At 44.4% G+C, this 144179-nt stretch overlaps 1 protein-coding gene across 1 annotated transcript; it reads right to left on the bottom strand.

Moving 5' to 3' along the window:
• Positions 1-71360: 71360 nt before the first annotated feature.
• On the bottom strand, positions 71361-74136 carry LOC142010705 (uncharacterized). Its single transcript, XM_074989126.1, has 2 exons — positions 73287-74136; positions 71361-72682 (listed from the first exon to the last, which is right to left on the bottom strand). The coding sequence occupies exons 1-2, from the start codon at positions 74134-74136 to the stop codon at positions 71361-71363; spliced, it is 2172 nt and encodes a 723-aa protein (XP_074845227.1).
• Between the last annotated feature and the right edge of the window lie 70043 nt (positions 74137-144179).

The following is a 144179-nucleotide window of genomic DNA, read 5'->3' as shown; positions in this document are numbered from 1 at the left end:
CCCTGAGCCGTGCCCTTGTCCCCCCACCCCTCTGTTGCTGGTTCCCCATCCCCGTCCCCAGGAGATGCTGCTGCTGCTGCTGATGGATGTCCCACCCCCTCCCCCCGGAGGACCCTAGAGGTTCCTCTCCCCCCAGCCCCGGGGATGGGGCATGGCACTGTCATGCTGGGGGGCAGGGGCTGATGCACTCTTCTGAGGGACATGCCACTGCTGTCCTTGGGGCCATGGTCATCTGGGCATGTGGAAGGCCCTGGTCATATCTATTACCCCCACCCCTCAACCCCGGGGGTGTGCACCGGGGTGGGTACATACCTGATGGTCCACTCCCACGGTCGGGGGACACCCGGTGGGCGGACGCCTGGCTGGAGCTCCGGGATGGGATGGCAATCCAGAGGCCGGTGTCGCTGGAGGAGGACTATCCCTCCTCCTCCGGTGTCCCGGGGGTGGGCTCCTGGGGGGGCCCCGGGGTGCGGGGCTTGCCTTCGGGGCGGACTCCGCCTCTGGGGCCTGCTGGGGCTCGTTGGCCGAGGTATCAAGAGTGGCTGGAGGGGAGGAGGTGTGCCGGGGGCCCAGGATGGCCCTGAGCTCACTGTAAATGGGGCAAGTGACGGGGGCGGGCCCAGATCAGCCGGCCACATCCTGGGCCCGGGTGTAACCCTGCCACAGCTCCTTCACTTTACTGCGTACATGATCCGGAGTGCGGGCAGGGTGACTCCAGGCAGCCAGGCCCTCGGCCAGCCGAGCGAACGCATCCGCTTTCTGCCTCTTGCTCCCCATTACCTGGAGCACCTCCTCCTCACTCCAGAGCCCCAGCAGGTCCTGAAGCTTGGCTTCCATCCAGGAGGGGCCCCGCTGCCGCTTCCTCGCCTGGCTGCCAGCCTGCGAGCCCTGGCTCCCCTTGGAGGGGGTGCCCTGGGGGCGTTTAGGGGGCTGGGGGGCAGCCATGGCAGCATTGGGGGGTTTTTCTGGCTGCAGAAGAGCGTGCAGGCTAGCCTCATGGCAATGCTGCTGCCTGCACGCTCTCTCAGCTTCCTGCACAGGAAGGCAGGGGGCGGGGAGCTTTAAGGGGCCGCTGCAGGCGAAGACCATCGAGCTCAGGGGCTGGGCAGAGTGTCTCTCAACCCTTCAGCTGATGGCCACCATGGCGGACCCTGCTATTTCGATGTTGCGGGATGCGCAACGACTACACGTTCCCTACTTCGACGTTGAACGTCAAAGTAGGGCGCTATTCCGATCTCCTGATGGGGATAGCGACTTCAACGTCTCGCCGCCTTACGTTGATGTTAACTTCAAAATAGCGCCCAACACGTGTAGCCGTGACGGGCACTATTTCAAAGTTGGCGCCGCTACTTCGAAGTAGCCAGCACGTGTAGACGCGGCCCAGGTCTCTCATCCATACAAGACCACACTCTTCACATTTGTGTTGAATATCTGCAGCTTACCCAACAATGCGCTTGAACCAAAAACCTTGCTTCCAAACCATGCATATGGACTTGGAACCAAGTTCAGATCTCAAACATCTCCCTGGGGAGCTGCATCTAAACATCAGGACTGGTTCAAATTCAGATTTAACCTCAAGTTAAGGCATATTCATATCCCAAGTTTTAGGTTTTCCTTACTTCAGAGATACTGCATTTGCACCCAAATACAGGGTTTTGTTTAATATTTTAAAATTACTGTGCATACCTCCTTTGTAAAGGGGTGTTTACTGATGAAAGCTCTGCATCAGAGGTGGACATTATCACATAACAAAATGGCACTTACTTACTTACAGTGCCTATTTCTTTTATACTGTGCATACAAACAAGATCAGATTGGTTTAAATTCTGATCTACATATGAGACAGCACAACAGTGGTAATAATTTTGAATGAAGAACTGAGCAATGCCATCTGGGATAGCCTCCGATAAGTTCTGCCCTGGTGGTAAGATTAGTAGGTAGGCAGATTTGACTAATAGCATCTTTTCCATCTCTGCCGTGATAGCAGTAGCACTGCTAAAGCTTTCACCTGGCAGTGATGTTAGAAAGTTAACATGAGTGGCTGGAACATGTTAATATGCAGGCACAAAAATCAGGTAAGTAAACTTTTTTTTGGTATATGTAACTGACATAATTAGTTACATCCAAATGACTAACTGCAATTGTGGCATTGAATGTAACCTAGCTGCTGACCACTGTTTTCATAATCAGAAACAATTTTACTATATGTTCCTTCTCATTGGTACTTTTTGAGTGTTCCATGTCTCTTGCTTCTGGCTTCGTATAGCATAGCAAATAGTTCTGTTGCAAATAGTCAGAAAAGGAAAAAATTGATACCTGAGCGTAAAGGATGAGACACAGAAACTGGCTCCCTACAAGAGATGTACTAGTTTATGCAAATAATACCCCGCTTTCTACTTTGTTGCCTTTCATATAGTATATGCAGTTTATACAGTCAGAGAAAATTGTGTTATTTGCTGCTTCTCTAACAGCTGCAGCTTTGTGGTTTCAGTTAGGTCTCTAAAGGCATTCATGCATTACCCTGGAGGATGACTCTTCTGTAAGGAGAGGATTTAACCCTGTCTTCAGATTTATTGAGAGAATGGGGAAGGAGATAAGCAGAAAGGGAAATGAGAATCATTAAGATACCCTAACTCAATGTAATAGAATAATGAATGCAATGCATTTTCAACAATGCATTTCATCTGGGTATGTTCTGGCTCCCCACATGGCGCATAAAGCTCAGCTGAGGCCTAATACTGTAACTCCATCATGAAAACATTAAACTTTTTCTGTTTAAACATTAAACATATTCCGATCAGTTCTGTTCCAGCCTCTGCTATTGTCTTTAGTTTGCACTAGGATTAATTGTTATAAATAGCAGCTTCTTTTCTTGGACAGGAATTGGGTTTATATGAAAGGGGAACTTGGAGACTGACAGCCTTGAAGGCTGGATGTTGGGATATGTAGCCATTTGCCTCTTGCCCGCTGACTTGAATGTGATCTGGATTGGTAATGACCTAAGATTGCTGCAGTCTAATGGCTATCGGTTTACCGGATGTGTCTGGTACTGTCAGCCTAATGCCTGCTAAATATTTGCTCAACTTCACATGACTTAAGTATTATCATTCCTGGCACCCTGGTTGGCAGTGCCAACAGAGAGGCCTGGGATTTGATAGGAAGAGAGAATGAAGTAGTGTCGTATCGCTAGTGGTGGTCGCCTCTGGTGATGGAAGTGGATAGAGCAGCATAAAAGGTAGAAAAATTCTTTAGCTAGTTTGAGGATTCAAGGCAACAGGTTGCACTTCCCTAATTCAGCACCCTCAGAATCTGAGCAGTTCCAGACCAGGAATTTTGCCAGACCAACAGAGGTTAACGCCCTCCGGGCTCCTTTCCCAGCTGCCAGCCCGAACCACTTCCCCAACACGGCCTGCAACTCCCCAGCCTGAGCCACTGGCTTCCAATTCGTGGACCCAGCAGTGGGGCCACAGGCTTCCTGGCTTCTGCTCCCCAGCCCCAGCCATGAGACCATCAGCTTCCCAGGGCCTGTAGCAGGATTCCGTTCTGGACTCTGTTCCCTACCCCTGGACCCCTCTCTCTCCAGCTGACTTCCTGGCCCTACCATGCCCCACCACTCCTAAAGCTATCTGGGAAGTTGGCCCTGCTGCTCGCCAGTCAATTTCCCTTACAGCTTCTTGGCCCTTCCCACTTTCTGTCTGGCTTCCTGGTCCCACCGGCTCCCCTCCAGCCATGGCCCACTTGCTTCCCAACAGCTCCCTGGCCATTGTGGCCCTGCAGCTCGCTGCTGGCTTCCCAGTGTCATACCAGTGCCATGGGCTTCCCTGCTGGCTTCCCAGCCCCCACCCCAGCAGGGGCTCCCTGGCTTTCCCTCCCCAGCTTCCTGCCTACAGCTCGCCAGCCACTGCCAGTCCCCATGTCACCAACCGTGCCTGGCCAGTCGGACTAAGGCTCCCTGCCAAGGTGGCTCGTGCCCTTAGCTGCCAGGGCTCTCTGATCCAGCAATGGCAGATGTTGCAGACCAGGAAGCCCTGGATTTCAAAGGTTCAACCCATATTAGGTTGTCACTGTGGACCCTTTTAACTGTTAAAAGGTTATTTAATTTTTTAAAATAAAAATTCATGCACCTATGGTTTCCTATAACATCCTCAGTGCTGTGGTACCTGAGAACCTTCATAGGCCAAGGGGCAGATAAGGAAATGTCAGATCAAATTTTGGTAAGCTTGGTTGTAAGCCTATCTAGTTGCTATAGTACTATTTCAGTTATTAAATTAGATTTTTAAATTTAACAGATTCAGATCCTACGGTCCTTTCTCAGACACACGTCTATTCACAGGTCATTGAGGATTTTGCCTGTCAAAGGAATGCAGGATTCAGCCCACCATAATGAACACATAAATCTTAGTGATATTTTAAAACTATATCTCCCATGTTAAGAAAAGAAAAGAAAATAAAAGAAAAGAAAAGAAAGAACAAATATTCTACAACTAATATTAACACAGCTAGATGTTTACATTTTGAAACAAACATGGATTAACATGGATGTTTTTCCTTTCTTCACTTTTTAAAATTTTATATGCAAGTACTTTGTAAATAATTTACAGAAAATATATAAAACATCTTTGCACATTTTGGGGGGATTGGGATTTGTCCCCTCACTTTTTGGTTAGAGCAGTGTTTCTCAATCAGTGGTATGAGTGCCCCTGGGGGGTACACCGAGGTCTTTCTGGGGGTACATGGACTCATTTAGAAATTTGCCTAGTGTTATAACAGCCCATACAATACACTATTAAAGTCAGTACAATCCAAAAGTTCGCTCAGAAAATGATGTGTTTCTACTGACTCATATTCCGTACGCTGAAATGTATTTACAATATTACTATTCAATTCATTTGCTTGATAATAAGATGGTAGAAATTCAGCAAGTTTTTAGTAGTCTTCTGTGATATTTTTGCATGTTTTTATAAGTAAGTAGTTTTTAAGTGAGGTGTAACTTGGTTGTATGCAAAACAAATCTGATTACTGAAAATGGTACAGTAATCTGGAAAGGTTGTAAGGCTCTTGTTTCAAGACCTCAGATTACCTTATGACCAAGTTTCTCAACCCGCTTAGCATCAGTGAGAGAGCTCTGGGGATACTTATAGGTTTTTTTAAAAGGGATACCTCATGAAAAAAAAGTTGAGAAACATGGGGCTAGAGGACTGTAACCACTGTATGGTTACAGAATTTAGCACCATGTGGGTCTGACTTCAGTTTGGGTTACTAGACAGTATCAAAAGCATAAAAATAAAAAATGACAATATTGTGAGATATCTGTTAGACTGCATGCGATCTGAAAATACTGATTGTATATATGTATAGAACATGAGTGCTGGTATTATATATGGAATGCTTTGCAGAATGTAGGCAAGTTATCTGCAATTGAATTTTCAGAATGACTACCCTGAATTTTCAAAATATACTTTGCAATAGCTTTTGCCAAGAATTTGGCAACTACAGATTGAACCTCTCTCATCCAGAATCCTTGGAATTTGACCTGTGCTGAATAAGAGAATTTGCCAGACCAAGGGCAGTTAATATTGCCTAGCACATTACCAACCCTTCATTGCTTTCTAGGCTTTTAGAAGACATTCAGGGGTAAATTACAGCTAAATAATAGCACAGAACACTCAGAGCCAAGCCTGATGGCTGTAAACAAACTTAATGGGACCACAAGAACTTTGGATAAACCCATGATAAATCCACCTAAATAAAATCATGTCAATTACAGATGGTGCTAGATTAGAGTGTTCTGGATTGGAGAGGTTCAACCAATAAAATGCATAGCATACCTGGTAAAACTATGCTTAAATAATTAATAATATGGCTTATAAATTTCTTGGAAATTATCTTCTTAATAAATTACCTCAAAATTATCAAGGGATTTTCCATAATTTACTTTCTAAAAAGATTTCACCAACTCTATTATTTGTTTACACAAATCATAACAGACTATGGATTATCTATATATTGAGAACTATGATTGTTATGCTGATGTATTGTTTCTGTTTCTTGATGGGATAGCTAAAATATTTTAAATTGAAGAACCTTTAACAGTTAATAGGTGAATGCTCTCTGCACATATGGTTATGTGGCATCATCACAAACATTCATTCAATTAATGAACGTGTTTGTCAAAAGGTGACGCCAAAAAAGTACGGATTCTGTCAACCACAGATGGAGCTGGCTTTTGTGAATGTATTTGCTTATGGCAACATGTTCTGTTATTCAAACAGATGTTGGGCAAAGTTTTACAAAAATCTCTTTCAAGTCTATACATTCTGAATCGATCAATCTGCAACTTTTATTAGAATTTAAATATGTTCCTCGCTTACTGTCAGCTTTCAGAAAAAGAACAAAAGGAGTAAAATAAGCACAGTCTACCTCAATACCAGCTAAGGAGGGCAGGATAAAGTACTATGGTGCTCAGCTTGAAAAGGTAATCACATGATTGTTTCTGCCTTCTCAACTAGACTGCACGATAGCTGCCATATGCTATCCTTGTTCCTCCCAGGCAATTCCTGCTGATGTCAATGGGAATTGTACATATGAGTCAAAGGGAGCATATGTCCATATATGGCAATTATTTTTTAAAACATAAAATAATCACAAAGTAATTTGTGGTGACAGGTGATTACAATGTGATTAAAGATATTTTCACTCTAGTCACAGCAGCTTCAACAAGTGTTATGTAAATACAGTGTAGAGGCTGCTAAATTGTATGTCCCTAAATGTATACAGCCTTATTGGAAAGATACAGGGTAGTAACCATGTATTAAGTTACCACATGAAAAGCTTGCTCCTATACATGCTAGGCCAGATTCCCAGCTGACATAAATTGGACCCATTCCGTGTTATGACTATTTACAGCAGTGGAGGATCTGCTCAAACTAATTCAATGTACATTTTGCTGCTAGCTGCAGTAGGAGTACGACTTGATTTACTTGACGTAAACCCTTGTATGTCAGTGGTGCATAGGTCATCTATAAGTCTCCTCCATTCCACTCTGTCTCAGGATAAAACATCTAGCTGACCCCAAGAGTACTCCAGTTGTTGCTCTTCAGTCTCAATAGATCTTCTCCAAGTTGTCTGGGGTCTTCCTCTTTTGCATTTTCCCTGTGGGTTCTATTTGAGACTTTGACAGACTATGCTGGGTAAAAGGGGTTGGCTTAGGGTGAACAATCCTATATGTAAGAATGAAAGTTACAGAAACACCTGCAAAGAAACTTAGAACTATGCAAGTCTTGGGAGGAGCTGGCAATACACACAGATTGAGCATGAAGCATGGTAGAGAAAGCTGAAAGTTGGAGTAGGCACAGGCCCTAAACCATAAAATCTTCAAGAAAACTTTCAAGCAAGCAGGCATGGTTTATTATTACAAGTCTCATCAGTGCTTATCAGTTTAGAACAAGAAACATCCATTTTCCAGCCCCTTTTTTTTTCTTTTTTGCTTGCTTGCAGCTAGGTTCACATGAGGCAAGACCATCGTGTCAGCTTGCATAAATCTGTGTGTACAGTAGGCTGTGTTGTCCCTTCTCCTGCTTTGTCTCTCAGAATCGTATTACTCAACACAATATAAAATTCTTAGTCACTGCCATCACCGGACTTTCTGTGACCAGTTCCAGTTCTCCATCTCATAGATTGCTATTGAGCTTGTTTTTGTCTGAAGAACACTGACCAACATCCTTATATCTGCCAAGCGGGGTCAAGTTGAGTATTTCACCATCTCACATTTGTGTGTACCAGACTGAGGAGTCTCATTAAATTTTTACTTGCAGGAAACTGAGTCATTTACTGTTTTCCTCTTTGATGCTTGGCGGTTGATGGTTGTTCAAAAGGAGGAATTCAGCTTAATGTTTCTATTCTGTGATATGTTAGTATCTTCACAGGATGCAAAATGACATTCAACCTCGGTTTTATCACTTCATCTTATACAATCCCCTCAGATCAATGATACACAATTCTGCCAGTCACATCTGCACAGTCCCTTATTGCCTATGTAGGAGAGCCTTTTCCTATCACCACTTAAAAGATAAATTTCATACATTTGTGTAAACAATAAGCATCAGTGCTTTGGCATCCAAACACCTAAACACTGAAAAATTTAACTCCAAACGCTCTAAAAATCTTGTACTACACTTTTTGGGACACAACACAACAAAGATGCAGAATGACCTTTGGTGAAACTGTAGAGGTGTTTGGTACATACCCCAGATTAGACAAGAGTTGACCACTTCTGAAGGACAGGTTCTGGAGCCCCTTACTACTTTACTACTACTTTTGATGTTTTCATACATCAAAACAAGGTAGTAGACAGGGAGACCAGCTGCTAGCACAGAAACCACAGCAAGGAGCGCATCTCTGCAAAAAGCATAGTTATGCAGGAAATCTAACCAGGCTTTACACCAGAGTATGAGGAAGATATGCCAGGCCAGGAGCACTCTATCACCTCTTCCTTTCCACAAAGGCCATGTCTGTGCAGCACATCTACAGGTAGCTCAGTTGGTCACTATAATTAATGGGTTTCTCAACATTTGATTTATTCCAGAGCCTACAATTATGATACAGATTGCTCTTCCCACCAATAGATTCTGTGATGACTTAAATTATTATTGCAGGTCACCTGACATAATCCTTGCTCTAATTGTGACGTGCTTGGCTTGGCTCTTACATACCACCCACGCTGAAAACACACTATTGATGTTAAAACCTGAAAGTTACCACGAGCCTTTCATAATCTAAATTACAGAGGAAATGTTGCCTGAGTAGCAATCACATTGGAAAGACCATATGATCTTAAAGCAGGCAGCCAACACAGCTAGATAGAAAAGAGGCCCAGATTTTTAAAGGTATTCAGATATGCTGCACTCAGGCTTAATCTACACCACTGGGTTAGATTAATGTAAATTGCCTTGCGTGCACCTACCTGTGGAAGTATCTTCACTTAAATTTGGCTTCTGCCAACATAATGGCCTTCACATGCCAGTTTAGTAACACTGACTCCCTGAGTGGTGAAGATTTCCAGCTGATGTAATTAGGCTGGCACAGCACCAGTGACAGTCCGTGCAGGAACCGCATAGATTATGTTGATGCTTATTGGCTTTCAGGAGCCGGCCCACATTGATAATACTAACGATGTAAGCATTTCTGGGGAGGACATGCTCCATGCAAGCAACTTAATAATTACAGAGTCTCTGGGTGGCTGTAAGTTAGGTTGGTAAAACTTTGTAGTGCAGACAAGGTTTCATTTTTGTAATACCTAGCTGATTTAGGAGCCTAAATCTCATTTTGAAAAGGGATGTAGACACTTGGCATTCGGATGTCTATATTACTTTTGAAAAAGGTTTAGACTCTTAAACCGGTTTGTCATTATGATATGAAGCTCAGAAGCTCCAAATAACTTTAAAAATCTGAGCACAAGAGGCAAAATACTATTGTTTTATTTGGTCCTAGGTATCTTATGTGATTTCACAAGCAAGGATTTGTGCTGTATTCTAGAACGCAAGGTCTGCAGTTCATTATATCCAGTCTGGCAAGGGCATAACATTGTGTTTTTTAATGATGATAATCAGAGTTGCTCTACCGATCCAAATTGGATTCTTTGGTGTATTGAGGGTTCATTCTAATCACATATTTAACTGGACTCTAAACACTAATACCATGATTCATGGATTGTCTTGTGACTCTGACTACGTTCGACATAATATTCCCTCCCCACACTCACCCACTTTCTTCCCCACAATGCCTGAGTGATTAAAAATTACAGGGCTGTTTCTCCTTCCCACTTCCTGGCTGCTTGCAGAGATATGCAGTTTCCTAAGGGCTCTTTTATTAACCCATAGGGTAGGGATGAGAGGGATGCTAGACCATTTACTCAGCTGTCCTCGGTGGGATTCAAGTATCCAGCAAGGTGTTCACCTGGATCAGCAATATACTTCCGCCTGAGACCAGACTTCAACCCTGATTGTTCTATCACAGACCCGAGAGGGCAATTCTAGTAAGAAACAAGTATCAGAGAGGTAGCCATGTTAGTCTGTATCTTCAAAAACAACAAGAAGTCCTGTGGCACCTTATAGACTAACATATTTTGGAGTATAAGCTTTTGTGGGCAAAGACCCGCTTCATCAGAGGCATCCAAAATATCTGTTAGTCTATAAGGTGCCACAGGGCTTCTTCTTGTTCTAGTAAAAGAGAGAGGCTTTGCAAGGGTTATGTAAGGAACCTCAAAGATCTACAGTAAGCTATGAAGCGATGACTATTTCTTTAACAATTCATTAGAAGTTGAATGAACTACCTGCAGGAGATTTCCTTTTCTCTTTGTGTGGTGTTGGATGAAAAGCTTCACCTCTAGCCCCATCACTACCCCCAGTAAATCTAAGCCAAAGTTCTAGATTACTACACACATGCTACTGGAAGTTTGTACTTGGATCTGAACACTGTGGCGTGGGCCTCTCTTTAGTGAAATAGTTGTTCTAGCTAATAAAATTTAATTAAAAGGTGTCATGCTTTGCAATTATATAATAGCCTGTCCTACCTGTCCTCAGAGTCTGCTGCTCTTTGCAGGTGAACCCAATTTCCCCTCCTCCCCAACCACTTTATTGAAGTGTAGGTGAGAGGAAGGAAGATCTGGGAATCATTTTGGGACTGGCACTTACAGCAGATGTATTGGCTCCATAAATATGGGGTGTGTTTACTCTGTCTAGTCTGCTTGTAAATTGAGATTATGTGGTTAGGAGGTGTTCCATTAGAGCTTACTTAAAAATAATTCCATCACAGGGGTGTTTAGTTTTTGACAGAAAAAGTATATTTTTGACAAAATGGAATTTTTCACTGAAAAAGTCCACTTTTCTTGAAAATTGTCAAGGCTTTGCCAAAATCCAGAAATTGTAAAAATACATTTTTGTTAGTTTCAGGGGATTCAGATTGTTTGATGTAAATTAGAAATTTTGAAGGAAATATTTTATGAAAAATATACTTTTAATTAAAATGTTTTGTAGAGGAAATATATTTAACTGTATTGTTAATGAATTTTGTGTGTACCCTTATATCGATATCTATATCTATATCTATACCTTTATCTGCAAGTTTCTGATACAAAAGCAAAAATAACAACATAAAATCACAGAATCATAGGGCTGGAAGGGACCTCAGGAGGTCATCTAGTCCAGCCCCCTGCTTTAAGCAGGATCAACGCCCACTAAGTCATCACAGCCAGGACCTTGTACAGCCAGGACTTAAAAACCTCAAGGGATGGAGAATCCACCACCTCTCTAGGCAACGCATTCCAATGCTTCACCACCCTCCTGGTGAAGAAGTGTTTCCTAATATCTAACCTACATCTCTTCCTCTTCAACTTCAGACCATTACTTCTTGGTCTTCCATCTGACACCACTGAGAACAGTTTCTCACGCTCTTCTTTAGAGCTCCCCTTCAGGAAGTTGAAGGCTGCTATTAAATCACCCCTAAGTCTTCTCTTCCGTAAACTAAACAAGTCCAAATCCCTCAGCCTATCCTCATAGGTCCTGTGCTCCAGACCCCTAATCATTTTTGCTGCCCTTCGCTGAACCTGCTCCAGCAAATCCACATCCTTTTTACACCAGGGGACCCAAAACTGGACACAATATTCAAGATGTGGCCTCACCAGTGCCAAATAGAGGGGAATAACTACTTCTCTAGATCTGCTCGAAAAGCTCCTCCTAATGCACCCTAATATGCCGTTAGCCTGCTTGGCTACAAGAGCACACTGTTTACTCATATCCAGCCTTTCATCCACCAGAACCCCTAGGTCTCTTTCCATCGTACTGATGCTGAGCCAGTCACTCCCTAGCCTGTAACAATGCTTGGGATTCTTCCGCCCCAGCTGCAGGACTCTACACTTCTCCTTGTTGAACCGCATCAGATTTCTTGTGGCCCAGTCCTCCAATTTATCCAGATCACTCTGGATTCTCTCTCTACCCTCCAACATATCTACCTCTCCACCTAGTTTTGTATCATCCACAAACTTGCTGAGGGTGCAATCCAGTCCCTCATCCAGGTCATTAATGAAGATGTTGAACAACACCAGCCCCAGAACTGAGCCTTGAGGCACTCCGCTTAAAACCGGCCGCCATCCAGATATTGAGCCATTGACCACTACCAGTTGGGCCTGACCCTCAAGCCAGCTTTCTATCCATCTTATAGTCCAAAGATCCAATCCATATTTCCTTAACTTATGGACAAAAGTGTTGTGGGAGACCGTATCAAAAACCTTGCTGAAGTCGAGGTATATCACATCTATTGACTTCCCCATGTCCACGGAGCTTGTTACCTCATCATAGAAGCTAATCATATTGGTCAGGGAGGACTTGCCCCTGGTGAATCCATGTTGGCTACTTTTGATCACTTTACCCTCTTCCAAGTGCTCCAAAATGGATTCCTTGAGGATTCTCTCCATTATTTTCCCAGGGACTGAGGTAAGGCTGACTGGTCTACAGTTCCCTGGATTGTCCTTCTTTCCTTTTTTAAAGATGGGCACTACGTTTGCCTTTTTCCAGGCATCTGGGATCTCTCTTGATCGCCAAGTGTTGTCAAGGATAATGGCCAAAGGTTCAGCAATGACCTCTGCCAATTCCCTTAGTACCCTCAGGTGCATTAAATCCAGACCCATGGACTTGTGAACATCTAGTTTTTCTGGATAGCTCAGAACTTGTTCCTTCCCTACAGATGGCTGCCCTCCACCTTCCCATACTTCACTGTCTAGGACCGTCATGTGGAAGTTGACTTTGTCCGTGAAGACTGAGGCAAAAAAAGCATTGAGTACTTCAGCTTTTCCTGCATCATCTGTCACTAGGTTACCTCCCTCATCCAGTAACAGCCCCACACCTTCTCCCATAACCCATTTATTGTAATCATGCCTGTAGAAACCCTTCTTCTTACTCTTCCCAGCTGCAGTTCCAATTGTGCTTTCACTTTCCTGATTACTGCCTGTCACTCTCCAGCCGTATGTTTATACTCCCCCTTAGTCAACTGTCCACTAAAATTATCTCTGTTTATCCAGTAAAGTTTAAAAAATATCCTTTTACTTGATAGCACAACAATTTTTTAGATATGAAAATCCCTTGGTTCAAATCCAAGAGGGGCAGCTGCTTCACAGGCTGAAAAGGTACTTACCAGATTAAAATGGTCTGTTTCAATTTTTCCGTATGTACCAGTAATAGACTACATAAGCATTTGCAGTGTTTTGTGAAAGCTCTTACTGAACCTAGCAAGGGTTTTCACAGAACCATAGCAATTATGGACTGGAAAGAATGGCTGTGTTAGTAGAGTTGTGTAAATGTGTCAGGTCAAAATTAGGAGAATTTTGCTTGGCTTCATCCCCAAACCAAAAATCTTTGAGATTTGCCATGGGCAGTGGGTGAAGCTTGGGTTAGAGGACACAAGCTCCCATCCCTGCCTCTGCCACCTGAGGCCCTGCCCAGGCCACCCAGGGCCCTGTGGGAGCCAAGTATGGGGGAGGGGGAGAGTGCGCAGCCTTCCCTGGCCCCAGCAGGTGCATGGGTGGGAGAGCAGAAGGGCTGCCCTTAGGTTTTGTGGGGCCATACGCAGTATTGCTAAATTGGTGTCCCTATGCCTGCTGGCAGCCAACGGGGGACACTTTCTTAGAGCAGTGATATTATAATCTTCAGTAACACACTAATGAAATATTTTTAAAAGAAATTTTGAACGAGGGGTGGGGAATTTATGGCCCAGATTGGGCATGTGAGACTGAGGGCTCCCCGCATCCTGACTCACACAGGCACAAGCCGGCAGTGGAGCTCCAGCCCAGCAGGGGAGGGCATTATGGCTGGAGCACCAACCCTGGCTTCCTGCTGAGGAGGGAGCCCTGAGCCTGTGGGTCAAATCCAGGCAAGCCATAGCCCAAACTGGCCCACAGGCTCTGCCTGGCACAGGGAAGGAAGTGGCTCCTGCACACTGCAGAGAAGTGCTCCCTGCCAGCACCATCCCCTACCCCTCCCATTGGCTGAGTTGCAGCCAATGGGAGTGGCAGGAGAGTGGTGTCAGTGTGGAGCACTTCCCTGTCATGTGCTGAGTCGCGTGCACCCCCACCACCACCACAGCTGCACCAGGCAGGTGCCCCAGTCCTCTCTCCCCCCTCACCCAGATCTCATATCCCCACCCCCACCGTGCTCCTGAACTCCAGACAACAACCCCCACCCTAGCCCACTCCTGCATCTCCCCTCATACCCTGATCCTCCACCACCAACCTGCCCCTGCGCCTTTCCTCACACCTAGATCCTGCAGCTCCACCCTGGTCCTGCACCCTCCCTCCCAACCAGAACCCCACCTGCTCCTGTACCCTACCTCCCACCCAGACTCCTCACCCAAAGCTCACTCCTATACCCTATGTCCTGCCCAGATTCCTCTGCTTCACCCTTGGCCAGCTCCTGCACCATTTAGTGGTATTGCTGGATGAGGTGCTGGCCTGTCCCACTCCTGCCCAGCCAAGGTACTTTCTCCATCCAAAGTAATTTCAGTAACAACAGGAGAAAGAAATGCTCACACAGCCCTACTGTTCCTTCTACTGAAAGGGTTTTCCTCAGTCTGGGAGCAGAGCTAGCAGTGTTATTGATTTCAGCAAAACTCACTGGGGCTTTACATGACCGTGGCTAGTTTCACTTTGAGTTTTCAGGTTCACACATTCCTGAAACTCACAGCAAAAGCAGGGTCAGGGGATGTCCCAAAGCAGTGCAGAGCTAACCCACCACCCCCATTTGCCTAACCCCAAGCACACTGAAGTGGGTGAGCTGTGCACAGCCCCCTCTGCGATGTCACGTTAACAACCCAGCCCTCACATTTTTTCAGTCATGAACTGAAAATCTGCCTCAGAACCCAGATCTCCTGCAGAGGTGACAGAGTGCAGTAATCTGCAGGCCACCTCGCTTCCAAGACTCCCTCTTGACAGGAAAGAAAGCTGCAAGCACGTACTCCTTAAGAGGGTAACCAGAGGGCTCATTTTTAAAGGGACAGTCCCATATGTTAGTCCTCCTGCAAGTGTCCTTTTTCCTAAAAATGGGTAAGTTGTCCCACATTTTCTATCTCCTGATGACTGTTGGATTCCTGCTCACCAGTCACCTGCCCATCAGTGGTAACATGTGGGGGGGAAGTCTGGTGGCTGATGATGTGGGTGGATCTCTTAGGGCTTAACCCCTTCCTGCCCATGCTGTAGCGAGGGGACAGGAGGTGGCAGGGCCATGCTGGTGGCCAGCATCAGCAGCCTGGAGATAGCTTCCTTTTGACACCGTGTGGGTAGGAAGGGACCTGCTGCTTCCAGCTATATGGGAGGAGTGGGCAGGGGACAGCGAGAAGGAGATGATCTTTGCTAAATCATTCCTCTCCCTCCCTCCCACCCACTATGGCTGGAAGCAGCTCCCATCCCGTCCTGCCTGATCAGTGTCAAAAAGCTGCTGGTGGCCAGATTTTTGCTCAAACCCTGGCAGAAACCTGGGGAGGTGGTCACTTGACCTTTTATGCCCTTCTCACATGTTGCCTCATGAAGACAAGTCCATCCTTGGGGTTCAGCCAAGTGTCGGATGGTGGAGAGCAACAGGCAGAAAGTGTTGAGTCGGTCATTTGCATTCCACCCCTTCCGTGGGACAGAGACTAACGGATAAAAAGATAAATAAAAAGACTCCAAGTATGCTATGTATCTTTTTAATAGGTCTCAGTCAATTTGAGGTTAATTAGCATGTTTGTATGGTGGATTGCTATTCAACTCACTTGAACATTAGTACTTTTACTCAGTGTGCAGTATTTCTCATGGGGATAGTCATCCCACTCATCTACTCAACCTTGCACAGAAGGTCTGCATTAGGCCTCGGCATCACTTAAGTCCCATTTCAGCTGTGCTGTGTGTAAGTTGGGAAGGCAAATATCAGCCCCTGGGCCTCATCAGGTCTGCCAGGGTTAGTCCCTGGTCGGCCCCACCTCTATATTTACCATCACCTCTGTAGGTATTGGGTGATCACAGCTCTTATTGGTCACAGATCACACTTTGCAGCCCATGGGAGCAGTGGAAATGGAGTCCCAGTCTGCACCACTTCCCACTGCTCCCATGGGCTGCAAGTGTTGATCTGCAGCAGATGAGAGCTGTGATCACTCAATACCTGCGGAGGCACAGATAAATATAGTGGCAGCCTGCTAGGGAGTAACCCTGGCAGGCCACTGCTTTTTTATTGCTCGCCCCTGGTGTAATAGGTGTATGTGCCTTGTGCAGGCTGTGCCTGGGTTGAATTTCATCCCAGAACAATATGAAAAGATCCAGTAACAGGTTGCATTTAACACTGTGCATTAGCTGTTATCATGTATACCCATCCACTGACATCAGCCTTCCTATTTAGGTACATCTTTTGTGACAAAGATTTTAAAATTTTCAGAAGTTGCGATTGTATGTGAGTTGGTGTTTCCAGGTAGAAATAATTTACTGACAACAAATGGGATTTGAAGAACTGAATGTTTTGGGTGGGTAACTGTCGATTTTGATTTATTTTTTTCAATTTTTAAGAGGTAAATTTGAAAAATAATCATTTTGTTTCTTTTTGATATTTTGAAACTTTGGAAATATCAAAATTTCATATCATCATTTAGAAACAAAATGTATTGTTTCAAGTGAAAATGTTTTTTTTTTCATTTTGATATTTCCAAAGAAAAACAAGGTAGGAACTTTTAGTTCTGTGAAATTTTTTCAATATTTTGACTTTTTCCTTTCAGTTCAGGACAAAAACAAATGCTGAAATGTCAAAATTTCCTGGGGGATGGCAATTGTGTTTTGCAAAGAGCTCCAATTAACTCAATCCCCAGTATTATTAGCTAACATACTTTTTGTAGTTAGATAATTGAAGCTCTATTAAATCGTGCCTAAGCACTAATCTGAACTCACTGAAAAATAGCCCCTATGCAGTACTTCATTCTAATTCCAAATTCGTTCACCTCTCTTTGATGTTAATAAAGTGGTTTAGCAAAGTAACATTGGATGGAAAACCAGGGCGCAGCTGCCAGAAATGACATGAAAGGCTCCTACATTTGAAGCAATGAAAAGCTGCACAGCTAAGCACAACGATAAATTGTATTGGTTAAAACTATGTCTACATATTTAAGTGTACTCATATTTTAGTATCAACATGTGTAACGTGATAGGCTGCAAGATTTAAGTGGTAGGGGTTTTTATTACCTTTTAAAGGGTTCCTGTGTGGAACAGTGGAAAATAAGGGCCAGATCACTGCATTTTTGTGGGCAGCATCCACATGCTCACATTTCCCAATATTTGACTCTTTATGGGAGAGAAGTTTGCACTGTGCGACAACGTGGGTTTTTTTTCACCATGTAAAAATCACATGCTTGTGATTCATTAAATCCTATTTTTTATTGTCCTCATAACTGGGTAGATGTTTCACTGAGAGTCATCTGTCTAAGAGATGGAGAATACCTCCAAGACACTCTGCTTTTCAAGTGATAATCTAAGATCAGACAAATGGAAACAAGTGATTTGCAGTTTCACAATTGTCTAGATTCCTTGGATACAGCTCATTTTCAGGATAATCTTCTTAAATTCAGACTAAGGTTACATTTAGAACAAGACCAGTTTGATTAATATGCTGCAATGCCAATCCTAAGAGTTAATGTCAAGGGTCAGGCCCTGAAAATCAGGTGAATGGCTTTAAAAAAGGCCCCACCACTTTAAAAAATTACACATGGCGCTCTTTGATTTGGCTCTTGTCTCTAAGCCTTTGGTTCATGTTTTCAGGTCCTTCTGTAGAACCATTAGGTTTAAAAACTTAGAGATTAAAAAACAGGAATTTCCCATGGAGTTTATTTCCAGGAGCTGGAAGTTTTAGAATAACTCCAAATATCACAAGGCTCACAATAAAATTGCACGGGCAACACCATTTAGGAGCTCAAATTTTCAAAATCAGTTCCATTCAGCTGAACTTCTGTCTCTTGCATTTGCTTCCTGAAAACAAGTATCAGAGGGGTAGCAATGTTAGTCCGAGTCTACAAAATCAAGAAGTCCGGTGGCACCTTATAGGCTAACAGATATTTTAGAGCCTAAGTTTTCGTGGGCAAAGACACACTTCGTACCATGAATCTGATGAAGCTGGTCTTTGCCCACTAAAGGTTATGCATCAAATAGTAACAGAGAGGGAGCTGTGCTAGTCTATATACTATCAAAACAAAAAGCAGTCAAGTAGCACTTTAAAGACTAACAAAATAATTTATTAGGTGAGCTTTTGTGGGACAGACCCACTTCTTCAGACGATAGCCAGACCAGAACAGACTCAATATTTAAGGCACAGAGAACCAAAAACAGTAATCAAAGCTGACAAATCAGAAAAAAATTATGAAGGTGAGCAAATCAGAGAGCAGAGGAGCTCACCTTGGTAATTTTTTTCTGATTTGTCAACTTTGATTACTGTTTTTGGTTCTCTATGCCTTAAATATTGAGTCTGTTCTGGTCTGGTTACGGTCTGAAGAAGTGGGTCTGTCCCACAAAAGCTCACCTAATAAATTATTTGGTTAGTCTTTAAAGTGCTGCTTGACTGCTTTTTTGTTTTTTATGCATCAAAATATCTACTAGTCTATAAAGTGCTGTAGGACTTCTTGTTGTTCCTGCAAACAGTGACTGAGCTTTATTTGCACAAATCCACACTAAAAAGAGAAATAGGAAGCTTGTGCACTAGAATAGTCCCACTGGCAGTAGAATGTATTTTGTTTCTTTGGAATCATACTTTTATGTGACATGGGATGCTGCTTGACAGAGCAAGTACTAAAAAAATCCTACATCATAGCCCAGTCAGCCAGGCAAGCATTCAACTATACCTTTTACATCCATGCCCATGCATTAATAAACTTATTTTGTATAAATGCGACAAGAGAAAATTGAATTCAAACTCTAGATCTAAACAACAATTCTTGTGAATTTTTCCTAAGTACAAAGCCTGCTTGTATCAAACTGAAAACATCCACAATTCCTACATTTACCCCTTCCCGAGATATTCAAACCACCATTGGTTTCTTCAAGCCTGATTAGAATAGTTTTGGATTTTTTATTATAATTGTTTTGCTATGCCAATCTGGAAGCAGCAACAATACCACCTGATTTATGTCATCAATCACAACCAACTAGCCAATGAAGCTAAAGTTTCAGAGCTCAAAAACTGAATACCTACCACAAGCTCTTTTTGATCGATGCATTAAAAATAAGTTTTTCAAAGGATGTTTTGAATAAAATAAAGAACAGAATAAGTGTGAGAAAACTGTGATCTCTAGATCATTACTTCCAGTTCAAACCAAAGACAGAACATGTAAACAGGGTTGAGCCTAACAATCACCTTCAGACTCTGTCTGTCAGCTGATTTCTGCAGCTATTTCATGAACAGAGCTCCACTGACTTCAGATGAAGTTCTGCTCACAGAGTAGCTGCAGGATTCAGTCCTAGCCTTACTGGTTTATAAGGTGACCTCTTAAAGCAGCAGTATACCACTCATTGCAGTAATTCCTCTCTGTTATCACAGTGTCATATCCACCTTCTCTCCCATTAACCTAGTCAGATGATCCAATAATGGGAATTATATTAACTTCTTATGTCTTGCACATGCAGAAAAAATATCTGATCTAATCTTTTCCTTCCGAGTTGGTTTACAACAATAAAAATTATGGTGTTATACCCTGGAACTGACAGAAAACAATTGTTTAAGACATTGCATAGAACAATGATTTTGAGGTGCAATTGGGACCTGAGGGGAAAAAACTGAGTGCATGAGGCTTGACTAGAGTAACTGTCTAAAGTCCAGAAGCAAGTGCTGTGAGATTATGCCCCATAGTTTTATGGAAATATGTTTTGAAAACAAATGTGCATATCTCAAATGTATTCAATGCAAAATGTGGCAAGTCACTTATCATTCAAGGGCTTGTAGTCCCCTAAATATATATATATATATATATATTCTGTTTGGCTATGTTTACACAGCAAAGTTATTTTGAAATAACAGCCATTATTTCGAAATAACCTTGTGAGCACCTACACTATGCACATTCTATTTTGAAATGAATTCAGGAAAGTGGGCATGCTATTTCCAATTTCCTCATTTCAGGAGGAATAACTCCAATTTCAATTTCAACTACATTTCAGGAGGAATAGCTCCGATTTTGAAATAAGCTACTTTGCGACAGGTCAAAATAGATCAAAATAGGTTGAAATAGATGCTGTTAAGACACAGAATGGAGCTATTTTGAAATTCCCGCCCCACACTCACACACATACTGGCTACGTCTACACTAGCCCGAAACTTCGAAATGGCCACACAAATGGCCATTTCGAAGTTTACTAATGAAGCGCTGAAATGCATATTCAGTGCTTTATTAGCATGCGGGCAGCCGCGGCACTTCAAAATTGACACGCCTCGTCGCCGCACATCTTGTCCGTATGGGGCTCCTTTTCAAAAGGACCCTGCCTACTTCGAAGTCCCCTTATTCCCATGAGCTGATGGGAATAAGGGGACTTCGAAGTAGGTGGGGTCCTTTCAAAAAGGATCCCCATTGGGACAAGACGGGCAGCGATGAGGCGCGTCAATTTCGAAGTGCCGCGGCCGCCCGCATGCTAATGAAGCACTGAATATGCATTTCAGCGCTTCATTAGTAAACTTCAAAATGGCCATTTCAAAGTTTGGGGCTAGTGTAGACACGGCCAATGTCATCCTAAGGTACTATTTTGAAATAGACGCTTTGTGTCCGGACATGCTATTCAAAATAGCTAGGTGCATTCTTGGCCATGTGCACACTAACAATTTCCTTTGAAATAGTTTTCCAAAGAAGGGGCTTTTTTGAAACATCCTGCAGAGTGTCTATGCACAAAAGTATCAGAGAAGTAGCCATGTTAGTCTGTAGCTTTGAGAACAACAAGAAGTCCTGTGGCACCTTACAGACTAACAGATATTTTGGAGCATAAGCTTTCATGGGCAAAGACTCACTTCATCAGATGCGTGAGGCTCATGCATCAGACTCATGCATCTGATGAAGCAGGTCTTTGCCCACAAAAGCTTATGCTCCAAAATATCTGTTAGTCTATAAGGTGCCACAGGACTTCTTGTTGTACACACAAAAGTGTCCTTTTGAAACTAAATCGAAGAACGCGCCCCTCCTTTTGAAAGCTCCCTTCCCCCCCTGTTTCAGGAAGAGCGCTGTCTTTCGAAACACACTTCGAAAGAGGAGTCCTCCATGGCGCCAGCCAGCTGGCACGTAGAGATGCCCGGGACAGCATGAGCAGAGTGCTATGCTCCCTGCATCTGACTGCATTTAAAGCTGCAGGGACCCAGAAAGCCTGTGGCCGGAAGCTGAGAGTGTGCTGGCAGCACCACAGGTGAGAGCCCTTGGCAGCATACCTACCCACCCATACTCCAGCCAGCCAAGCCACACCAATGCCCCTATGGCCAGCAACCAGGAACACCACACCCTCCAGGGACCCTCTGTGAGCTGTCAGAGGGCTCAAAGGAGCCCACCCAGGGCTTGAAAAAGTGGGTCCCATCATGGTCAGCTCTGGAGCTGCAGGACCTCCTCAGGCTCTGGGAGGATGAAGAGGTCCTGCTGCAGACCACTGGCTGGTGTTTGAATGCCCCAGCATTTGCCTGGCTGTCTACCAGCCTGGCTGCCCGGGGGCACCCCCATCCCCTCCAACTCAGACCAAGTCCAGTCAGAGGTAAAAGAACTGTGGCAGGCCTACATGAGGGCCAGAGAAGCGGCCAGCCACTTGGAGACAGTACCCACCAGCTGTCCCCATTGCAAGAAACTCCACCATCTCCTTGGGAGCCAAAGAAACAGCTCCCCTCCCCTGTCATGGCACTAGACACCATGGGGCCCAAGCCAGAAATGAGGCTGGAGCCGGAAGACCTGCCGGAATCCTTGGGCAGGACCACCCCCCAGGAGCAAGAGCCAGAGCTGACATCCGAAGACAATGGGCCCACAGATGGGATGCTCGTGATTGCTCTCCCATCTGGGTCATTGAGCCTGGCACCCTCCAACAGGGCCTCCCGCGAGTTCCTTGAGGGGCCCTTGGGTAGGTACCGGGCACATCACACCCCCTGGGTGTGAGTAAGGGGTGCCCATCTCTACCACACCTGGCAGTGGACCGGCCACATGGCCGCTGGCCCCAATCTGGATGCACCTCAGAAGGCTGCATCTCCCGGGCCACATTCCAGATGTGATACTACAATCACTGACCTTCACCTGCTGACAGTGCTATACTTCCTTGTGAGCTGGATAGACTAAAGCTTTGGCAACACCAGCCCCTAGTCAACATCCAACAGATATGAGAGAGAGAAGGTAGATGATATTACCTCACCTATTGAAGCATGTTAAACTCAAAGCCTACTGAGGGCCGCACAAATGAACACTGACAGCTTTCAGGGCCACCAAAGAAAAAACTGCAATGATGTATTATTACAGATTATGTGTTAGGTATATTTTATACATGAAATCTTTGATTTAATTGACCCTGATATAACAGACTTTGGAAACAATGGACACTGTCTGCCATCTCCCTGCCCCCTCTAAATAAATTCTGGAGACTCACCAAAGCCACTGCAGGGGCTGGAGAAGCTACCGGAGTGGCTGAGGCCCCTGGGCCTGGAGAGGGGACCAGTGCAGCAACTGGGGCCTCCAGGGCAGAGGAGCTGGGGGAGGGCTGCGACGGGATGCAGGAGCTCTCCTCTCCCAGCCCAGTGTGCGTGGAACATGTTGGCGCCCAGCTGCCGCTGCCTGCAGTGATGCTGAGCAGCAGCCATGGTGTCAGAGGCTGCTGCCCCCGGCAGGCTGGAGGCGGCTACACTCTACCTTTTCGTGAGCGGCTCAGAGCTGAGGGCTGCAGGAGCTGCAGTCCTGAGAGGTGCAGGATGTGGAAGGAGCCAGGCCAGCATTCAGCTCCTGTCCTGGTAATTGGGAGAGGGAGATGGAGGTGTGAGAGGAAGAATGGGACAGGCTGGGGGAAGAAAGATGTGGGCAGAGGACAGGAATGACTGATGGGCTAGGAAAGTCAGTGCATCATCATCCAGTATCACCATTTGGATATAAGAGACTTCCGGCATTAACGGGCACCCCTTCCCTGATATTAGTTTGTTAAACTGAGGGTTTATTGTAATATTTTTCAGGTCTTTTTTGAATATGACACAATAATTTTAATTGAGAATTTAATACTTAATATGAATTTTATTATTTCATAATGTTATTAATAGCCCACACATTTGATTGTAAAATTATTGATATTTGCTCGTATATAATCATTTTTAATTTAAATATAAATTTAAGGTACTCCATGCCCCAGCCTGTCTGATCCCTGGGGCTGCAGCTGCTGGGCAGGGCTCCATGCCCTGCTCGCTCCCAGCCCTGGGGCTTCCAGGGCTTCCCTTGGGCCCATCCCACCCAGGGTTCCCTGGGCACTGACTGGGTTCTCGGGGCTGGAGGTGCTGGAGGGGGCTCCGTGACCAAGCCATCTCCCAGCCCCAGAGCCAGAAAAATAATTTGAGCGGGCTGCATGTTAGACATACTTGTATTAGACTAACAAGTCCAAAGCTTGTTCCTTTCACTAACAGAAGTTGTTCTGGTAAATGAGAGTATCTCATCCCCTTTGTGTCTCTCACATCCTGGGACCAACATGGCTACAATACTACATGCAACAGATATTAATGAGATGGCTAGAACAGATGATGTTTCACACAGGGGACATGTGGGGGGGGCACATGCAGCCTCCAGCATCACCCCCCCCCCCCGCACTCTTTGTCAGAGCCACACTGCTTCCAGTGAGCATGGGGCAATCCCACTCCTCCCCCAGAGCAGAGCAGAGCAGAGCAGAGCAGCCTGAGAGCAGTGTGAGCTTCCTAAGTGTCATTACTCTCAGGCCACGCTGCTCCAGGGATGGTGGAAGCTCTGCCCTGCACCTGCCAGAAGCAGTGCGGCACTTCCATGGGAAGAGGTGAGCGAGAGAGGAGCACAGTCATGAGGGGAAGGGGGAAAGAGTGGGGCATGGGCAGGGAAGGGGTGGGGCTTGGGCAGAGCAAGGGCAGGGGAAGGGGTACTGCCAGGGAGGGGCCTGAGCACACGACTGGTGCACACCCAGAATCCCTGCAACGGTCACCTCTGATTTTTCATAATACTGTTCTTTTTTAGTTGGTTTGTCTGTTTTGTATATTTTGTTATGATTTCCTGTCCATTTGGATTAAAAATCTTGAACGTTTCATCAGGGTCTGAGCAATCAGAGGATAAATCATTGCTCACTTGGACAACATGGTCCTCTCTCCTCCACCAAAACACCTTTAACCTACTTCCTGAAGACAGGCTGGCAGTAATCAGCTTTGTGTGCTCCAACAAACCTGCAGATACATTGGGATCCCAGACAGAGACAGGAGCATCAGAGAGGACACTCTCAGACAGCCAGACTTGCACTACTACCATGTTCATAATAACGAAGAAGTTGTACAAGTTAGCACAGCCCCAGGATAGCAATTACTTCTACACATACACAGAGTACAAATACAAGGCTTTACTCACCCATTTTCTAACATCCCCTGTCACACTGAGATGTTCCCCTAGGAACTTCCCCACTTTACATTGGTTATGATGTGGTTGGGAAAAACAAAACAGCATCCCGAGAAATAAATATGCCAGTGTATCACACAATCCGTGGGTTTTATTGCTATTTCTGCTAAATAGGAAAAAATAATCTCTAAAGGTTGTGTTTTAAGAAGTAAGTGATTTTCCCTAAGGTTATGAGTCCTTCAATAATATTCTTTACTGAGCTGTGGAACAGAAAATTCAACTTTTTCCCTTGTGAGTGTCTTCTTGTTAAAGCCAATGTGTTTTGCTTAGCAAACGTGCTTTGCTTAGCCACAAGCTGAGGCTTTGTAAATCCAAAATTAAAAGCTAAACTAGAACTACTGCTTTATCTGGTGCACATTGAGTATTCCGTCTTCACTAATGGCTGGTCTGTACTTCCATTCTATATCTGTGTGCAAGGTAGAAGGGTGCAGGAGGCTTTCCCGTTCTCCCTTGTGCTCATCTGTTGTACCAGCACTCGCAGCACCTGGGGAGTAGATAATACCATAGAATTGCTATTGTAGTGTCTTCTCGCAAGTGGGTTGTGCCAGCATGATGTGGACTTAATTCAGTTCACTCTGTCTCTGAGACAGTCAAGCAGCCAAGAGAGAGTTTCTGAATCCTCATGACACATTCTCCCTTTTGGGTACAATAATATGCTGCCCTTCAGTCTGTGGAGATCTTAAATGAGAGTCTAGTTTTAAGGCAGAACAGGCTGAAGCTCTCTAGCTCAGCAGTCTCTGGTCCAGCGATATCTCTGGTCTGGCATGATTTTAGTTAGCTGGATGTCCACTTGTCAAGGGTGTGGCCAAGTTTCCTGTGGTCCCATAAAGTTTGTTTACAGCCACCAGTCCTGGCTGTCAGCGTTATTTAGCTGTAATTCCTTATAAATGTCTTCAAAGAGCCCAATCACTGGTTTGGTCCCTAGGGGGCCGGACTAGAGGGGTTCAGTCTTTAGTTACTTCCTTTTATATGCACAGATCCTTGGGCCCACATGAAGCCCCAGTGAAGTCAATAGGGATCCTCTCATACAACACTCTTTTCAGGACAGTGGCCTGCCATTTTAAGCTATTTGTGGCAATAGATATTTCTTTCTTTGTGCTTTCAATATTGTTGGCATTGAATAAATAATAGCCAAAAAGGTTAAATGAGGTATATAAATGGGTTGATGGTTCTTTTTGCACTTACTTATTTAAATGTATAGTATTTATTTACTCTAGAGGCCAGACTCTGACCTCATTTGTACAGTGGCAAATGCAAAGCAACTGTATTGAATGCAACAGGAGTGGCACTGCTGTGGAATTAGACTCTCTACATGTGAGCAAAATCTGTCTTAAAAATGTATGTCTCAACTTTTGTGCAGAATGAAGAAATTTGGAAGGCTGGAATTTAGTCAAAATTACAAATATGAATCATCCATCCAGCTCATCACTAAATAGTAATGATGGCTTTTCAAAGCCAAAACTGATTTTTAGATGATGAATGTTTACTGTCCCTTTAAACTAACATGTAAATGCCTCTTCTAAATATGACATTTTTTCAAAGATTTTTCTCTCTGCCTTTAGAATTGGTCAGAGGTGTGCCATGATCCACTTACTAGAGTGGTATTTCTCCTGTTGTTTTTAAACTTAAGCAGGGGACACCTGGATTTTTTTCATGCAGACATTTTCCGTGGATGTAAGATGTCAAAGGAGTTTACTGTGAGGGTCAGTAAAGTCAATTTACATTTAAATAAAAAGAAGCAAATGATAGTTCAACAAAAGTTACTATGTAGTTCTGGAAAGATCATTTGGCGCTTCAAAGGAATGAAATTACAAATTTAACTTCTCTCTCAATATCTATGTCATTCTGACTTCAACAAGCTATGCTACTCATTTTTGCTTCCATTGTAACTAGAAAATAGCAATGAAATGGGTCACTTCCACAGCAATAAGTAAGGGAAAACTGAAGGGAAACACCTCAAGTACTTGGCCACAGAAAGGAAGATGCGGTCATTTATAAAATGGCTTCCATATGGGTACAGCTGCTTCTGTTTATCAAGGGCCATGTCTACACTAGCCCCAAACTTCGAAATGGCCATGCAAATGGCCATTTCAAAGTTTAATAATGAAGCACTGAAATGCATATTCAGCACTTCATTAGCATGCAGGCAGCCGCGGCACTTCGAAATTGACGCGCCTCACCGCTGTGCGGCTCATCCCGACGGGGCTCCTATTTGAAAGGACCCCGCCTACTTCAAAATCCCCTTATTCCCATCTGCTCATGGGAATAAGGGGACTTCGAAGTAGGCAGGGTCCTTTCGAAAAGGAGCCCCGTTGGGACGAGCCACGAGGCGGCGAGCTGCGTCAATTTCAAAGTGCCGTGGCCGCCCGCATGCTAATGAAGTGCTGAATATGCATTTCAGCGCTTCATTAGTAAACTTCGAAATGGTCATTTGCATGGCCATTTCGAAGTTTGGGACTAGTGTAGACACGGCCAAGGTGCTACTTTTGTGTTGTGCATGCTGACATTGGCTACGTCTACACGTGCAGCCAACATCGAAATAGCTTATTTCGATGTTGCGACATCGAAATAGTCTATTTCGACGAATAACGTCTACACGTCCTCCAGGGCCAGCAACGTCGATGTTCAACTTCGACGTTGCTCAGCCCAACATCGAAATAGGCGCAGCGAGGGAACGTCTACATGCCAAAGTAGCACACATCGAAATAAGGGAGCCAGGCACAGCTGCAGACAGGGTCACGGGGCGGACTCAACAGCAAGTCGCTCCCTTAAAGGGCCCCTCCCAGACACACTTTCATTAAACAGTGCAAGATACACAGAGCCAACAACTAGTTGCAGACCCTGTATATGCAGCACGGACCCCCAGCTGCAGCAGCAGCAGCCAGAAGCCCTGGGCTAAGGGCTGCTGCCCACGGTGACCACAGAGCCCCGCAAGGGCTGGAGAGAGAGTATCTCTCAACCCCCCAGCTGATGGCCGCCATGGAGGACCCTGCTATTTCGATGTTGCGGGACGCGGATCGTCTACACGTCCCTACTTCGATGTTGAACGTCAAAGTAGGGCGCTATTCCCATCCCCTCATGGGGTTAGCGACTTCGACGTCTCGCCGCCTAACGTCGATTTCAACTTCGAAATAGCGCCCAACACATGTAGACGTGACGGGCGCTATTTCGAAGTTACTGCCGCTACTTTGAAGTAGCGTGCACGTGTAGACGCAGCTATTATGTCACAGATTGGCTTCATTCATCACTGAAGCCTTAAGATCACATTCTGTAAATTTTGAATTCCCTCAACAGCCACTGAGTTCAGTGCGATCAGAGGTGCATTCAACAATGTCCAGGATGCAATCAACAGTCTCCTGACTTCTACAGAATCTTAGGGAAGACTTTTTTTTTTTCCTGATAAACCCATGCAGATGAATTACAGGGCACATGAGAGGACTAGAACTGTTCATCTCAAATCATGATTGAATTCTTGGTGACAAATTTCCACTCATCTTCTGCGCCAGAGTGCTCTTTTTTTTGATCAGGTGTGGTGCCTTTGGACAGAAAGCCACAGAATCTTTCCACAGGTACAACCCATTTCCCACTACGGTTATACCAAGGATAATCTTCAAAATCTAGTGGAAAATGCCGTGGATTATTTGTTATACAGCACCTTCTAATAACATGGAAAAGAGAAATGAGATATGAATATGGTGTTCTTCATAACACGTTAGATATCCAACTCGTAGACCATGCTGAGCCACAGGAGAAGAAAACACTTCTGTAACTGAACATGGGACATTTGACAAGCTAAGATACAAAGGATAGACACGGCAGTAAGGGCAATATTAAAGTCACAGGCTGAGGTGAATGTGCACAAGACCAGACTGCTGCCTGGGTTTGCAATTCAAGTCACAATATAAGCAGAATTGTATTTTGGGGCCACAAAAGTCTCTCATGACTGAATGGAAGTAGCCACTATGAAGTGATTACTTGGCCTTCAAGGAGGCTTCCTCCCTCCCCACTTGCCTTGAGATACCTAGTACACTACACAAACTTGGTGCTTTGATCTTTGAATTGGTGCCATACATGTACATTAGGAACTGTATACTCTGGCATGCGTGTCATTTGGTGCCTTGGCCTCTGTAATTGTGAGGGGCAAATATGGGCCTACAGACTGACCTCTGAATGGGGCAGATAATTGTTAAGAATTTGTTCTATTCCTGTTCACTTTCTTGTGCTGCGGAGTTTCTTTGCATTTAAGCATTGTCACAGGGCAGAGGGAAAGGATCAGAACAAAGATAAGAAGAGGCAGGTGTCTGGACATTAAAACCCAGTGGTCCCCCAGCTGCATATTCTGCATAAGGGTAAGACACTTCTAACCTCTATAAAGCTTTTCGTGCTGGTGCTTGCTGGTACTGAGTACCTACACCTTGGCAGACCCAGCTATGGTATGGGAGAAGAGGGTGGGGAGCCGGCTGAGTACCAGCATCTCCTTTTTTTTTTCTTTGTTTTTTACAAAAAAGCACTGATAAAGACCCGACAGAAGCAGAGAAAGGAGACTAGGAAGGGGCAATGAAAATTTGGTGACAATTGCCTTTACAGTAATCGCTGAGAGCTGATTTAAAAACTTTGATCTAAATCCTTGGAGGTGTTTAGGTACTGAGCTCCTACTGAGCTTAATGGATGTTGTGTAACTAAACGCTTCTGATGTTCTGAGCCCTTGTGTACAGAAAGAACTGTTGGCAGAATCTTGTGGCTGGGAGTTTTTAGAAAGAACTGCCCAGAATAGGGAAAATGCTGAGTATAACATATGTGTAGAGGCTTCTAGGTGAAGGAATGAGGACCCATGTCAGAAAGGGGAAGCTGAGCCCGGGAACAAGAAAGTTGATTGCAGAAGTAGGTTCCTATGAGCAGAGTTAGGCTTGGCAAGTGGAGGGGCATGGGGAGCCTTCTTGCAAAAGACCTGAGTTGAGGGTTGTGGCAGAAAAGCTGTAAGGAGCATGGAGGTGGAAAGGCCACAGGGGAGGGCATAGGAGCCAAACAAGAGGGCTATGTCTACACTACAGAGATCTTTCAAAAGAAGCTGTTCCGGAAGATCTCTTCCAAAAGAACTTCTTTCAAAAGAGGGAGTGTCCACACAACCCCCCACTCTTTCAAAAGAATGGGCCAGGGATCTAAAAATCAGGCTTCAAGAGGACTGCTCTTTTGAAAGAAGGGCTCTGAGGAGTGTTTACATACATGTGCTTGCGAAGGAAGCTTTCCAAAGAAGGAGCAGGAGTGGAAGAGTGCTTTTGAAAGAAGAGTCGCATTCTTTCAATTTACTTCCGAAAGAACACTCTTTGTGTGTAGACGCTCCACGGGATCTTTTGAAAGAGACCCCTTCCTTTGAAAAATCTTTCAAAAGAACTTCTGCGTGTAGATGCTGCTGAGAAGTGTTGACTTGTAGGTGCACAGCCTGGAGATAGTGATACTGCAGTGGGCTGAGAGAAGTTAAAATGCAGCAATTCTGTCTTATTCTGAGGTGTCTGTTGTTAGAGGCACTTATGCTGATAAATTATGCCTGGAAGCAAGGCCTGAACTGGACTTTGAGAAAGAGAACATCTTTTTCCAAGAAAAGGGGAAATAATCACAGGTCTCCACTGTAGTAGAAAATATGAGCAACTTGCTGGCCCTGAAGTCAGTGGAGAGAACTGAGGTGGGAGTTACTTGTAGTACCATGATTGGCTTCTGGTGAGTTCTCTGGTGGGTGGTGGGGCAAGACCCCTGTTTCAAGCTCACACTACATTTCCAACAAAGTGCGTTGATGAACACACAAAGCAATTTTCCAGAGCTGACAAAGAAAGATACAATAAAAGGAATATTGCAACAGTAGCACTGTTGAACATACTGTTGACTGTATCCACACATCAGCTAGCTGAGCATTTCTTTAATTAACAGATTTGATTCACAATTCTAATTCTTTCCTGTTCTACTTTTAAACTGTCTAACTGCTTCAGCTGTGCCAGAGAATCCCATTACATACATGCTATGAATAATGGAGATCTCTTGCATATGAATGAGTTGCTGAACTGAACTGCTCAAGTTGGGTTGGGAATTAGGTGGACTCAAGCCATATCATAGAATCACAGAATACAAGAACTAGAAAGAACCTGAAGAAGTCATCAAGTCCGGTTCCCCTGCATTCATGGCGGAACTAAGCACTGTCTAGACCCTCTTTGACAAATGTGTGTCTAAACTGTCCTTAAAAATCTCCAATGACTGAGATGCTACAACATACCTAAACAATTTATTCCAGTGCTTAATCACCTCAATAGTTAGGAAGTTTTTCCTAATGTCCAACCTAACCTCCCTTGCTGAAATTTGATGCTAGGACAAGAAGCAATAGTCCTAGAGGGTAAGGTAAATAATTGTTCTCCATCCTTCTTGCAACAACATTTTGGCTGGGTCTACACTTGCCCCCAGCTTCCAAGGGGGCATGTTAATCAGGGCAATGGGAGATTACGAATGAAGTGCTGCAGTGCTGCAGGCTAAATCTCCCCTGCAGCAACTTCTACGTGTCAAACTTCAACGTGCCAGCATGCATGTAGCATGGCGTAAAGGCCCTTCTAAGTAGCGCAGGCACTTCAAAGTGCCAGTGGCTACACACATGCTGGCACTTCAAAGTTTGACACTTCCAAGTTGCCACAGGGGGAGAATTATCCCAATGAAGTGCTGTGTATTCACCTCAGCACTTCATTAGTAACCTCCCATCGCCCTGATTAACACGCCCCCTTCGAGGCTGGGGGCAAGTGTAGACAATCACTTTCAGTACTTGAAAGTTGTTATGTCCTATCTCAGCCTTATCTTTCCCAGACTAAACCAACCCAATTATTTCAATCTTCCCTCATAGGTCATTTTTTCTATATTTTCTCCAATTTGTCCATATCTTTCCTTCGATGTGGTGCCCAGAACTGGGGACTGTAATCCAGCTGAGGCCTTATCAGCAGAGTAGAGTGGAAAAATTACTTGTCATGTCTTGCTTACACTAACAGAGAGATAGCTGTGCTAGTCTATATACTACCAAACCAAAAAAGCAGTCCAGTAGCACTTTAAAGACAAACAAAATATTTTATTTTATATTGACATTCGACACATTAACACATGGTTTGAGCTGGGATGGCAATTTTCTAGGTCATTATAGGGGCTCATGTGCATCCTTGTGTAGTACCCAGAGGTACTAATGCCTCATCTGGGGTAAGTGAAGTCTCTGCTCTACAGCCTTGGCTGAGAGCCAGCTAGCCTTTAGCTCATGTGGTAGAGCGCAGGGCTTTAGGCCCTATGCTTACAGGTTCCATCCCTGGAGCCAGCAACCTGGGTCTGTTGGTGTTACACTTGGCTTTATCTAATTCTTGACTCCCCACCTCTTCTGCCCATCTACTCTCTGATTTGCTCACCTTGATAATATTTTTCTGATTTGTCAACCTTGATTACTATGTTTGGTTCTCTGTACCCTAAATATTGAGTCTGTTCTGGTATGGCTGTGGTCTGAAGAAGTGGATCTATCCCACAGAAGCTCATCACCTAATAAATTATTTTGTTAGTCTTTAAAGTGCTACTGGACTGCTTTTTTGTCTTGCTTACAATATTTCTATGAATACATCCCAGAATCATATTTGCTTTTTTCATCACATTGGCACACTGTTGACATATTTAGCTTGTGGTATTTAATAGCCCATAGATGCCTTTCTGCAGAACTCCTTCCTAGACAGTCATTTCCCATTTTATGTGTGTGTTGAAACTGATTGTTCCTTCTTAAGTGGAGTAATTTGCATTTGTCCTTTTTAAATTTCATCCTATTTATTTTAGCCCATTTCTCCAGTTTTTCCAGATCATTTTGAATTATAATCCTATCCACCAAAGCACTTGCAACTCCCCGCAGCTCGTTATCATCTGCAGACTTTATAAACAAATTTTCTATGATATTATCTAAATTGTTAATGATAACATTGAACAGAATTAGTCCCAAAACTTGCCTCTGTGAAATCCGACATGTTACACCTTTCTGGAATTACTCCAACCGGTTATGCACCCACCTTACAGCAGCCCCATCTAGGTTGTATTTCTCTAGTTTATTTATAAGATCATGCAAGTTTGAATCAAATGCTTTACTAAAGTGTAGGTATACTACATCTACTGTTTTCCCATTATTCACCAAGGCTTGTTATCCTATCAAAGAGAGCTATCAGGTTGGTGTGATATGATTTGTTCTTTACAAATCCATGCTGTTACTTATCACCTATCTTCCAGATGTTCGCAAATGGATTCCTTAATTATTTTCTCCATTATCTTTCCTGGAACACACTGGTCTGTAGTTTCCTGTGTTGTTCTTATTCCCTTTTTATAGACCCCCTGTTCACAAGCCAGCCCATGTGGAGAGTTGGTTTAACAATTTGAAAATATTTAATTTAAACACAAGGCCCAGGGGCAACATTCTTAAAAGGAAACCTTCCCATTTTCTCACCTATCACTAATGATCCAGGAATTGCTAAGGTGGCTCTTATATTTAATGACCCCAATACAGAGAGACATCTCTTCTGGAAGCCAGTTAAACCAGCCTTAAGCTACATCCACACTATGAGATAAATTCTATTTTTAATAAATTCGATTTTTAACTTTGTTCTTATGAATTAGAATTTAAGTGTTCACAATCCTTCTTGAAATTTGACCCACCATTTTTCTGTGTCGAGTTTTCATGTCCCCATTGCCCTATGCAAGTTCAATGGCGTGAGCAGTGCATTGTGGGTACCTATCCCACACTGCCTTAGCCCCAGTTGCTTGTGAGTGTTTTATGTTAGAATCCCAGACCGCAAAGCACTGTCCCAGAATTCAGAGCAATCAGTAACAGAATTCAGCCCTCCCCCAAACCCACCGGGTTTCCCTGGGCCACGCATCCTCTGTAGTCATTGGCATAGTAGCAGGCTGTTGTTCTATCAGCCCTGTTCACCCCCACCCAGTTTGGTCAGTTGTGTGTCCCTGCAGACACTGGCATAGCGGCGGGCAGCTGTTCCTTCAGTCCTCCCCTTAACCCACCCGAGTTCCCTGTGCCGTGCTTCCTCTGTGGATGTTTGTGTAGCGACGGCCATCTGTGCTATCAGCTCTGGCCATCCCACCCAGTTCCATCAGCCGTGCATTTGGACCTTTATATTTGCAGGCCTGGGCACTGCAGAATTCAAATTCTAATTCTAATTCAATCAAAAATTCACGTGCACCTTGTGACCTTTCTCCTGTGTACCTGGATGGAAAGCAGTGGTGAAGGAAGTGACCATACATGGAGGGTCACCGTGTAGCTTTGTGGGAAACATACAGAACACATCTCAAGGCTAATAAGTTCATATTAAGACATGGGGCTTCCACGCTGGCCTTATTCAAAATTTTAAATTCAAAATTGACACTATACCTATTCAGTAATATCAACATTTTGTTATCGAGATGAGTGCTCGCTAATTCGAGCTAGTGGTATTTATAGTGAAGACAGTGATGTTTTAATATCAAGCTAACTCCTTTAAATTTGATTTTATCTGGTAGTGTAGACGCAGCCTCAGTGTACTTAGGAATTTGGGCTCCCCTCCATGTGGTGGCATGAGGTAGTCAGGGAAAGAGTTTCAATTAAAAAAAAAAGCAACGTTTTGTTTTTATTAACAGACAACTGGCTGTGTTCAGAGTCCGTAGGCACTGAAAATGATGGTACTTCTGGAGTATTTAGATAAGCATTTCCTGTTTTGCCTAGGAAAACTCCTGTCTTGCAGAAACCATACCCCCGCCTTTGGTACTCATGCTGCAATTCTAATGGAATGACAGGGTATAATTTGAACTTTTCTGTTCGAGGGTAATCTCTGGAACATCATGTCCCCTTACAAGCCTTTTTTTACTTCAAAAGAAATGAGAATCTATAGCTACAGTAGAGAGCTTACCCAGTGCTTACTCATAGCTTTCTTACTGTAGTTGCCTGGGTATTAGTGTCTCACTTCATAAGCATCAACCTTTAAAAGTGCAGATAAAGCTATAGTAGGAAAACTTATTTCCTAAGATTTTTCAGCTCTTGTAATACTTGCTCACCATGATCAAACACCACTGGTCAGTGACCTGTGTGTGTATTTGTTGGTAATTACTGGAGAAGGACACCCCATCATAAATACCTCAATATCTAGTCTTATAATCTTTTGGACGGACAAGGTTTGGGAGGCAGCCTCTCCCCACTTCTTCTACAAAGCCTTCCTATGTCTTCATGATGGCTCCATACCCCTCTCCCTGCCCCCACTGGAACTGTTGTCCTGTGTTTGTTCCTGTCCAAATGGGATTATGTGCCCTCTGATTTTTGTAGAGTCCTGTGAGTGTTTGCAGTGCTACATACTATAATTAATAATAGCAAAGAAAATGTGAGGATCTAGTTATGTTCAAGCATTTCAGCTTTGTGGAGTCTAAAACTGCAGAACAGAATGCAGAACAGGACAATATAGTGTGACTACACAGTAAAGAAACTCATAACAAATTTTATGAGTTAGTGCCCTGGGCATTAATATCTCCCCTTTAACCTCTGACGAAGACTCACATCCCCCTGTCTGATCTAACTTGTTTTTTCCTCTTTTGATGAGTACTATTGATACTGGGCCATTTCCACCTTGCTGAATAGACCTTGTCAGCTCTGGCCCTCCCTTTTACTGGGACCCCACTCTTTAAATACATCTCTGAAACCACCCCCACCCCCACTCGTGTATCTGATGAAGCCAGTCTTTGCCCACGAAAACTTATGTTCCAAAATATCTGTAAGTCTATAAAAGTTGCCACAAGACTTCTTGTTGTTCTCATAACAAATGTGAAACTGCTAGAGAAGCCCCATATAAAATACAGGCATTTAAAAAAAAACTCTTCAAAATGAATAGGTAACTGCTCTAGATTGTCTTGTGTAATGGTTATGGTAGCCAGGGAAACCCAAGAATCATAGCTGAGTCCTGCCGTTTGTAATATCAAAGGAGTATGATTATGGCCTAGCTAATGGTTTCATGTATCATTGTCCAGGAGAAAGATTTACATGTTACCTAAGCAGTGAATGGACGTTTTGTTCTGTTTTCAAAATGATGAAATGTATGGGTAAACTTGAAAAAAAAATTCAGAAAACAAGCTAAGGAAACTGAATCAGGGCTTACAAATGTTAACCAGCTTTAACTGAAGATGAAATTTTGTTTCCAGTTGTATTTGGCTCACTTTGTTTATTTATTCTTATTTATCAAAGGAAGTGCTTTTTGTTCCTGAAGAAAGAAATGTTGTGGATTCCTGATTATGAACTATGACTGACAGAACTTCAGAAACTCTTCATCTGTTAGTATGTAGCAGGGTGACTAGGTGATTTTCTTCTTGATTTATCAATAAAGAACTAGAATTACTGCAGCCAAACAGATGCATAGATGATAGAGCCAGAAGGGAACACTGTAATCTGCCCTCCCGTGGAACACAGCTCATAGAACTGTGCCCAAATAATTACTGTATAAAGTGGAACACAGCTCCTAGAAAACATATCCAATCTTGATTTTAAAATATTCGGCAATGGAGAAGGTACCACAACCTTTGATCGATATTCTATAAAACTCCCAGGGTAAATATTTTCCCCTACATATCAAGTGATTCAGTTAATTTACTCTCTCCAAGTCACAAGGGCAAACATTTTTTTGTCAGTTCATTATCTTATACAGCATTGCAGTTAAGAAAAACTGACCAAGTGATGTTTCCTGCTCTTTACACTACGTTCAGCTCAGACACAGTGATTGGTAAAACCATTTCAGAGTCCCAGGCTCCTTTAACATAGCTGCTAACGACTCACAGAGTGAAATCTGCATGAGATAGAGTGTACCAGGCAGCTGATGTTCCCTGCTGGAACCCCTGATATCTTGGCACACCCTACCTGAAGAAAAGTGCCCTTTAAAGGAAACACGGTAAGCTTAGCACTCCAGGAACAGCCTAGTGAAGCCCCTCAGAATCACCTGCTGTCACAACCAATGAGAATGTGTTCTCTGGAGGCAAGAAGGGCCAGAAAGATGTCAACTGGGGCATACCAAAGGCAAGTAAAATGGGCCAGTTGCTTCTCGTAGGGACAAGTTCTGGGTGAGATTGGGACATGAGAAGGACATATTCCCCATTTTAACCCATGGGATGGCATTGCTGGGGCATGAACTCTGATTTCATCTATTTGGCTAAGCCAGTGGAAAACTGTACAGTAAACCCTTGATTTAATGAACAAATGGGGGGAAGGAGTTTCCTTTAATGCCAAAAGTATCTTATATCCGAATGGTTATACTGGATGATAATGCACTGACCTTCCCAGCCCATCACTCACTCCTGTCCTCTGTCCCCACCTCCCTTCTCCCTTCTTGCCCCATTTTTCCCCTCACACCCCCATGTCCCTCTCCCAATTACTAGAAGAGGAGCTGGATGCCAGCCTGGCCCCTGCCACCTCCTGCAGCTCTCAGCACTGCTGCTTGTCCAGCCCCCAGCTCCAAGGCATTCACACGAAGGTAGAGTGTGGCCGCCCTCAGTCTGCCAGTGGGCAGCAGCCTCTGACAGCATGGCTGCTGCTCAGCATCACTGCAGGCAGCGGCAGCAGCAGGGCACTGACATGCTCCATGCACAAGGAGCTGGGGGAGGAGAGCTCCTGCTCCTGGCCACAGCCCTTCCTGGTTCCTCTGGCCCTGGTGGCCCCAGTCACTGTGGTGGCCCCTCCAGGCCTAGTGGCAGCTCTGGTGAGTCTCTAGCATTTATTTAGGAGGGTGAGGGGGTGGGAGCTGGCAAACTGTGTCCATTACTTCCAAAGTCAGTTATATCAGGGTCCATTAAATTGCGGGTTTACTGTAATTTTTCATTTCCTTGTGCTCCACCTATTGTATCCAACCTTATCCTTAAATTTTAAACTCTTTGGGGAGCAAAACATATTTTCCTTCTGTTTGTACAGTGCCTAGCACAATGGGTTCCTAGTCAGTAAGTGGGCTTCTTTCGTGCTATAGTAATACACATAAGGAATATGGATATGGAACTAAAAGCCCAGGCGGCGATCTTGAGTTGAACATCACCTTACTGCTGTCTTAAGTGAGGTATTACTGTTGCAGGCAAATCTGCAATGTTGTGATTGTAAGGAGTAGGAACCTCTGTGCACCACAGTTCTCATTATTCCTGTTGTATGTCAGGTAGCATTTCTTAGAATGGGTTCCTTCGGGGCAGTTATACTTTTGGTCACTGAAGCATTAGCAAACGTAGCACAGCCAATGGCAGATATGTGCTACCTCAGCCCTCCATTCCGGCAGTCCTCCTAAAAACCTAACAGTATTGCAAGAAGTGCCTCCTGGTTCCTTTCAGAAAGGGAGGAAACAGTTAAGCATTTGCTCAACAAAGAGAAGAAAAATAAATAATGGTGAATTAGAGCCAAGTAGTTCCCACCAATGCAATGAAATTCCATACTTTGTGCGGCATAGGTCAGGTGACGCTACTGTAATTGTCTCTATGAATTGGTGAATAAGCATTTGTTATTATACACCCAACACTATTCCTACTGCCACTACAATTGAAGGAAGATGAACATGACTGTTTGTAGAGTGGTATGACACACATTGGCTGTGCCTACACTAGCCCCAAACTTTGAAATGGCCATGCAAATGGTCATTTCGAAGCTTACTAATAAAGCGCTGAAATGCATATTCAGTGCTTCATTAGCATGCGGGTGGCCGCGGCACTTCGAAATTGATGCAGCTCGCGGCCACGCAGCTCGTCCCAACGGGGCTCCTTTTTGAAAGGACCCCGCGTACTCCAAAGTCCCCTTGGCTACGTCTACATGAGCCCCAAACTTCAAAATGACCACGCAAATGGCCATTTCGAAGTTTACTAATGAAGCGCTGAAATGCATATTCAGTGCTTCATTAGCATGCGGGTGGCCATGGCACTTTGAAATTGACGCGCCTCGCCACCGCGCGGCTCGTCCCAACGGGGCTCCTTTTCGAAAGGACCCCGCCTACTTCGAAGTCCCCTTATTCTTATGAGCAGATAGGAATAAGGGGACTTCGAAGTAGGTGGGTTCCTTTCGAAAAGGAGCCCCGTCGGGACAAGACTCACGGCGGTGAGGCACGTCAATTTTGAAGTGCCGTGGCCGCCCGCATGCTAATGAAGCACTGAATATGCATTTCAGCGCTTCATTAGTAACTTTGAAATGGATATTTGCGTGGCCATTTCGAAGTTTGGGGCTCGTGTAGACACGGCCCTTATTCCTATGAACAGATGGGAATAAGGGGACTTCGAAGTAGGTGGGGGTCCTTTTGAAAAGGAGCCCTGTCGGGATAAGCCGCACGACCACAAGCCGCATCAATTTCAAAGTGCCGCAGCCGCCCGCATGCTAATGAAGCGCTGAATATGCATTTCAGTGCTTCATTAGTAAACTTCGAAATGGCCATTTGCGTGGCCATTTCGAAGTTTGGGGCTAGTGTAGACGTAGCCATTAATTGTATGCATCCAGTATCCGAAAATACAATAGCGCCAAAGGGAGTTGCTGGACTGTGTAATTATTACCGTCATTTTCAATGGCATTTTCTATATAGTTGCCATGCTGAGGAATTAATTTATGACATATAGAACAGGAGCATATGATGTCAAGGGAAGCTTTTCCTCTTCCCTCTTCATTTCCTTTATGTAGCCATAGAGGCCAAACTATTTCTCTACTTATATCTATATTTTAGGCTTTCTTACAGTCCAACTCCAGTCTGTGATCATGAATAGCGCTAATCTGTTCATAAGAATATATATCCTACTCATAATTTGTTTTGCACAGACCTTATCTCAGGATTTATCTCTTCAATTGCTGATTTCTTCTCTGTCTGCTTTCGGGCAAAGGCTAACTTAAGGTATGTCTTCACTACCTAGAAGATTGACCTGATCAGGGTTGATCTTCTGAGGTTCAGCTTCTTGCACCTAGTAGGGATGTGCAAAATTGAACTATCGGGGTCAGCAGTCGACCTCTGTACTCCTCAATATCTCGTGGAGTAAGGGAAGTCAATGGAGAAAATCTCTCATCCACCTCCCTCTGTGAGACTGAACAGGTAAGTCCATTGTAGATGTCAATTCTAGCTATGCAGTTGTCATAGCTAGAATTGCATATCTACAATCGACTTTAATTTTTAATGTAGATCTAGCTGCAGTGAAAGGGACAACATATGCTATTGAAACTCCACTTTACTTTAGAGACAAGAATATTTTTTGTGCTAACACAATCATTACAATAGTTTTTAATAAAGAATATCTCCCAGCAAATATTATTGTTTGTAGATAGAGAAGCTGTGTTTTTGTGTTCCCACTTAATTCTTGCAACTGCCAGCCAAATGAGTGCATGGGTTGTGTATGTTGCATGCCAGCCCCAAAAAGTCTGAACATAGCATGCTAATGGTTTATAGTTAACTCTGAAAACTGTACATTAGACGCCATAGTAAGCTCTTTGTGACAGTATTTGTGTCCTGTCCCTTTTTATAGCACTGAGCACATGAGCACCATTTAACAAATAACATTAGGCGAAGATTTTTAAAAATGGGTACTAAAGTTAGGCTTCTAAATCCATAAAACAAAGCAAGCAGACTTGTAACACCTTAAAAACTAACAATATTATATATTAAGTGATGAGCTTTCATGGGACAAACCCACTTCTTCAGATTTGAAGAGAAAAAAACCAGAAAACTGAGGAATCAACTAAATAGAGAAGAAGGAAGGAAGGGGAGAAAGAAACAAAAACTCTGTGATGTGTTTAGCTGATTCCTCAAGTTTTCTCTCATTATTTTTTCTCCAGATCTGAAGAAGTGTGTCTTTCCCACAAAATCTTATTGCTTAATAAATAGTATTGTTAGTCTCTATGTGCCACAGGAACACTTGTTTTGTTTTGTGAAGATATAGGCTAACATGGCTACCTCTCTGAGACTTTTCTAAATCCACAATCATGCATCTAAATAAATGGTTTGATTTTTCTAAAATGCTGACATCAGTGGATGCTCAGTAGTCTTGAAAATCATGTCCAATGTTTCAGTGCACACCTATGGACTTACAAGCCTATATTAAGGTATCTTTTTTAAAAAAATATTGCCTTGGTGAAGAGGGTTCCTGCAGCTAACAGACCCTTCCTTGTGTTAATGCTTTTGGAACTAAGAGGAGAAGAATCTGGAGTGAATTCTACACACCTATTTAAAATTACATGTTCATACATTTTTGCACAAGGTAGGGAATGAGTTTTAATATTTATATCTCAGGCAGCAAAGACATTGATTTTTAATATATATCTTATTTAGAAACTTATGCAATAAAGACTCAGATGGAATGATTGGGGGTACGTGTCTATGTACAACAGTTGAAATTTGGTACACATATGCACATGCATGTTTTTATCTTCCAGTCCATTGCCTTACTGTAACAGACACTATCATATTTACACTCAGATTAATCTACCATCCACCTCCCTCTGCAAGAACAAACAGATAAGTCAATTGTAGAGAAGTCAATTCTAGCTATGCAGTTGTCATAGCTAGAATTGCGTATATACAATCGACTTTAATGTCTTGTGTAGACCTGGCCTCAGTGAAAGAGACATTTATTTTAGAGATAAGAATATTTTCTATGCTAACACAATCATTCCAATGGTTTTAATAAAGAATATCTACATAAGTTGTTATCATGAAATGCATCCGTATGGATGCCACAAAGATTGCAGCACATGCCTACCAGACTCAGGATAATGGAGAGTCATGTTAGCAGTAATAATTGCTCTGACTAAACAGTAGGACTGTGGACACACTAGCCCCCTCCTTTTGCACGAGCCATAGTAATGAGGCACTTCAGCAGATGCTAATGAGGCATTTCCATGAATATGCAGCACCTCATTAGCATAACAGCAGCCATACGCACTTTGAAAGTGCCACTTTCAAAATGCACACCACCCACGTAGCTGGGGGCCTTTCAAAATCAGGGTGGTCATTTCAAAAGGCCCCCAGCTACACAGGTGACATGCATTTGGAAACGAGCAGTTTCGACGCATGTGTGGCTGCCATTATGCTAATGAGGCACTGCATATTCTTAGCAACACCTCATTAGCATATTCCAAAGTGCCACATTACCACAGCCTAGGTGTTATGAGACTACAGCACAGAATGCTGGGCATCCTGGATCATGCAAAATGCCGTCAGACACTGCTTTGTTCAGGAGCTTCCAGCATCCTTTCACACCTTTTTTTTTTTGCAACTCTCTTTCCTGTGCACTCTGGCCCCTGCAGCAAGAAACAATGGATTCTACACTTCTCTTGCATGCTCTGGTAACTGCTGGGAGGACATCGTGCATGGTAGCAGAGATCATCTTCAAATTACTGTCAGAAGAAGGAGGCTTAGAGAAGCTGACAATGTGCGTGAGATGGACAGTGGCCACCTGTCATTGCATTTGGAAGTCACAGAGCAGCTGTACAGGGCAGAGTGGTGCTTTTGGACTAGGGAAACCATCAGTGTTGTCATGCAGGTGTGGGATGTGTGTGCACATGCGCATGAGTGACACTAAGAGGAAATCCTTTTCATATTGTTGCAAAATAGCCCCTCCCCTGCCCAAGTTAATGCGCTGACCCTACATCAAAGCCACACTAGGGAGTTTTGTCTACAAAACCACACATCCCCACACAAAGTACATTTTTGTCTACAGTCTGTCGACAAAGCTCAGCACTTCCACCGACAGTGTTCTACCTTTCTGCAATGGGGAATAATACCTTTGTCGACAGTTTCTGCTTACAAAAAGCCACGTGCAGCCTCTGGGAGGCCCTCTATCAAGAGACAGGGTTTCTGGCTCACCAGACAGCCCTGTCTGCTAATTTTCCAGTTGGTCATTCTGTCGAGAGAGCAGATAGGCAGTCTGGCCACTTTCTTTCAATCCATTTTTGTGATATGTTGACAGAAGTTTGGTTGAAGAATCTCAATAACTTCTGTCGACAAATTGCTGTAGTGTAGACGTAGCCAGAGTGTTTTAACAGTTAACCATGAAATGAAAGATTATCCAGGATGATATTACAATATGAGAAGAGATGTTATAAGATATATTTTCCCTTTTTTAATTTACTTTTATGAAGAAACATATGCAGTGGTTTGAACAATTGTATCTGGTTTGCCACAATGACTGCCACATAATTAGATGAGTGGTTTAGTTGCTTGCTTGTTCTGTAGAAATGACATATGTGTTCTTATTTTGTTTTGCAAGGTGGTGCTGTGGATTAGATGACCAGGGATTTCATTTCTCATTTCAAGTTCTCACTTAGGGTCTGATCAAAAGCCCACTGAAGTCAGGAAGGCACAAACTAAAATGAGCTTGGTCTTTTGTGCACCAGATCCACAACAGTGCAAAACCATGGGCTTAAGAATGAATTCAGGATGACTGGTAATCTGTGTTCAAGAGAAGACCCATCCTGTTATAGAAATAACAGGCTGCAAATCAGGACTGGGTATATTGGCAGTGCTACATAAGGGAGTTTCCATAGCACAGGATGTTTGACTATGTAATCACTACATTTGACCAATGCCATTCGCTCCTCACTTACACAAGCATCAAATTCATTAAATGCCTGTGAAATCGGAATAGAATATGAGGGTTTGGGTAAAAGAAACATATGTGTAGTTCTTACAGTATGACAGAAAGCTGGAATGAAGTGTCAAACATATGCCAATGTTAAAAATTCACATTTCAGTCGAACTCAGTCTAATAGATTATATATACCAACAAATCTATAATTTTTTCTAAGACCCATCAAAATGTGACTTCATAATGTTTTTAGGAATAAGGGTTCTTTCAAAAATGGGTTTTATTTTTAAAGAACCCCACTACACTGCTTTTATTCTTTCAAAAGAATCTCTTCTGAAAATACATTATGCAAATGAAGTGTGAGCTATGCAAATGACCACTTCCTTCGTATTTCCAATTTCCTCCTTTGGGATTCCTCTTTCAAAAGAGGAATACAAATGTTGGCGCAGTTTACATGTAGATACTGTATTACGAAATAGCTAAGTGCTATTTCAAAATGCAATTTTGTGTATAGCAGCATTATTTCAAAACAAGTTATTTTGGAATACCTCTTCTAGAATAGCTTGTTTTGGAATAAGGCAGCTGTGTAGACATACCTTAAGGTACCACAGGGCTGCTTGTTACTTGTGAAGCTTTAGACTAACACATCTATCCCTCTGAAATGTATACTACGTTTAAATTTTCCCATACCAGTTAGATTGCAACATTTCAAAGACCTGAGTATAATTCCAGAAAGGCTATGTCTACACTAGCACCCCCCCTTTTGAAAGGATGATGCTAATGATACACATTGGGATATGCTAATGAAGAGCTGCAATGAATATGCAATGCCTCATTAGCATATTGGCAGCCATGGCACTTCGAAAGTGCCACTTTTGATCACGCGCAGCTTGTCTACATGGGGTCCTTTTCAGAAGGACCCCGCACAGTTCAAAATCCCCTTGTTCCTATTTGGTTATAGAAATAAGGGGGTTTCAACATCTTTAGGGTCCTTTTGAAAACAACCCAGGAACAGACCAGCCAGATGCTGCTTTAATCAGGTCTCTGCTTCAGATTCCAGGATGAAGAGAAAGAGGATTGCACACTGCTCCCACCTGCTTGCAAAATATCTCAGCTCCTATTGGCTGGTCTATGGTTTCCAACCAATAGGAGCTCAGATCTTGCTGTGCGGGTGGGAGCAGCCCGCAAGGCTTCCCTCTCTCCTCAATGTATGGAGCAGAGAGCTACAGGGAACAGGCAGCAGTTTTGAGTTGTCTGGGGCTGCAGCAGGAGGAGAATCTGCTTGAGGGCCCAGCAGGACCCAGCTAAGTCTCCATGCCAGAACCTGTCTCTGGTACTTTAACCCTTCCCTCCCCATAACCCTCTGTTCCCCCAACCCCTCATAACCAAACCTTCTACACCCCTTCCCCACATAACCCAAACCCTCTGCCACTCCACCTGTCCCTGTATGCCTTCCCAGGCCCTGCTCCCCGAGTATCCTGTCCTAGGTCACAACCCAAACTTCTGCACTCCCTCATGCACCCCAGACCCCCACCCAAGGTCAAAACTACTTCCTTCAGCCAACCTCCATGCCACATCCCACACCTCCTCCATTAATATCATGTAACACCCTCAACCACTTTCTACATTCTTGGAGTGCCCCCATCAAAAATCATTGCTTATCCCTGATCTATACTCTTCAAATCTGAGTGGGTTCAGATATGAGTTTCCAGTTCTGCTGCATAAATGCACCTAAGTGTGTGCTTTGTTTTTCATGTGAATAAACAATAACCCTCAAGTTACTTGGGGGTTGTGTTCCTGCAACCCCCACATACCTCAAATTTTCGCACAAGTCAAGGGGAGTTGGGAACAAGGCTGCAGCCTGGTTCCCTTCTCCCTGCTACTTGCGAAACCCAGGAAACTGACGTACACATGGCTTCCCCACTCCTGTCAGGGACAGCAGCCTGACTCGCAGCTGCCATCCCTGAAAGAAGCAGTTTCCAACTCTTGTCTGGGGCAGCAGTCACATTAACCCTAGACATGTGCAACTTGGTTGCGCATATCTCAAGGGTTTATTGTATAGCAAAGTTTATCTTTTCTGCTTAGCTAATTATTAACTTCCATATTTATCTAAATAACAAGGTGAGATGAGCCCAAAATAGCTGGGTTCTCTCAGTTTGTTTCAATCTCTATATATCATCTCTGTTGTGTGCCAGTAAATGTCATATTGGTGAAACTGGAAAAACAAAACCATGATGCATCAAGATGGTTTATAACTAACTCATATGGTCTCAGCCCTCCAGCAATTCAGTACCTAATAAAATTATTAACACCTAATAAAGAGACTTACTGGAGCTCTGAAGCTAGTGATTGCTTTTTAATTACATATTTCTTTTGATTTAATAAGGTAGTAAATATTTTCTTCATCTCTCTTTAAAGCAAATATGCATCTTATATAGTCACAGACTTTTAAGTGTTTTTATTTATATTCCTTGCATAATCATCACCATATTTACCCTGGGTCACAACAAGCCCTGTGTTCACCTTTTGCATTATTTTGGTTATCTTCACTCATTTTAGTTATTTAATAAGCTGCAAAAAGGAACCGTTAAAAACTAACACACACACAAGTCATTCCTGGATATGAATATATTACAGAGTTCCTCAATCAGAGCATATTGGTGCCCACTCATCTTGGTGGTATGCTCCAGAGTGCCATGCTGCAGGTTTTTCATAGGATCCTGGCAACAGGGTTCAAGCAGATGCACTATGATGGAATCTCTTCTGTCTGAGTTCTATTCCAGGATCAGCTGCTCATCTGCTGTATGACTTTAAGTATGTCCATCATCCACTCTGTGTTCTGGTTTGCAGATACATAATATCCACCTTCTTCCCAGCTGCTATGAATAGAGCTGGACACAATTTTGTCGCCAAAACTTCTTCTTTTGAAAGAAAAAAAAAAAGCGCATTGGGGGTCAACTGCACTAGTTTGCAGAATGGTGTCGGTCTTGGCAAGCTGTATCGATACGAAAAAAATCTGAAATGGCAAAATGGTTTGTTCCATCACATGGAACTATTACAAATTTGGAGGGTGGGTCTAAAATCAGAAGGGAATCTAAGTGCTATTAGGAAAACTGAGAAGGAATTGCTACAATCCTTGTCTTCCTCCCCATCCATCCTTTCATTCCAGTAGCTCAGTGATCAGGACATTCCCCAGAGCTGAATGTGAATTGGGTTCAAATCCTTGCTCTGGAGCAGTGACTTGAATACAGCGCTCTCCCTACTGGGCCAGAGATAGAATGAACGATTCTGAACTCTAGGGGCCAGGGCCCTTACCTGGGGTGTGGGAGCAGCGTGTTTGTGTCCTTGCTCTGTGGAACACTGATGTATTCACACAGCATAGCAGCTTAAACAGGTGCAATTAAGAAAGACAGCCTAGGGGTTAGGGCCATTTGGGCAGCAATAGGAGATGTGAGTTCAGGTCCTCGCACTGAATCAGCCAGTGTGGGAATTTGAATCTGGCTCTCACGTGCCCTGAAGGACTGCTTTAACCACTAGACCACAGGCTGTAAGGGAAGTGGTAGGACCTGGTCATCTGCATTTTCTGCATGACAGGGCTGACCTGGCTGACGCACTCAAATCCCAGTCCAGGATCACAGCTGAGAATCCCAAGTCAGCCCAGAATTCGATGCCTAACGCCATTGGAGGGGCAGAGTTTAGGCCTCACCCTGCTCCTTGGCAATTCCTATTAGCTACCTTAGCAAGGACCCTGCATAACCTGCTGCTTTTTGTGAATCCCATTCTTCGGTGCCTAGCTACCCCAGGGATTTCACAGAGTTGCCAGCTCTCCAGGACCGGATGGACCAGATGCTGCTGACACAAATGGCATCTCGTCCATCCAGTTGAGAGATTTGGCAGCCCTGAGATTTCACAGGGAACATGGTGTCCAACTCAGGGCTTCTAATTGTACTGGCCAGCAGAGCATTATAATGTTGCATCTAAGTCCCCTTTGTGGATTTAGCCTGAAATCTTTGACAGTACATCTATGCTGCAAAGAAAACCTGTGGCACCGAAGTCAACTGATTTGGGCTTGCGAGAAGCAAGCTGCCAAGGCTAAAAATAATAGTGTAGATGTTCCACTGCTCCAAAGTTTCAGAGCCCAGGCTCCAACCTAAGCCCAACTGCCTACACTGATATTTTTAGCCCTGCAGACTGGGTTGCAATTGACCCAGGCTTGTGAGTTGGTGTGCTGGGTCTCTTAGTGCAATGTAGACATAACCTATGAGTTAAATGTCCTGGCTTACCGCAAAACATTCTTACCTGAGCTTTTGTTAGAGCCACTATTCTACTGATGCTTGACCCATTTCGGAAAATGAAAAGGTAATTGGCCTGATTCTGCACTCCATCATGCCAGTTTTACACCAGTGTAATTAATGCTTGAGACTGCAGTGACAACAGCTGATAAGCTGCAGTGCTATGGCTGTGCCAGAGGAAAATTTGTCTGAACAGACTTTTGTCACTAGGCAAGATAAAGCAAAACTGTGAGAAAACCAATGTAGGTGGCCTGATTGCCCATGTTTAAGGAAAACAAAGAGGCATGTGCACAGACTGGTATGAGACTGAAGCTTTAAAAATAATCCTGGGGAAGTAATAAAAACCTTGCACTGAAGTACTGCCTTTCACCTGAGGAGCTCAAACCACTTTATAAACATTAAGCTGTGTTTATTATCCTCATTAACCATTTGCTTATTAAAGAGGATAAACTATATCAGAAATGCACAAAGTGCAGGTAAGCGATGCCATATCCAACTCCAGCCAATGCAGCTGTAAGCGAAACATGCTCCTGGAACTCCTTTCCTTGCACCCGCAGTCTCCTGAAATAGGAGCTGAAGAGGCTCTTCTGCAGGTCAGTGGTTGAACCTGAAGTAGGGTTCAGCTCTAGCCTCATGCTAACGCAGAAATATTAACAAAGGGTTTGAATTTGGTAATCATCCTATCTTCTCTTAATTAGATGGTGGCTGATAAAGTCCTTCAGCAGCTCCTCTGCTGGGGTAAATTGGCAAAGTTCAGTTTACTTCCATGTTTTCACCAGATGAGGCTCTGCCCAAGGCTTGTTTTTATGTATGTTATGCACAGCACTGTGCAGGCATTCAACCAGTAATAAAGCTAGTGGCTCAGACTGAAGACTGGTATAGGTTGAACATCTCTCGTCCAGCACCCTCAGGACCTGACCAGCCCCGGATGAGAGAATTTGTTGGATGACAGGACGTCACTATTGTCTATTAGCATTACCAACACTTCCATTGCTTACTGGGTTCTTAAGAGTCATTTGGGGGCAAATTACAGCTAAACAACAGCACAGAACACTGAGCACCAAGACTGGTGGCTGTAAACAAACTTTATGGAACCATGGGAAACTTGGCCACACCCGTGATAAGTAGGCTTCAGACTAACTAAAATCATGCCAGATTGTGGAAGTCTTGCCAGACAAGAGAGTGCCAGATTAGACAGATTCAACCTGTATAACTGTTGGCTAACCAGAGAGTTACATGACACATGGATTTGGGTTCATCTCTCTTTGGCTGCTGTGGAAATCATGGTCCCCTAAATACCATGTTTTCTGTTTGTTCTTTTGGTCAAATATATGGAGGAGTTTCTGAATTCTTCCTTTTTAGTGATGTTGTTTTCCACTTCTTGAATGACCACTGTGCCATGAGAAATCTGTTCAATGAAATGACAGAAAAGGCAAGATGTGTAGGAAATATAGTATGGGCTGTTGCAATAAATTACAGGTTTCCTTTTCATGTATCACACCAGTGGCGTCACTGATGCAATTAGCTACAGCTGGTTACAGAAGGAAAACACGTATCTGTGGATGGATCAGATGGGAGGGAATCAACTTGTATTCTTCTGGAATGTATCACTGTAAAAAGGAGGGGGGAAGAACTGCAATTTACATTCCTCGGTACAACAAACTTTAATAACTTTTATACTGTCTTTTGAAACACTAAAGCTGCAAAACCAGCTTGACCTAATAAACACTTTTACTTTATTACAGAGCAATTAGTAAATTCAATCAGGTTACTGCAACTCTTCTGATGGAAGGATTTTGAAGGCTCAGTTTCTGGAGCAAAGAATTTTATAGGGCTGTCTGATGGAGTAATGAACTACAGTTTGCCCAGTTACCACCTGTAGCTTGAAAGTGTCCTGTTAGAGTTTTTGTTATAACAAAGGTGCTGGGTCTAATCTACCCGCAAGCTTTTACTTCCAGCTGTTCAGCTCCTATTAATTCCCAGCAAACTTGTAGGGTGTTTCAGGTAACACAGCAAGAGGAGGAGCTAGATCTATGGAAGCGGTGTATGGTGAAAACACAGCTTAAGCCAGAACTTCCAGGTTCGTGGCAAAGAAGGATATCTCCCCCCATGTGCCCTTTTCAGCAGCTTATCCTAGCCTTGTTTTTTTCACCTTGCCCTCCACTCTCACCTCATGCATCAATTTTAAACCATCTTCTTTGAGTAGATATGTGATTTAAAAAAAAAGATTGCGTCTTCAGAACTTGATAATTTTTCCAGAGGCAGCCAATTTTTCCAACAGAACTGGACCTTTCCTTTATTATTTTTCAATTACCTTTTGATTAAAACTAATTTTTAAAAATACCAAAGTGCTGTGTCTCCTTTTTGTTCTTCCTTCTCAGTCCTATTTCTCTGAGTACACAGGAATACTTGTCCTGGACAGTTGTCAGTGGTAATGTTTCCCCTCTGTCTAATATTCTACCCATTTCTTTGCTCTGGACCTTATCCATGGTTCTCTTTCTGTGTTGTGTTCTCTTACCTGCTGGCCAGGAAAGAGAGACATCACAGATACAATGGGGGTGAGATGATGTCTTTCATTGGATCACTTCTGTTGGTGGAAGAGTCAAGCTTTTGAACTTTGCAAAGCTCTTTGCAAAGGCCCAAGTAAGATAACCAGGGGACCCAAACTGAAACTGTGGTGGGGTAGATTGTTACGCATTTTAAAGAGAAAGGCAGGCACATGGCAGGCTTACTGCTGCTACTGCTGGCAAAAAATTGCAGACAGCAGTATTAAAATTGTTCCCATATACTGGATGTTTTCTCCCAGGCCCTAAGGAATTCTGAGCGTGTGACAGCATCCATATTTCTCCCCCCAAGTGACTAATACAACTCATAGTCCTTGGTGGAGCATGCTAGCGATAATGGCAATGCAGCATTCTGTACCAAACTGATCATCCTGTCCACATCTGTAGAAATGATTCTGGTGCAATGGATCTAAGGCATGCATGAAAATGGGTGTTATCTCCAAGGTATTGAACTCCTCTCCTTGAACCTTCTGGAAATCTTTGCATAGGTGTTTTGAAAGGCCTGGGCTCCAAAATCGTGGAAAAGACAGGCTGTTTTCCAGGACATCAATATCACAAAAGCAGCTGTTTTCCCATATTTTTTATCATCTTGGACTAAGAAACCACCAGAACAGCTATCCAGGCATTTGCCCCTCCCCCTCAATTTGAACTCGGAAACAGGATCCTTATAGATGTGGATCTGAGCAGGATTCACAATCACACAGGGGGTTTGGTCTGAAATTCAAAAGGCATCAGATTCCAGGTTCCAGTCTTTGGCCCATCCATAGTTACCAAAAAGAAGCCAGAAAAGTTAACTACCCAGCTGAAGATCGCAAAGACGTTAGCAGTAATGTATCCTGCTCTCTTTGCGTGCTTTTAGTTTTAAAGCTGTGTTTAAAAGTAAAATGCCACTTCTTAGACTTCCTCCCTTGTGGCACAGCCTGCTTTAATTCACCATCAAAACAAAGAAAGCAACTGTTCACATGAGAGGCACACGTTAGCTTTGGGGGAAAGGAAAAACAAATCAATATTATATGTTTTGGAGAAGGAAAGGAGCCAGGGTGTGCACCCAGACAACACATTTCTATCATCTCCAAACCTGTAATTTACTTCAGAAATGTTTTGTTACCTTGAAGAGGAAAGAGGTTTTCCCAGCTTGCAGGATAATGAATGGTTCATGTGAATGGAAACACATGAAGGGAAAGTAAAGATCTAAGGAAGAAAAGTTTCAAAATTGTCAAGTTAAACAATGTTTCTTCAGACCTCTCCCATGCAAATTGTTCCCTTTGCAACTCAGGGAAGGGAGACAAGCTGTCTTGCTACCGGTACAGTGACCTACTCACAGGCCCAAGGAGTGCCAAAAAGGATGTACCTAAAGAATTCCAAGGGCACTTTGCACTTCTATGGTTATAAACCAGTTTCAAGATGCCGTAAACCATGGAAAATGAGCAAAAAGCAAAGGGTGAGATTTCTGTCCAGTTAATTACAATAGCTTTCTTCAGTGTTCTCAATAAAAATGCTTTGGAGAATGAGAACAACTTGTGCTCATATTTTTCATTCATGATACTGAATATAGAACATGTCCAGAGCACATTTTATCTAAAGATCAGTGGCTACTTCTGCTGCTCATGAACAGAATATTTCATGTTAAGTTCTCCCACAAGGAACACTGGCAAGGATTGTTTTCTTCAGTATTTGCTTAGGAAACAATGCTTATAAATCACACCAATAAGCAAAGATTGGAAATGGATTCAAATGGGTCCTTTGAATAAAGTGAGAGTAAAGCAAGTATTTCCATATTGCACTCAGAATTATCTCACTGATACAAACATTCGTGAGGATAACAAGCAGGATCTCCTATAAACCTCTCCGTAAAGACTGTCATGCAAATCTGTTGCACTTATTTAGTTCTTGGTTACTGCTGTGCTACTGTAATAGGTCTGCCCAGGGAGCTGTCCCCATGGTCAACGTCTTGGGGAATGCTTGTAGTGGAAGGGAAGGAAGATAATCCAAGCCAGTAATGCCCAAAAGGTTGGCCATGCTATCAGTAAAAAGTAGTGCAGCCAAAGAGCCTAGACAGTGCATTATTCAGAGCTGCCTGATGGAGGTCCTGTGGAAGTGAAAGCTCTTGCGGTGGTAAGGAGATTTAAGTTGTGCTTTGTATGCCACACCTCCCTGTGCCAGCTTTTCTACTCCTTATTGTCCACTGGTGCCAGTTGAGGACAAATATAAATTGAAAGTATATGTTAATCAACAAGAAAATTAGCTCAAACTCTAGAGTGCTCACTTAGTTGATGCCCACATTCTCTATTGTAGGGGTGTCCTCATTCCTGTTAGGGGATCATCAAGGAATCCATTTAAAGCACTTGCAAGAGAGGAAAATGATCAGGAAGAGTCAACATGGATTCACCACGGGCAAGTCATTCCTAACCAACCTGATTGCCTTCTATAATGAGGTAACTGGCTCTGTGGTCAGGGGGAAGTTACTGGAGGTTGTATACCATGACTTTACCAAAGCTTTTGATATGGTCTCCCATATAATTCTTGCCAGCAAGTTAAGGAAGTATGGATTGGATAAAAGGACTGTAAGGTGGATAGAAAGCTGGCTTGATTGTCATGCAGTGATCAATGGCTCAATGTTTGTTTGGTGGTCAGTTTCAAGTGGAGTGCCCCAAGGATCGGTTCTGGGACTAGTTTTGTTACAAATCATTATTAATGACCTGGCTGAGGGAATAGATTGCACCCTCAGCAAGTTCGCAGATGACACTAAGCTAGGGAGAGCGGTAGATACGTTGGAGGGCAGGGATGGGTTCTGAGTGACCTAGATAAATTGAAGGATTAGGCCAAAAGAAATCTTATGAGGTTCAACAAGGACAAGTGCAGACTTCTACACTTGGGACAGAAGAGTCCCAAGCACTGTTACAAGCTTGGGACCAGCAGGCTAACCAGTAGCTCGGTACAGGGGATTATAGTGAATGAGAAGCTCTATATGAGTCACCACGTGTCCTTGTAGCCATGCAGGCTAATGGCATATTATGGTGCATGAAAAGGAGCATCTCCAGCAGATCCACGGAAGCGATGATTCCCCTTTATTAGGCATTAGTGAGACCACATCTGAAGTATCAAATTCAGTTCTGGGCCCCTCACTACAGAAAGAATGTGGGTGCATTGAAGAAGGTCCAGTTGGGGATACTCAAATGATTAGGGGGCTGGAGCACATAACCCACAAGGAGAGGCTGAGGGATCTGTGCTTGTTTAGTCTGCAGAAGAGTGAGAGGGGATTTGATAGCAGCCTTCAACTTCTTGAAGGGAGGTTCCAAAGAGGATGCAGAGAGACTGTTCTCAGTGGTGACAGGTGGTTAAGAACAAGCAATGGTTCCCAGTTTCAGTTCTAGAGGTCTAGGTTGGATATCAGGAGAAACTATTTCACTAGGAGAGTGTTAAATCACTGGAATGGGTTACATAGGGAAGTAGAAGAATCTCCTCCACTGGAGGTTTTTAAGTCCCAGCTTAACAAAGTCCTGGCTGGGATGATTTAGTTAGGGTTGATCTTGCTTTAGGCAGTGGGCTACGATGGTCCTTGGATGGAGGACACATGGTCTGCCACCACGACTATAGTCAAAACCTTTCCACCTTGGTAGAAATTGCCAGAGCTTACATACTGCTGGCATAGACTTCAAGAGCCCAGGGTCATCTCCATGCCACAAAGAGGCAATGGAGCAGAACTTTGTGGAGATTTTTTTTAAATATAAGTCAACTTTATGAGTTCACAACATATGCTGGCTGGTGGTGAACAGATCTGAGAACAATCAATTTTCTGTGACCGTACTGTGTCACAGAACATGTCACATAATTCACTACCAATATTAATAGGTTTTTTGCCTGTATTATGGGAAATTGGCTCCATGCCCTTGTCGACCAGACATGACTTGTTTCAGCCCCTCAGGTATTGCAAACACTTCCCAGAAGACTCTGTGCTGGAGGGTGGCAAGCTATACAGTATGGATACTACCCACAGTGCAATGCATTCTTCATCGAAACAAATGCTCCTGGTGAGGATGCACTCTCCCACACAAGGAATCATGAATGCACATATGCAAGAGATTAAATAACTGCAGTGAGTATAGGCCCACATAAATTAGATTGACGTAATTTTGTAGTGTAAACATGGCCCAAAATTGGTAACATTTTACTTGCAATAGGGAATCACCTTTGTTTTTGTATCCCAAATTCTTATGGACATATTAATATACATATAATACAAAAGGCCAGAACTACAGATTTCTCCCTGTAGCTCTTCAGTTTTAGAGAAATTGTCCAGCATATACACAATAGTGTTTATTTTTGCTTTTTCTAAGTATTTGGTGCCTTTTTGGGTGCCATCGCAAAGCCCCAATCACAAATATAAACAAAAATTACAGATGGACCCAAAATGAGGAACTGTTTGCTTTGTTCAAGGCCAAGCAGCTCTGCCTTGTTGACAGTCAAATAGAGAGCAAACCCTTCATTGTACCGCCACTAGAGTAAGCGAGCTTGATGTCTGGCTGTGTGGTTATCATTTACTTGTGTTGGGCCAGAGGTGATTCATCTCTGTGAATACATGTGGTGTTTTTGTTACCCAAAAATGAGTTACCATTTAATTTTGGTGGTTAGTGTTGTATTGCTCTTAGGAATGTAAAGCTAAAGCTTTTAATCCTTGTCTGGCCTTTATAATCTTAGAAAGGGGAAAGTATGCATGGAACGAGCTCATTCTGTGGATCCTGCACAAGCACTTAACAAAAGTTTCTTGGGTTCATGCTAGTGTTTCCCGAAGTGTGGGATGTGCAGAACTAGCCGGGGAGCTTCAGGAGTATAAATTAAAAGGTGTAGGCTTTTAGTAGCAACACATGGGGGAGATAGGATTGGTTTAATTTTTCTGAACAAGGTACTACAGGGAAATGCTGAGGAGCCCAGTTCCTCAAGTCACATGATTGCATCAGAATTCCAGCTGTTCTTCCTTTTTAGAAAATATTTCTAACTCTCACTCTTTGGAGATGTGACTAGAACAGTAACCAATGCTGGCCTGAGTCTGAAGACAGCCTGAAATAATAATTCTAGAAATACAAATTGCTCCGCAACACTTCAATAAGGTGTTAACTCTTAGACTCACTGCTGGGTGGCACCCTGCCAATACCACCACAACAGGGGACTCTGTGCATGGAAAAGAATAGTCGGTGGACCTATCTTACCTAAATAATTGGATACATCCTCGCTGTTGGAGTGAGCACTGGGGGACTCTCCAGCTGCTACCCTTTCTTTTTTGGAGAGCAAGATGCCTCCGCCACTGCTTCGCAAGAAGAGAAACATGCCCCATGTCTCTGTCTTTGCTTCACAAGAATTTGGCAATCCATGTTGGAAGAAACTCATAGGGTCTTCTGAGGGCTGTGGATTCCATTAGTCATTCCTGCTGAGAAAAGCCACTTTCTTCTACCACGCTGGTAGGATCTGTAATCAGAGCTTTAAGCTGGTCCTAGCCATGCCACTGGCCCTGATCCTGCAACTTGTTTGTCCACATAGCAAAAGTAGGATGGGGACCTATTTATGTGAACAATGTTGGGTAGGTCAACGCCCTACTGGTTTGATGGTGCTTCTTTTCAAGGAGCAATTTTTATAGTGGGTGGAGGGGGTGTTGAGTACCATTGAACCAAACTATGAACCCCAGATATGATGGAAATCACTTAAAGCCAGGGCATGTAGCAGCACCCTTAGTTATAGCATGTACACCTTTGTTCACACCACAAATGTTTTTCAACAAACTGCGTTCAAATAAATATCAGAGCTGGGCAGAAAGCTGACATAGTATGTCTCCTGTTAGGTGCAAGCTCCACAGAAAAAAGGAGCTTTGGCTTTCTAATGTTGTGAAAATAACACACATATTTTACTGCTGTTACACTTGAGAAGCAAAGATGGAAATTGGTATGTTATTTCCTCCTCACCCCACCCGCATTGACGTTTCAGATTATGTTCTCTTTGGTTCATGAACTATGTCATCATGTTTATGAACAGCACCTTCCATATTGTGAGCACTGCTGGAATGTGAATAGAAATAATAATAAATTGTCCTGTCCATCTCAGTGCACATAAGCCCCATAGTATGCAGAGCAGTCAGAAAAATGGGATCTTTGCACAAGGATTCTGCACACTCTGGAGCAGTGGTCCCCAAACCTCTTACTTCATGCCTCCCTGCCCCCTGCCACACACATATGTCAGCCACAGTTGGGAGTCAGGGCCATGGTTGGGGCCTGACGAGAAGGTCAGAGTTACTGCTGGGCCAGGAACCATGGGATTAGGCCAGGCTTACAGCTGGGGATGGGGTTGAGGCCAGGAGAGGGACCAAGGGACAGGGCCCATTGTGGAGCCACGATCAGGGGACAAGACTGGGGGAAGAGCTGGGGTTAAGAAAAGAGCCACATCCAGGATGTGGTTGGGTCCCAAGGTTAGGGTGAGACTGGGACTTTGGCAAGGACAACAATCAAGGGCTGAGGCTGGGGCAGCAAGTAGAGACAGGGATGGAAGTGGAGCTGCAAACAGGAGGTAGAGCTGGAGCAGAGCTGGGGACAGAGTGTCTCCATCCCAACTCCCCATGGAGCTGGCCAGTCTTGACACATAACCCTTAGGGTTGCCAGGTGTTCAGTTTTTGACCAGAACATGTAGTCTAGAAGGGACCTGTTGGCTCCAGTTCAGCTTGGCTGACCAGGCTGTTCAGCTCTCATTGGCCAGCAGCCACAGCCAGTGGGAGCTGTGAGGACAGCCTTCACATGGAGGCAGCATAATTAGGTTCCACAGCTTCTCCTGTGCCTAGGCTCTGAGAGACATGTTTCCACTTTCAGGGACCCCCCTGAGATAAGCAGCACCTGGAACCTGTACTCCTTTCCCACCCACTCCTCAGTCCCCAGCCCCAGCCCTGAGCTTCTTCTCACAGCCAAGCTCCATCCTTGATCCTGAACCCCACAGCCCTTCCAACCTCATGCCTCAGCCCAGAGCCACCTCCCAGACCCTGAATTCCTCATTTTAGCCTCACCCCAGACCCTGCATCCTCAGCCCAGACCCCTGAGCCCCTCCCACACTTCATCTCTCAGCTTGGAGCTCCTCCCACACTCTGAACCCTTCAACTCCACCCCCAGCCTAGATTACATCTTCTAGCCATCCTGACCTCACCAATCCCTGTGCTGGGGCTATACCCACTTTGGCCCTACATTAGCTATCTCTAGCCACACCACCTGAGCAGGTGTTGAGAGTGTTTTGTGTCAATATGCTTGCACTTCTGGCAGACATTTTGCTGTTTAAATAAAAAACATTGGCTTCTACAAGCTTATGGCAGCAGTTCTCAAACGGTGGGTTGGGATCCCAAAGTGGGCTGCAATCCTGTCTTAATGAATCACCAGGGCTAGCACTGCATTGGCTGGGGCTCAGCGCCAAAGCCTGAACCCCACCATACAGGGTGGAAGCCAAAGGCTGAGGGTTTCAACCCTGGCTGGCAGGGCTCAGGTTACAGGTCTCATACATGAGGCTTTGACGCTGCTGTTCAAGATGGCGGGGTTTTGGCTTTACACACACACATGACCTAGTGCAATGGGTCTTGGGTGGGCTCAGGCTTCAGTCCCCTCTTGTAGGGTTATGTAATATTTTTTCTTATGAAAAGGGGGCCATGGTACCATGAAGTTTGAGAACCTTTAGTTTATACTAATAGAACCCATAGAATGACTCTGCCCCAGTGTATTTATCATGTTTTGCTTAATTCCTTAGCTATTTAATAAGTAATATATTCATTAGTCAATAATTCTTTATAGCAACAAAGACCAAATATTTATGAAGGTAACAGTAATTGTTAAAACAAAGTACATGAGGGCAGAAATATTTCAAGGAGTCAGAAAAGTTGTCTACTTTCTCTCATACATGCCATTTTAACATTATATATATATTTTATCCACCAGTCTTGTTACTTGACGGCTTGGGTTTTGCTGTTACATTTCAATACACCATAACTAAAGCTGACCAAAATCCATTTGAAACAAATCTTATACTATTCTTATACTACTAAATAAAAGCTGTGTGATAATACAGTCACAAATAACAGTTGCATGTGTTGAACCAACTGACATTTTCTTTCTTTCTTTTCTTTCTCATGTTGTTGTTAAATGTCTCTCACTTCTGATTTTGTTTTGTAGGTAGTTGGAGATCTGGTTTACTTTAAAACAATGAAGTGGGCAGAATCCCCTGAGGTAAATTTATTGAGTACTGGGAGGTCCTGATGACACAACTGAACTGGCACCAAATCAATAAAAACAGAACAGAAGGGAAAAAAAAACAATAATTAAAACATTCTGTCAAAAAGAAAAGAGAGAGAGAGAGAAAGAGCAGTAATTAAAAGATGAAAACTATTGTTTTGCTGCACTAATTACATTTTAATTTTCAATCATTTGCTGGATAGTATAAAAGCCCATGCCTATAAAATGTCCCAGTAACGGCTTTCCCTCTGCAGCTAGCGTGATAGCCGTGTTTATGTGCTGCAGCAGAGTGGTATGTGCTTTCAACTCTGTGTGGGTGAAACTAGCTTCCTTGTAAGATAGCATGAGAAAAATATTTTATTATTTTCTTGTCTGCTGTGGAAAATTGTTACTCAACACACACAAACATATATAAACACACAGACACACGCACAAGGGGCTTGATTCTAAAGCCTCTCTCCGTTGAGTACCCCCCCATCGACCTCTGTGGGGATTCTGCACATGGAGCAACAACAGGGTTTGGCCTAGTGTACGTACCTTACTAACGTTCAGAATATATTAGTTTTGTCAGATTACTGGAGAACAGTCCAATGCAATATTTACAGTATTAAAAATTATATTTAATGGGCCTGATGCTGAAACCTTTTCTCATAAGAAATTCCCCACTGATTCCAGAGGGAGTAACCTACGCATTGTGGCAGCAGGATAAAGTCACTTTTATGACCTATAAGAAGTATGGAGCACAATGTCACCAATATAGACGACAATTTATACCATGGATTTAAATAATGACACACAATAAAATGTGCATGTAGAGGAGATTCCAGACAGGGCATCAGAGATGATGCACACTAAATGTAGTCCTAGCAAAATCCAGAACCATTATGTATGTGCCGCTGCTGAACTCGCAAAGCTAATCTCTTTCTCCTTCGAATTCCCATGAAAGTTACACAAATTGTTCTATTAATGGACCTTCTAAATGTTCAGTTGCCCCTTTTAAACAATGCACCACTTCAAAGTGTGTCATTCATCAATTCAGTCAGGTAGAATTCAGGCCAATCTCTATGTACAGATACGATTGTACCCCAAAATAGAAACCGCGTGGCCAAACACTGCACTCAAAATAGCAGGGCTATTTGAGCACAGTATTTTGTTACCAGTAGCCTGAGGGTTACCAGAAAGTTCAAAATAGACCCTTATTTTCAACCCTGGTGCAGTATAGCCTGCACCAGGTTCAAAATAAGGGAGCTTGAAATAACTTACACAAATTGCACACCACAAATTGCATAAATTATTTCGAGCTAAGGCCACAGTGAAGCCATAGCTTCAGGGAACAAATTCCCAGATAATAATCCTGGGATTTACAATAAGTGGACAACATGGTAAGATACAAGCAATTTATTATCACTTAAAATTCTATTCCAAAGCAAGCTAGCATTTATACTTCCAAAGAGTATGTCAATTTAAGAAGTGTATGGGAAAATATACACAAGCAAGCTTAACATATTCTAGAGAACCGGCTGACAAACTAACAAACATCCTTCCAACAATGGCAAGAAGAATATAAATTAAGAAAATAGTATCTTCTTAAAAATAAAACATTGAGCAAATTCTACTGATAGTCTCACCCACCTAAATCTCTCTACACTGAGTTCTTGTCTCAGGGTACCCCTTCATTACATGGAAGATCGACCTTGCTGCGGCTGATCTTTCGGAGTTCGATTTAGCTTGCCTAGTAGGGATGAAAGAACTGGAACTTACATGGTGCCTCATTGGCACCAATATTCCTGCCCTGCCCCGTTAGGAGTTGTGACAGGGTGTACCTGCTCCTCACTAGCCGGGGGGTTGGGGCCAGGCTTATTGGATGGAGAAGATCCTGCCCCCATGACCTTGCTGGGCATGCTACAGCTGCAGCCCTAATATAAAGGCCAGGGAAGCTAGTCAGTTGCGGCTGGCCACCAAGAGAGAAGGAGCTCATGCCATAGCCTGAGCAACACCAGCAGCCTGCAGAGAAGCACCAGCCTGAGGAAGTCCAGCCAGAGCATGAGTAGCGCCTAGCATCTGGAACAGGGTAGGAAGTAACCCAGGGCAGGGAGCCAGGAAACTGACCCTGTGAGCTTGGCATGTTGCAAAGGGATCCCTCACTGAGCTGGTGGTTGGTGGCACACCCACCATGAACAGGGCTCTGGGTCCAGTGGAGAGGGAGGGCCCAAGCTCCCTTACCCCCACTTCTGTGACTCCAAGGAAGAGGGAAGAGGACGTGCTAAAATCGACTAGGCTGCTGGGCCTGATTGGTCATACTGACTAGGCGTCTGAGGCCTGGCTAGGTGGAGGAAGCTCTCAGAAGGGGTGCAGGGCTGGAGACCCCACCACAGGCATAAGGGAAGTTAACAGGCGTGCATGCTTCCACCAGTGTCCCTGAGTGGAGAAGATGGAGGAAGTCCAAATTATGGTACGTTAACACTAGCTACGTAACTACTGTACCTGGAATTGCATACCTTAATTCAATTTACCACTTTAGCATAGACCTGCTGTCTGCCACATCTGTGCAGTCCTATTGATTACAGAGTACTCAGTTTTCTCCCCTGCACCGATGGATGGTATTCTTTCTGCTATTCATAAAATCAGAAGAAGTGAGGTTAGTTTGAACTAACTGTATCCACAGGAGTAGCCAGTGACAAAGTAGGAAATGACAAATTAATTAGCTCACTTGTGGATATAGATATAGATAGAAAAAGTAATTCATTTTTCTGTGGAAATGCAAGGTAATCTCAACAACCTGAGTGCTGAGCAGGAAAAGGAAATAAACCAAATTTTTTCTCCATAAGTTTGGAAGGATAATGTGTTAGCCACTGTAAATTATACCATTTACAAGCAATGTAAAATTACAAGTGCATGGTTACATGCACCAATGTTGCAGAGCAATATAGAGGCAAAAATCACAATTAAATGCTTCAGGAGGAGCTATATTTCTAACAAACCCTTCTTGTGTCTTCTAAACTGACAGTCTTCTGGCCTGATGTAAGAGAATTTCTATATAAGTTATTTCTGGGAGACACAGTATTCCCCAAATCCCTATTACTACGATACTAAAAATGTTCTGATTTACTGACATTAAACAGTCATAGATAGTTACTTAGAATTCCTGTAAGTGCTGCATCCAGTAAATGGGTTTCATCACAATGGTTGAAAAAAAAATACCTACCATAGGAAAATGGTTTACAAGGATGAAAAATTTAGTGGAAATTGACTTATTTTATCAGTATTAGACTAAAGTCTTAAATATGTGTCAGAAGATGGAGCAGGTAGAAAGAAAAGAATGAAAAAAAATCACCTATCAATGTTTGATAATAGTAGGGAGAGCAATTCCCTGTGTGCAGGGGACCTCACCGCTGAGCTCAGAGCCAGGCTTGCCAAGTATACAAATCTGTTGTAGGAGACCCTGGGGCAATCAGCAGGTGCCAGTCAAGGGAAGGAGAAGGCATGATTGCAGTGTGCCTACAGCCTGACCATTCTGCAATGCAGCAGTAATTCAAAGCAGCAGAACCACAGGTTAAGATAATTCTCAAAAATGTTCTAACCTGTGTTGGGAACCAAACAGTTCCAAGCATTCCCTGCCTTGCTGATTGGTGTGCTGGCTCTATAATGTAACCTATAGTTTTTCTGATGGCATCTCTGCTATACTGCCTTTGGGTTTATAGCATTATAAAAGTGTTATAAATATCAATATACCTACAATCTATATACTATTCAATGCCTTAGTATTTTGATACACACATAATTTCCTATTTAATATTTTAAAATGAAAAATATCGCTAGCATTGAAATTTTTTCATGGAATACCTATTCACGTCCCATGGAACCTCAGTGTTCCACGGAACTCAGTTTGGGAAATACTGGCTTAGGGGTTACAAATTCTCCAGCTCCTGACTGAACATTTCTGCCCTCTTCCAAATGATGAGGCGGGATAACCACAAACAACCATTTATGATATTTTCAGAGTGGTTATTCCTGATGATCAGGACAGCAGCCGCTAAATGAGTGCAGTCTGGCCATTAATACCTCTGAGAAACAAAAGAAATTGGAATGGAATTGCTTTACTATCACTGGGCTGGGTCAGCTGGTTAAGCTAAAAAGCACAGTGTGCTGAGCTGTGTATCATACTATATAACAATATAGCAAATCCATCTTAGCTGGAATGAAGACTAGAGGACTTAATACAGCCTTTCTGGCTCTAGCATCTGTAATGTTCTCTACAATATGACGTAGCCAGTCAGACCAGGTCCAAAAGAATGAATATTTTATAACGTGTTTTTTTCTTTTCTTCTATGTATTAACATATACTGATTTTTAATGAACAAATAAATTAAAGTTGGTTAAATATTGTAATTTACCACATTGTACTTCAGCTTTCACTGGGTTTCTGGCTCTTATCCTATGTTACTCTGTTTTAAAGATACTTTAATGATGAATAAGTGGTCTTTGAGCATTCTGAAGCTGAATAAGCAAGTGTTGTAACAATAATTTTACACTTTACTGCAGTGCATATTCTGAGGTGAATATGAAATTAGCACACAGGAGCCTCCCTTTGATTCTGGTAAGTCATTTAATGAAGTGGATGAGTGGTATAAAGAGTTGTGATTGTGTAATGCTGACACGCAGAATCAAACCTGGGGCTTCTGGAGCTTAGTGCATGATCCTCTACTGTTTGACCTAGATGCCCTCTAACTTGCCACTAAAGCTACAGAGGAAATATATTCATTCTCTCTGCATGTGGTCTAAGAGCCACTACGTGGGACAATGAGGCACACTCAGGAGGTACAAGTAACAGAGAGGTGTATGAGGTAGCCGTGTTAGTCTGTAGCTTCGAGAACAACAGGAAGTCTTGTGTCACCTTATAGACTAACATATTTTGGAGCATAAGCTTTCATGGGCAAAGACCTGCTTCACCAGATGCATCTGATGAAGCGGATCTTTGCCCATGAAAGCTTATGCTCCAAACTATCTGTTAGTCTACAAGGTGCCACAAGACTTCTTGTTGTTCAGGAGGTACATACATTACAACTGCAGTTGCCTTTTTTTGTATTTTTACCCATCCTTCTGGGAGCCTTTCTTGGATTATGTTGTGAGAAGGAAACTGAATTCAAAGTCTAAAGTTCCTCAAGATCTAGGTCATACTGCTTCTGGCTAGGCCTCATTTGGGTTCCTTCATTTTATTCTGCAGAGCACTCTTTAAATATATGCCTAGGCCATTTGGAGGAGATTCTCAGAAAAACAACAAAGCTAATCCAGGGACAGAAAGTTCTAAGAATTGAGCGTGCTAAATGTAGAAAGAAGACTGAATGGAGGCAAGACAATTGTCTAAAATACCTAAAAGAATAACACACAGAACAAGAAATAATGGAAGGCACAGCCGCAAGGAACATTTAAGTTAAATAAATAGTAGAAAAAATGTTGTGGGTCAAATTCATCCTTGTAAACTTCAGTGGTCTTAAATCAGGATGAATTAGTCCCATAACTCTAAGAAGAGCTAGGTGCTGGAAGTTGAGAAGATGCAATGACTGCACTGGAGGCAGAGCCATAAATGCTTTAAAACTGGCTTTTACTATGCAATAGAATGTGCAGGGAGTGACATATTTTTGTGTAGTTTACAGTGTTGTGGTAGCCACATTGTTCCCAGGATATTAGAGGGACAAACTGACTAGGGCTGTGTAAGCTTGAAAGCTTGGCTCTCTCACCAATAGAACCTTGTACAATGAAAGATATTGTCTCGTCCACCTTGTCTCTAGTACATTTTCAGTGGTGTTTTTAAAATATGCACTTTTAGGAATGTATATACTGAAGTTACCAGAGCTGAATCCTAGAACCAGTGTTTCATTCTCTATTTTAAGCCCTAGCACTAAGAACTTTCTAAGGAACTGACATAGGGGCTGTTAGCAGGGAAAGGATTTTTTTTTCTATAGAGCATTTAAGCATATCTTTACAAGAAAGGAATAAAAGGCTAACTCTGAACATGGTCAACCTTTACAATAACAACAAAAATATACGCATATTTTTGTGGATCTCAAAGCACCCGTCAGAGGTGACAAAATATCTCCGTGTTTCAGTTGGTATAAAAGAGGCTTAAATAGGTTAAGAGAATTGCTACAGTCTTACTGTAAATCAGCAGCAGAATCAACAGAAGAACCAAGATCTTCTGATCTCTCTAGAGATTGAAATTCTCTCGTATGGCACAGTCTGGACCTGACTGGTGCTGAATGAGAGAATTTGCCAGACCACGGGAAGTGAATATTGTCTAGCAGCAATAGCAACACTTCTACTGCTTACTGGGCTCCTGGAAGACCTTAGAAAACTTTCAGTGGTCAATTAGAGCTAAATAACAGCACAGAACACTGAAAGCCAAGACTGGTGGCTGTAACAAACTTTATGAGACCACAGGAAACTTGACTACCCCCATGATAAATAGATATCTGGCTAACTAAAATCATGATGGACCACAGACATTGCCGGACAAGAGAGTGCTGCATTAGAGAGGTTCAAACATGTACCAGATTCTCACAGGCTGATTCCCACAGTTTCAACAATAGCTAGCATTGGGACTAATTTAACAACAAAAGAAAAGACATTCTGCACTGGGGGATCCTCCTGTGGCCAGTTGCTTCCTTTGGTATTCATTGTAATTAGTAACATTAGTGACACTCTATTATTTCATCTCTGTCATCTGTGCTAGTCACTTATTAACAATCCCTATGAAAATCATTATTATTACACTGTACATACATTTCCATGCTCATGCAAAATATAAATAAATAAGAATGGGAACTCCAACAGTGTAAATGCTTCAGATGAGGTTCTCAGATCAGTCCAGTGTATTTAGACACATCTTTCCTTGAAATTAAAATTCCATTAAAAGGCTTACATATTCATAAATTTTATGATGCCTTTGTATGCACCCCCACCAAACAAATCCCAAAAGCTCTCTTTGCAGTCTGTACAGTCCTGCCTCAGCCCTGGAGTTTGTAAAGAAATAGACCCTGAGGCCTGTTTTACTGTCCAGTCTTGGCCAGTACTGACGTTAAACAAAAAAAACAAACAAACAAACAAACAAAAACAGCAAAGCATAATTGGTATACCATGTTCTGTAGGAGAAAACAGAACCGTCTAAGCTGAAATCAAAGCAGTGGCATAAAAAGGCAGGCTAAAATTTAATTTACTCATTTTGGAACTCTTTGTTCTGAGTTTTGCTAAGGCAGGAACAGTCTTTTTACTACCACAAAGAAACCCAACAGCTGGCCCCTAGGCACTACTCTACTACAAATAAAAATAAATAATATGTCTAGATCTACGTACTTTACACTTTCACATGTATACCCAAGTTTCCTATAAGCAATCCCCTGCTTGTAAACGGATGTGTATATTCTGTGGGCACAACTTAGGCTACGTCCATACTACCAGAAAAATTCAATTTTATTAAATTCAATTTTTTAACTCTGGGTTTTATCAATTCGATTTTGAATATCATCACTTCCCACAAAGTCCGCACAAAGTCAAGTTACTGCTGCCACACTAGAGTGGCCAAACATCTACTGTTGCAGCTGTGTACTGAAGGAATCTATCCCACAATTTCCTCAGCCCTGCATTCTGCACCCTCCCCCTGAGCCCTGTTGCACCTCTACCCTTGGCAGTGCTCACCCCGCGGCCTGGTTCCCAGGTCCCTGCAGCTTGAGGGGAGCCAGGAAAGTGACCCGCGCTGTTGCATCTGGCTTGTGGGAGCCAGAAGCCAGGTGCGGCAGGGGACCAGGTGTTGCACTGATCAGTTTCCCAGTTCCTGTGAGTGACAGGGAGTCAGGAGTCAGATGCAACAGCACCTGGAGTTTCTAAGCTCCCAACCACTTGCCGGAGCCAGGAAACTGACCAGGGCTGCTGTGCTGGTCAGTTTCCCAGCTCCAATAAGTGGCAGGGAGCTGGGAGCCAGGTGCAGCAGTGCCATTCAGCCTCTAGAGGCTAATGAATTTGATTCAAAGACATGGTGCGTCCCCATTAACCTTCATTCAAACTGTTAAATTCAAACTTGATGCTACACCCACCTGGTTCTGATGATATTACGATATCCATATTAGTGCTTCCTAAATTGAGCTAAGAGTGGTACAGTGAAGACAGTCACTTGGTACAATCGCGCTAACTGCCTTAAAGTTGAATTTATCTCGCAGTGTAGACATAGCTTTAGACACTAATGATAAAAGTTATTTATGAGTGTCACAGCTATATACTGCTCTCAGCAATATTTTTCAGTGTATTATCTTTTTTTTTCCTATTTGTAGCTACTGTTGGTCCCAAATATGATAGTTTTGGGTCTGCTAGTGCAAAGTTGCTTATTAAACTGCCACACATATTTATTTTTTTCCTATTCAGAAACATGTACTTCCTCATGTACTATATGAAGATTTGCTTTTAAGCACATGTGATCTGTCTGATTAATAGTCAGGTTGAGACTATCTTCATTAGTATAACATTAAAAAAAGGTTTCTGCAAGAAGAAATTTCAAGCAATTTATTTTACCTCTTTTCATCCCCCAAACATTGCAGTTCTGGGATAAGCTTTCCCATGCCCATCTACTAATATTTTAGTTACATTTAGTTGGTTCTGAGATTCAAAGTACAACTTTAACATCTCTAGTCTGGCACTCTCTGATCTGGCAACAGCTGTAACCCAGCATGATTTTAGTTAGCCAGATGACCACATCATAGATGTGGCCAAGTTTCCCGGGGGTCTGTAAAGTTTGCTTAAAGCCACTGTTCCTGGCTCTCAGTGATCTATGCTGTTATTTAGTTGCAATTTACCCCTAAATGTCTTCTAAAAGCCTTGTAAGCAGTGGAAGTGTTGCTTAAGATACTGGACAATATTGACCTTTTGTGCTCTGGCCAATTCTCTTGTTTGGCACCAGTCAGGTCTGCAGGTGCTGGACTAGAAAGGGTCAACCTGTATTATTTTTCATCTTATCCTGTCCTTCTCTTGTCTTTCAGACCACATTATTCCTTTTGTGAAATAGTTTGGTGGTTAAGGCACTGGACTGACACTCAGGAGCAGGATCACTACTGATCTGTGGCACTGTGGTCTTGAAGAAGTCAGTTAGCACAGGTTCCCCTCTCATCCTTTTCCTGTGTTGTCAGTTTAGCCTGTACACATTTCGTGACAGAGATCCTCTTACAGTGTGTCTTACAGTATCCAATACAAGCTCCAATCTTAATTGGGGCTTCCAGGAACTACTGTTTAGAATGCACCAATACATAGCCTTAAAACAGGCAGAGATGGTGAATGGGAAATTCACCCTAGGTAGGTGAGTTTTCTGATGGTGTAAAACTGGGAAAGGCAAAAGGAGAAGAATGTCAGAAGTGTCCTGGGTGGGGGGATGGAAAGAGGGAGGAGATAATGCTAATGCTGATCATAGTAAGATACAGTTTCTGTGGGGCCTTATAGCAGTGTCATAAGTTACAGCTGCTCCCATGTAACTTGAATTTCTGCCAGGGCCAAGCAATTGAGGTTCACGGAGCCACAACCAGTCTGCCACGGCCCCCCATCTCCACTTCTTTTGAATGTAGCCTGGTAAAGAACTGAGGACGCTGAACAAAGCTGTGTTATTTCTCATGGCACCGTCCAGAACCAGTTTGTCTTTCACTGCCACAGGCAGTGACTTTTAAATTTTCTTTTTAGGCCACCGGCTGTCAGATGGTAACAATTTTCATTCACTTGCTGACGTGAGCTGGTTTTGAACTTTAATCCACTCCATGTCTTAATTGTGGAGGCAAATACTTTGTTAGCTGAAGAAACTTCAAAACATTTTACAAAACAACCCTTGCCTAACAACACAGCTTTGAAAGGTAAAAACAAGCCAGCTAACAAAACAAAACAAAACATGCACCAGTGCTGTAGAGAGCATGGAAAAGGGCATCACATGAAAAGAAAGAAGCGGACATTTAGTAGCTGTCTATAATGCTATTTCTGCTTCAGTCCAAAGTGTATGAGTACATTCTTTCCAAGGAAATCTCGGAGTGAAACATGATATTTTATTTATTCATTTATTTATCATCTTCATAAGATATAGAAGCCTGAGTCATGGGCCAGGACATCATTGTGCTAGTCTTGCACAAACTCTAAACAAAAAGATGGTCCCTGCCTAAAGACCTTACATTATAAACATACAACAAGAGACACCAGCGAGTACAGATACATGGGGGAACACAAAGAAACAATGAAAAATACTAGTCATCATGAAAAGCAGGGAGTCTCACCCTCTAATCATGCCAGTTCATTGCTATAGATGCAAGGACATAAAATACCATTGTGATCATCTACTTTTACCACCTGTGAGGCACAGACCATAGAACTGTCCCCATACAACATCTAAAGGTCTTTAGGAGGACAATCTTGATTTTAAAATTATCAGTTGTGGCAAATCCGCTAAATACATTTTTCCAATGGTTAATTACCATCACGGTCAACAAATTGTATCTTTCCAGTCTGAATTTGTTGAGCTTCTGTTTGTAGACATTGCAGCATGTTATATTTTCCTCTGCTAGGCTGAAGATCCCATTATGAAATATTTGTCCCACAGGGAGATACTTACAGATTGTAAACATATCACCCCTTAACTTCTTTTTTAAGTTAAATAAATTGAGCTCCTTGAGCCTTTCATCTAAGGCATGCTTTGTAATCCTTTAATCCTTCAATCTTCTCCTGTTTATCAACATACTTAACTGTGGGCATGAGCACTGGACATGACAGTCCAGTAGTGGTTAGAGCATTGCCAGTAACAAAAGTAAAATACTTTTGTATTCTTACTTGAAATTTCCCTTGACTTTCCTCTTGGGATTATATTAGTTGTTTGTTGGTTGGTTGGTTTGGCACAGTATCACACTGGGAATTCATAAATAATGAGCAGTCATGTAGCACTTTAAAGACTAACAAGTTTATTGGGTCATGAGCTTTTGTGGGTAAGACCCACTTCTTCAGATGAATTCATGTTCAACTGATTACCCACCCTAACCACCAGATTCTTTCTGGCATCACTGCTTCCTAGGATAGAGTATTTCATTCTGTAAATTTAACCCTGGATGAGTATGTTTATATTTAGACATATTCAATCACATATTGCCTGCTCGTGCCAGCGATACAGATTGCTCTGAATCAATGGGATGTCCCTTTCATTGTTTACTGATCGCCTAATTTTTACGTTATCTGCAGACATTGTCAATAATGATTTTATGTTTTCTTCCAGGGTATTAATAAAAGTGTTAAGTAATATAGAGCCAAGAACTGATCCCCAAGTTTACTAGAAATACACCTGATCTATGAGGGTTCCACACATACAATCACTTTATAAGATCTATCAGTTAGGCAGTTTTTAATCCATTCAGTACGTCATGTTAATTTTACATCATTCTAGTTTTTAATCAGAAATTCTAGAATTTCCCCAGTGCTTCAAGACTTATTGAAAATAAACGTTAATGGCTCAGCAAGCTCATCAGCCAACTTGTTAAACTCTGGGATGCAAATTATCTGGACCTACTTATTTAAAATGTATTACCTTAGTAGCTTATTTTTAAGATCCTCCAGACATAATAATGGAATGGAAAGAGTGTTATCAACACAATGTTAAGAGAAATATGTTGCATGTTTTTTTCACCAGTTACAAAACAGAAATATCTATTGGACATTTCTGCTTTTTCTGCATTATTATTGATAATTCTACCATTTCCATATAGCAATGGACCCAACCATTTTCAGGAATATTTTTTGTTCTTAATGAACTTTAAAAATTCTCTCTTATTGTCCTTACCTGTGCTGGACATAGAGTTCACCTTATGCCTCTTTGCTTATTTAGCCAAGCAGGCTCGTGTTCTCCAGAGACGAGGCTGCACCCAGAAGGCGAGTGCTATATTTGGTTTATTGAAAGCGCGTGACACCCGCGATGGGAGCCCCGGAGATGCCACAGTCACCAGTGGGGGACGACCCGACGCACCAGAGCTTCGCTCAGGGAGAGGCTCTGTAACAGGCCTCCTAACACTAGCTGATAAAGCTTAACTCATTAACATAAGATTGCCTAAAATTGCCTATGCATTCCTTATCACTATCTCTAGTGGCCTACTGCCAGCGTAGCCTTGAAATCTTGGCAAGCGCAACTTGCTCTGCAGCAGTTCCCATGGCAGTTATTTTGCAGCTTTTCACCTTGCACAGACTGGTCTGTTTAGATTCTTCTGAGGATTCACAGAGGGGTCGGACTGCACTCTCGACCGTTACAATGTTTTCTCGTACCCTGCACTCCTCCCCGCGACCCCTTTGTGAATTCCGAGGCTAGTAGGAATCTAGTGAGGTGGCGTAGGCTCTTCTGGCAACACAGCGTGCACCTGTGGAACAGATTTGATAACAGCATATGAGAGCACTGAAAGCAAAGTTACACAAAAGGGTATAGTTTTGCAAGAGAGCAGGAGTAGCACTGACACCTATGAAACAGGTGTCCATAAGCTGTCCCACGGCCATACTGTGGGGCAGACAAAAGGCAGACGCGTTGATGGCAGTCTGTGCCAATGTTACTCATAAGTTGGAGCGGTCACTGATACGTGGGCCCCACTCTGAGGCCGTTGCTACAGCAGTCCGGAGGTACCAGCGCCACAGCCAGGCCATGGTTACAGGGTCTGTAGCGTCAGTCTGCGGGAAGAAACAGATTGAGGATAGTCCTCACCTTCAGGGAGGACCACGGCCACACCTGAGCCTTCTGCTAAGATTGTAACTGCCTGTATAGCCCCCGAGGGCGCACCACGGCACCAGGCGCTAATCAAAGATGCACTGGTTGCTGGTGCGGGGGCACACTCTAGGTGTGCCGTTGTGGGAGTCACAGGAACCAGCTCGACTAGGGGTTGCCCCACTTCCCAGACAACTGGCTGGTCGGTGTGGTTGTAACACCGGAGTTCAGCCAGTGGTGGGCCAGGAACTGAGCAGTAAGTTGGGACCCAACTCAACCCAGGTACTCAGGTATTAACAGCAAAGAGGATCTCAGGGGTACACTCAAGTACGTCCGCTCCCGCCCAGGGTTCGGCAGTGGTCTGGGGTGCCACAGATTCTGGAGTCCCAGCAAGGAGCACCACCCGGTATCCTTCCACTTGCACCTGGCCCGGGAGTGAGGCCTGCCTGACATGGACTACAACTCCTTGCTCAGGGGCAAGGCGCAGGTACTCATAGGGCATACTGGGTCCAACAGCCCGGTTGTTAAGAGGGAAAACAGCATGGTGCACCACCTCCCACCACCCTTTCAGGGTGTTCGTGGGTGTTAGTTTGAGGATTTGCTCTTTCAGGAGTCCGTTCATCCGCTCAATGAGCCCACTGACAGTGGGGATATAGGGCATGTGGAATGTCCAGGTTACCCATAGGTCGGCCGCCCAGTCACGAACGCGTTGGGCGGTGAAGTGTGTGCCCTGATCACTTTGAATCGCTAGTGGGACACCATACCTCTCGCTGAGCTGAGTGAGTGCTGTGATCATAGCAGCAGCGTCCGCATGCTTGCAGGGATGTACAAACTGCAGGCCAGTATAGGTGTCCACAGAGGTTAGCGCATAGAGCCACGAGCGCGATGGAGGTAGCAGTCCGATGTAATCGATTTGCCACTCACTACAGGGCAGGTGCCCGTGGCATACGCTTCCTGTGGCTAGTGCTAGTGCTACTGGGGCCAGTTTGGTGCAGACAGTGCATTTCAGTCGAGCCGCCCAATACGCTACCAGGGAGAGGTTCTCACCCTTGGTTACACCGTATTGGCGGGCTGCGTGAGCGCCTCGGTGCCCTGACTCCACATGTAGGCCCATGGCGCTTTCTGTGATCGTGTGTCCTGCCATCTGATCCATGGCTGCGTTAAGTTGAGCCTCCCAAGTCGTCTGTTTGGTATGGGCATCAACATGCCCCACCGCCAGGGGCTGCTGCCGAGCAAAAGCTAAGAGTTGTTGCCATAAGTTGGCGCCCCAGAGGGGGAGATCCACTATCTTCCTCTCCTTGGCTTCCCACGTCGTTACCCAGGTGTGCAGACTCTTGTAGACTACCCAGCTGTCAGTATAGATGAAGGTCTCTGCTTGCCCAGCTTCCACCGCCAGCGTCGCTGCCTGCAACTCTGCCCATTGGCTCGAGTTACCTGTTCCCCAGGCAAAGGCGATTTCATCCCTGTAGGGAGCGTATGCGACTGCTCGCCACTGTCTCTGTCCCGTTGAGGTGTACGTAGCTGATCCATTGGTTACCCAGATGCTTTCTCTCCTCTCCTCAGGCACGGTATCCAACGGAGGTGCCTCTGCCACCGGCGAGGGGGCTACTAGTGGGTCAACAGCGGTAGCTCATCCGCTAGCTGGGGATCATGCTGAAAAGTAATGGTTCCCAGGAGAAGGGCATGTGGAACAGTAAGTGTGGGGGCTCCCAAGAGCATGCGCTGCTGTAAGTAGTGTTTCCACTTGAAGTGGGTAGCTGCTTGGGCTACTCCCGTATGGGCATGCTCCGAGGTACCCGTAACCCACCCCATTAAGGGGATTGGGGTCCGTACAGTAACAGGGGCAACACCTGTGACCTGCTCAGTGTCCTGCAAAGCCCACACCACTGCTAGGATCTGCTTCTCCAGGGGGGTGTACCCACCTTTGGCTCCGCGGAGGGTCGTGACCAGAAGCCGATAGGTTCTTTTCGCTGGGTTCCTACCTGCTGCCACAGACCCCAGGATGCCACGTCGCCGACGGTTGTTACCTCCAGTTCAAACAGTTGGCCCTGCAGCCGTGCAGTGAGACAGGCGTGTGCCACCACCGCCTCTTTGCAGAGGTCGAAAGCTCTTTGGTGCTTCTCTGTCCAGTTCCACTGGGTGGCTTTGCGCACAAGCTCCTGTAAAGGACACATAAGAAAAGCAAGCTGCAGCATAAAAGCACGCCAGAAACCGAGAAGGCCCAGAAAGGTTTGCAACTGCTGTTTAGACGAGGGTGTGGGGAACGCCTGGATGGTATGCTGCACTTTCGGCGGAATGCATTTGTCTGTACCCATCCACAGTACACCCAAGTAGACCACACTGGTGGCTGGCCCCTGCACTTTCTTGGAGTTAATAGCCCACCCCCGTTCCTGCAAACCTGTTACAATGGTGTCTAGGGCGGCTTGAACAGTCAGTTCATCTGGTCCCGAGATCATAACGTCATCGATGTAGTGGTAGCAGGCCGTCTGGTCAGGGAGGTCCAGACGCTCCAGATCGGCCTGCACTAGCTGATGGCAGATTGTTGGGGAGTGCTTAAAGCCCTGTGGTAACACAGTAAACGTGTACTGCTTTGTTAGCCATGTGAAGGCAAACTGCTCCTGACTCTCAGGATGAATGTCAATAGAGAAAAACTCATTGGCCAGGTCTATGATGATGCACTCCAGGATGGTAACCATGTCCGGAATTACGGCCGTTAGCTCCGGGGTTACCTTATTGAGTTCTCGATAGTCCACTGTCATGCGCCACGAGCCATCCGGCTTTTTCACTGGCCAGATGGGGCTGTTGAAGGCGCTCAGCGTGGGGCGAATAATCTCTGACTGCAGCAATGCAGCAATAGTGTCACTGATCTCACACTCTCCACTGGGAATGCAGTACTGCTTGACTGACACCGAGGTCTGGGGGACCAGCAGGTGCACTGGGTCCCATTTGGGATGTCCCCGCAGTAGGGGCTCCACAGTTCTGATTGCCCGAATGTATCGGGGGTGCCCAAAGGCAAACAGCCCATACTGCGTATCCACACAAGGTCCACACAAGACATCCATTCCAATGATGTATTCACCTAAAGGTGCAGCCAGCACTGTCGCCCGAAAGGGAGGGGCTTTCCCCACTGTTAGGGTGACCTCCACCGAATAAGAGGTGGTCTCCACTCCTCTGAGGCCCTGCACGACCACCACGTTACCCACAGTCTAGGTAGAACGCAGAATGGTCACCTTGGCTCCAGTGTCTAACAGAGCTAGCACATGCTGCTCCCCTCCCCGGGGCCACTTGATAGTTAACGGAACGAATGGACGCCAGTCCCCTGCTACCTGTTGCACAGCCACAGCCCGTACCTCAGGGGACCCGCCTCCCCGTCACTTCCTAGGGGGAAGGGTCCAGTCGACCAGGGCGCTGGGCTCGGTCCTCCCCCCTGGCTCCTGTACCTTTCTGTGGTGCCTGAGTCTCGCCAGCCCTCTTGGAGGCACCTACATCCTCACTCCACTGGGTAGGCGGCAGTTGTAACCAACGCTTGTACAAGTCTGGTGTTGGTAAACCATTGATCTCCTCACGGGGCACTCCTGCTTTCAGCAAGTCTGTCCACATGGTTCTCCGGGTCACCCGAGCATGCCCTTTCTCCTGTCCAGGGGCTCCAGCCCGACCACCTTTTCCTTTTGTGGCACGGACCGCTTTCACACCTATGACAGTCTCTAACTGCATCAATGTGCCAACCAAGTCACCTACATTCCCACCCGCTGCCATGACAACGGCCATGATGGAGGCCTTCAGCTCGAGGGGGGCAAGGCATAACAGAGTGGCCTTGATGGATTTCTGGATCGTTACATTGTCCGGTCCCAGGTCGATGAAAGCCACAGCCCATGCCATGCCCAGCTGCCGCAGTGCACTCACCCCTTCTGGGATCGTACGCCAGGGCCTCACCAAAGCTTCCAGTTCCCCCGGAGAGGGGTAGACCTGGTCCACCGCTGCAACCAACCAGCAGTACAGGGACGGCGCCTCCATGGCGTTTCCCTGGGCATCATTCAGACCTTGTATAGTCTGCAGCTCCTGTCTGACCTGTGAATCCTGGGACAACACACCCATCTGGTGGAGTTCTGCAGGCAGCAACAACACAGAGTTGCCCGCGTTGTCCCATACACACACTAGCCAGGCCAACAGGCCTTCCCCTGGCTCCTGCTTAAAACTCTTCACCATCTCCTGCAACTCACTTGTCTTAAACGTTCGCCAGACATTGGAGCGCAGTCACCCCACCTTCCGACTTTATCTCCCAAACGGGGCGCACCTGTCACGGTTCGGTTTGCACAGCCTCCCCGTTCACCTCCTCCTCCTCCTCAGATGAGGAAGAGCTCCAAATGTTCCCATCCCAGGTCTCAGGGTCCCAAGTGGCTAGCGCAAGGACCGCACGCACTTGGGCCATCGACACCGGTGCTTTCCCTAATTTCACGCGCCGCCGATTCGCAACTCTCGCTGCCAACACCTCACAACGATGGGTTAACTCATGCGTCCTTTCGGATTGCGAGGTAACCACCTCCTGCGCTATTGCCCACGCATCCGCCAAATCGCAACATTCCTGCTCATTCCCCGCCAGTGCCTTCTGCAGGCGGAGAAGCTCATCATCCAGGGCTTGGAGGGCAGTTAGGAAAACCCATGCTACCTCTCCCACCACCCTTTTGTCCGTCCCTGGCCGGCGGCTCAGTCGCAGCCGATGCAACGCCCCTTCTACCTGAACCGGCGTCATGCCTGCTGCTTCCTGCAACTCCAGCCAGTCTGCCGAGGCTGCCCAACAGGCCACCATCCGCGCTACTGGCCCCCATCTCTCTGTCGAGGGCCATCCTGGTATGCGCTGCAGGGACAGCGCTGGCTTCCCTGCCTCCCCCGCTTTCGACCAAAAAGGCATCATACCTGGAGAACCCTGCTCGCTGCGCCAATTGTAGCCAACCAGGCTCGGGTTCCCCAGAAACGAGGCTGCACCCAGAAGGCAAGTGCTATATTTGGTTTATTGAAAGCGCGTGACACCTGCTATGGGAGCCCTGGAGATGCCGCAGTCACCAGTAGGGGAAAACCCAACGTGTCGGAGCTTCGCTCGGGGAGAGGCTCTGTAACAGGCCTCCTAACACTAGCTGATAAAGCTGAACTCATTAACATAAGATTGCCTAAAATTGCCTATGCATTCCTTATCACTATCTCTAGTGGCCTACTGCCAGCGTAGCCTTGAAATCTTGGCAAGCGCGGCTTGTTCTGCAGCAGTTCCCATGGCAGTTATTTTGCAGCTTTTCACCTTGCACAGACTGGTCTGTTTAGATTCTCCTGAGGATTCACAGAGGGGTCGGGCTGCACTCTCGACCGTTACAATGTCGTCTTGCACCCTACTGCTTACTTTGTCAATATTCTACAATCCCTTATCTTCTGACTGATAGTCATTACCATCAACTTCCTTTTTCTTCTATTTGTTATATATTAATTTTAATAGTCTATATTAATTATTTTTATTACTTAATTTTAATTAATTAATTTTAATTGTCTAGATCTGCCTTCACTTCCCCTCTAAATCATTTTTTTAAAATCAGCATGGCCTTCTTCTGTGGGCTTGTGGCTTTGTGGCTTTTAGTAAAGTATGCTTAAGTGATTCCCAATATCATTCACCATCTTTGATTAAATTATTTCTTTTACCTGATTTAGCGCATAATTGTTTTCAGCTTTGAAATTGGCCCTGTAAAAGTATCAAGTTTATGTACTACTGGTTTGGCCTTTAGTATGCTTGCATATTATAAATGTGATCAACTCATGATCACCTGTGCCTAAGCTGCAATTAATTTTTTAGTTCTGTGTACAGTTCCTTTTTATCTGCATGGACATAGTCTAACAAAGAATTCCCCTATATTGGCTGCTACAATTCCTTTTTAGTTTGGAAATTGTCAGCTATAATATTTAGAAACTCTAAGGATATTTTAGTACTGGTAGCATATGACCTCCAAAATATGTCATTCCAATTGAAATCTCCAATGATCACACAGGTTTTCTTCTCACATCATAGACAGGTGTGCCAGTGGTTGTCACCCTAGTATGATTTGGTGGCCGGTAGCAGAATTCCCAGTTAATACTAAACCTTGTGTTTTGTCTGCTTGTACACTGATCCTTGAGTTTTCAAGATCACTTTCTTCTGAGTTATCAGTGACTTGCCCTGTGTCTATACGAGCCCCTTCCTTTTGAAAGGGGCATGTTAATGAGCGGGTTCAAAAGATGCTAATGAGGCGCTACAATGAATGTGCAGTGCCTCATTAGCATAATGGCAGCCATGGCGATTCGAAAGTGCGGCTTTTTGAATCGCGCGGCACCCGTGGAGATGGGACCCTCTGAAAGCACCTTCGCAGTTTTTGAAAGCACTTCTTCCTATCTGGTGTTAGGAAGAAGGGCTTTCGAAAACTGAGGGGGTCCTTTCAGAAGGTCCCGTCTGCATAGGTGGCGTGCAATTTGAAAAGCTGCACTTTCGAATCACTGAGGCCGCTATTATGCTAATGAGGTGCTGCATAGTCATTGCAACACCTCATTAGCATCTTTCAAACCCGCTCATTAACATGCCCCTTTTGAAAGGAAGGGCCTCATGTAGACCCAGCCTTGGAATACGTCTACACTGTGAAGCATTCAGCGACAAGGCGGTGTCCTGTTGCTAAAATCAGCATGTGTGAATTCTGTTTGTTCGCACTTAGGTGAATAAAATATGTCCATCCCTGATGAGGGGGTTTTGCTTTGTTGACAGCAGAATGCTCCTGCTGACAAAACAGGGTTCACACTTTCACTTGCCACTGCAAAACTTTGTTATTCTTGGGGCAAAGGGGGTGAAGCATACCCATGAATGACAAAAGTTTTGTCAATCAAGTATACATAGCCTTGGAAACTAGTCAACGTCATGTTGACATAAGCTGCGTCTACACGTGCACGCTACTTCGAAGTAGCGGCACCAACTTCGAAATAGCGCCCGTCGCGTCTACACGCGTCGGGCACTATTTCGAAGTTAACTTCGACATTAGGCGGCGAGACGTCGAAGTCGCTAACCTCATGAGGAGATAGGAATAGCGCCCTACTTCGACGTTCAACGTCGAAGTAGGGACCGTGTAGACGATCCGCGTCCCTCAACGTCGAAATTGCTGGGTCCTCCATGGCGGCCATCAGCTGGGGGGTTGAGAGATGCTCTCTCTCCAGCCCCTGCGGGGCTCTATGGTCACCGTGGGCAGCAGCCCTTAGCCCAGGGCTTCTGGCTGCTTCTGCGGCAGCTGGGGATCTATGCTGCAGGCACAGGGTCTGCAACCAGTTGTCAGCTCTGTGTATCTTGTGTTGTTTAGTGCAACTGTGTCTGGGAGGGGCCCTTTAAGGGAGCGGCTTGCTGTTGAGTCCGCCCTGTGACCCTGTCTGCAGCTGTGCCTGGTATCCCTATTTCGATGTGTGCTACTTTGACGTGTAGACGTTCCCTCGCTGCGCCTATTTCGATGTTGGGCTGAGCAACGTCGAAGTTGAACATCGACGTTGCCGGCCCTGGAGGACGTGTAGACGTTATTCATCGAAATAGCTTATTTCGATGTTGCGACATCGAAATAGTCTATTTCGATGAATAACGTCTACACGTCCTCCAGGGCCGGCAACGTCGATGTTCAACTTCGACGTTGCTCAGCCCAACATCGAAATAGGCGCAGCGAGGGAACGTCTACACGTCAAAGTAGCACACATCGAAATAGGGATGCCAGGCACAGCTGCAGACAGGGTCACAGGGCGGACTCAACAGCAAGCCGCTCCCTTAAAGGGCCCCTCCCAGACACAGTTGCACTAAACAACACAAGATACACAGAGCTGACAACTGGTTGCAGACCCTGTGCCTGCAGCATAGATCCCCAGCTGCCGCAGAAGCAGCCAGAAGCCCTGGGCTAAGGGCTGCTGCCCACGGTGACCATAGAGCCCCGCAGGGGCTGGAGAGAGAGCATCTCTCAACCCCCCAGCTGATGGCCGCCATGGAGGACCCAGCAATTTCGACATTGCGGGACGCGGATCATCTACACGGTCCCTACTTCGACGTTGAACGTCGAAGTAGGGCGCTATTCCTATCTCCTCATGAGGTTAGCGACTTCGACGTCTCGCCGCCTAATGTCGAAGTTAACTTCGAAATAGTGCCCGACGCGTGTAGACGCGACGGGCGCTATTTCGAAGTTGGTGCCGCTACTTCGAAGTAGCGTGCACGTGTAGACGCAGCTGAGGACGTGTAGACGTTATTCATCGAAATAGACTATTTCGATGTCGCAACATCGAAATAAGCTATTTCAATGTTGGCTGCACGTGTAGACGTAGCCATAGAGTGCCACTTCATCTCCTCTTATGCCAACTCAGTCTTTCCTAAAGAGATTATAATAATTGATTCTAACATTCCTCCAGGTTTCAGAATTACCAACTAGATAAAATTTATGCTCATAAATGAGCAATTCTGGTTTCTCTGGTTTGCTATCCAAGCTCTGAGTCTTGGTGTATAGACAATTCATGTTCTTTGGTTTCCTGATTAATTTTGTTCCCAACATTTCAGTTTTGTGCTGAGTATTCCTATTTTCTCTCTTTTACACTCATATTTTGCTATTAGTGTAACCCCTTCCTGATTAATTTAGCTATCCTGTCCCCAAGAATGATACTCCTTCTACTGAGGAGTTGCTTTCCCAACTATACTGGCCTCTACCCCTGAAGAAGGCGGACCAATGTTCCACGAAACCACAGTATCCAATACCTCTGCCACTCACCACATGTGGTGAACAGGATACCATGGTGTGGCAGTTCCAGGCTCTGAAGTCGCATGCAGTTCTTGGAGCCTTTACATGTGGCTCCTTGGAGCCACACACGTGAAGTTCCCTCCGCCCACTTCACACACATGTCCCCCTGCTTGGTGTGACAAGTGCATGGCAGCAGTGGTGGCAGTCCCTGCAGCTCCAGCTCCAGAGTGTCTCCTATAACCCAGCATAGCTCCTGTGGCCTCGATGCGGCTCCAACGACCCAGCCAGTCCCAGACACTCCATTGACCCCAGCTGCTCTGGCTCCAGTGACTCCAGTGGCCCCAGGGGCTCCAGCTCCATCCACCCCTGAGGTGGCGGCTCTGTTGAGTCATCAGCATTCAGCTGAGCAGGGGTGGGGGCTGAGACTGCCTGTCTCTGGGGGAGGGGGAAGGCATTCAGTTAGAACTATTTATATAGTTAGCGATACAATTCCAAAATCTTCTGCCTCTTGTCTTCCTTCAGTCAAGGGGCAGAAAGAATCTCAGAGATCACTTGAACACTCTTCTTCAGCATGTTTCCAAGATCCACAAAGTCAACTACTATTTGCAAGATACCCCACAACTATCCCAATTGGGCCAACATGAGCTATCACCAAAAGATCCTTGCCCATCAACTTCAGAAGCCTCTTCCATCTCAGAGTCACCTCTTGTGTCTTGGATCCAGGAAAGCAGAACTCTATCCTGTCGTCCGACTGTCCCTTGCAGAATGTTCTTTTGAACTTCTGAGTACGGAATCACCAAGAAGGATCTCCCATCTTCTTGGGACAGGTGGAGAACTCTGCAAGTTAGCTTCATTTTCTTACTGATTGGACTGCTCTATCATCCACATGTGTCCCAGACATCTTTCTGTTCCCTGGGACTTGGTGGGTATTGAGTGGTATCTTTCAAAGTTTTAATGTTGACAATTTTATATTAATTTGAAACTTCTAGCTGTGTGGAATTTCTCTCTGTCCTCTCCTCTCAAGTGGACACAGGCTGCCCATCCTTTTCTGTCTCCAGCAGTACAGAATTGCCATGACCTGCATCTGGTGATTATGAAAAACCAGGATTCCTCTCTGACTTCATCTGTCTTTAATTCCTTTATGATCATATTCATTCTTCCTTGAGCTAAAATACTGATGTTTCCTGAAGCTGTCCATCTGAGGAGCTCTTTGGTGCGTCTCATTTCTCATTTACTCTCCTAGGGTGCGTCTCCACTAGCCAGCTACTTTGAAGTAGCTGGTGCAACGTCGAAATAGCATGCGTCATGTCGACACACGCCGTGCGCTATTTTGACGTTGAAATCAACATTAGGCAGCGAGATGTCGAAATCGCTATTCTTATCCGAAAATGGGAATAGCACCCTACTTCGACATTGAACGTCGAAGTAGGGCGTGCGTAGACAATCCGCGTCCCACTACATTGAAATAACGGGGTCCTCCATGGTGGCCATCAGCTGAGGTGTTGAGAGACGCTCTGTCCAGCCCCTGCAGGGCTCTATGGTCTCCACACACAGCAGCCCTTAGCCCAGGGCTTCTGGCTGCTGCTGCAGCTTGGGGTCTATGCTGTGTGCACAGGGTCTGTAAGCAGTTGTCAGCTCTGTGGACCTCGTGCTGTGCAGGCCAAGTGTGTCTGGGAGGGACCCTTTAAGGGAGCAGCTTGCTCTTGCCCCAGAAGGGATAGTCCAGCCTGTGACCCCGTCTGCAGGCTTTGCTGGCCCCTTATTTCAACAGAGAGTGCTTGTGTGTGTGGATGCTCTGCATTTCCTTCCGGAGTGGCTCCTTTCGACGTTCCCCATCGCTACTTCGACGTTGAACGTCGATGGCACCAGTCCTGGAGGACGTGTAGACGATACACATCAAAGTAACCTATTTCGATGTTCTTACTTCGAAATAGGCTACTTCGATGCAGTGTGCTAGTGTAGACGTAGCCCTAATGTCGCAAAAGTATCAGCCCTCATCCTGCAATACAGATTTTCTATGCTGCACTAAGTGCCTTCGGCTCCCCATGAAATTAATAAGCATTGACAGAAGTCAGCAGCCCACAAGTTCTCAGTCTCTTGGACAGTAGTGCCATGGACCCATCTCTTGGCAGAGTTGCACATTCTGAGATGGAGCTATCTGGAACTGTCACTTCTGTAACTGTTATAATACAATAATACAGCTGAGAAACATGGCTCATGCTTCTTGGATGACAACAGTATTAGGTTCTTAATCAAGGGTATAAAAGGTTTAAAATACAGGTTGTATAACACTTTAGAGACCACCCAAGACCTAGGAGTGAACAATGGAAAGACAGCTACTGCTGTTGACAGGGTTTAATGCAAATTTAACTGCATTAAATTTGAGCTAAGAAAAATTGTTTTAAATTAATTTACAGGGCAAAGATTAGCCTTGGGAGGGAAAAGTACGGCAAACACTTCAGTTCTTATCCAACCACACCTTTTGGAAATTCCCATAATAGCTGAATCATTGGGATGGCAATTAGCCATCGGCACATGGTATTACAGGAAACTTAATAAGATGCAGTTTGCTACCTAGTCATTAAAACTTTAGAGAAATGGCTCATATTGATCAGAATCTTTGAAAAGAGAATTTTTAATTCCCATGGGATTTTCAAAAATTTTCTTCAACTGGGCTACGGGCAAACATTTTTCAAAGCCACTGTCCTAATATATTGAGAGCATAAATCCTGGCCATGAGGGGTGTGTAACTTATAATGCTAGAAGCCTCCTGTTTATACCTTAGTCCACTCTCAGCCTGGCTGTTTTAATTTTGTCATGTGTATCCTGAAGCCAATCCATGAAGGCAGTGGAGTTGGGAATAAGGTGAACACGGAGCTGGATTTACACTGACACTGTGGTCAAGAGGAAAGGAGAGGGGTGGGTGTGCAGTGCCAGGCCATGAAAGGAAGCTCAGAGCAATGGGAGGACAGATGGGAATAAGGGAGTTCTTTCTAAGCAAGCCTACTGTATTTGTAAGGTAAAAAGCACTACTGGGAAAACATGAAAAACCAAAGAAGAACTTGCGCACACACTAATAAGCTTACCAGAGATCTTGGCAGCTCTGTCCTTCCAGCTCTGCCCTAAGAATTGCAGCCCTCCATTGCCCTCAGCACCTCTTGGAGTTCACCACATTGCACCGTGCCCTTCTAGCCAGCCTTAGTGCTGCCTGAGCACATGCTGTGGTTCTCCATCAGTGATTAAAAGGAGTTGGGGCTCTGGTCACTGCCACTGCTGCAGTAGCAGTAGCAGTGGACATGAGCCACAGGCCCTTTTGAATCTCCAGACCATTGGTGGGCCTAGCACCCATCCTTCCCTACTAGAGAAGGTACATCCAATGCACACATGCAATTGCATTTTTAACACAGTGTACCTCAGAAGTATTAAGATGAATTCAGTGAGGTTTAGCTTAACTTGATAAAGCTATTACAGGGTATTATTAGCCCATCACAATTTTCTTTTTGATTGTTTGCTTATTTGTCTATTTTTTGCCTTATGCAGATATAAATACAGGTTGAACCTCTCTTGTCCAGCACCCTTGAGACCTGACTGGTGCCATATGAGAGAAGTTGGCAGATGACGAGAAGTCAGTATTTTCTAGCACATTGCCAACACATCCACTGCTTACCAGGCTCTGAGAAGACATTTAGGGGTAAATTACAGCTAAATAACAGCACAGAACACTGAAAGCCAGGACTGGTGGCTGGAAACAAACTTTATGGGACCACAGAAAACTTGGCTATACCCATGATAAGTGGTCGTCCGGCTAACTCAAATCATGCTGGATTACAGAGTTTGTTGGATTAGAGAGTTCTGGATTAGACAGGTTCAACCTGTAATACCAATACACTAGGTTAATCTAATAAATCCTGACTCTACAAACAGTTGGACATCAGAGTAACTTTACTCGTGAATACCCCTGGTGCCTTTTATCATCATGATCATGATCATCATCCCCCAACACCCGTGGGCTCAGCACCACTTGGTGTCCGATACCCCCCTCACTATTTCCTTCCATCTTTCCCTGTCCAGTGTGGAGTGGCTTAGTTTATGCAGTCTAGCTCTGCACCAGTCTACTTTATTGTCTACCCTTTCTCTGTGGGGTCTGCCTCTCCTATTCGAACCGTCCACTATGCCAAATACCAGGGTCTTGACTTTTTGCTTGTCATTTATTCTGCAGATATGTCCAAATAGCTGTAGCTTCCATGGTATACTCTTCTGCAGTAGGTTCTCTTTCAGCTATATCTTCCAACATAATTCCTCTTTAGTGATCTTCTGCATCCATCCTATTTTCAGGATATTTCTATAACAACTCCTCTTGAACACCCATATTCTTCTCTTCGAATCTTTCATTATTGTGTCTCATATCCATACAACATGCTGCTGAATACACACATTTTCAAGATGCTCAGCTTCATTCCTAAGCTAATCGCTTTGTTTTTCCCTATCTCGTCCATTGCCTTCAAACTAGCTCTTGCTTTCACTATTTTAGTCACTACTTCTGTCTTACAGTCTAGATCATACGTCATGTTGCTCCCCAGATATGTGAACTTCTCTACGTTCTCTAGTTCAGTCCTGTCTACGCTGATCTTCCTGCTGATTTCCTTATCTCCAAATACCATTGTTTTTATTTTATTGATGTTCATCATCAGTCCGTACCACTTCCCTTCCTCCTTTAGCTCCTGCACCCTTCTCACTAGCTTCTCTTCATCTTCTTCAGTAATGACTATATCATCTGTGAACCTCAAGTTGTTAATTCTCATCCCATGTACCAATATCCCTTCTACCTCATCCTTGATCTTATCCATCATTCTCTTTTTAGGTGCGTGATGAAGATACGTGGTGACATTGGATCTCCTTGTCTCATACCTCGACTTGTTCTAAACCAACTTCTTGCCTTTAATGGGAATAGTCATGTGAGGAAAATCAGACATGCTTATGTGTTTACGCATGAGGGCTAAGACTGCAGTGAAAACCCCATTCTCTTGCCCAGAAACTGCGTGACTAGCATCAGGTCTTTCACGTAGCATTTTACTGTAGGCAGGAGTAGAATGAATGATTGTATTTGAGGAAACATTACAGCTGATCATGTTTAGACTGGACATGGGTGTGTGCACAGAGAAACACCCTTATAAGACACAAAGACCCCACCCCTGCCTGATTATTCTTGATCAAAGTAGTTTCAGTAAAGTTAGTGTTATTGTCTCCGTGTCTGTGCAAACTGTTTCTCTTTCAGATTTCCTGTTCTATCTGGAAGGGGGAGATTATTATCATTCCAGTGATTCAGCACACTGGGGATTTCCAAAAGCTGCAGTTTAATAAAGACTGTGATTTTGACCACAATGAATGATTTTTGTTTAAACTCATAAATTCTTTTTCCCCAATTCAAAAGGAGTGTCCAAATATACTTTATATTGACTATAGTGTTATGCTTTCCACTATAATTTATGTAAAATATGATTTTATTGGCACTCCCAAAGCAGCTAGTGACAATGTTCTTTTTATATTCCTCACAGAGAACCATTTGTAAAATAAAATATTGCTGCTCTTTTTTAAACAAAATATTTTCTTCAGCATACATATGCCAAGCATCTGGACCACGATACAAAAGTTAAATATGTTATAGTATATCTCATCAGCTAGGAAAACTAGACAATGTAATGTACCTCAAAACTGGACACAGGAAAAAAGACCCCCAAAGGGGAAGCTAATAAAAAGGCAAGTACAGTATGGTGAAAGTTGAGCCTCATGAGTGAACTAGAATTAGTAAACTATTTAGGTTAAATAATACAACCATGTCAACTCTCCATAGCTTTCAGCCATAGCACTGCCTTACCTTTTTCTTTCTTTGGCTGTTGCACCCCCAAATTGCTTATTGCCATAGAATTCAGTGTAGTTGTAGCTGAGTTGGCCCCTCGGGATATGAGAGGGACAATGTGGGTGAGGTGGTATCTTTTATTGGACCAACTCCTGATGTTGAGTGAGACAAGCTTTCTAGGCACACGTGCTTCTTTTCATCAGGTCAGGGAGAACTACCTCCATCCTCATGGCTAAAAGCAGGTGAGACTGGTAAAGAAGGATGCGGGGGTACCCCAGCCATGTGGCCACCATGTGACCACCTTCCCACGTAATTCCTCCCTGCACCTCCTAGTGGAGGGCTGGGACAACACAGCCTCTGCCCCAGGCCATTACTCTTCCCTCATTGTCCCCTCCCCCAGTGACAAGACCATGGGACTAGCGGAAGAGGGGCCTGGCGCTCCCAGCAGAGGTTGTGTGAGCTGGTGGCAGCAGGGAAAGTGTAGCAATGTAACTCCACTTCCTGCTGGTGAGCCTGGTGGGGGCAGTCATACCCCTCCCCCAAGTCATGTACTGGAAGCTGGGGAAACAGAACTGCATTGCTCCCCTCCTCCTCCTCCCCCAGCCGCCAGTGAGCATGGGGGAGTCTGACTCCTACTGGGGATGACAGCCTCATCTCGGCCTCCTCTCACATTTCACCTCTGGCTAACAGCAAGGTGGGGCAGATGGTTTAGCATAAGTAAGCAGTACATATTGTGAAGTATCATTCAAAGCAGAGTGGCGTCTTAATACCTCTTGCCATCATAGACAGAGGGGCCAACATGTGCTGAGCCCCTGGGCAAGGTGGTGGCCTCTGGCTCTGCACTCCCGGAAAGGGAAAGGCCTTGGATGGGAAGTATGGGGCAGGGATGGCCAACTTTCAGCGCCACCCAGAGCATGCCCTGCTACCCCCGATCCTGCCCCCACCCTCTCCTTTGCCAGCCAGCTCCAAGAGCCGCCCAGAATTCACTGCACAGAGCTCTGGCAGCAGCTTAAAGGGTCCAGTGCCATTTCTGCAGCAGTCAGGAGTTCTGGGCCCCTTTGAATCAACTGCCTGCTTTCTGCCCCCATTACGCTCCATCAGCGTCCTGGTCAAAGGTAAGCTTCAGATTTCTTGTAAAGTCAGAGACTGGTCATGGGCTATCAATAAAAAAATCATGGAAGCTGGTGACTTGTCCCTGACTTTTACTTTGGAGTGGGGAGAGAATGAGCAGCAAGGGGGTGAAACACCTGCCATCCATAGAGGCTTGGCATTGCAGGGGCCACCTGCAGTAGCTGGGAGCTCCAGAGTCCCCCACCATCAGCTGCTCAGAACTCTGGGGGCCCACAGCTTGGCGGTATGGAGTACCCCTCTGCCACCCACAGCAGCTTGGTGCTGCAGAGCCCTCACTCCTGATGAAATTATTCTACTGTGGATAAATAATGGAAAAGTGATTTGATTATCAAACTATCCCCTAGTCTACTGGTTAGAGCACACTCTGAACACATGATCTTGTTCAAACCCTTTCTTTCCTAGCAAACAAACCTGGTTCTCCTACATCTCGCACGAGTGCTGTAACTAGTGAACTAAAAGTTGTAAGACCTAGAAGGCCTACCAGATTGGTCTCCACAGCAAGTTAGATGGACCAACACCTATCTTCCTGCAATTCACAGATTACTTTGCGGCTTAGGCGGCAGATAGGAATCCAGATGCCAGAGGGAGACAACAGTGCACATGGTCAGAAACAGTAACTTAGGTCTGCAGGTTAATTTTACTGTGAAAACTTCAGTGCCAAGCTGTGCTCCTTGTAAGCCCTGAGCTTGTCTGGCCACTCAGGAGAGATTCAAATGCTGCCCAGTTGATTAGCAGAGCCCCTACAGTTAGTTTTTTCTGTTTCTACAGGGGGTGCCATTCACACATGCCTCCATGCATATGAAAATCATCCTGCACATGAATGGAAAAAATTCACACATGGATGATAAATAGTAACAGAGAGAAAGCCATACTAGTCTATATACTATCAAAACAAAAAAGCAGTCAAGTATCACTTTAAAGACTAAGAAAATAATTTATTAGGTGAGCTTTCGTGGGACAGACACAGGTCTGTTCTGAACAAAAAGCAGTCAAGTAGCACTTTAAAGACTAGCAAAATAGTTTATGGCTATGGTCTGAAGAAGTGGGTCTGTCCCACGAAAGCTCACCTAATAAATTATTTTCTTAGTCTTTAAAGTGCTACTTGACTGCTTTTTGTTTTGATGGATGGTAAAGCTATAGGGGGAATACTAGTGCTGAGTGGATTTAGGTACCTACAGCTTTCAGAGGGAGCAGTGTGGATTACAGAGCAGCTTAAAACTGGGACATAAGACACATACATCTGGAATTTAGGTGGCAAAGTACTTTTGTGGATCCCACCCTAAATTCTTCTATTTTGGGAATGGCATGCACTCTGCATCCCTCAGGAGCACTCAGCGCCTTGAGAAATCACATTTCCTGGAAGATCTAGGTGCTTAGCATGTCTCCAAGGTGTCTTGGCTATGGCAATGACTTTGCCCAGGAAACTGCAATCAGGCAAATTGCATAAAGTAAGCAACAACTTTCTTCCTAGTAGGAAATCTACATGACCTTTTGGTCAGGGCACTTGGTTCCCAGCAGACAAATCAAAGCCATTACTATGTTTATTCATCATTAGTCGGGCAGTGTTAATTTGTTTGCTGCTTTACAAACATGGTCTCAGCTAAATTACTGGTGGTGCATAGTATTTGCTAATTAACTTAGCTCCCTTTATTGATCAAGGGACTCATTCATTAACAAGCCCTGAATCTGTTTGATCACTAAATTATTTAAATTATGATCTCATCAGCATCAGTGCAACTTCAGATTGTGGAAACCCACATAGCATAGTTACATGGTTATACGAGGGTTTCCTTTTGCTCAGAAACAAACTGTAGCATAATAGTAATATGCCATTTCAAGATGTGGTAACACTAAGAGATATCATTACACCCAGACTGAATGAAAGTGAGTGACATGTGGCCCATGACAGGCAATACCCCTTAGGTGTGGTGATCTCTCAATGTCACCACACCCTGTCATGTATAACAGCTCCATTAAGGCCCAGTTTTGCTACTCTTACTCACCATGAGTAAGAGTGATGGGATCTTGTGCAAGGTGAGTAAGTGCTGCCATAAGGAAGCAATAGTTGTAACTTATGATGCCAGCGAAAATTCTACAGTCACAGCTTTGGAAATACGGTGTTAATTGTTTTTTGAGTTTCAGTCTAATAAGCTCTTCCCAGCAGCTCAACACCACTTTAAGGCATTCACTTTGTTTGAACTAGTGGCAGTTTTGAGAAGTAGATGTCTTTCCAATAATTCTCCATCTCTGCCCTGGATAGCACATAGCATTCCTTTTGTTAATATCTATTCAAAGCAACATGTTAGTTGGCAGGTTGGATTGAAAAGCAAATTACACAAACTGCAGGATTCTGGCAATCCTGTTGAGATCAGTGAGCTGGCAAGAAATCCTGGCAAACTTTCCTGATCCCAGAGAGACCAGCAACTACTCATCCAAGAGGCCAGTTAACAATAACAAAACAGAACAAAAAAGGAGAAAATATATTGTTATGGGCAGGGAGGGATGCAATTTGGGAGTCAGGAGGTGGATTTCATTCTGACAGCAAATGATTGGACTGCAGGAATTGCAAGTTTAAAAAACAAAAAGAACCCCAATGTCAGACTGGGGAGGTGTTTGAGGCAAGAGATTTTGAAGGATCTTATCAGCACTGGCTCTCCGACAAGGCTGTGACCAAATTTCTTCCTGAGCATTCTCCAGAAAGAGACAAAATTTACTGGTCTCAAAACATATCATGGAGACACACCCATTGACACATATGGGGACACACCCATTAGTGGTAATTTTGCCTGAGCAATGACTACAGTGTCAAACCCATAATCTCTACATCTTAATTTGTTTAGGGGGAAGAGGAAGGGAGTTCACAGGGAGTCTCACAAAATGCATTTACATACCCAGCTGCCTGCAAAAATCAGTGGGAGTTGGGAGCCTAATTCTCATGTGGGAGACACACCGGGGTGAGTTCATACCTGTTTTTTGAATCAACCTCTGTTGGTGACAGAGACAAGTTTTCCAGCTCACACAGAGTTCTCCTTTAGGTCCGGGAAAGGTATTCCCAGTGTCACAGCTAAATACAAGATGACGCAAATGGTTTAGCCTAAGTAGTTAGCAGGTATTGTAAAGTATCATTCAAGGGAGAGTGGCCTATAACCAGGGTCAGCAGGTTTGCAGAAATGTAGGTGGTGCCCAGAGTGAGCAAGGGAGGGATGCACACTGAGCAAACTCCCTCCCCGCACACCTGCCTAAGGCTCTGAGAGGGAGTTTGCGGGGGGAGGGGTGCAAGGTCTGGGAGAGAGTTTGGGTGCTGAGTGGAGGGATTCGGGGTGCAGGCTCTGAGAAGGAGTCTGGGTGAGGGGGATGAGGGGTTGGGGTCTGGGAGGGAAGGGCTGTGCAGGAGCTGGTGAGGGCTGCAGGCTCTGGGATGTAATCTGGGTGCTGGGTGCAGGTTCTGGCCCAGAGTAGGAGTTGGGAATGCAGAAGGAGGCTAGGGGACAGGCTATGAGATCTCGTGCTAGATGAGTAAGTGCTGCCATAAGGAAGCAATAGTTGCAACCATACGATGCCAGTGAAAATTCTACAGTCACAACTTTGGAAATAAGGCATTAATTGAGTTTTGAGAGTTTCAGTCTAATAAGCTCTCCCAAGCACTTCGACACCAGTTTAAAGCATTCACTTTGTTTGAACTAGGGGCAGTTTTGGGAAGTAGATGTCTGTCCAATTATTCTCCTTCTCTGCCCTGGACAGTTTGGGGGCTGGAGGGGTGTGGGAGTTTGGGGGTGAAAGGGAGGGTGGGGGAGAGGGTGTAGGCTCTGGGAGGGAATGGGGTGTGCAAAGAGCTGAGTGGTGGGGGAGTAAGTGGAGGGGCCTTGCTACCTGGGATACCCTGGTCTGTCAGCAGCTCCTGAGGGGGCAGAAATGTGTGTGAGTTGCTGCCCATCTGCTGTCCCCACGCATCCTCCTGCCTTGTGCATCCCCCAGCCCCACCTTCTGCCCCTGCACGCTTCCCCACCCCATGGATGTGTCCCTTGGCCCACATCCTGCCCCTGGGCAATTTAAAGCAGTCTAGGAGGCCTCACCCTCACCACCAGCCTAGAAACAGGGTTCCTGCTGCTAGCTCTGTGCCACTGCTGGCACATCACGCCCTGCAGCCCAGCCACACAGTACAACAGAGCAGTGCTGCTGCAGTACTTCACACAGCCCTGGAGCTCCAGCAGCCACCACTACCAGAGTAGCACCTGGTGCTCCTGGGCCCTTTGAAAAGTCAGGGCCCAGGGCAATTGCCCCTTTGCCCTCCCCATCAGCGGGCCTGGATGCTGCTGGTGGCAACAGCAGCCCCTGGGCCATTTTAAATTCCTAGGAAACTGTGTAAGGGTGGAGGACTCACAGGGTGGAGGAACATATGGGGACAACAAGCAGTGTGGGGTGAGAGATACAGCCACAAACTTGGTGGAGCAGGGCCTCTGAACCAGGGGTACTCCTGGTCCCATATAACTTGTTGCCTATCCTGCAAACACCTCTGGAGCTTCAAGACAAAAAGAAGGGGCTAATGGATCACAAATTGTTGTAATAACCCATAAATCTGCCTCTGTTTAAGTCACAATTTTTAATAGTACATATAAATTTCCAGGCTCATCACTCTGCTGGAATCTCCAACTTTCAAAAGCATTATCCAATTTTCTTTTGAGGATGAGGACAGCTAGGTCAGATATAGAGTGATCACCAAAGTGATTTCATTTGGCCAGGACACTGACAGTTCCTTTCCCATATCTGAAGAAGACCTCTGTGTGTATCAAAAGTTGGTCCAATAAAACATATTACTACACCTACCTTGTCCCTCTAATATCCTGAGACAAACAAGAAAGTAGACTGCATACAAGTTTTATGTGTGCCTTACAAAATCTCCCCTTTACATCATCATCATCATCATTATTATTCATACTGAGCGCTAGTCATGGACCAGTGCCCCATTGTACCAGGTGTTATACAAATACAGAACAAAACAAGATCTTCCCTACTGTAAAAGGATTTTCAAATATTTCATACTTTCCCAGTTAGTAAAATATATCTGAAGACATTAGATTCTTTCAGGACTTGGGGTTGTTTTTATTTTCCATTTTGTTTTTGTTTTTAACTCTCGCACCTTGTTTTATTAAAAAAGTACTACAATCTGCTTTCCTTAAATGAAGATGGATTTTTACTCTAAGTGGAACAATCCCACTGTATAAACAATTATGAAATAAAGTCTGGCATCTAGACATTTTGGTAATATTTCTTCAGGTTAACGGGGAAAGTATGCTGGAATCTCCAGCTTTTGTTCATGCTAACATCAGTCTGAAAAGATGGTCCTGAGCCGCGCAGTAATTAAATACAGAAAGACAATTAAACTAGAACAATGCTCTTTGCTCCAGTTTTATTCTTTAATCAAGTCAAATGTGCTATAACAGTGCAACTTCTTAGTGCTCTAAAAATTTTCATGGAGTCTTATTTGAAAGCTAAATTTAGTCCTCCTCTGTGCCATAGGCCTCAAATTTCACTTAATTATCCCTGTATTGATCCCAATAATTTCTACTTTATTCCTTCACTTCAGCATGTATATGCATGTTGGAACTGGAGGTCTGAAAAGTAGCCTAGACTAGAATGTGGTATTACAGAGTGAGTTTTCATATTCTAAGGGTATAGTGAAGAGCTTTGCAAAGCAATGGACCAGGTACTGGCATCACAACAATTACGTGAAAAAAATAGCACCCATTATACACGCATTTGCAATATTTTATTTGCATTAACGAGGAGAAAAAGTGATTGAAGTGGGGAGGTCAGTACATTTCTCACCCAATCGTTTCTCTAAGAGATGTATCCCTTTAGCAGGCATTCATTTGAGTAGTTTACTTTGCAATGCAGCATGAACACCCTTAAGTGTCTCTTAAGGTGGCCACTATAAACTTTTAAACTTTCTGTTGGCGGACCTGGAGTTTTAGGGCTTGTCTTCACATACAAAGCTACGGCAGCACAGCTGAATGGGGCAGCTGCCCTACTGTAGAATGTCAGGCCCTATCAAGGCTGCTGATGTGGGGAGGAGACAGCGACTGCAGCGGCCAGAGCTCCGGGCCCTTGAAATCGCCCCCAGAGTCCATGAGGTTCAGTCTACGCAACACTGAGGCCTGGCTGTCTCTAGCCCTCCCTCTGAATGCTTTCACCATCAGTCTTTGTACTTCGGTTGGCTTATCTACGTCTTTGAGGGTGGGTGAATTTTTCACACCCTTTAGCAACAGAGCTAGGGAGATCTAAGTTTTAGGTGTAGGCGAGACAATGATGTATTGTCTGTTAAAAGACATCTTGTAACAATATCAAGGGATTGTAGAAATTACATATTATCAACATGGCCACAGTTTACATTACCTTAATCAGCTTGATCTTTCTAGCAATCTTGTGACTTTACAAATCCAATAAGGAGTTTTTCCTCCTAAAAATGATTTAGTTTGTCTTCTTACAACAATGAGTTGCATTGTTTCTTTCTTTCAGAGTTTTCATTTTGATGTGTCAACTGCCAAAGGAAACTCTGTGGACCAAAGTAGGAAACTGACTGCAGTTGGAATTCAATGCAAACTGCAGGTGCACTCACTGGAAGTTAAGAAAGTTGCCTGTTTTCCTGCCCTTTTTAGTATGAAGAGGGAAGCTATAGCAAAACATTTTAGAACTTCGTTTTTCAGAAGACATGAGATGTGGAGAACAAAAATAGAGATGTGAGATACGGCATGTTTGTTTCCTTTATTTGTCCACATCTTCCACATGCAAATTAAAGAATATGCAAATACTGCATCTGTTCATTATATTCCTAGCAGGCTGCAAAAATGAGCATTCTGCGACAAAGCTTTGAGGGGTGTCCAGTGACTTTCACTGCAGCTACAGCAAGTTATGGCAGCCAAGAATTTGGCCAGCTGTTCTTGAGAGGACATGTACTAGTATTTTTGTTCTTTTACAAATCCAAATGAAAGGAAGTTGTTATATTTGCCTTGTGCTTCTTGGTTTCCTCTAGGATGTCAAGAGGTCCCAATTTTATAGGAACAGTTCTGGTATTTAGGCGTTCGTCTTACATAGGTGCCTATTAGCCCCTACCCCTGTCTTGATTTTTCATGCTTGCTGTCTGGTCACTTTATTTTGGTATCAGTTACAGACATTGAATATTAGTGCTCTCCATCTTCACAACTCATTTGCAAACATTAAGGTGTCGGTTGTGCTTGGCCCCTGCAAGGATCCACAAGGGTTTTGAATTAAACCCTAAAAGCTGACTTCCCATATTGTACCCTTGCTGAAGAAGACAGGGAAAAGCATCATCCTTGCACTCCCTGCTGAGCAATGGCTGCTTGAATCTAGCATAGATGCTATAGTCCTTAGACGGGGTATGGCCAGGGCTTTGCACACACCCAAGCAGATGAGCAGAGCTGGCCAATCACACTGCAAGAGCAAACATTGCCCTGGCTTCCAGTTTGGGAGAAATCCTCTAGGGCTCCTGGAGGCATTGTGCCTGCAGAACACACCGGCCAGCTGCAGTTCTTAGAGGAGTTAATGAACCTCTGAGCTGGCCCCCTTGCCACTTCCATGGCAGAAATGTATGTGACAGGGTGTAGTCACAGAAGACTTCCTGGGAGGTTTCCTGGTGTGCTGATTATACCACTGATACCCACCTTCTTGCTCTCTGGGGTGCCACACCACCCTTTCCTGCTAAGCCAGATCCTCTGGTCTCCTCCAGCCAATGCACTAAGTTGGGGTTACCACCCCGCCCCCAGAGTGATGCAGGTACTGTATAACCACTGCTCTGGGTGAATGGAATTTTAAGGCACAGCATCTAGAAAATCAACCCCCAGTAGGGATCCAACCCCCAAATATATCTGTCTCTCTCTGTGGCAAAGGTTTGCTCAGGGAGGGGCTCATTAGGTAAGCCCCCTTTATCAATGAAAGGGAGATATGCACAGTGGTAACCCTTCCTAGGTAATGACAATTTACACTGGACTTGATTACAAACATGTCACATGACTGGATTTTTACATTGGATATGGAAGCAATTTTATGTGCCCAGTGTATCTGTATGGCCCCAAATACTGTGCCAGGGAGGCCGTGTGAGGTGTCTAATGAAAGCTGACGATGTTCTGAAGTTATGTATGCTACTGAATTGTCTGTATCATGTTTGAAGGTAAAGTTATAGATTTTAGCTATACAGCTATGTTAGAAAATGTTTCAGTGCTTAAGATTCACAATAGGAGGTGTGAACTCAGCCCCAGTCAGGATACTGGGCTAAATAATGGGATGGAAACCAGATGCTCAGACAGTCAAATCCACATCCCAGAAATGTGGAACTTGTCAAGGGAATGAAGCCCACTGGTCAGGTGACCTGGGCTGAGCAAAGGATCTGAAATCAGATGCCCGGACATCCATTTCCACCTGGCATGTTAATGACGGGGGCATGCTATCAAAACCAGCAACCAACAGCATTTTGCCACAGTGGCTCACCTGGGTCAGGTGACTTTGACCCTCGAGGACCAAAGGGAAGAAGCAAAGGCTTTGTCCCTGGACATGAGAGAAGAACCATGAGGTGGATTTAACAGTATACATCTTGGACTTTTGTCTTTTGGTACCTGTGTCTGTCCCCAAGGATCCATGTTCCAGAATGTTGACCCCAGTGGGCAGATCTACAGTTCTCCAGTAATTAAAACTATGTAACCTGGAATTATGTCCCTCATAGAGTGGACTTTCGGAGACTTTCAAGAATCAGCATATAATATTGCTGGCCTGCACCAATAGCAGTAATTAATGTATGCAAAGTATCACAGCCATTTTTCTTTCTAACCCTGTTCTTTCTTTTTTGTTAATAAACCTTTAGATATTTAGATCTGAAGGCTTGGTGAGCATGGTGATTTTGGTAAGATCCAAGTATATAGTGACCAGGGACTATGGCTGGACCCTTTGGGGCCCGGAAGAATCTGTGTGGTGTTGGTGAAACAGGTTTAAGAACTGCTCTCCTTTGTTTGGGGCTGTTGATCTAGGCTGGTATAGCAGCTGGAAAGTCTATGGGTTTGTTTGTGTGGCTTCTGGCTGGCCAGTGGAGCTGGCAGAGGAAACTTTGTGGCTAAGTGGCCTGGGGCTGTAAGTAGCCCAGTTTTAAGCAAAGATACCCTGGATTAATTTCTCTAGCTGTTCCCAGAAACCCCATCCTATTACAAAGCAAAACAGTTGTTATTAAACAAAACAGTAGGATTTAAGTGTTTATTAATAAAATCAAGGCCATGTCTACACTAGCCAAAAACTTCGAAATGGCCATGCAAATGGCCATTTCAAAGTTTACTAACGAAGCACTTAAATACATATTCAGTGCCTCATTAGCATGAGGGCGGCCGCGGCACTTCGAAATTGACGCGGCTCGCCACCGTGCAGCTCATCCAGACGGGGCTCCTTTTCGAAAGGACCTCACCTACTTCAAGGTCCCCTTATTCCTATGAGCAGATGGGAATAAGGGGACTTCGAAGTAGGTGGGGTCCTTTCGAAAAGGATCCCCATCTAAACGAGCCGCGCGGTGGTGAGCCGCGTCAATTTCGAAGTGCCGCGGCTGCCCTCATGCTAATGAGGCGCTGAATATGTATTTCAGCGCTTCATTAGTAAACTTCAAAATGGCCATTTGTATGGCCATTTCGAAGTTTTTGGCTAGTGTAGATGTAGCCCTTAAGAGACAAATGAAACAAAACAAAGCTAACCAAATAGAAAACGCATAGCTACTTCTATTCTTGTGAGATCTTACCCTAAACAGCTGTCTTTGTATCAGGTAAAAGCTTCAAGTCAGGAATGATCTTACTTGGGTCTCCAGTAAAGTTCTCTGTCTTTCTTAGGGTGTGTCAGGCAATTTCCAAATCAAACTGAAGACAAAAGATGAAGCAACCTCAGGGTCCTCTTTATACCTTTTGTTTTCCCTGCTCCTATAGAGGGAAAACCATTGTTCTCTTTATGTAAAAGTAAATTCCAGGGTGGAGATTGCCTAAAAAGGACAGAGACAGGTGATTTCACCCATGTGACAATCAGCCATTGCCTGCTTTCTAGTCTGAACATAGGCAGAAAAGTTCTTCAGATGTGGATTGTCCCCCCTTTTGTCAGCTAAGCACTGCTATCTTCTCACAAGCCATACTCTCACAATAAGCTAGCCACACATCCCTGGTTGAGATCCTCACAGACACACATTTGGAACACAAATATGAAGACACTTATAGTTTCAGCTGCAGAAATGATACATGCACAAAAATAGGATTTACAGATCCAGAGAGAGTCAGTGTCAACAGAGGGATGTGAACTCAGGAGTTCCTAGCTCCCATTTCCATATTTAGAAAACATCTTGTCTTCTGAAACTCTTTCCGCAGAGCCAAATGTTGGTCCTGCACTCAGTTCTCACACAGATATAACTTTAACTATTTTTCTTCAACAGAAATACTCACACGAATAAGGCAAGCAAGGGCGAACCTATGTATGATCTCTATGAAGCTGAGAACCATCTCTGATAGTTCAGTCTCCTGGACTAAAGAAACCTATGCATTTCTCTACATCCTATTCTTATTTCACTGTTTGCTGTCCCACATTCTTATTTCCTATTACTTGGCCAAAGTGCTTGGGGGCAAGAAGAGGCCTGGGTCAAATGTATTAAACAGAAATTTAGTATGGATCTAAAAACTGCTTGTTTGTTTTTTCAAATAAAGCATCAAAGTCACAGTGACCCAAATGCGAATGGAACTGTTATATAACTGAGTCACTCAGCCCCCACTTCCTAGTTTTCTTTTTATCTGCTTCCTGAGTGCCAAAACCCTGACTCTGGGTGGACTATGATAACTCTATTTTAAACCTGAACATTACTGCGGCTCAGAGCCAGATTAGCTGCCATTGATGCATCAGAATGCCAACCAGATGTTGCTGCCCAGCTGGCAAAATGCCATTAACATTCTTTAATTCCTTTTTTTCTCACGTGAGATGTATTTCTTTTTTTGCTTCAGTCAAAAGATACTGTTTCCTGAGCATGCTCAAAGAATTACAGATACATTAGAGACAACCAGGCAGGGGGATAAAGAGGGCTGATAGCACAACTTCCTGCACCCACTGCTAAGCCAAGATCCACAGAGGACTTGCTGCAGACAGAACCGAGGGAGGAGGGGTAGAAGGCTGAAAGCACAGGTGCCCTGTTTTTAGGAAACCCACCCACCCCACACCCTCCACATCCATTCTACTTCCTGCAACTTAACCCCCTCCCTCCAAGTAAAAGCATTCTTTCAGTAATACATGGTCTGATTGGTTCAGATTTGATGGGGAACCCAAATCAGTTTGGGGAGTGGGGATTGGCTGGTATTACAACAGAGTGATATATTGTTCATAAGCTATTTTTTTCAAGTGTCCCTGATTGCTGCTGCCACTGAAGGGTAATTGGAGAATGATCGTGTAGACAGCCGTCAGCCTCAGAATTCCAGGTGTATGGGAAATTCTCCCACCTGAATTCACAAATGATATGCAAAATAATACACGCTGTAATCAGAATGGGGACATTAGTTTGAGAAAGGTTCAAAAGTGTCAATAGGCATCTGAACCTCACCTTTAAACAGCCAAAGGTGCATTCCACCAGCATTCTGCACTTGCTGCGTCTGTGACTGAAGTTTTCCTTGCTGGGGTCCAGGGCTCCTGTGTAGGGCTTCATAAGGCAAGGGAGCAGAGGGTAAGCAGGGTTGCCCAATATTACAATAGACATCTCCATGTTGCCAATTTTGATTTTGTGGTCTGGGAAAAAAGTCCCATCCAGGAGCTTTCTGTACATGCCAGAATTTCTGAAGATGCACATGTAGTAAACCCCCCTTGATCATCCCACACTGATATCAGTGAAACAACATTTCTGATCTAACAACCCCTCCAAAACCATGGAGAAGTATTCCTTTCAGTTTATATACTCAGAGGCCAAGTGTTCCTAGATGTGCGTGCCTAGAGAGGTTGTGGAATCTCTATCTCTGGAGATATTTAAGAACAGGTTAGACAAATGCCCATCAGGGATGGTCGAGAGAGTACTTAGTCCTGCCATGAGGGCAGGGGGTTGGACTCGATGACCTGTCAAGGTCTCTTCCAGTCCTAGTATTCTCTGATTCTATTACTGTGGGCAGAAGAGATGGCCACTTTTCACACAGGGTGTCTCATTCAAAACTCACCTAAGTCAATGACGAAGGAGTCCTGTAGAGTTCAATGGGCTACAGATTACGCCCATACAGAGGATTATACACACCAGATTACCAGTAAATATATTCAAAAAGCAAAAGAATCTCATATTGGCACATTGGAGAATTGGGACAGAAGCACAGGTCTTGCAGGGGGTTAATCAATAACAAGCAGTCCTGTGACACCTTTTAAAGACCAATAAATTCATTAGGTCATGAGCTTTCATGGGCAAAACCCACTTTCTCAGTTACTCAGATAACTCCATACTCCATACCCCAGCCCAGTTTGTATATCTTCTTTCTGCCTCTCTACATCCATGAAGCACATTTATGGCACTGTATAAATAGACAAATAATTATTCCTAATTAACATAAATTAAAGTCCTTTTCACTTTCCTGAACACTTCCTGTACAGGAAGAGGATTTCATGGCAAAAAGAGATTCTGAAAATGGGATTTGGTTTTAGCTGATTTCCCCCCTGCTTCTAAGGACAGTCTTTGTTCATTTTCAGGTAACTTGGACCTGATATTCTGATATCAATGCTCTAAAATACTTAAAAATGCTTACTTTGGAGTGTACATTTGGATGTTTTAAGTCATCTACATTTAGCATACAACACAAGTGAGTTTCTTGTGACTAGAAAAAGATGTTTTTCTTTTTTTTAACAATTTAAACAGAATTGAGGATTCATATTACCTCAGCGTCAACATCTTTCTCAACTTCTCTGTCACTCAGCATTCTCCTTTCTCTATTTAACTATCATGCTGTCATCCAGCTACTATTCACATTCACCTGGCCCGCCAATCCCTTTCCACGTTGTTGTTTTTATGCCATGGTAACAGCCCAGTTAGATTATGAAAATCAAAATTCTCCAGTAAAACAATCCCTCACTTTTCACTGAAAATAAATAAGACAAGGTCTCATAAGAAAAAGTCTGGAGAATTAAGACCAAGGACTTTCAATCCTATTGGTAGAGACAATGTGCCAAATCTCTTGACCATGTCTCATATGCTTAAAGTTATACAGAGATCCTTTGTGTGCAAAGGCGTTAGCCTCAGGTAAAGAAATGTCTTTCATCATGTGTAAAATAAGTCCTGAAGAGCCACTGATGTAAGAAGAGAATGTTGAAACACACAGTCTGATCCCAAAAATCTATAAAATAGTAGTGGGCTTAATAGTACCTCTATGGCTAAGACTCTTGGAACTGTGGGGGTCATATGTTTTCACAGCATTAATTTTAGGTATGTTAGAATCTAAGATCTCTGAAGAATGTTTGTAAGTATTTGAAGTGTATCAGAAGGACAGAAGGAATGAAGTTCAGACTTAATGACCCTTAGTAGCTGTTGAAATTCTTTTGTGAGACTGGATAGTGGCTCTTGATATGAAGTGGTGTTATCTCTAACTATTTATGTACCTCTTGTCTGTATTTAGGGCCTTCAAGGCTACAGCTGATCCCCTCTATCAAACTTAATAACTCTTTTGGAATTCAGTCTCTTGCAGGCTTTCAAAGCTTTCTATTCTCCTGCCGTATGTAAGAATAAGACAGCTTTCTGATAAATTACAATGGTGACATCCCACTCCACCTGTCTGCAAAATCTGACTCAGGGTAAATTTATACCAAGGGTCACTTTCTGAACTCCTTTCCCTCTCTCATAAAACTTACTCAGACCTATGCTAACATAACAATGGCTGCCTGTACATCCAATAACAAATAACAATATTATATAGTGTATTAGCTGTAATATGTCATTGTTATTGTTGATGCTGTTGTTACAATGACTAGGAATAGAAATGTGGTCATTCACTATAGTAGAATGAATGGTTTTGACATTATTTGATCAGTGTGATTAAAACCCAAATTCGGTTTATGGACTTTTTCCAAACTGAAAAAGAGGTGTAATTAAATAAATCATTTTTCTTTCATGAATAAATGCTGTAAAATAGGCATTTATCATCCAAATTAACAGTTTAAAAGTACAACAGCAAACAAAATATCTTCTGCAAATTGGAATCCTTCAGTTAGTTTATATATTCAAACTCACAGACAATAAACAGTGACAATTTAGCTCCACTCAGAATTCTCCTTGTACCTAGTATCATCATACTGCTTGTGGTGGATTTCATTGATATTTCTGCCCCTTCCAACAATAGTAATTTAAGTACCTTATGGTTGCTTGGAATGTACTCCCCACATCAGCCCAGCAAGAGCTGAACTTGGGCATGTGGGCCTAATCAGCTAATTAAGATACAAAGGGAAGAGGGAGCTAATTAGAGGGAAGCTAGCCTGTGAAGGTGAAAGTGGGGTTCTATAAAGTAGGAGCTGAAAACAATGAGTGAGGGGTAGGCAGAATGGAATAGAATCCTACAGTCCATCTCCATGAGGGAAGGGAGGAAAGAAAAAGAGTGGTGAGAAGAAATCCAGTGGTGAGAGCAGTAAGGTTGAATAGATGATAGAATCATAGAATGCAAGGGCTGGAAGGGACTTCAGGAGGTCATCCTGAAGGAAGGATCATCCAGCCCCCTTCCTAAAGCAGGATCAACCCTAACTAAATCATCCCAGCCATGAATACGTCAAGCCAAGACTTAAAAACCTCTAGGGATGGAGATTCCACCTCCTCTCTTGGTAATGAATTCTAGTCCTTCACCACCCTCCTGGCAAAATAAATTTCCCTAATATCCAACCTACACCACTCCCTCTGTAACTTCAGACCTGGTGGAATGCCTTGCCCTTGCTCTCCATTATATAGTGGAGGGCACAGCAGGTGCCCACCACTTGGGGAACATTCTGCAGTCCCACCTTGAGATGCACCAGAAGGCCTGCTTGACTGTTGCAGACAAGGTTGAGCCGCGTGTTAAAGACTTTCTGAGTGGAGTTGGGGTGGGCAGTATAGGGCCGCATAAGCTCGGGTTGGAGGCGGTAGGCAGCATCCGCATCCATGCACAGAGGCATGGTGGTGTTCCTCACTGGGAGCTCCTGTTGGGCAATGAAGACCCCCACTCCATGCATCGGCAGAGCCTGAAGTCTCTGAACACACAGGCATCATACTTGTGGCCCACCCAGCCCACGTATACATCCATACATTGGCCCCGCTGTCCTCCAGGGCCTGTTAATGTAGTGGCCCATGCTGTGTTGTGGGGTGCAAAGCAGGATATGGGTCTCATCCAGGGTACCAAAACAATTTGGTAACCCAAGCACTGTGAAGCCAGCGGCGGCCACATCCAGCTCTCCCTCACAGACAACCCTCTGCAGGACCATAGCGTTAATAGCTTGGACAACCTGCATGGGATGGAGCGCGTGTGCACTCATGAGGGAATGACAGGGTGTGCCTGGCCCCAATCCCCCATGCTCCCTTCCAGCTCCTGGTCCGCCATCCCCCCTCCTGGTCCCCAGTGGTTCCCCTTTCCCAGAATCTCCCTCCCCCGTTGGACGTGTGACCCAAGCATGTCTCACCTCCGTGAGGATGGCTCTGACAATCTTTTTGAAGGGGAGAGCAGGCCGCATCCTGGCGTCTGAGGTGGGGGTGAGCCACTGGCAAAGCTCCAGGAAGGTCTGCTTCCTCAGTCTGAAGTTCTCCAGCCACCTGGCATCAGCCCACTCCCCCATCACTAGCTGCTCCCACCAGTTGGAGCTACTGGGGTGGCTCCAGAGTTGGCAGGGCACCCAGGGGGAGCACTGGCAGGGTCCTGGGTACAGGGATTCCACGGCCCTGGCAGGGGATCTCACACCCAGGAGGAGGTCAAGGGTGGCCACAAGTGCTGCAGCCATCAGAGAGACCGCACCATTCACCCTGGCCACTATGAGTTGCTGGTGTAGGTCCATCTGGCTGTGTGAAAGCCATCTGGTCTGTGCACTGGCTCTGCTGGGCTTGCGGCAGCTCTGCAGACTTCAGCATGTGCAGAGCAAGGGTGTTGGGGAAGGGCCCTTTAAGGGAGCAGATGGCTGTGGCCCCGGAAGGGCTTGTCAGCTATGCTACCCCATCTTCAGCGTTTCCTGGCCTGTTCTTTCCAAAGGGTGCCCAGGGCTATGTGGACACTCTCTTTCAAAGAACAGGCTGCTCTTTTGAAAGAGTGGCTCAAAAGGACATGCTTATATGAAAAATGATCTTCCAGAGGGTATCTCCCCGATAATCACCTTTCGAAAGAGTGCTGCAGTGTAGACGCAGCTATTGAGTTTTGTATTTCCGATGAAATTTCGTAATCCGTTCACTGCAGAAATTGCTGTGGGCTGCTTCCTGAGGGATTGATGTAATTTTTCATCTGCAATTATTTCTGTAGTAAATAATTGAACCATCATAATATTAGATATCAGCTGGTGTGAATGGGAATGGAGGTCAGTTTCATTCCACTGGCATAATCACAAAAATGAACTGAGAGGGAACTAGGAATGAGAACCCAGAAACTGGAAGTAGGAAAAACAAGGTGGTTAAAACTTAGGAGTGAGAGCTTGAATGACCACTTCACATCCAACCCACTGACTATGGGTATGTATTGAGTCCTGAACCGGAAAAGATAAATAAATGTCTAATACTCATTTATTTCAATGGGAGATAGGTCACTAAATACCTTTTGTAGGTCCAGTTGACTTTCACTGAAGTCAAGAGAAATATTATTGATTTCCATAGACTTTAGATTAAACCATGAAGGAAATATCACAGTTGGTAGCCAGATACCAGAGCTGATTTGACCATCCCCATGAACCAACCTCCTAAATGGAAACCTCAATCCGCAGGTGGGCAGAAGTGCTATCAGGTGACACCAAATGGCTAAACCAGTAAGAACTATGACAAGCCTTTCCTTGTTAGAATTTGTTCCTCACATCTAAAGCTAGTAAAAGAGAAAAAAGAAAGGCAACATAGTGGAGGTAAAAAGGGAGGGAATTCAGGTTTGCCTGACTCACGATTGTTTTGTATTTTAAACTTCTGTAACAAGTTACACAGTGCTTTCAAAATGATGCAAAGATGTGATAAAACAGATTCAGCAGATGCAGGAAATATAGCACTTCCAGCAAAGCAGACTTTTGGGGGTAATTCAGTTTATTAATAGCATGTATTACAGCATAACAAGTTGCAGATGAGCATTAAAACTTATCCTTAACAGACATTCCTTGTACATTCCTCTTTTGTTCTTTCCATACTAGGGATTGCAGAGCCTCGTGAAGCTTGAGGCTTTGCAAACTTCATTAGCAATTCTTGTATTCCCAGAGCTCAAATTTGCAAAGTATTTTGCTTGTGATTTAAATCCAACTTTTATTTTCAAGGATGATGTAATTTTAAAAAAATCTAACAAAAGGGAAAACCTGTAAAATATTTTAGGGGTGTTACTACCTTCAAGTAACTCACCTCCGCACTTCACTCCGTTCTTGTCTCTTGAGAGACCTAGCAATTGGCATGGCAAATATCCAGATCATTTTGGGGATCTACAATCATGTTAGAGCTAGTCAAAGAAAACTCTGTGAGGAATCTACCACTTTTAAACTTTGATTTTTCAGACCATCCAACCCAGCTGTGATAAAGAAAGGGAATGGAAATGCTCTTGCTATATGGACTGCTGGTGCCTTTGTTCATGCTGGCAAAAATTTTCACAATGATCACAAAAAGGAAAAGTTAGAGAATGGACCAAAGGTCACATATGGTTAGGAAAAGAGGAGCACTCTCTGAAGAGAGATGGAGAAAAGGCGAAGATTCATCCACATACAACTTTTAAGCCATCTAGAATCATGGAATATGTGCTGTGACAGACATAAGGGCATGCCCCATAATCGCTAGTAACTTTCATGCATAAGTGTGCAGAAGAAAAGATAGATCATGTGTTTGCAAGCAGGAAGAAAAGTTAACTCACACTCCTGAACTAAAGGACAAGCGTTCAGGAGCTGAGCAAGTACACACCATTGAGCTCTACCCCCAAAGATTTGTAATACAGGATTGGTGATGGTATCTGGTTTCAAAAACACTGAGGATCACAAAAATTAGATAAATAGAGTCATAGCTTATAACATCTGACAGGACATCAAATTTGGCCTCCTATCTACCAAAAGCCACAGAAACTCCCCCAGTAATTTCTGCTTCAAGATCCAACTTCTCTCTCATAAAGAGTTCCAATCTTGATTGAAGAGACTGAGAATCCACCATATGCCTAGACAAATTGTTCCAATGTTTACTTAACTTCCCTTTTTAAAAAATTGCACACTTAATTCTAACCTTAATTTGCCTACTTTCAGCTTCCAACACGTAGATCTTGTTACAGCTTTTTCTGCAAGCCTAACAGGCTATCTACCAACATAAATCTTTATTCTGTGTAGGTATTTGTAGACCATGATCAAGTTATCTCAACTTTCTACTGGATAAACTCAGCTGCTTCTTTAGACTCTGACCTTAAGGCAGGCTTTCCAGACCTTAAATCATTCTCTCAACTCCTTTCAGAATCCTTTCCAAATTGTTAATATCCTTTCAGAAGTGTGGAAACCAGAACTGGACACAGTACTCCAGTAATAGTCTCACTAATGTCATGCACAGAGGTAATACTACTTTTATACTCTGACTTGATATTCTTCTGCTTGTGAAACAAGGATCACATTCTCATCTCGTAACTACAGCATTGAACTGGGAGCATATGGCCAGTTGGCTATCTCTCATCACTCCTAGGTCCTTTTCAGTGTCCCTGCATTCTGGAATACCTTCTTCCATCTCATCGGGATGACCTACATTCTTGGTTCTTAAATGAATGACCTTGTATTTGGCCAAATTAAGAAGTGTATTCCTCAAATGAGCACACCTAAATATGCAATTCATATTTGCCTGCAGAATTGGCCTGTCCCTGTCATTATTTATCAGTTCACCAATTGTAGATACCTTCAAGTTTGTGTAATGTAGACAGACCAAGCATTGGCTATGGGACATGTGCTCAGTGCTCCTGACTGGCTGAAATAAATAAGGAGGTGATCCACAACATGCACCAAATAATCTATTTTAAGGGTGTGCAAAATGGGGGGCAGGCCCCCTTGGGGGGGACTTGAAATTTCATAAGGGGGCACAACATGATCAGCTGCTGGGTCTCAGGCTTAACCATTTCATTAAAAAAGTTGAAATATGTTCCTGTTTTTATGTATGTGCATTCACATTCATATACCAATGAATGACGTTTTAAGATTCTACACACTTATTTTCTTACACATGACAAAAGGAGTTTCTTGCACATGCCAAAATTTCCATCAGTTTGGATTATATTACACAGGTAGGAGGGCCCTGCTAATTGCAAGGATGAAAAGTGGGGCCCAACATAAAAAGTTTGCTCACTCCTGATCTAACTAGTGTATGCACAGCAAAGCATCCAAAGACCAGAGCAGCAACCGGAGGTAACGTCATATATAAATCTGCACACTGTGATCCCATCAGTTCAGAGTCAAAACCTGTTGCTGTATGTAAATTATTGGGGTAAGGATTTCACCTTTCCCTGTGCCACTTGTGCTGCACATATCATCACAGCTCCAATCAACAGTTGGAGTTGAAGCCAGCAGCGAAACAGGAACAAGCAACGTAAGGTCTTCACAACTGGAGAAATCAAGACAGGCTAATTAGAATGTCATTCTCACATACAGACAACACTGGGACAAGTCCTGTATGAACAGTGTTGAAGTGAGATGATGTTGAGGCATACGAACAAGAAAATGTACATATTAAACAAATGAAATGTCACACCAAATATACAGATATTTGAAGAATAACATTATTGCACTTCTGGCTGCATGCCGCATTGTGTATGTATTTTCCCAGACCAGCTTCCTGTAACCATCACTGCATGCCATCACTATTGTTAACTACTGAAATGTGTGCATCTGAAGAGATGACTTAATAGACACAGGAGAAGCAAAAATCTGGGATTAAGGCAAAATGTAAATGTAGTGGTTACCATTGTCAGTGCCATGCTGTGTAAAAGCTCTGATGGATATGAAATGTTATAAGTAGCAAATGTATCTAAAATAAAAAGACACAGATGTGCTGACAGTGGGTGATCCGTGTGTTTCTTCTCTGTGCCAATTACATTTAGCACGTTGAGGTCCCCAGCTGTGACCCCACACAGATAGATCCAGACACAGGCTAATCAGTCCAAGGTTCCATATCCCACCCCAAAGCAAGAGTGCCATTGCAAGTGCCAGCTGCCACTGGCATTTGAGGCTTCAAGGACCAATGTTCCATGTACACAACAGGAAGAAGAACAAAGTCAAAGCGAGAGGGTGAGTGATCAGAAAGCCAGTTTGGGAAATAAGCTGAAGTATGAGATGGACAGCAATGCTCACAAAAAAGGTGATGGCAGGCCAGAAGCAGCGCTGGGATTCTAATGTGTAGAAATGCCTCACCAGTTCGGACCAATACCAAAGCTGAGACAAAGTAGACATGAGTGAGTATACCTGAGAGACTCCTCATTGTGTCAGGGGTCTCTATAAAATATATCCTTACCAAAACCATGTCATGCAGTATTCTGGGCTGTGAGATAGCAGCCAGCTCATATAGCCAAACACTGAATACCCTGTATAGGTAGAGACAGTGGGGGTGAGAGGCAAATAGAGAACACAGGGAAACTATTAAGTGTGATGATCGAGGATGACCCAGTGAAAGGAATAGCTCCAGGACATCAAAGTAGCTAACACATTTCTACAAGCAACAAAAGAACTAAATAGATAGAAACATGAATTCAGGCTTCCTCAGATTTGATCCACAATATCTTTTGCCAAAACCATCCTGGAAATCTAGCACACAACTACCGGCACTGAAGCATGACCAAAACAAGCAAGACGGGACTGAATGCAACATTTCAGCCAACATGAAGATGTTTGGATCTCACACCAACTCCTTATACACATGCAAATATACTGGTGTAGCTGATTTTCCACTCTATCCCGAACAGATCCTACAAACACCAAGGTGTTTCCAAATACCGATCCAATAGAACTGCTAGCCAGCTGTGCTATGTGTTCTAAAAAGGGGACTGAGTGTACACAAGGAAACAACACTCTTAATTACAGGTGGGAAAGGCCTAAATATAAACTAAAAAATATGCTGACAAAGGCTGAAAAAGTGGAGGCCCAGAGGAAAGTTAGAAAACGGGCCATTGTTAAAGAAATCTATATAGAGCTATATGCAAGTATATCATCACAGAATGCAGCTATGATGGTAGGTAGCTTCCACAGTACACGTACATAGTACAGTGGGGTCCCAATTTACGTGAGGGTTTCATTCCCACGCAACCTCGCGTAACCTGAATTTCACGTAAGTTGGGGGCAGCTTTTTCCCTGGCGGAATGCACATTCTGCAGCCAGGGAAGCAGCAGAAGCCCCTGGAGCTCCTTTCAAAAGGTAAGTCCTGGGGTTGGAGGGGGCAGTTGAGGCAGGCTAAGCCTGGTGGTGGGTTGGGGCAGTGGGAGAGGGGTGAGGGAGGTAAGGCTGCTGGGTGGATGGCGGGGGGGAAGTTGAGCCGGGGCCGTGTGGGGGGGTGGGGTTTAAACTGGAGCCACACGGAGGGGAGGGGTTGAGCCAGAGCCACAAGCAGGGGTGGTGAGCTGGAGCTGTGCTCAGGTGGTGAGCCGGCGACAGGAGTTGAAACTGGGCCTGTCGGGGGTTGAACTGGAGGGGCACATGAGGAGTGGTGAGTCAGAGCCAAAGCTGGGCCCGGGAGTGGGGGTGGGGTGAACCAGAGGCTTGTACAGGTGGTGAGCAAGGCTGTGAAGGGTTGAACTGGGGCTGCACAAGGCTCAGGGTGTTGACCCAGAGCCGCGCAGGAGAGGTGATGAGCAGAGCCAGAACCAGAGCAGGGCATGGGGAGCAGGTAGAACTGGGGCCTTGCAGGCTGGGGTGGTTGAGCCACAGCTGGTGGGAGCAGGATTTTGAATTTGGCTTAACTTGTGTTAATGTGAGCAAAGAGCAACTCAAAATTGTGCATTTCAAAGGTTTACTGTACTCATGTTGTATTCCAAGGCTTTTGCTTTGCCACTACCACGTAGGCTCACAGTAGTTACAGTAAAATCAAAACCACGTTTTTCTAGCAAATTTTGGCACCCTATATTCCACGTATTGCAACCTACGCATGTGTGATATGATGTTAACAAGTGCCTCTGCATCACGAAGGCTATGTCTACACAGCAGTGTTATTCTTGAATAAACTATTCTGGAAGACTATACACTATACCAGCAACTATACACAACACCACAGCAACTTTAACTCAGGAACCTACCCATGCAACAAACCTCGGTGCCAGCTCTGCCCACATATCTACACCAGCAGCACAATAATAGGACCTAATCAGGTCAGTCACACCATCACAGGTTCATTCAGCTGCACATCTACCAATGTGATACATGCCATCATGTGCCAGCAGTGCCCTTCTGCTATGTACATTGGACAAACTGGACAGTCCATACAGAAAAAAATAAATGCACACAAGTTGGGTATCAGAAATGGCAATGTACAAAAGCCTGTAGGAGAGCACTTCAATCTCCCAGGACACAGAGTAACAGATTTAAAAGTAGCCATCCTGCAGCAAAAAAATTTTAAAACCAGACTTCAAAGAGAAACTGCTGAGCTGCATTTCATCTGCAAATTTGACACCCTCAGCTCAGGATTAAATAAAAACTGTGAATGGCTGGCTAAATACAAAACCAGTTTCTCTTCTCTTGGTGTTCACACCTCCAGATCAACTGCTGGTAGTAGGCCTCACCCTACCTGACTGAGTTAACCTCGTTATCTCCAGCCTTGCTCTGGCCTGCCTATTTATACCTGCCTCTGCAAATTCCACTACCTGCATCTGATGAAGTGGGTCTTTGCCCCCAAAAGCTTATGCTCGTACATTTCTGTTAGTCTATAAGGTGCCACAGGACCCCTCGTTGCTTATTCTGGAAGAGGCATTCTGGAGCAGCTTATTCTGAAACAGCACAGCAACACACAAAATGCATTTTGAAACAGAGCTCAGCTATTTTGAAATAGAGCAGCTGCACAAAACAGCCTGTTTTGAAAGAGAGCCATTGGACGCTCTATAGCTTATTTCAAAATAGGCTCTATTCGCTGTCTTAACAGCCAGATGTGCTTCAAAACTGCCGGTTTTGAAAAGCACACTGCTCATGTAGTCAGTGTTTTTTCAAAATTGACCCATGATTTCGAAAGCCCCTTCTTCCCGTTTGGTTTTGGTAAGAAGGAGCTTTCAAAATTGGAGGGATTGTTTCAAAAGGATCTCAGCTACATGGGCAGAGTGCTTTTCAAAAGTGGCAGTTTTGAAACGTGCTTGGCTGCCATTATGCTAATTAGGCACTGCATATTCATGGTAGCGCCTCATTGGCCATGTCTACATGAGCCCCAAACTTTGAAATGGCCACGCAAATGGCCATTTCGAAGTTTACTAATGAAGTGCTGAAATGCATATTCAGCACCTCATTAGCATGCAGGCGACCGCGGCACTTCAAAATTGACGCGCCTTGCCGCCGAGCGTCTCGTCCTGACGGGGCTCCTTTTCGAAAGGACCCCGCCTACTTCGAAGTCCCCTTATTCCCATGAGCTGATGGGAATAAGGGGACTTTGAAGTAGGTGGGGTCCTTTCGAAAAGGAGCCCCGTCGGGACAAGACGTGCAGCGGCGAGGCGCGTCATTTTCGAAGTGCCACAGCCACCCGCATCCTAATGAAGCACTGAATATGCATTTCAGCGCTTCATTAGTAAACTTTGAAATGGCCATTTGTGTGGCCATTTCAAAGGCTGGGGCTCGTGTAGACGTAGCCATTAGCATCTTCCAAAGTGCCACATTACCACTAGTGCGACCACAGCCCTTGTGGAATGAGGTTTACCAAATTCCAAATAAGTCATCCACTATTTCAAAGTTATTTCAAAATAGCAGTTGCGTTGTGTAGAGGCTGACAAAGTTATTTCAAAATAACAGCTGTTATTTTGAAATAACAGTTCTGTGTAGGCATACCCTATGAAACTCCAGTGCATCACTACACAATCACTATGGGGCCACATCTAAACTGGCAAATTCCTTTGGAAGATCAGGCCCGTTTTCAAAAGAATGCATGGATCATCTACACACAAAATGCGCTTTTTGATACAAAATTGAAAGAATGAAGCTCTTCTTCCATAAGCCCTCTTCCGCTCCTGGACAAAGAACTCCATGCTCTTTTGAAAAAAAGGACATGTAGATGCTCTGTGGGCCCTTTTTTCGAAAGAGCAGTCCTCATGGTGCCAGATTTTTTAATCCCTGGCCTGTTCTTTTGAAAGAGCAGGGGCTGTGTAGATGCTCTTTATCCAATGCGGATCAATCTTTTGATCTGCTTTTTTGTGTGTAGACGAGTTCTTTCAAAAGAAAATCTTCTGGAAGAGATCTCTTGGAAGACCATCTTTCAAAAGATTGATAGAGTGTAGACATGGCCAGGGTGTCTGAGAAACAGAATGTGACTCATCTCTGCATGACCTGTATGTTTCTCAGGACTACTGAACACCTCAACAATAGCTTGATGAATAAGTAACTCTGGGAAGGCTACAGATGCCAGAGGCAGTGTAAATGAACGTGCTGCTGCTAAATATGGATAATGGCACGTTTCATAAAGTGTGCAACACAAGCATTTGATCCCTCCCCATAAACAGCAAGCAGTAACTCAAAGAAACCAGTTTCCCTGCTAATGCCACCACTGGAGAGCACACTGCTAGCCAGTTATGCTGTTGAGCAGTGCAATAAATACTGCTTATGGCTGAGCATTCCTGGTCTGGGTCAGAACCACATGGAATGCATCCCCCAGCTGAGCTGCCTGGAACGACCCATAAGCTCCTGTGCTGTGACTGTTAGGATCAAATGAGGTACAGAATTCCTCAGATTTAGTCCAGCCTGTAAATAAATGAAATATAATAACAGATTCAACCAGTGTTCTCTCATCTCATTTCATCTGTGGTCCAGCATGAACACAGATGTTGCAGGACCAGAAAGTCCTGGGGCGGGGGCAGGACCTGTGTCAACGAGGCAGGGGCTGGGGTGATAGCAGTGGTCCGGGCCAGAGCTGGAGCCTCCGCTGACCCTGCTGCAGTACAGGGGTCAGGGGTCGAGCCCCTAATGGAGCACAGGGCTGGGTCAGAGCCCCTGATGGAGTCCCCATTGAGGCACTGCAGGAGGAGAAAGAGGAAAGCTGGGGAACAGAAGCCAGCAGGCCCTAGTGGCTGGAGAACCAGTTGTGAACACCTGCACCCCAGTGGCTGGTGAGCTGGGAAGCCAGCAGAGCCAGAAGGAAGTGGGCCAGGGAACCATGGGCCAGAAGCCAGATAGGGAGCTACGGGGCTAGTAAGCCACAGGCCAGGGATCTTCCATGGACTCAACTGGGGAACCACAGGGATAGAATGGCCCGGGAACTGTGTGGGGGGAGGGGAGGGCACCAGCTGGGGAGTTTCAGGGCTGGGAAGCCACAGACCAAGGACCTATGGGGTGGGAGCAGTCAGGGGCTGAGGGAGCCAGCGGAAAGCCTGGAAAGTGTCTGGGGCTGGTGACCAGGAGGGGAGCCCCAAGGGCATTGACCTCCCCTCGTCTGGCAAAATTCTTCCTCCGGCACTGCTCTTGGTCCCAAGGGTACTGGACCAGGGAGGTACAACCTGGACATGTGAGACAGCAGCTGCATATACCATCTCATACAGGCAAGGGGAAATGAGGGCATGTTCAGGAATGTGGGCCTGAGCAAAGACAGCCCTCAACTAATTGTCCACAAGATGACATAATTGTGTACGTAGGCACTCAAATGTCTTACGTGGCTGTGCACTTGAACACAGTAATGGAGGAAATGGAGTCAAAAGTGAGCTGTTAGGTTAATAAGTACACATAGCAATTATAGTACTGTCAAGGGTCCAAGCTGTACTCATCAGTGGGTCATCCTAACTATCACCCTACCCAGTAATTATGTCCATTCTTATCATGCCAGACTTCAAGGCTTCACATGCTTACTCAGCTAACTGCATTCTGGCTAATTAGGCCACCATGGGTCCTGATGGCCCAATCTTCAGATGATTTGGTGACAGGTCAGACTAAGCAGCAAGGCTCTGAGCCCTTCCATGTGTTTTATTGTGGAGAATATTGATAATGGATGAGAATTAGGGGCCACCAAATGAAGCTGATATGTAGCAAGGTTAACATCAACATCTTCACACAGTGCACGGTCAACCTGTGGCACTCCTTGTCGGAGGATGTTGTGAAGACGAGGACTTTAATGGGGTTCAAAAAAGAACTAGAAAAATACATGAAAGATAGATCCATCAATGTCTGTTAGTCAGGATGGGTAGGAATGGTGCCCCTAGCTTCTGTTGGTCAGAGTCTGGACATGGGCGATGGGAGGTGATTGCCTATTCTGTTGATTCCCTCAGAAGCACCTGGCATTAGCCACTCTGAGAAGACAGGAAACTGGCCTAGATGGGCGTTTCGTATGTCCCAGTATGGGTGCTCTTATGTTCTTATGACTGGATACATAACACACACAGCACTCCTAATAAAGAACGAGATCATAGGAGACATCTCTTCTGCAAAGAAACCTGTTGGCTTCCCCAGGGCATGTACTTACTTTCATGTCTGAGTGAGTCTGGCCATTGGCGTGCTGTTCATTGCAGCGGTGAAGGGACACTGAGGCTCTGGGGGACTTGAATCTGGGTGTCAGTCTATTCTTTTCAGCTCTGTTTCACCAGCAGGGCTGCACAGGGCTGTGTTCGTATTGGTGACCTTGTGTGATTGGCTGAGTGGTGTTAACGATTGCTGGCTGGGCAACATGTATAGCTGTTGTGGGATTCTGTTCAGAAACACCATGAGAAACTTGGAGTTTGTATGGTTTGTGCTGGTTATTAGAAGCAGATGCTTGTGTTCCTTTGCTGCGATCTCCCAAGTATCCTGCCCTTTTATGATGTGCGGCATATGTTTGCAGTGTGTAGTCTCTACATCACATGTAAATAAAAGGCTACTTTCACCATTTGTGTTGTATTCTTTGATAATGAGGCCCTTACAACTTCTTTCTGTGGTGTTGCCCTTCTGCAGATGTAGCCTGTGGGGCTGAAGTAAGCATCTGCACCAATGCACTGCTGTATGGTGTACATATGTGGATGTCTGGCGTGCACAGAGGAAAGAAGTGGTAAGTGAAGGCAGCTACAATTCTCTGAGCTGCATCCCAAGACTGGGTAATACACGGATGTTATTAGTGTCTTGATCACACACACTGTTCAATGTTCAAAACACGAGGTTAGGGAGGAAGACAAGCCAGGGTAATAATCAGTGCAACAAACTGTGCCCCCAGCTGCCTCGCTTTGGCTGGCTGTGAGCGGAGACCCAGCAACCTTCCCTACCCAGCCATGCCTCTGACAGCAACCCGAAGAAGCCCTGCAGCTGGAGACCCATTGCCCACCAAAAAGGTGATGAGCTGAAAGGTTGCATTCCGGCCAAATGGAGGAGCTCATGACAGAGTCCTAGTATGGAATGCTTGGTGGGCAAGACCCCAGCACTTCCTTGAACCTTCTGCCCTGGGCATTGCCTGGGAGATTGCAGACCAGATGCCAGGGTTTTCTACAGGGAACAGAACTGATATGGACCCACAAGACACTATAGAACCTTCCCCATGGCTCTCTGGAATGTGCCATGCCCTGGCACTAAGGGCCTAGCCTCACTACATCCCAGCACTTCCTTCCCTGGCTGCTGCCCTGCAAACCTGCCTGTGGCTGGCTCTGCCCTCTGTATGCCATGAGTCAAATTGAGCCATGAACGTTATCATCTTCATCATTGCAGAACAGGAGACCTACTGGAGACAGGTGTTCTCTCTGGACTCCGTCCTGAGAAAAATTCTGGATGAGCCCCCTGGGAAACCCAGTCTACTATTCCTTTAGGGACCAGGACCAGGAGCCTTGTAGAATAAACAAGGTAAAGCACCTCTTTCTCCAAGCTGGTTCAAGCAGATGTTTGGGATAATTAGACCCATTTGGGAAGAACCAAGGCATGATCAGGTGACAGGGAGAGGGCTGGATTCAAAAGAAGAGCTTCTAAGTCCAATCAGAGTGTAAACTGCTAGCACTGCTGCTGAAGGAAGGCCTTTGCCAAGACACACATCTGAAAGAAGGATTGTGGAAGAGGAAATCTACAGCCTGTGGCTGAAAGCAAAGTTCCCAAGCAGCACTGTGCAACCCCTGAACCTGAGTGGGACAGTCTACAGGCTGGGAAGGCTAGAACTGAAAGCAGACCACAAAGGCCCCAGGTAAGAGGGCTGTGCAACTTAAGGGCAGAGTCCACCACTAAGTAAGGTCTGAAGTGTGAGCACAGAGGTTCCGAGAGGGAAGGCTGTCTAAACCTGAAACTAAGAGAGCAGATGAGGAATTTGTAGTATTGCACCCATAGAGAGTGAAATGCTGTTTAAAAGACTCTGGGTATCTGCATTCCCCTTTGGGGAAGATATCAATTATAACATCCATCAACATGCTTTGACCCTTTGCACTGTTGTTTCTTATTGCATTTTTGTGAATACTTGCAAACCCAGAATTAAATGTTCTGCCTCACCTGTACTGTACAAGCCAATGTCTTTCCTCTACACTCATTTACCTTCAATGACAATGGCCTGTCCTTGAGACAGGGATTTAAATCAGCCCCACAACAACTGCCAAAAGCTGTAGGTAATCTATGGATGGGTGTGAACAGACGAGAATATGGTAAATAGTAAGACAAAGGACTCCTCTGGATGGAGATGCCTGGGTCAACAGGTCTCCTTGGAGCCTAGTCAGTCTGGAGACAAATGGTACCTACATTCTTGGTTTTGTTAAGAGCAGTGTCACCATTATATGAGCAGAAGAGACTGATCAAGGAGACAGAGGACATAGATAATTGGGTTTTCCCGTCCAGAATAGATCCCAATAAGCACCCAGTTTGGGCAATGATGTTGATGTTTGGGCATTGGTGTAAGAGGACAGCAGAGTATAGTTCCCTGTAGAGAAAACCAGGGCTCTTCTGTTAAAAGGGAGGTAGTGGAATCTCCATCGCTCAAGACATTCAAGAGCACGTTAGATGGACACCTATTAGGGATGGTCTAGACGGTGATTGGTCCTGCCAAGAGGGCAGAGGACAGGACTCAATGACCTCTTTAGGTCCCTTCCAGTTCTAGGGTTCTGTGGTGCTGTCTAGAAAGAACTAATCTGATGTCAGTTTCTTGAGCAGTGTGTGAAGAGACAGAAGTATTTTTGCTGAGTAATACCAGCTGGGAGGCCTGCGTAGAGACTGTAGTACAGTGGTTCCCAAACTTTTCAGCATCACACCCCCGCTTTTGATTTTTGAGAGACCTTTATGCCCTTTGAGAGCCCTTTACTCCCCGCACCTCTTCTGTACCTTCATCCAACCCCACTTTTAACCAAAAATTCAATTCATTATTTAAAATAAACACAAAAACTTGACATAAAAATACTATTTAAAATTAAAAATAAGCACAAATAGTTTTTCTTGGCCCAAAAATTTAATAAAAATGGAATTCAACAGCAGAAACAGTGGAAACAAAATTAATGTAATGTGAAGGATGACTCTGTATTTTCTTGACTAGTTGGGAAATCCTAAGTTTGAAAGATGAAAGTGTGCAACGCAAATCGTTTTTGACATCCAGTTGATTTCTTTGTTTCATTTTTAATGTGAGTAAACTTGAAAAGCTATTTACAAAAAGTAAATTTATTTGAAAAGTATATTTACAAAAATAGAAGAATAATACGTTGCATTTCTTCCCCAACTTTCAAGTACATTGGGAAATATTTTATCCAAAATTCCTCCAAGTTTGAGTTTTCGAAATTCTTTTTCACTTGAATCATATTTTATTTTGAGTGCTTGCTCTTGCAGTACTTCTGGCAATGTATCAACATCAACATTGTGAATGGATTGTGTACTAATTTACGAATGGGGTTGCCAGAAAAGTTGTCTGGAAAACAGCAGATAGCACACTCAATGGAGCTGTATCACCCTGCCCCAAGCTGCGTGCCAAACACCAAAGCCTTTGTGTCCTCCCCCCAGCCCACGGACCCCCTTACCTCCTGATGGACTTTGACCCCTGCTGGGCTGGCACCAGCCCAGCCACAGGCTATGACAGCTGGTTCCAGCCCCATGCTGGACATGGCCTGGGCTCCATAGGCACCTGCTCTGCCCGAAATGGGTTGTTGACATGGGCCCAGAACTGCAGGCGTGGCCCAGGCCCTGCAGCGACCAGCTGCAGCCCTGACTGGGGTGGTGGACACTGTGCCAGCCCCATCCCAGCCCAGAGGCCAACTATGGACCATCCAGGCACAGCCCCCACATTGTGGATGCCTGGTGCAGCCCCAGCTGGACAACTTCCTGAGCCCAGTACCAGGAGCCAGAGTTGCCCATGCCAGCCACCCACCCACCTGATCCCTGCGCTGCCAAAGGTGCCTGCCCACCCACCCATCTGCCCGCCAGCTGCTGAGGCCAGTTGCCTGCACTGGGGTGAACAGGAACTAGATGACCTAACAAATCTTTTACATGTCTAGTTTCTATGATTCAATGTTTCACAGTAAACAATATATATCGGGTACCTGCCACATTGCCTGAACTGGCAACAGGTTCCAGGCTGAAAGAAAGCTCTTGCTAATTACATGACAGGTTTGGTTGCACAAGATGAGCTGACCTGAGTGATGTAATAGTGAATGGCAGTCCATCCAATGCAATCCTGAAGTAATGCGTTCTTCAGAAACGTAAAAGGAAAAACAAAAATAAAAAATACTTTCATTTAGATTGGGCCACTGCCAGTGAATCAGGTCATGGTCAGCTAACAAGCCCATTCCAGGAGCAGTTAATTAGCATGAGGCAGGTTATTTTGTTTCCTAATGGTACATTGGTAATCAATTTGGGTGGAACATATATTTACACTAGTCCCTACTGCACTGTAGTCTAAGCCCTGTGGTTTCACTCTAAGCGCAGGTAATTTTCATTGTGTCTATTATTAGGATCAATGTGCTACAGTCATGGGTGTAGTTGCAAAATTTCAGGAGGGGAAGGCTTATAGGCCACATTATGAAAGTCTGAGGCATGCTGTAAACAAATCATGTTGGACCTTCCATGTCACAACAAGGAACATTTTCACAGCACATGCGTCACTCTGTTTTGGTCTTCCTCAGGCTAGACGTCTCTGACAATATGGTCTTGATCTATTACTTTTCATCGTGTTAGAATTGAAGGCTCTAAACCACCTTTCTCTTACACTAGTTTTAACCTGGGGTAATTCTATAGATGCTCAGGGAGTTAGGCTATGTCTACACTAGCTCAGAAGATCAACTTGCTCAGGGTCAATCTTCTGGAGTTCGCTTTCACACATCTGGTAGGAATGTGCGGAATCGACCTCTTAGAGGTTGCAGTCGACCTCTGGACTTGTGAGACATGAGGAGTAAGAGAGGTTGATGAGAGATACTCTCCCGTCAACCTTCTTCAGTACAGACGACCAAGTAAGCCAAGAGCAGATATGACGATTTTAGCTACACAATTGCTGTAGCTAGAATTGGGTATCTGCAGTCGACTTATTTGCCTATTGTAGACATAGCCTTACTCATGAGTTACACCGTACTGAGTGAAGGGAGAGTTGGGCTCTGAAAAAGCTCTGGTATCCCAATTCCTGAAAACAGACATCTCTTCCTCTTTTATCATTCTTTAGTGTCCTTCTCTAACTTTAGCAAGATATAAACATTGTCCTGAAGACTCATTTCATTTCCTCAAAGAACTCAAAAGCAGGTAACCAAAATGGCATTCGAGAGCACACAGCTTTCAGTGTGTTGAGTAAGGAGTATGTTAATTGCCAGAAAAAAATTGACTGTATGTAAATGAGTATATTGTCCACTTGGATTACTAAGATTCCCTGATACCATTCCAGGTGATATTGTTGCCTTCTTGACATGACAAACACTCACGTCAGATATTATTAATGAAACATCATCTCCACCCTGTCATGAAGGTGTGTCAAGCCCAGTTCCTTTTAAACATCAGAGTTTCTACTGATCAGGTATAATTGGCCTCTGCAATCCTGGGTTATAGCTGTACCAGTTGTACAAGTTGATTATGGAACAACAAAAATTCTGAAGGACATCATGATAGTTGAGTTCATCTTGAAACTGTTCCATGGTTCGTTGGGAGTAAGAGGAAGAAAACTGAGCTGAGGTAGCACAGTTAGATGATTGGAATAATTATTGCAAAGCCAATGAAACCAGTCTATGAAAGCACCATCTGTTCATAAGAACCCAACCCCAACAAGCTCACAATAAATAAGTAAACACATAAATCTCAAACTAGGGACAATAGAGAATAGAATGTGAGTTGGACAAAAATCTTCCATATTTTGTTTGCCTTTTTTGGTATGTACCCTCATGCGGTCTGTTTGCTAGAGAGAAATTATGTTTAATTTGCATAATAGAAACACTTGAAAATATTTTCAGTCTGATCAGAAAGCCCCTGCTATGAAGATAAGGCAAAATCACCAATGCTACATACCAATTGTGTACAACTTTACACAAAACTAATTATTGGGAAAACAAGTTATTAATAATTTTACTTGACTGGTAGTATTAACTATCAGTTAAAACAGTTTACTGAGAGGCAGGACTTTCTTGAAAGTAGCACCTTCTTCTCTTGATTGATTTCTTATATTTATAGCTACCTTGACGGCACGTCTAGTCCCAAACCTCAGTGGCAGCTTAGGTTTTCAGACACCATGGCAAAAGATAGGTGCCAGCTTTAATACCCTATACACTTATTCAAAATAAAAATAGCACATTAAAAGAGAGGCTATAAGAGAATATACCTTTGGGTGTGGATTGGTAGAATAATGTTATGAAGCGGGAGAAAAAGAAGAAGGAAAACAACCATGAAGTAAAACAACAGGAAGAAAAGTTGTAGTAACGATAAATATATGTATCAGACTAGCTTCTCTTTAAGGCACTCTGGCATTGTAAAGAGGAAGAAAATTGTATTTAGTTACACTGTAAGGTCACTTTGCACTGAGAAATTGGTGTATAAAGGCCTTAATGTTAATGAGAATTTAGATTGTAATTTCCAAAAGCTAGTTGATAAAGTGACTTAGTTCACTTTACAAAACTTGCCTTCAATTTCACCTCAGGAAGTACATTCAACTGCAGTAAAAGGAGCCTTTTTTAAAATGTTCCTCCAATAGAAAATAAAATAATAATAATAATAACAATAATAATAATAATAATAAATTACTGAATAATTCAGATGAGTGATAATAGGTTATGAAAAGTATGTCTGCTCTGCAGTAGAACAACTTTGGCTGGCCCATGTCGGATGATTTGGAGTCCCCGCAGGACTGTGTCTGAGGACCACAATATTCCAATGTAGATGTTTGGGCTCAGACAGGACCTGTGACCCTGTGAGAAGGCAGCATCTTACATAGTCTTCAGCTGTCCCAGAAATGTGGAGCTGGAAATTTGTACGTTCAGATAAGCCTTTACAAAGTTTCTTATTGCTGCTCCTAAATCCTTGCCAGAGTTAGAGCCAAAATCTTGAGACATCAGTAAAAACGCATCCAGGCAGTTTGAGGTTTGATGTTGTTCTTTCTCCTAAATAAGCATTGTAGCAAGTCCTTTCAATATAATGGGCATTTTAGCCATCTCATGGTGGTTTGCTTAGTGATTTCTATTTATGCCTGGTGAGGAGATGAGGGATATAATATGACAGATCATGAAAAGGATATATTATAAAAGTATATTAAATATATTAGAATATTGAAGAATTTTTAAAATTATAAAGTTACTAAAGTTACTATTAAAATGTCTGGGTGGAAGAGGGGATTATTCTCTTATGGGGAAAAAAACTAGACTAGGTTTTCAGATACATATCAGGCAGCGTATGCTCATCGTGCTGTGTTTGAAACTAATGTGGTTGTGTCGTAATCACACCTGTGGTCTGTCACAGAGACATGATGATGCCTTGTGACTTTGGTTAACTGGGATAAAACTACTACAGCAGAATTTAAGGGTATTGGCAAAAAGTGAAACCAACAGCCAATCATCCTGTTTGTGCTTGCTGATTTTTTTTTACCTTGACTAATTTATCTTGTAGTGGGAGTAATTAGCTTTATTAGTAACACTGACTACACTATTACCTTCAGGCAAACAGTGGTGAGCTACTCATCAGCTGACTATCACCAAGTTTCGCTTATACTGTTAACCTGAATATTGACTCCAGAACTAAATGCCTGCAAATGCAGCACAGCAGGAAGCTGGAGTTAGGGACTGGGGAATAAAAATTACACAAAGAAAGATCACATTCTGTCCTTTACTGGGCATTACAACACTTGCAGCCAAGCAGAGGGACAAATTCAATGGTGATGTAAATGGAGGTAAATTACATACCAATAAATTCTTGGGCGTTCAAGTTGACGTAACTTACAGTGGGCATGGAAATGCAAGGTTACAATAAGAAAAGCAACCCACAAGAAGGCAGAGGATAGTTTATGATAAATCAAGTCCCTCTGTTTTGTTTTCTTGTACTTTCCAATTATCTACATTTCCTACGTCAATCCTAATTTTCTGCCTCAGTATGTAAGACTCATGGTGACTTACTGGGATTCTATGTGTATGCCCCACCTGAATCTGTCCCCCAAGGTTTCATTAGTGCCTAATGATAAAGTCAAACAGCATATTTTACAGATTTAGACAAATAGCTAATGCAGCAGAACAAATTATTTCAAATAGTATGTTAAATATATTAAAATTATTTAATTTTTAATAATTTAGCTATTTAAAACTTCTTGGCGATATCTAAAAACAAATTCTTACCTTCAAACAGCTAAACTGAAGCATGGGCTTGAAAGAACATTTGATTGTTGTAGTTCACAAAGCCAAATGCAATCAAACCACCAGAATCTGCTTTAGACAGCCTGGACTGAATAAAATATTCTTTTAAAGGACAATCAGGAAATGAACGGCTGCAGTTGTGAGGCCATGGTGCTTTCTAGTTGATTGATAATGCTCCAGCTCTGCATAGCATCATCAGTGTGGAAATCTGGGTGGTAAAGGGCTGGCACAGTGGCTTCAGCTCCAGCACTCACCTGCTCCCAGCCCATTAGAAGAGCACGATGAGGAAGGAGACATGGCTGAGGTGGTCTCTATACCCCGAAAATCCCTGGCTGTTGCAACGTCTCTGTAGCACTATGGTCTGATGACCTTAGGTAGAGCAGTGTCTAATTTACAGTCTGGCTGGCCCCAAGAGCAAAACTGGCTTAACTGATTTTTGCCCCTCGCTCCTTCTGCAGTGCCAAGCACGATTCAGGTGCGGCAGAAGCCTTAAAACCTTGTTCCTATGGCAAAAGAAGTGGAACAGTTGTGTGGCTGGAGCTTATATTTTGTCAATAAAAGAGAAAATTAAGGAGTTGCACTGTGGGATAGATTAGATTGCACTAATCTATTATTTTACAGAAGAGGCACATATGCTAGCAGGCAAAAAAGAAAACTCCATTAATTTGACAAACTGTGGACCAAACTACTGGCTCCAGCTTTTTCCATAGCTAGCCTTATTCAGGAGAAGCTACCATTGCAGTGACCTCAGAGTTCTGCATGAATAAAGACTGCAGTTTCCATTTAGCTTAAGAAAACAGATCTGTATTTTTAAAGCTTTTCTACTAAATTGTCTTCAAATGCGTCACTTTCCTGTCTGGGCCATAAAACCTAGCATGCACACCTTAATGAAAAAAGCATAGCAAATCATTGTTATTAAATATGGCCCATTATACATGCACATGCATTGGACCAGATTCTGGTTTGCATCCTAGTCCCGCTGCACTTGGGTGGTACAAGAGAGCTAAAATCTGTCTGCAGCCTGCCAGCAGGGAGTTCCTCTGTCCTAGAGGAACTTTCCAGTACTCATCGCAGCCAACACCTGTGCCAACTGCCCTTCACTCTCACTTGGTGGGCATGTGTCAGACCTGTTCTATGCCAACACTTGTATAATCCCAGAGGCACCGAGACCATACTCTAGGGAGAGTGAAGTCTCTGCTCTACAGCCTTGGCTGGGAGCCAGCTGGCCTTCAGCACAGGGGTTCACACCTCCCCCCCCGCAAGGTTTTAGGTTCAATCCCTCCTGCTGATGACCTGGGTCTGTCAGCATTACACTTGATTGGGGTGAGTCAGAGAAACTCTTGTGTTGTTCTGTTTCACATTAGGGCACACGTATCAGCTCTCTAGGGGACCCTCCCACTTCCCTGTGATGGTAAGAGTTGAGGCAGAGGGTGCAAATTTGACCCATTGTATGTCTAAGGGGTAGCAAAGGTTGGATTCACCTACACAAAACCACAGTACACAAGATGAACAGGTATTTTCCACCCTGCAAAACTTTAATTAGGAAACCAAAAGTACAAGTTACACAACTAATTTTCAACATCATCTGACTTTCCTGCTTTGCTTACTTTGGTATTTAGTTCCTTCTTTTTAAAGGGAAAGTTTACTGTTCGGTAAGCAAAACAGACAACTACATAAAATTTTTCAAAAGGACACAGATATTTGACCTACTCTTAACTATGTTTTAGTGGGCTAAATGTAATAGGGAGTTTTAAGCATTACAGATGTTTATGATTTTTTTCTGTATGCTACTCACCTTGCCTTGTAGTTTCAACTCCTAGTACCTATAACCTGAGTCCATACTCTGATCAGAGATGAGAAAACTAGTTTGGGATAAAGTATTTTAACCCCACTCTAAAGCAAATTGTTTCAGTTCGGATAAGAATATAAATATCAAATCTTGCTCACCTAGCCATACAACCAGTTTCATTGGTATCTGTGCTAATGCCCAAGTGACTAAAGCAAGCAAGACTGAGATTTGCTCCTATTTAACAATCCTACTTGACCCCAACAATTGTCCTGCTCATCCTATAATAACCACTGGACCCTTTAACCAGAGGAATCAACCTCTTACAACACAGCCTTTTCTATAGTCACTACAGCTAGCCATAATCCCTCACATCTTCTTGTCCCCCACATCTCTGTCCTGGCACCTTCTTTGATAAAAAAATTTTCTGTCCCAGTGACACAGCTGTTGCTCCAGGTGAAAAATCCCTTCTGCAATGTCTTCAGAAAGAAAAGCACTGTGACTTACTCCACAAAATAAGGGAAATTTCTCACTTTCCTGGCCAGCTTTCCTGCTATAACAGTGGTGCTTAACCTGGGCTGCATGCACCCCGAGGACTGTGTGATGCCCTTTCTGGGGATGCAAGATATGCCAGATTTTTTTAGAAGGTTAATGATCAAAACCACAAATTAAGCACAGGCACATAAGTACAGCTACTTTGTTTCATCAAACCTGTGTATGTATTAACATTATACACTGCAATATACAAACAAAAAATTACTTTCAAGTTTTTAAATTAATTGTAGTGAATTTATCTTGCTACAAAATACCATGTACCACCGCCTTGTCGGGTATTTCTTGATGCATGCACACATGATGACGTGGCAGCACAGCAGCTTTGTTTGAATTCAGTTAGCTGCTAACTGTTAGCGGGTCAACTACAGTTTACTTCCACAGCAAAACTGTGCGACATGTCTGAGTAGTACTTGTGTATTTTTGTATTCCAACTGTACTATTATTTGTGGTGAGTAACAGCATAAAACTAGTTTACATGTATTTAATATGCATTTAAAAGTGTACAGGCCCCTGATCTCCACATTTGATTTTTGATAAGGGGTGCGAGAGCATATTTTGAGAACCAAAGGGGTGCAGACTGCAGTAAAGCTTAAGAACTACTGTCCTATAAACTGTTTGTTCTGACCTAAGTTTAGTTCCTCGCCTTTCCTAAACTCTCAACTTTCAATTTTTGACCTAATGGATGTTATGCCAACTCACCTCCTCCTGCCCCTGCCCTAGATGGGTGGGATAAAAATATTCCTGCGTAGTGCAGTATTCAACTATTAAACTCCACCCTTGGTGTTTTCCAATTTAAGTCATTAACAGACTCTCTGACTACCTGGGGAAAGTAGTTGAGTTAATCCCTCTTCCTCTGACTCAGACATACATGTGCATGTATTTAAGGCCATTGATAGCGAAGGGGGAGGAGAGTAGGCTGCCATGTGGGGTTTTCTGAATGTGAAACTTAAAATGTGTCACAACGCAAACTCAATGCAATGCTGCAAATGAGATCTCTTGTTAGTAGATGGAACTGTCAGAGCTACAGAAGGTCAAAAATACTTGAATTTTCAAAATTTTGTTTACAACATTTTGCACAAAAATTATCATTTTTTTTAATCTGTAGCCTCATTTTCTACTTTCAGAGTTAACAGAGCCAGAGGCTTCAGAGTGTCTTAATTAATGCAGGTCCTTCCATTTTGACATGTTTATCTGAGGTTTAGTTTTAAGTTTATCATGTGTTTTCTGGAAGAAAAGAAGAGTTTCTCATGCTCTCACTATTTTAAAAATTTCTACAGTGGGGCCAGCAGTCACGTGGCACCCAGGGCATCGTGTGAGGGAGAGGGCTGGCACTATGCCCCATAAGGGGTTGGGCCAAGTGCAGAAGTGGTAGGGCCTAAGGCAGTGAGCCCTTAGTGACTCTCAGACAGTGGAACTGACCCCTCCTGCTTCTCTCACAGCCATATGCAGAGGTGCAGCAGTATCACTGTGGCATTTCAAAAGGCCACAACCATTGCTGAAGTACCAGTGACCAGCCTTCCAGGACCCTTTGAAACACCGGGCCCCATGGCAATTTCCCTCTTTGTCCCTCCTGTTGGTAGGCCTCAATGCCCATCATGGTGATATCTGAGAACTACACACTACCATCATCCAACTGTATAAGGAGCATTTCTCTGACACATAGACATGGATATTTACTCATTCATTCATATCAAATTGGTTACCCAATGCACTACATATTCTATCATTGCTGGCAAATGGTTTCCACATAATATCAGTAGCATGGTGCCATACATCATTCACTGAATAAAGTTGTATATGAATGTGGAGGCCCTCTGCTGAGGCAAATCTTCTTATACTCTTAGGGTGCATCTACACTAGCAAGTACATGCGAAATAAGGATCGGAAGACGGCGTTCTTCTGAAAGCAGCTGCAGAGCATCTACACTAACACAGTGTGCTTTCGAAATTAACTTCAAAAGAACTCCCCTGTTCTTTCCAAGTTGGTCCTCCGCTCCCGGGATGGGAAGAGCGCCCTCTTTCAAAAGATAATTTTGAAAGAGTGCAAGTGTAGACGCTCCACGGCCTGCTCTTTCGAAAGAGCGGGTCCTCCATGGCCGCGATCAGCTGGCAGGCGGCGGCACCGTTCACAGCACAAGCAGAGCTCTATGGCTCCGGTGTCCGGCCGCCTTTCAGCACACAGCCTCCCAGAAGCCCTCAGGCAGGAAGCTGAGAGTGGGCAGGCAGCAGGGAGCCCACGCTGCCGCCTGCACAGCTCCCAGATGCGACGCCCCAGGGGAAGCTGCAGCACCTCCAGCACCATGGCCAGCAACTGGGACTCCGGCCCACCCCAGGAGCCCTCCAGGGACCGGGGGGAGTCCTCCCAGGAGGGGAGCCAGCCCCCCAAACATCAGGCCCCCTCCTGGGTGGAAGCTAAGCTGCAGGACCTCCTTGCCCTGTGAGAAGACAAGGAGGTCCTGCAGCAGGCGGGGATCCAGCACCAAAACGTGCCCTCCTTTGAGCGCCTCGTCAAGGGCCTCAACAACTGGGGTCACCCCACCTGGACCCCGGACCAGGTGAGGTCGAAAGTGAAGGAGCTCCTGCAGGTGTACTGTTGGGCTCGGGACATGGCCAGGCGGTCAGGGGCAATGTCCACCAGCTGCCCCTATTATCAAGGACTGGACCGCCTCCTTGTGCCAAGGAGGTGGGACCTCTGGCCATGTATGCGGACACTGCCGACCCCCCGACTGAGAAGGAGGAGACAGGGATGGGGACCCAGGGGGAGAACCGGCCTGAACCACTGGCCACCCGCAGGCAGCCCCCAAAGATCCAGGATACCAGCAATGATGAGGGCTTGAGCGAGGGGGCCCTCATCATCGACATCCCCTTGGGCCCATCCAGCCTGGCCCCCTCCGAGTTCCTGGAGGGACCCACAGGTATGTACTATGCATGCTGGTGGCTGCAGGGCCAGGGGAGGGGGCGCACAGTCCCACCTGGGGTGGCCGCAGCCCACCTGCAGGGACATCAGCCCCAGGGCATGGGCAGGCCAGACAGCCCCACCGCCCTGGCCTCACAGAGCTGATGTGTGGCACCCAGCACCATGTGGGCCAGACAGTACCATGGGCCGCCGGGCTGCAGAGGGACCAAGGGAGGCAGAGGAGAGCCAGTGCTCTGGCAGCCCAGACAGCGAACCCTGGATGCGGTCCCTGTACGGTTGCTGGGATGGGGTGGGCAGGATGGGGGGGTAGATTCAGGAGGTCCCTCACTGGGACTAATGGCCTGTTCTTCTCTCCTTTTGTCTCCACAGCTCCAGCAGCCAGCAGACAGACCAGCCCCAGGATGGGCCTGGGGAGCCCAATGACTGAGAGCGAAGGGGAGCAACCCAGGCCTCAGACAGGGCCAGCACGGGGCCGGTACCAGTGCCAGTGCTGGTCCCTCTGCCAGTGCCACCAGGCTGAGGAGGAGGAGGCAGGGGACACAGCTCACATGGGGGCCCTCAGGGAGCTGACGAGTGTCGTGTGGGAGTGGCTTGCCATGGAGCAGTAGGCATGGGACTGGGTGGGGTCCAACTTGGACGCCCTCACCCATGCCGTGGTCAGCCACCGGGCCCCTGCCACCGCTCCATTGCAGGTCACGCCCACATCCACACTCCCCATCCCCCCGCCACCGTCTCCCACGCCCCCTCTCACCCATGCATCCCCCCTCCCTCCCAGCAGTTCCCCCTCCACCCCAATCCAACAGCCCCCTACCCCCCCCACAATGCCTCCCTGAGGAGGCTGACCTGGAGGCCCTGCTCCCTCCCCACCTCCCCCTAGCCAGCCTCATCTTCCTGGCCCACATCCTGCTGGCCAGCGCTGGCCAGGTGGAGGCCTAGCCCCCGCCGCCACCATGCCAAGCCCGACACAGGCGCGGGAACCACACCCAAGCTGCACCCCTACCTCCTTGTGTCACTGACCCTGGCCCAGCTCCAGCCCAGCCCACAGACCCGCGGAGGAAGGAGCGGGTGCGGGCTATGGGGGTCCCAGCCATTGAGCCCCCTGGAGGGGTGAGAACCCCCACCCTGGCCCCCCCTCCACCCTCCCCACTCCCATGTAAATAGTTCTCCCTTTTCACCCTCCCACCTCCCATGTAAATAGTTCTCCCAGTTTACCCTCCCCCCACATGTATATAGTTCCCCCTAGGAAATGAGGGGCACAGTTTTCTTAAGTAAATAGTTTATTTTTATGGTTTAACCTCTGTCCCCCATGCATGTGTGCTGGTGGGGGTGGGGGGTGTGTGCACAGTGCGAGTGTGAGTGCGGGGGCGAGTGTGCAGGGTGGGGTCAGTTACCGTGGGCCTGGTGGCACGGGGCGGCAGGGGGCTGTTCATACTCGCACCCCCCCCCCCCCGCATGTAGGGCTCGTGTTTCACCTCCACCAGATTATGGAGGGTGCAGCAGGCCCCGAGCACTGCCAGGATGTTGGGGAGGCCCACCTCCAGCCTGGTGTAGGGGGGTCTAAAATGCCCCTTGAAGTGGCCAAATGCCCGCTCCACGATGTTGCGGGCGCAGTTCAGCTGCTCGTTAAAAAGGTCCTGTCTTGGTTGGGTGTGCCTGGTGTATGGCCACATCAGCCAGGCCTGCAGGGGGTAGGCCTCATCCGCCATGATACAAGGTGTCATTGTTGTGTCCCCGATGGGGAGCTCCTGCTGGGGGATGAAGTTCCCCTCGCTTATATGACGTCCCAGCCCTGAGTTCCTGAAGACACTTGCGTCGTGGGCGCAGCCACACCAGCCTATGCAGATGTCCTTGAACTGGCCATTGGTGTCAACCAGGGCCTGCAGGACCACCAAGTGGTAGCCCTTGCAGTTCACACAGGCCCCGCGGCTGTGCTCTGGTGTCCGGATGGCGATGTGGGTGCAATCCAGGGACCCAAAGCACTTGTGGAAGCCCAGCTCCTGGAGTCCCCAGATGGCATCATCCAGGTCCCTGACACGAGCCAAGTGCCTCAGGCACACTTTTTTGATTGCCCGGATGACCTGCAGAGCATAGGGTGCATGTTCATGCATGTGGGGTGAGGTGCGGCTTGCCCATCCATGCCCATCCCCATCCCAGGCCCTGGGGTGCCCCCCACATGCAGTCTAGGTGTGAGCTGTGCACGCCTCACCTAGATGAGGACGGCCCCGACTGTGGATTTGCCCACCCCGAACTGGTGGCTGATGGATCGGTAACTGTCCGGAGTGGCCAGGTTCCATATGGCGATGGCCACCCTTTTGTGCAGGGGGAGCACTGGCCTCAGGTGTGTGTCCCAGTGCTGGAGGACTGGGGCGAGCCAGTGGCACAGCTCCAGGAATGTTCCCTTGCTCATCCTGAAGTTCTGTAGCCACCGGTCATCGCCCCAGTCCTCCAGCACCAGCCGGTCCCACCAGTCACGGCTTGTGGGGAAGCTCCACAGGCGGTGGATGACCCAGGAGACCAGAGGGGGATGTTGCACCCTGAGGATGGCATCCAGGAGTGTGGCTATTGTGGTGGCCACCTGGAGCCACAGCCAGGGCGCTGGCCATGGCTGCGATGGAGAGGGGAGTGCTGCTCAGGGTCCATGGGGGACTGGGATGCCAGTTCCGATGCCTCTTGCTATCACTCTCACGCTCTCTTGCTCTTGCTCTGCCTAGGGACAGGGTTGCTGGACGTCAGCATGTGCAGGTTGAGGACCGGGGGTGGGCCCCTTTAAGGGGATGGTAGATGGCGGCACTGGAAGGGCTCATCCACCATGCAACCCTACCTGTGGAGCTTCCTGCCCCTGCTCTTTCGAAAGAGCGTCCTGTCGTGTGGATACTCTCTTTCGAAATTGTGCTGGGGGCCTTTCAAAAGAACGGACTGAAACTTCTGTCCCTGCTGGTGCGTGTGGACGCTCCATTTTGAAAGACCATCTTTCGATGTTCTCTTTCGAAAGACACTCTTTTGAAACGGAACTGCAGTGTAGGCACAGCCTTATATACTTAGCATTAACCTCATTGGTACCTTCCACTTTCCCAGCCCTGTTTGTATCACTAGAATGAAAACTCTCACCTTTTGTTGAACTGAAAGAAGCAATTGAATTCTGAAACTGTGGCTGTTCTTGTCACAGACCATTATTTATTCCCCATTTAATTAATATTATAAGAGCTGAGAGAATAAGTGGTGTTTTCATTTCAATGGCCAACCCAAAAATTCCAGGGGAAAAACTGAAACTGATTTTTTTTTCATTTTTTTCTTGCCAAAATAAAACACTCAGCCCGTTTTGTTTGGATCAGATGAAATGTCATGAAGTTGATTTAAAATGACATTCATAAAAGAAAATGTAAAAACAGTTCATTTTCTAAAAAAGTCAAACCAAAATATTTTGACATTCTGAATTGTTCTTGCTATTTTTCAGTTAAAATTAGTTTCTGAATTCGACTCAAATTCACAAGTAGTTTCAGTGCTACTCCAAAAGCATATTTTTTTCAGGAAATTTCTCTAATTGCTAAAAAAAAAATCACCCAGATTTACTTTTAACATGAAAAGACCACGGTCAGATTTTAACAAAATCCTGGAAATTGGAATGAAACTACACCTGAATTACAAAGGCACTGCGATCACCCTCCTGAAAATGCAGGGTTGTTCCCCAAAGTATAGTCTAGAGTGCTCCATCCAGCACAATTTTGAATTATTTTAATAACAAAGCCTACTCTTCCCTTTGGACGCTACCTATAGTACAATGGATTTAGTTTTTAAGAAATTTGCGTTGATAAGTATCCTAATTTTCCATCTGCTTGATTTTATCATATTATTCTTAATTTTGTTTTCCTTGGGCAAGGACTCCTTTGTTAAACTTACACAATTCATTTGATAATTAGTGTGTTGTTTCTCCACTTTTAACAAACCTAAACAAGACTGCCCCAGTGGCATTCTGTGCTGCCACGTCAGGTATCAAAATGAGACATTCTGGGTGTGTCTACACTGCAATAAAACACCTGTTGCTGGCTCTGCCACCTCACGCATGATCACGACACTCAGACTGAGGTGGGGGAGACTATAAAATTACAATAGAAATGACCAGGCTTAATCTGAAGCTCAGACTTTGGGATCCTGTAAGGAAGGAGGGTTACAGAATCCAGGCTCCAGCCCAAGTTTAGGTGTCTATTCTGAAGCTTTAGAGTTCTGAGCCCCACATACGCAAGACAGATGACAGGCCAGCCATGAATCTTTGACTGCAGTTCAGACATTCCCTAAGGGTCTGTGCCCATCAAAATCAATGGGAGAAAGATAAGACCTTACCCACATAAATCATACTTGCTCATTATCCTAAGGCAATTAACCCTAGCTAACCCTTACTGATCTGTTATTAAGCACCTGAACTTTGAAATATCCTGTTGTTCTGCTGCCAATGGAAGGTTCTCCCGCTCCCTGCACAAACCTCTCCTTACATAACCTTACTAAATAAAGACTTAAAAAACTCAAGACTGCTAAATTGCACAAGTAAAAACAGGGCATGGATTTAAAGCAGGGGTGTGTGTGACGGGGTTCTGTCAAACAAGTCTTCTCTCAGTAGAGTCTCAGGGGCTTTATTAAACAGAAGAACCTTCTGTCCTTGTTCCTGGTAATAAGCGCTTTCATCTCTGTCAAAACTTAATACATGAGAAATAAAACAACCTCTGCTGCATTCTTCAGCGTGAGATTTATCCATTTTGTTTCTGAGAACATTGTGTAATCCTTATTGTAGCTTATTCCATTACAGCTGCACATTCTTCCTCCTCTCCCACTGCCGTGCTGTGACCCATCCCCATGCAGATGCATCAGCCACATCAATAGCACCTGACAGAGCTGAACTGTACAGCTGAATAAGTGGTGTGGGTAATTATTCAGGCCCAGCTGAACATGTGATTGTCACTACTGCTGGACTCAACCCGCTATCCCTTAAGGTTGGTCAGACAGCCCGGTATATACCCTCCTATCTTATATGATGCAGAGCCTAGTCACCTTACAGAAGGATTTATCTCCTCAGAAGAGGGAAGCAGATGACACTGTAAGATGTTCCAACAGCAGGTATATGAAGGATACAGACTATGTTCTAGCTGTCCCTCTCTTGTGTGCCAGCAGACAGCACATGCTGGCCTCAGGAACTCCGTTCTCTGAGGTACAGACAGAAGGAAGAGCCAACATTTGGGTTCAGATTCTGAAACTGATTTTACCAGTGTTCTGTGGTCAGTAGTAGATCCTGAATTAGAATTTAGTTCTCATGTAAAGTGAACCCACTTTACTGAGCTTTATAGTGGTGTAAATGTACCCACATTGGGTACCCTCTGCATTGCCAGAGTGATATAAAGAGGCTTTTGTGTAGAAGAGTCAAGCCCTCTAGAGAGGTCATGCTTAGACTCAAAGTATATGTCTCTTTTCACATTCAAAGTACATTGCTGACGCTTAATCAGCCTCACAACACCGAGATGTATACTCCTGGTTTGCAGAAAAGGAAACCAGGGCATAATTTATTTACGTGACTCTCCTTAGGCCACTGGAGGTGTGTCTATACTGCAAGGTAAGCATGGACTCAAATTCAGATTCAACACCTCCTTCTGGCCACACAGGAATTGTGCTAACTCAGGGCTCAGATAGAGGACTGCAGAGTCTGAGCTCAGCGTTCAAGCCTTATTGCTTTGAATGTAAATGCAGCCCTGCTTTACACTGGTCCTGAAAATCCTTCAGAAAATATCCCACAATCCCCTGGATGAATGTCTTTTATCCTCTCTGTTGCAAGAATTGTGACTTGACTCTATGAAGAAAGCAATGTACAGGATGAATTTTGGTATCTCTTGGGAAAACCAGGGCCGGCTCATGGAGCTGGACTTCGCCGACAATATCACGCTGCTTGCAGAAACAGGCGAATGCTTGCAGGACATGACAACAAGTTTAGAAAAAGAAGCAGGTAAAGTTGGGTTGAAGATAAACAGCAATGAAACAAAGATGATGTGGATCGGAAAAGCTCAGGCGAACATGCCCATAGTGGTCGAAAGTCAGTCCTTAGAAGATGTCTGGGGTTCACCTATCTTGGCCGCACTCTGTCCAATGATGGAGTTGTCAAGGCAGATGTCAACTGCAGAATCAGGAAAGCCTCGGCAGTGTTCCAAAGACTATGCCCAATTTGGTCTGCGTCAACAATTGGCCTTGCTACAAAGCTTCGACTCTCTAGCACTATTGTCATGTTCACTGCAATCTATGCCAGTGAAACATGGAAAAACACTGCAAGAATATCACATAAGCTGAATGTGTTCCACCAACGATGTCTGCGTAAGATCCTTGGTGTTACCTACATCGATCGCATTACTAACAAAGAGATTCTATGAGGATGTGATCTGCGGAGACTGCAGATGTTGTGGCAGAGTGTAGATTGCATCTTGCTGGACACATCTTGTGTCTTTCAGATAATCTTCATCGAAAGGTAGCAACGCGATGGACACCAGCTAAAGGAAAGAGAAAGAGGGGAAGACCACTGAAAATGTGGCAAAGCATGGTTAAAGAAGACTTTAAGAACATTGGTATAGCGTGGGAAGAAGCGGAAACAGTGGCATCAGACTGAAATCTCTGGAGAGCACTTGTTGCCCAATGTGCCCAGATGCACAGGCGGACCTAAGTCTAAGTCTATTGAAAATGGAAGCAACCATCTTGGTCTTGCAGCAGCTTGTGAGTCAGCATTAACTTTTTCACTGTCTTCTGAATACTGAGCTGCAAACATCCCACCTGGTTCTGCGACGGAGACTGAACAGAGCAAGCCTTTTTCAGAGCACACTCCTTCATGGTCACAGCCAGGTTTTGGTGAATCTCTGAAATGAGGTAAACAATAACATGGACTTTAGTATGAGGAAGAACCTGGCAACTTTGAAAATTTGCAGAATAAGTGACCAGTGCAAGGAAAACTCCTGTGGCACCTTATAGACTAACAGATATTTTGGAACATAAGCTTTTGTGGGCAAAGACCCACTTCATCAAACAGAGATTAGACTTGATGACCCTTATGGTCCCTTCCAGTTCTACTATTCTATGATCAATGGCTCCTGCCTTTTTGGGAAAACCACACACATGATTGTCTCAAAAACCTCCATAACCACTTTACTCACCACTGACTTTCCAACATTAAACTAGTTTGCAATGGACCAGTAACAACTGCGCTAGCCAGACAGCTATGGGAACTCCCTTCTATACTGAAAGGGAGGGTCTCATGCGTGTGTCTTTATGCTAGAGATTCCGGACATGGTGCTCACTAAGCTCCAAAATGTAGCTTTCTTCAAGTGAATGTGTAGGACCCCCTGCTGGTCATAACAGATCATCATAATAACCTGATCCCACCAGGCTCCACAGGTGGTAACACAAACTTGAGCAAGTATACTGGGATGCATCAACCACTTCATCTTCCATGCCTTTGGTGCAATAGAATATGCCACTGAAATGTTTGCCAGTCCCTCATGAAAGCTCTGCCCCTTTCCCAACACTAGAGTGAAGGTGTGAGCAAGAGAAGTTCTTCAAAAATTGCCTCCTCCAGGAGGGGAGTGGGATGACCAAAATGATTGCTTGGCAGGATGTTTGCATAGGTTGTTCTGAGTCTATAATGGTTAGGGTGGATAGACAAGTTTGCACACTCAAAGGACTAGAATAGGAACATTTCTGGTGTTTACAAGGAGTCTAGGAAATAGTTATTTTGACTCAAGTCTGCATACTGTAATGTGGATGTTAGAAGCCTGGGTTTGGAAACCTTTTAACCTAGGCTTAACAATCAGTGTAGCCTTTCAAGTCCTCAGGCTCAGATGATTCAAGTCTCACTACCCCAGGTTTACATTGTAGTGTAGACATACTGAGAGAGAATCCATAGCCGAGCGGAGATTAAAATTTAGAAATTCCTTGCTCCCAATCTTACATTTACACTAGACCATGCCTTTGTGCAAGAACACCTTGAAAATTGCTTTCATCTTCATAACACATCATCTTCAAAGCACTTCAGACCCAGGACTCATATGCCAACAAAGAGAATGTCAGATCAGTTCCCTGCACACTAAACATAGAGAAGAGGTAGCTCTGGGCCTTTTGACTGGCAGCGGGTGGTAATCACTACAGCCTAACAGGCAGAGTTGCACATCTGCAGGGTATTAGAACATCTTGCAGCAGTGAGCAATGTAGTGAAGCGGTGGAAGATGTGAATAGTTACCTTGAGATGTGGGAATGATTTCATAGCCATAATTAGGTGCGACAGACTAGCCAGAATGAAATGGCACAATGAGAGAACCAAAGAAATTGTGTGTTTGTCTTCATTTGTCCCAGCTTCATGGTTTCAGAGGCATCTTCTCTCTTAAGCCATTTTTCTCTTATTGAAGTTGGTGTAATCTCATATATTGTAACGGGATTCAAAGCAGAGCTACGTGCGTTCTCTAAATGATCCTAATAGCTTTCAAATGTTTTATCTATGTTCTATGCGTCTTCAGTAACAAAAATGTAGAAGTACTTGTAGTCTGTAAAAATAAAAGGAAAAATTGGCTTCAGACACTAGGTTTATTGCCAACAAAATGGCATATAACCATTTCCTCGTTTATTAATAGATTGTCAGTAATACAATATGAGCCTATTTTCACCATCACTGTCTGAAGGAATACTTCCAACGCACCAATGAACATTGCTGACCCACTAGATCCCTCCTATCAATACTACAAGAAGAAGGAGTCTACATGGACTTCCCAACATCTGGACTTCTACACTGAATGATTCCCAAACGTGTACAAGGTGACATTGTGAAACAAGAGCAAGTGACACAACCTCAGCCATGCAGAATGCAATGTTATATACAGCCTCAGAAACAGCTCTAACATTACAGTCAAAGAGGCTGACAAAAGAGGTGCTGCAGTCATCAAGAATACATCAGACTATGAACAGGAGGCAGCCAGTCAACTCACCAATACCACATTCTATAGGCCTCTTTCCTCTGATTCCACTGAGGAATACCAAAAGGAACTACATCATCTGCTCAAGAAACTCCCTGCTTCAGCTCGGGACCAAATACACACAGAAACATCCTCAGAGCCCTCCCCAGGAGTATTCTATCTGCAGCCCCATAAACCTGGAAACCCCAGGTATCCTATCATTTCAGGTATTGGCACTCTTACAGCAGAACTAGCCTACTATGTTGACTCGCTCCTCAATCCTATGCTACCAGAGCTCCCAGCTATCTCCAAGACGGCACTGATTTGCTGGGGAAACTAGAGAACACCCATAATCTTCCTGCAAACACCATCCTTGCCACCATGAATCTCTTTACACCAGTATACCACACGAGGCTGGACTACAAACTATCATGAACACCATTCCTGATGATACCACGGCAAATCTGGTCTCTGAGCTACATGACTTTGTCCTCATCCACAACTATTTCTAATTTGCGGATCATTTATACCTTCAAGTCAGTAGCACTGTGATAGGCACCTGCATAGCCCCACAATATGCCAACATTTTTATGGCTGACCTAAAACAATGTTTCCTCAGCTCCTGTCCTCTAGCACCTCTTCTCTACTTATGCTACATTGATGACATTTCCATCATATGGACCCCTGGTAAGGAGACCCCTGAAGAATTTCACAGTGATTTCAACAATTTGCACACCATCAATCTCAGACTTGACCATTCTACACAAGCGATCCATTTCATGGACACTACAGTGCAAATCAATGAAGACCACATAAATACTGCTCTATACCGGAAACCCACCAATCACTATTCTTACCTACATGCCTCTAGCTTCCATCCAAGACACATCACACAATTCATGGTCTATAGCCAAGCCATTAGATACAACTATATCTGCTCCAATCTTACCTGCAAGATCTTTATCAAGCATTTGTAAAACTTAATTATCCACTGGGAGAAGTAAAGAAACAGGTTAACAGAGACAGATGAATACCCAGAAGTCACCTGCTCCATGATAGGCCCAACAAGGAAAATAATATAACACCACTTGGCATCACCCATAGGCCTCAGCTTAAACCCCTCCAGTGCATCATGGACAATTTATAGCCTATACTGGAACATGATCCCTCAGTCTCACAGACCTTGGGTGACAGATCTGTCCTCTCCTACAGACAGCTGCCCATCCTCAAGAAAATACTCACCAGTAGTCACGCACCATACCACAGAACTACTAATCTAGGAACCTATCCCTGCAACAAACCCCATTGCCAGCTCTGTGCATATATCTACACTAGTGACACCCTCACTGGACCTAACCACATCACCCACACCGTCAGGGGCTCACACACCTACACGTCCGTTAATGTGATATATGCCATCATGTGCCAGCAATGCCCTCTGCCATGTACATTGGACAAACTGGACAATTTCTGAGCCAAAGGATGAATGGACATAAATGTGACATCAGGAATTGGAATAGACATAAATCAGTAGGGGAACACTTCCACCTCCCTGCACATTCAATAATGGATTTAAAAGTTACTCTTCTATAAGAGGATTTCACCACAAGATTTACAAATGAAGACATCTGAATTGGAATTCATTTGCAAATTTGACACTTTTACATTAGGCCTTAACAGACATCTCAATTATCTTATGCATTACGAGGGGAACTTCCCCAATTTTGCTATTTGCAAGAATGGCACACGTCCCACTCAACTTCTCCTGGCCCTCCTGGTGACAGGTAACCCCTTTTTCTCCTCCTTCCTCTTCCCCTTCCCCCACTGAAAAAGCTTGAATTCTAATTGTATACTTCCAGTGCCTTTTTTGTTAAAAAACAGGAGCCCATACTCAGCAAGCTCCTTGCCTCCTTCCCCACAGCCCATCCTATGGCTAGGGGTTATGAGGTGCCAGTACTCAGTACCAGCAAGTACCAGCACAGAAAAAGCACTGTCTATTCCAATAATCTGAGGAAGTGTGTCTTACCAACAAAAGCTCATTACCTAATAAATGTGTTAGTCTCTGAAGTGCTACATCACTGCTTATTATCTTTGAAACTACAAACTAACGTAGCTGTGAGACTAAATTGAAGAATATTAATTGTGTCCACTTACCACCATGGTAAAGTGAAGACAATGGTTCAGTTCTTCACAGACTACCTAGACTCTCTTTTTTTGCTCTCCTATTTTATAGAGTCACAATCACCTCAATATTGGCAGCAGCAGCAGCAGCAGCAGCAGCAGCATCTATGGGTTCAGTGCCCGTTCGTGTCTGATGCCTCTCTCACCGTTTTCTTCCATCTTTCCCAGTCCAGTGCAGAGTGGCTTAGTTCCTGTATATTAGCTCCGCACCAATCTACTGTATCATCTGCCCATTCTCTGTTGGGTCTGCCTCTCCTGTTCGAACCAGCCACTATGCTGAATACCAGGGTCTTAATTTTTCATTCATTGTTCATTCTGCAAATATGCCCAAGTGGCTGTAACGTTCACTGTATAACCTTCTGCAGTAGGTTCTCTTTCAACTGTATCTGCCCATATAATTCCTCGTCAGTTACCTTCTGCATCCATCTATTCTCAGGATCCTTCTATAATAACTTCTCTTGAACGCCAATATCCTTCTCTTCGAATCTTTCATTATCACCCATGTCTCACATCCATGCAATATGCTGCTGAATACACGTTTTAAAGACACTCAGCGTTGCTCCTAAGCTAATCACTTTGCTTTTCCATATCTTATCCATCACCTTCAAACTCGCTCTTGCTTTCACAATTCTAGTCATTATTTCCTTCTTACAGTCTAGATCATATGTTATATTGCTCCCCAGATATGTGAACTTCTCTATGTTCTCTAGTTCAATCCCAGCTACACTGATCTTCCTTCCTATTTCCTTCTCTCCAAATACCATTTTTTTTATTTGTCGATGTTCATAATCAGTCCATACCAATTCCTTTCCTCATTTAGCACCTGCACTATTCTCGCTCGCTTCTCCTCATCTTCCTCAATGATAACTATATCATCCGTGAACCTCAGTCTCAGTATCACCTCTTGGTATATCAGTCACAAGTCTTTTTACACAATTAGAGAAAGTGAAAAGCACCAAACTCTGAATTTACTACTCTTCCTCACTTTATACACTAAGCAGACTGCTCTGAACCAAATAATGACAGCCTTCAGTATATTCATTTTTCAAAACTATTTATTCAACTGTTCTCAACTTTATGGCTGGATCACAAACATCCCCGTGTGAGTATTCATTATACATGACTCAAGATTTGTGTTAGGGCATGGCTACACAGCAAGGAAAGATGTGACTGTACCACATCTGTGAGCTTTAAACTAGCTAGTATGGGTAACGGTAACAGTTTAATGTGGTAGTATAGGGTTTGGAGCAAGCTAGCTACACACCCTGATACCTCTGGTCCTTAATAGGCTTATACCAACATGGAACAAGGGATTTCAACCTGGGTCTCCTACACCTGGATGAGGGCTCTAACCACTGAGACAAAGGTACAATGACACCACAATCTCAGGTTTTTGGTTTTTGTGGAAAAGGGCTTAGTCAGCTAACTCTAGCAGAAGGTTCATGGCTATGAATCCCAAGCAGAGATAGATGCTTCTCTCCAACCCAGACTTGGGCACCTAAGTCTCTTTGAGGGCTGGAGCTGTTCCCACAGCCCTATGCATAGGGGCATCCCTAGGGGAGAGCAGAGCCTATGATAACCCCACTCCCGGCTTAGGCCCCACCCTGCCCCACCTTTTCCTGCTTGTGCTCCACCCTCATCTCCACCCCTCTCCGACCCTTCCCACAAGCTCCATCCCCAAGCAATGCTGGGAGCCAGCAGAGCAGAGTGAGTGGAGACCCAAGTTGCTCCATTTCCTTCCACTGCTGCTGGTGCCCAGACAACCACTAACCCTCAGGCTATACTTGTAGCCATGCTTCCACAGCCCCCTGAAGCATGGGAGGTCCTTAAAGTGTGAGGTCCAGGGTGGTTGTCCCTAACTGTTATATGGACAGGATAGCTCTGCCTCTCCTCAGTATTTCCCGTTGCCTAGCTTAGATGGGTTATGGCTCAGTTTGCTGGCTTCTCTGGATCCACTTTTAGGCACCTAGTTTTCGCGTTGCTTTGTTTAGGCAGCCTAACTCACATAGGCTGCAGATTACATCAGGCAGCAAGGTGATTCAGGTAGAATGACCTAAGTCCCCATGTAGACAGCACTGGTTTGGTGGATGAATTCTTCCATCAACCTAGTTATTATTTCTCCAGGAGATGGGTTACTTGTTCTGACATCAGACTCCCTCCTGTTGGCATAGCTAGTGTCTACACTGAAGCACTACAATGACACAGTTTTTCCCCGGTCACATTTTAGGTGTAGACAACCTCTAAACTCTCTTTGTGGATCTAGCCATTGGTATTATTTCTGTTTCCCAACAGGAGGAAAACAGAAGCACTTCTGGCATGAATTCTCCCTTGTACAAAGATAAAATTTCCTTTCTATGAATACTTTCAATAAATATCCATCCCATGAAGGGCTTATCTATAGAGAAAGATCAAACTGATTTAACTACAGCACCTAGAATCTGATTTAGTTAAATTGGTGAAGATGCCTTCTTGAACATCCTTATATTCTCAGAAGAGTGTCTTATGTCCATTTTGGCTACATTGGTTTTAAAACAAGGTTTAAGCTAAAATGAAATAATGCACTCTTAATTCTAAAAACAGAGCCAACCAAGGAGTTTGTACTGATTTAACAACATAATTTTCTGCAATGAATTCATTAAATATGAACTCAAACTATGGGTATAAACCAGCCCTGAAACATGATTCCTTTCCAGGCACATTTAGCAAATAGAAAGGAAATGTGAAGGTGGAAGAAGCCAACTTGTGTACAAACATTCAAACAAACACTTGTGGTAAGTTCTTTACAATATGATTTGCTTATTGCCTATTTAGAACTAAGGCACTTTCAATCTTTTTTATAAAGGATCTTGCTGATGAAATGGGCCCAAGCTGCTGTGTTTGAATTGGCCTCCAATTCCAGTCTTTCCCAAAGTTTAAATCTGGATCCTGGGTTTTGATGAGGGCTCCTGTCTAATGTAAACAGGATATTGTTTTAGAGTACACCAGCTGCAATGGGGCAACAGTTAACCATGTAGAATGTTGTATACCTTTTTGAAGACCCTCTCTTCTCAGTCTGTTAATGGATGCTATTATCATTGCCCCTAATTAGCAATCACATTGCTAATTGTGATTGTGATTAGCAATCACATTGGGACCTTAGAGCCATGGTAATGCCTGACTTTCTTCATTCAGGACATTCCATTGTGAGGAACTGAGATTTTTCTGCTCCTAGTATAAAGCATCAAGGAGTGTTTATAAGAGGAATTTAATGCTGAATTAAATCCTAAAAGAGCAAGCATTTTTCACACTTTTGCTGGGAGGAGTCAGAGTGTCAAAATACCTCAGGAACTGTTTTTCACTGAGATCCACTGAAATTCAAATGGCAGCTCTATGTGCATTCTTGCAGCAACCATAAATAATCTGCACAACCAATGTCATTCACTGTGTGCACTAACTGAAACCACTCTTGAGACATGTGGATCTTTGCTGCTTCTTTCCCAGCTGAACCTCATCATTACAACATGATTAATACTAGCCTAATGGCACGTAACTTCTGCTTCCTCAGACTGGGATCAGACCACCAACCTGACTCTGTATTATAAATCAGTGCTCCATAACAGTCAACAGTTCCAGTGAAAACTACTTGGCTCCATTACAGTGCAAGAACAGTTTCGATTAGTTCAGGCTAGTTGTTCTTTATGTAGTTTATTTTCCTTTCATCTGTGATTTTGAAATGAATAGACTACAATACATGTTTTTGCTTATTTATCTTAGCAAAGACTCTTTCATAATGTGAACAAGCTGCTTTAGGAGCAGAGATTTGCGGTTGTACTCTTAACAAAACCAAAAAGGGAGTGTGCTGGGGAGGCAGAAAGGTATTGTACTACCCTACAAATGGAAGGATGGGAGACAGAGAGCTGGAAGAGAAAATTAGAAACCAGAAATCAGATTTACTTATGATTTGAAGGCAGGTAAACCTAAATAACCCTCAGTGCTCTGTGTAAAGAGCCTAAACTCTGACATATCCTCTTGTAGCCCCAGGCCTACATAACTGCCTCCTCCCCACTTGTCCTTGTACAACCCAGTAAGGAAGAAAAAACTTGAAAAACTAGAGCATCCCAAAATGCTTTTCAACAAAAACAGGTTGTGAGTATGAATTGGCTTTTATAAATCATAAATGTAGACTCTGTTCTGATGAACAGGAGGATGAAGAGATCGCAGTCTTGCCATAAACATCTGGGTTTTTATACACCTTTTACCTTAATTTTGTATGTATTTATTTATTATCAGCAGATTTACCCAGCATTGCTCAGGTCCTTAACTTAATTAAGTATTTTTAAAATACAAAGAAAATGTACATGTGTTATTTAAACTATTGTATTTTCCAAAAATGCACTGTTATTTTTACTAAATTAATTTTTATTTGGATTTCTTAAAAAAGGGATTGTTAAAATTTTTCCACTTAATTTTCTCAGTTTTCTCAGTAAATATTTTAAAAGGAAATTCCATCACATGTATTTTTGTTCATTCCTATAGACGCTTATCATTCACTATGTTTTAACAAAAAAGGGGTTACAGTCAATTTGATTTCCAATAACATTTTCTTCTAGTTTTCAAACCTTAAGCATTGATTTAGCCGTGTCAGAATAAAGCACTCCTCCAAATGCCTCTATTTTATCTTTTTTCTGTATGGTTTACTGAGATGCAGTCCTATTCCAGGTCCATCCTATTTTTCTGGCTCATCTTGCTTCAGTCTTTTCCAACATTTGCTCAGTTATAGCAATTGTGATGACGGTACTTGACTTGGTGATTCTGTCTCTTTTCTGTTTTGTTTTCAGGGAAGCAATCCCCTTCCAGGCATGTCCTGTTTTCCTGGCACAATCAAACTTTTACATTGCTTTACACTATGGCTGGGTCTACACGGGGCATGTTAATGAGCCTGTTCAAAAGATGCTAATGAGGCACTGCAATGAATATGCAGTGCCTCATTAGCATAATGGCGGCCGCAGTGATTCAAAAGTGCGGCTTTTCGAATTGCGTGACACCTGTGGAGATGGGACCTTCTGAAAGAACCCCCCCCAGTTTTCAAAAGCCCTTCTTCCTAACACCAGATAGGAGGCATCTCATTAGCATCTTTCTAACCTGCTCATTAACATGCCTCTTCCAAAAGGAAGGGGCTCGTGTAGACACAGGGTATGATAAGAGGAAGGTGTATAACATATTTGGTGGTCCTGGCTCTTACCGGTCAGGAGAAGTTTGCATCTTCCATTCTGGTCATCCCCATTCCCCTTCCGGAAGGGGTGTTGAGTGAAGATGTGTCTTAAAGGTATGTCTACACAGTAGCCTTATTTTGAAATAAGGCTGCTACACATAACAATAGCACTGAGCCATTTCAAAATACAGCATCTACACACACAGAGCGTATTTCAAAATACAACCTTTGGACATACCATGGCTTATTTCGAAATAGGCTGTATTCCCTGTCTTAACAGCACCTATTTCAAAATACCTATTTAGAATAGGTGCTATTCCTCAAAGAATGAGGTTCACCAATTTCACAATAAGCCAACCACTATTTTGAAATTATTTTGAAATAGTGGTTGCACTGTGTAGATGCTATGATAGTTATTTTGAAATAGCGACTGTTATTTCGAAATAACTTTGGTGGGTAGACTTACCCTAAATATAAGTCAAGAGAGGGATACATTTTCAGCTTCCAAAATTTATTTTTAAATAATTCTGAAATAGGTGTTACATCATTAAAACTTTAACTCCATTTTAACAAATCGTTTCATGGGTAAATACATATCTGAGAACTCTGTCCTTCTCCGGGGTTTGATTAGTTTAAAACGAATTCTGAGACAATACTGTTTCCCTCTTGACATTTGTTTTACAGTTAATGATAACGCTGGAACTTGTGACATGCCCACATCCAGCTGCACCAGACGCATCAA

Source organism: Carettochelys insculpta, chromosome 3 (genome assembly GCF_033958435.1).
Source record: "Carettochelys insculpta isolate YL-2023 chromosome 3, ASM3395843v1, whole genome shotgun sequence".
Classification (NCBI taxonomy): Eukaryota; Metazoa; Chordata; order Testudines; family Carettochelyidae; genus Carettochelys; species Carettochelys insculpta.
This window is presented reverse-complemented; position numbering and strand designations above follow the sequence as displayed.

What these genes read in the sequence shown, in the direction of transcription:
- LOC142010705 (XM_074989126.1), bottom strand. Translation starts at nt 74,136, where the DNA reads ATGGATGTCTTGTGTGGACCTTGTGTGGATACGCAGTATGGGCTGTTT. An exon ending in AACCTTTCTGGGCCTTCTCG is followed by an intron (nt 72,683 to 73,286) that starts GTTTCTGGCGTG and finishes TTGACCCACTAG; the next exon opens with TAGCCCCCTCGCCGGTGGCA.